At 45.7% G+C, this 144,179-nt stretch overlaps 2 protein-coding genes, 1 long non-coding RNA gene and 1 pseudogene across 13 annotated transcripts; 3 read left to right on the top strand and 1 right to left on the bottom strand.

Moving 5' to 3' along the window:
- Positions 1-12,738: 12,738 nt before the first annotated feature.
- On the top strand, positions 12,739-16,046 carry LOC142793784 (uncharacterized). The gene is made up of 2 exons (XR_012891857.1): positions 12,739-13,300; positions 14,169-16,046. It is a non-coding gene; the product is annotated as an uncharacterized LOC142793784 (long non-coding RNA).
- A 6,714-nt stretch (positions 16,047-22,760) lies between these two features.
- LOC119178475 (uncharacterized) lies at positions 22,761-82,527 on the bottom strand. Of its 11 annotated transcripts, XM_075885723.1 has the most exons (10): positions 82,032-82,371; positions 72,250-72,323; positions 68,407-68,447; positions 56,201-56,269; positions 54,621-54,706; positions 40,918-40,956; positions 38,683-38,727; positions 31,604-31,708; positions 24,176-24,340; positions 22,761-23,195 (listed from the first exon to the last, which is right to left on the bottom strand). In XM_075885723.1, the coding sequence occupies exons 1-7, from the start codon at positions 82,238-82,240 to the stop codon at positions 38,691-38,693; spliced, it is 555 nt and encodes a 184-aa protein (XP_075741838.1). In that variant the 5' UTR covers positions 82,241-82,371; the 3' UTR covers positions 22,761-23,195; positions 24,176-24,340; positions 31,604-31,708; positions 38,683-38,690. The 11 variants fall into 11 exon arrangements, with proteins under 11 accessions (XP_075741838.1, XP_075741889.1, XP_075741779.1 ...); XM_075885774.1 differs by lacking the exons at positions 38,683-38,727; positions 82,032-82,371 and adding an exon at positions 82,393-82,527 and having other exon boundaries at positions 72,250-72,328; XM_075885664.1 differs by lacking the exon at positions 38,683-38,727 and having other exon boundaries at positions 82,032-82,367.
- A 393-nt stretch (positions 82,528-82,920) lies between these two features.
- LOC119178477 (putative ATP-dependent RNA helicase DDX43 pseudogene) lies at positions 82,921-85,042 on the top strand (annotated as a pseudogene).
- A 7,759-nt stretch (positions 85,043-92,801) lies between these two features.
- On the top strand, positions 92,802-133,739 carry mTerf5 (mitochondrial transcription termination factor 5). Its single transcript, XM_075885637.1, has 7 exons — positions 92,802-93,480; positions 99,124-99,358; positions 113,869-113,976; positions 115,423-115,686; positions 126,479-126,724; positions 126,961-127,083; positions 132,556-133,739. The coding sequence occupies exons 1-7, from the start codon at positions 92,948-92,950 to the stop codon at positions 132,892-132,894; spliced, it is 1,848 nt and encodes a 615-aa protein (XP_075741752.1). The 5' UTR covers positions 92,802-92,947; the 3' UTR covers positions 132,895-133,739.
- The last annotated feature ends 10,440 nt before the right edge of the window (positions 133,740-144,179 follow it).

The raw sequence follows: 144,179 nt of genomic DNA, 5'->3' as shown, positions 1-144,179 counted from the left end.
GCAAATACTACACACATTATGAATTAGAATTCGTCGTTCTTGAAATGTGTTTTGCTGAGCAGTGAAGTCACAATTTTCGATGGAATTCGCCAGGAAGTAAAGTTTTTCGACAGAAAACTATCAAAATGAACGTGCCTATACGGTCAAGTCACATGCCTGAAATACGTGAAAGCTCCTGGCGTCACGTAACGAAGTGGGTTACTCATAAAAATTCTGTCTGGGTGGGACGTTGATCCCTATGGCCAGAGCTCATTTTACTCATCGGCTGTAACTGACTATTGGCCTGGTGTACAAACGATGGCGGTGCTGCGAACCGCGCTTGCATGACGTCAGTTCGAGAATTCGCGCTTTCGAGGCACGGTGCCGTATAGAAACCACCATCGTGCAAAGACGCGGTTCAATTGGTTATCTTGTGTGTGATGGCTCCCGACGCTGTTTTAACAACCGTAGCTTTCCGCCTTCAATGCGAACCATTTCTTAGTGAACTTCGGGAAATTGGAGCATATCTATCTATCTATCTATCTGTATATATATATATCATCATCATCAGCCTGACTACGTCCACTGCAGGACAAAGGCCTCTCCCATGTTCCGCCAGTTAACCCGGTCCTGTGCTTGCTGCTTCCAATTTATACCCGCAAACTTCTTAATCTCATCTGCCCACCTAACCTTCTGTCTCCCTCTAACCCGCTTCCCTTCTCTGGGAATCCAGTCAGTTACCCTTAATGACCAGCGGTTATCCTGTCTACGCGCTACATGCCCTGCCTATGTCCATTTCTTCTTGATTTCAGCTATGATATCCTTAACCCCCGTTTGTTCCCTAATCCACTCTGCTCTCTTCTTGTCTCTTAAGGTTACACCTACCATTTTTCTTTCCATTGCTCGCTGCGTCGTCCTCAATTTAAGCTGAACCCTCTTTGTAAGTCTCCAGGTTTCTGCTCCGTAGCTAAGTACCGGCAAGATACAGCTGTTATATACCTTCCTCTTGAGGGATAGTGGCAATCTACCTGTCATAATTTGAGAGTGCTTGCCGAATGTGCTCCACCCCATTCTTATTCTTCTAGTTACTTCAATCTCGTGGTTCGGCTCTGCGGTTATTACCTGCCCTAAGTAGACATAGTCTTTTACAACTTCAAGTGCACTATTACCTATCTCGAAGCGCTGCTCTTTGCCGAGGTTGTTGTACATTACTTTCGTTTTCTGCAGATTAATTTTAAGACCCACTTTTCTGCTCTCCTTGTCTAACACCGTAACCATGAGTTGCAATTCGTCCCCCGAGTTACTCAGCAATGCAATGTCATCGGCGAAGCGCAGGTTACTAAGGTATTCTCCATTGACTCTTATCCCTAACTGTTCCCATTCTAGGCTTCTGAAAACCTCCTGTAAGCACGCGGTAAACAGCATTGGGGAAATTGTGTCCCCCTGCCTTACACCCTTCTTGATTGGTATTCTGTTGCTTTCTCTATGAAGCACTATGGTAGCAGTTGATCCCCTGTATATTTCTTCCAGAATGTTTATATATACTCCATCTACGCCCTGATTCCGCAGTGTTTGCATGACGGCTGATATTTCTACTGAATCAAACGCCTTCTCGTAATCTATGAAGGCTATGTATAGTGGTTGGTTATACTCTGAGCATTTCTCTATTACCTGATTGATAGTATGAATGTGGTCAATTGTTGAGTAGCCTGTTCGAAATCCTGCTTGTTCCTTTGGTTGATTGAATTCTAATGTTTTCTTTACTCTGTTAGCAATTACCTTTGTAAATAGCTTGTATACTACAGAGAGCAAGCTGATCGGCCTGTAATTCTTCAAGTCCTTGTCATCTCCTTTCTTATGTATTAAGATGATGTTAGCGTTCTTCCAAGACTCTGGTACTCTTCCCGCCAGGAGACACCTCGTAAACAGGGTGGCTAGTTTTTCTAACACAATCTGTCCTCCATCTTTCAGCAGATCTGATGTTACCTGATCCTCACTAGCAGCTTTGCCCCTTTGCATGCTCTCCAAAGCTTTTCTGACTTCTTCTATCATTACTGGTGGGGTGTAATCTGGGTTACTGCTAGTTCTTATAGTATTAAGGTCGTGGTTGTCTCGGCTACTGTACAGATCCCTGTAAAACTCCTCCGCTATCTTAACTATCCTATTCATATTGGTAGTTATTTTGCCTTCTTTGTCCCTTAGTGCATACATCCGACTTTTGCCTATCCCAAGTTTCCTCTTCACTGCTTTGACGCTTCCTCCGTTTTTCAGAGCGTGTTCAATTCTCTCCATGTTATACCTTCTTACATCGCATACTTTACGTCTATTAATCAACTTCGAAAGCTCTGCCAGTTCTATTTTGTCTGTTGTACTTGACACTTTCATGATTTGACGCTTCTTAATTAGGTTCTTCGTTTCCTGTGAAAGCTTGCCAGTGTCCTGTCTAACTACCCTACCTCCAACTTCCACTGCACACTCCATAATGATACTCGTCAGATTATCATTCATTGTATCTACGCTAAGGTTGGTTTCCTCACTGAGAGCCGAGTACCTGTTCTGCAGTGACACTCTGAATTCCTGTACTTTCCCTCTCAGTGCTAGCTGATTGATTGGCTTCTTGCGTATCAAGTTCTGTCGTTCCTTCTTCAAGTCTAGGCGAATTCGAGACCGTACCATTCTATGGTCACTGCATCGTACCTTGCCAATCACTTCCACATCCTGCACGATTCCAGGGTGTGCACTCATTATAAAGTCTATTTCGTTCTTATTTTCGCCATTAGGGCTCCTCCATGTCCACTTGCGGTTTTCTCGTTTTCGGTAGAAGGTATTCAAAATGCGTAAATTATTGCGTTCTGCGAATTCTACTAGTAGCTCTCCTCTGGCGTTTCTAGTACCGATGCCATAATCTCCTACTGCCTGGTCTCCAGCCTGCTTCTTCCCTACCTTTGCATTAAAGTCGCCCATCACTATAGTATACTGTGTTTTTACCTTACTCATTGCCGATTCCACGTCTTCATAGAAGCTTTCAACTGAAGCGTCATCATGGCTGGATGTAGGCGCGTAAGCCTGTACTACCTTCATCTTGTATCTTTTATTCAGTTTATTTACGATACCTACCACCCTTTCATTAATGCTATAGTATCCCTCTATGTTGCCAGCTATGTTTCTGTGAATGAGGAACCCCACTCCCAGTTCTCTTCTGTCTGCCAAGCCCCTGTAGCAAAGGACGTGCCCATTCTGTAGCACCGTATAGGCCTCATCTGTCCTCCTAACCTCACTGAGCCCTATTATATCCCATTTAACACCCTCTAGCTCCTCGAATAGTACAGCTAGACTTCCCTCACTAGATAAGGTTCTAGCGTTAAACGTTGCCAAGTTCAGGTTCCAATGGCGGCCTGTCCGGATCCAGAGATTCTTAGCACCCTCTGCTGCGTTGCAGATCTGACCGCCGCCGTGGTCAGTTGCTTCGCAGCTGCTGGAGACTGAGGGCCGTGAGTTATTTGAGGTAATCGTGTGGGAGGTAGTGGCCAGATACTGCACCAGGGTGGCCAATCCTTCTCTGGTGAGGGAGTGCGTTCTCGACGGTGTTTGCCGGTGAGGCCGCACCCCAGGCCTCTTAATGCAGTTCCATCAACACGCGGACTTTTTTTTTTAATCCGGTTGGGAACTGCGCGGTACCGGGATGTGAACCACGGACCTCTTGCATGCGAGGCAGATGCTCTAACCACTACGCCATCGCCGCACTACTTATATATATATATATATATATATATATATATATATATATATATATATATATATATATATATATATATATATATATATATATATATATAATCGCTTACGACTTTTATCTCTTCTGGCCGTTTCGATGATGGTATCGATACCCAGCTTCGTATACCACAACATGACTGTATGACGAGCATAAGTGACTAGTCATAACATGAAAATCATGACATGTTTGTCATGATTTACATTTCATGGTCTTGCTGCTCTTGGGGTGGTTCTGTTCACATGACAAGTCGCAAAACTGGAATGGTATGACATGACTGCATGGCAAACACAAGCGACGGCCTTTGACATGATAATCATGAGACGCGTGTCATGTAACAACATGACTACATGCCATGCTCATGATGCGCTCGCGGCCGTTTCGCTCAGCTTCACTCATACCAAATTTGGTATTACGGGACGCTAATTAATGACGAAGGTATATGACTGGTGCAAATATGATAATTATGAGATGCGTATCATGTAACAACATGACTACATGCCACGCTCATGATGCGCTCGCGGCCGTTTCGCTCAGCTTCACTCATACCAAATGTTGTATTACGGGACGCCAATGAATGACGAAGGTAAGTAAGTGACTGGTGCAAATATGACCATCATGAGATGCGTCTAATGTAACAACCTGACTACATGCTACGCTCATGATGCACTCGCGGTAGTTTCGCTAGCTTCACTCATACTAAATTTGTTATTACTGGTCGCCAATGGTTGACGAAGATATGTGACTGGTGCAAACATGATAATCATGAGACGCGTGTAATGTAACAGCTTAACTACATGCTACGCTCGTGATGCGCTCGCGGCCGTTTCGCTAGCCTCACATGTGCCAAATTCGGTATTACGTCACGTGATCGGATGATGACGGTATGTGAATGGTGTAAACATTATAATCGTGAGATTCGCGTGATGTAAGAACACGACTACATGTCACATTTAAGGCGCCAGTACATATCGACGTGACCCAGCGTGCGTGCGCGCCGTCGTTCGTTTCGTCACGACCCGCCCGCGATGCCACGCCTGGCGCCAATCTGCCTGTCATGTACTCGAAGGCACGCGACGCACTAGCGTTGCTTTGACGCATGCACGTATGAGAGCGCTCGGCGTCCCTGCATTGGGAAGCGCCGACAGACGCTGGTCGCGCCGGTCGCCCCTAATAAACGTCAGACTCTGCCCAGGCAGCGCTGCGAAAAACGCCGCCATCAGCGCCCCATTGAGGCCCCGGTCATAAGTGGGTAGTGCAAAGAGAGCCATCCGCAAGCGAACGTGCATAGACCCTCCTCTTTCGTTGGCCTTGAGGCCCGGTTTCCTGAAAATCGAAGACCTGGCAAGCTTCTTCCTTACATCTAAACTCGTTGAGAAAATTAGAAAGCTAATGAAAACAAACTGTGGGTACAACGCGAAAGATATTTCAGTTCATTTGGCGTACTGCAATTGCCACTTCAAATGCAAGCGAGCATCGCATGACATCGAGTTACAGGCAAGCACTGCGATGTTTGTTTGCGATGTGCATTATCTATCGATCTCTCGCTTCTCGTGCGTTGAACTGTTTTATTACGCATGCTAGAATGCTCTGTTGACGGTTGTCATCCATTTGTATATACTGCAAACGGGGATGCATGCGTGTCCACTTTCTCGGTGTACAACGAAATTCAAAACCGAGGCCTCCTAGATAGCTCCGGCAATCGCAAAGACCAACGGCAACAACAACAAAAAAACTTATTGTGGTCGTGATCATTTTGCGATGTACCTGTATGGCGTGGATGTTCGCATTTCGTAGATAAAGCCGGAACTTGGAGCCTTGAAAGCTCTCAGGCGTAATGCTGTGGAGCTTCAGGTTATCGGCAGTCGCGGCGTGTGCGATGTTTATCGTGCGCGTCACCTGTCTATTGCTGCACGGTGCACGCCATGGTCAGATGCTAAGTTAAGCTTCATAATCAAAGCTACTACGGTTCTTCTTGATATCAAAGCTACTCAAAACAATACCAGGAGACCTACATTATCACACTTTCTCACGTGAACGGCTGTAGACAACGCGATTGATTCGCTTACCCAACACGACAGCCCTTTTTTTTTTTCATTTCGAGGGCATTTGCAGCTAGTAGGAAAACACTAAAAATTAACAGATATCAAGCTCGAAACTGTCAACAGACGCTTTGCAAAGCGATGAACAACTTTGTCATTAGAATGTGTAGCCCATTTTCGTTGCTTAAAATTTAGTTAATAAAAGTGAACTATTTAGGCAATTATTCAAAACACAAATAAAAGTCTGACTCACTCTAGGCAACAGTCAGCAACATGCATTTGATCGCGTTGTCAATGCCTGTGTCTGCATATTTTTAAACACTGGCTAAAGATAGCTGGGGCACCCTAGCATGCTACTTTGTATATAGATAACAGATATCAAGAAGGAAGAAAAATGTTAAAAAATGAGTATTGACCAAGTGAACCTGATGAAACTATTTACAATTAGAATAATCAAGGAAATCAAGGCTTTCGTATGCGAGATATATTACGATTAGAGCCTTCCGACAAAGCCGATTTCAAATATAGGTAGTTGATGAATGTCAGTACGACCCGACGCTGTTGTGATGGTCTGCGCACAGGGCCTAATAGGTTGCGCAATGCTAGTTCATTCATTTATCGTTCAAGCAATTGTCTCTCGTCGCGGTACCCGGGCCACTCGAGTGGTATGTGCTTCACTGTCTGCGTGCTGCCACAGTTATCCCAACGAGGTTTTACGCATATGCTTGTTTTCTGTGCAAGTCGTAGTGATACCCATTCTCAAATTAAGCTGCTGCAATCCTTCTCCCTGAGGAAGGATGAGAATAATTGTTTATTGTGCGAAATGGTATAGTGGTGCAAGTTCCACCTTTACCCTAGGTTGGAGCTCTCCTCATTCCAGGAACCCTCTGGCCTCCGCTGCCTTTTTGGCCCTAGCGACGAGACGTCGTCGTTGGTCCAGGTCCTTCGAGGCGAGCTTGGCCGCCCACGTTTCGAGAAGGTGTGCGTTTTCTTGAACAGCATCACAGGTATCCGGCGGCGGCGATAGGTCGGTATGTGTGTTGCATGGGCACTCGAGGATCACGTGGGCCAACTTGTCCGGTACAGTGCAAATCGGGCAAAGATAATCGTGTAATGTTACGTTCAGTGTGTGATTCAGCTAGTATATACCGTGGTAATATTGCTATGAAGTCTCCTTAGTAGAGGCCGGATTTATAGGCACTAAAAAGCCGTGTTTTAGGCTCCAGAAATAGGCGGGCAAGGGCCCCCAAATCTTGAATATAGGCACAATAAACTTTGAAAAAATTCAAATTTTTGATGAAAGACATGTTCGATCAGTGCCTATGACAGGAAAGCAAATAGAAATGCTGTAGTTTTTGATAATACAAAGCCATTAATGATTTAGCACAGTCATGTGTTTTCCTCCGCAGGGCCCGCACAATATGTTCTCTCCATTTCTTGTCCAGCATGGTGAGTTAATTGTCCACCTCCTAATAAACATACCCCTGGATCTCTCTCTTTTCGGCATGACTTGGGCTACACAGGTGCAAATAAGCACAGCACGTAGGCCATAAGGGTTTTTTGCCTCGTATTAACTTGGCCCAAGCACACAGGCTCAATTTTTCTTCTATCTGTGAACACCTTAAAGGGCCCTTGCGCAGGCTTGAGAATTTTCGAGAAGCCAAAAGGAATGCATGCAATCGGCGCTCACGATCTCATCTGCCAATATTTGCAGTTCTACACTTGCCATAAAGAGGTGAAATGTCAGACTGAACACCGCTTGACCTTCATCTCATAGGCGTGCACGCGCCCCAACATGGTGGAGATGATATATACAGAGATCCTACGTACGTCAAAGTAGTATGTAACACTACTAGAACTATTCGAGACGACTTGTGTAATTTGTGGAATTCTTTGCCTGAATAGAAGTATGAAGGTTGGCAAATAATAAAACATACAGACGGAATCTATGCGCGTTACTTTTTTAACTTTGTATCGGGCGAGATGCGAAACTATAAGCTTCCTCCATTTCATTCGCATTGATGTTCTCGCCGTTCTCGCATTGTGCCGGTGGTAGTACTCACAACGCTTGGCGTGTTTTAGGGGCGAAGCTCCCTATAGCGCCACCCGTTCGTCCCTCGTAGTCGTAGTAGTCGTGTGTAACCAGTCTTACATTTTGTCCTTCAAGGTAATGCCGGTGGGACATTTCATCTGTGCGTTGTTGAACAATAAAAAAATCGCACCATGCGCGTTAACTAAAAGCCGAATTCTCCTGTCTCTCATTCCCCCTTAGCAGCCATCGGCATGTATACATTGAGCACTATCTGACAAGAAAGGGTTGCTACGTTATACTCGCTGGGCATAAGCTCCTTGGTTTTAGAAAGGTTTAGCGAGCGTTGGGCCGCAGTGCCATGAATACAGTGAACTAGTATATACCATGAACTCGAAGTTGTTAAGGTTGGGAAGTAGACACGAAGCACAAGTCGTAAGAAAGTGTGCGTGTGCCTCCTCTCGTTCAGCCCTTGGAATGTCCGCTGGATGGCGGTGCTTCTATATGAGGAATATATGATGAAAAGATGCGAGATAGTGGTACTTGGAGTGTTGAATAGGTGGACGAACGGACACACAGACAGAGGCATATGGACGGACGCACGGATGGCTGCACGGACGGATGGACGCATGGACAGACGCAGGAATGGATGCATGGACGAACGCAGGGACGGACGCATAGATGGACGTGCGGACGCACGAACAGACGCACGCACGGACTGGCGGATGGACGCACGGGCGGCAACACAGACACACGCATGGACAGACGAAAGCAAGAAGGAATGGGCGGACGGATGCTTCGCCCTACTCTCCATCATTCACTCCGTGGATATGCTGCCATTTTTTTGGTCCACCATCCCTTAGACGAGTTCCAACGGTGCGATGCTTGGTATCATGGTAAGAATACGTGACTCATGCCAGCCTCTCCAAACGTGCGTGCCTAGAGGGATCCATCGCAGAGAAACAGGCAGCACAATACAGATGACCTTGAAACGACAGAACAACGCTTGCATGCACTGCCGGGCAGGGGCATGTCACGTGAATGTAACCTTGCGAATGACTTGCTGATGGGCCCGCATCGTGTTATACTCCAGCTCCGTGTTGATTTGATACCAAATAGGCAAAGGGAGGAATTTGGCTTGCGAGGTCTACATTGAGTGAGGGGCGAGGCTTTCAAGCTCACCTTCTCACACCATGCTTTCGCAGCTCGTAATGAACCAATTAAAAAATCATGCGACAGAAAGTTTTTTTATTGGGCACGCAGCAGCTATATACCACTGTCCAAGTAAAATTTCTCAAGTGAAGTGAAGCAAATTTTAAAAAGTAAATGACAAATAAAACAAAAAAACACAGGGATATTGTTTTTCATCTACACTTTACTTTTCCCTGATTGCACTTCACGGTTTCGCATTGGTTCTTCATTGTCCTGCCGCTGCACAGTAGCACCTCCTGCTCCCTACGCAAGCGAGCAGACGCCGGAGACATGCCTAGCAGAAGACCCGACGCGGATGAATACATGTGTAGAGACCATAGGTCAGCGAACTCACTCGTGATTAGACTCACTGGGACTCATTAAGACTCAGATCGAGCCGATGGTATAGTCTGAATCAGTCCGGGTGAGTAATCTTTTCCTGAGTCCAAGTGAGTCCAGTTGAAAAAAAAATTGATGAATGTGAGTCCGAGTGAGTTCGGCCCAAGAAAATTTTAGCGAGTGCGAGTCCTAGTAAGACCAAAGCGCAATATGCATTTCTTGAGTGAGTTGCAGTGAGTTCGACTCCCTTTCGCCGACCTAACGTCCTATCAGGTCATCTTCTGTATATCGATCAACCTTATTTCGATTCATGTTTATACTGAAATCCTCTTACCGGTATTACAAAGGCATGTCGTTAATGCACCATTTCAATATTTGTTGATCAGAGGCGTGAATTACGTATGGGGGGACGGGGGTGTCCTGACCTGCCCACTTACTCATCCAAGAAAACTATTGATAAATATATCTTGTGGGGTTATCTCTTTCAAAAAATTACTTTACTGGTTTGCAAGCACTAAGAACTCGTTTTCAAAGATACTTTGCCGAACGGCTCCTAGAAGAGCACTGATAACTTGAGATGTTTATGTTAAAAAGCATTCACACCATGGTCGAAAAAGCCAATTTTAGGCTAACGGACTTGTGAGTCACCTCACTCGTACTCCCTCAGACCACGCTGTGAGTCTGAGTGAGTCTTGGTGAGTAGTGTTTTGGTGAGCTTGAGTCCGAATGAGTCTGGTTGAGGAAAAGTTTCACGAGTGTGAGTCCAAGTGAATTCTGGGAGTGCTGAGACTGAGAATTTTCGCAATGCTGAGACGCAGTGGGTCAGCTCGAAATTCCCGAGTAAGTCTGAGTGAGCTTCACAAGCTTTGCTGACCCATGGTAGAGACTAATCGACCTTCCTATTGGCTGAGAGGCCTTGTAGGCTTGACAGTGCCTAAAGTAACTTATGAGATGGAGTATAGGTTGCACCCCATAGTTCTCTCAAAACTCGATTTCGCCGGGTGTTTATTTATTTAGAAAATACTCCAGGCTAAGAATAGCCCAGGCTAAGAATAGCCAAGGCTAAGAATAGCCCAGGAGTGGGGGTGGTACAGTATGAGGATATGACCAAAAAAAACCAACAATACAGGAGGCACAAACTAACAGGTAAATATACAACACATTATGGTACAAGATCTAAGTTCCTTCAAAAAAATTTTCAATACACCTTAACACGTTTCCAGATTCAAAAATGTGATGTGGTAGTTCGTTCCATTCTGTTAATGTGCGAGGAAGGAAAGAGTATTTGAAATTGTTAGTTCGAGCAAAGATAGGAGTGAAGTTTTGTGAATGATATCGTCTAGTTAGACGCGAAGATAACGGAGAAAGAATATTTGATATCTCAAGTACATTTTTTTGCTGGACAGATAAAAAAGAAGTTTTAGTCTTGCAGTTTTCCTGCGACATTCTAGATTTTGAATTTTGTTATCATGCATTAGTTCAGTTGGGTTTATGTAACATAAATACCAAACTGTAGAAATACTTGAAAGCAAAATTTGAGGTTAAATAGCGTCGATATAAGCACCGATTTCGACAACGGGCATTTATAGGCACCTATAAAAATTTAGGCACCAATGTTCAAAATACGCATTTATACGCACTCAAAAAGCTCTTTTTACTCTCTTATTCGTGCCATGTCAAAATCGCACGATGGGAACGCAAGAAACGAAAATAGACATTTGCCTATAATCTGGTCTCCACTCTTTAGTAGGCTTGTGCGAATATTAGAATGCTTCTAATATTCAAACGAATAGTAGAGTATTCGAATTCGCTTCGATTCAAATGTAAATTATCGAATATTTCGAATGATTCGACATGAACGAATAGGTGTATACTAAACCGCATGTTACCGTCTCTAAAGCTGGTTTCACAGCAGCATAGAGGTGCTAAATTGTGAAAAGCACCTATTCAAAAAATACTTGCTCTGTCGCGAAGCCACACATGAAATTTAAAGGGGCCCTGCAAAGCGTTTAGAGCATGGTCAGCAAATGCTGCCGATTGGAAGTCGAGGCTACCGAGAACAAGCGAGCTAATAGCACGGGACCTGGAACTCACAATTAATTCCCAAAGTCGGATAAAAATTGATATCTTCTCTCAGTAAATGACACCAGCATGTCAAAAATCACTCGTCACGGCCATTGTCTGATTTGAGCATTGGACGCTCGGTTGTTAATCGGGCCGCCATGGGTGACCGTGACATGTCCACGCGTACATGCACGATCGCACTGAAAAGCCGCACATTCAAAGAAAAGAAAGAGATAGAAAGAGTGCTCAAGGTGACATATTTTCTTTCTCTATGCCATCTCTACCGGATTTGCTTCAGGCCCTTTCGTCAGAACGAGAACGGAGCAACAAATGCCGCCTGTGGCAAATCTTTGCAACACCGCTCATACGGGACCGATTCTAAAATTTTGCGGAGGTTAATTCATAAGGCAATAGGCTTCTTTAGTGAACCAATTTCAGGAAAAACTGTTGCAGGCCCCTTTATTTGAACATTATATCCTCAAATTTATTGGTAAGTTTTTAAGCTTAAAAGCTTGTTTTGCCGCCTTACACACTCTGGCTGTAATGAATAATGTTAAAGACAGTAGACTCGTGATAATTCAAACTTTGATAATTCGTACTTTCGGTTAATTCAAACAAAATTCAATTTTTTGGTTGATACTCTATTTTTTCAACGTATTTAAAAGTCTCTTCATTCAAACTCTATCATTTGGTTTATTCATGCTTTTTGCAGGTTCATACCAGCGAACATATACTGCTTTCTCACCACTATTTAAATGTTTGTGTGCGTATGTAATTCTAACTTTATAAAAATGAAAAATAAGCACCTGAGGCTTTCAAAAAAAAGGTTTTGCAAATAAACAGATGTTTGAAACAAAGCACACGCATGGTAAACCGTGATGCTTCTCAACTGCTATGGAGAGCTCAAAGCTCTCACAATAAACACACTGCTATAGGTTCTACCTAAAACAGTAAATCAGTTGGTAATTCACCATTTTTTTAGAAGGTCTGATCAGCAGCAAATAGCCAATACACTCAATTGTGGATTTTACACCTCTGCTTTCTGTTCACTGCATGCAGTTAGGGCTTTAAAAATGCCTAAAATTTTTAAATGTGCTAAAATCAATGCCTAGTCATGATGTGTCCTGTCACCTCACCCAAAGCCACGTATCTGGAAACTTCTGATAATTCAAACTTCTATATCATTCAAACAAAATTCAGAAGTCCCTTCAAGTTTGAATTAACGATAGTCGACTGTAATTTACGGTTTGTCACTTGCATCCTACTGAAAGTCAAAGCCTGCTACTTCTCTAAGTTGTTTCTATTTTCCTTGAATGGAAAAAGAAGAAAGCTCTTGCATAAAGGCCTTGTTTAAAAGAAATATTCTGCAGGTTAGCTAGATCATGATCAATATTTCAATTTTTTATACATCAAATATACTGAATTCGATTCGAAATTATTAGAGCAAACTCACTATTCACTTCTAGTTCGCTTTGAACCTAAAATTCACTATTCGCCCCAGCCTACTCCCTATAGTGTGGTGTCATGCGAAGCCTGTGTGACGTCACGCTGATAGCGCCGGTGCTTCATGGCTATATAAGCGCTGTGAACCGGGCGCCCAGTGCTCTTTTGTACTCCGCATTCATGTAGTATTAAATCTTCTTACTGTTCTCAGTTCACCGCCACTCTGGCTCTCCTCGTCCCTCGAGGCTACAACAGACTGGCGACGAAGATGGGATTCAAATTCCACTCGGCTACAAGACACCATTAGCGGCGGTTCCGAAGCGCTGGAAAGATACAGACAGGATGGCGACGTTGGGAAGGTTCGATCAGTTCATCGAGGACGGTGACGAAGATTTTCAGTCCTACGTGGAGCGGTTTGATCACTTCCTGAAGGCCTCCCAGGTGAGCGACGACCTGAAGGTGTCAGTGTTCATAACGGCAATAGGAAAGAAGGCCTACAAAAGTCTGAAAACGTTGCTGGAGCCAGAAAAGCCAGAAATCAAGACGTACGCACAGTTAGTACAGACACTGAAAGAGCAGTACATTCCCAAAATTTTCGTGATTGCCGAGCGTTTCAAATTCAATCGTTGTTTTCAACAAGTTGGGCAAGCGGTGACAGCCTTCGCTGTAAAGTTAAAGTGGTTGGCGACATCCTGTGACTTCAGAACGTTTCTGGACGACGCGGTGCGCGACTGGTTTATAGCAGGACTTTGTGACAAAGAAACACAAGCAGAGCTGTTAAAGACAAGCAGGTTGACTTTTAAAAAGGCCTGCGATACATGCTAAGATTTTTGAGCCTACCTTGGGTCTAATTAAGAACAGGGCCATTAAGTTAGTGCGTAAAGATGATAATAGCACACCCGTTTTTTGTAAAGCGTGGTCGGTACCATTTTGAGTTAAAGAAGCAGTGTCTTCGGAAGTGTAGAACCTCGTGAAAACCGGAGTGTTTGTACCTGTTCAGCAGAGTAAATGGGCGACGCAACTAGTAGTGGTGCCGAAACCAAACAACCAGGTCAGGGTGTGTGGGGATTTCAAAGAGACACTAAACCCATGCCTAAGAACAGATCATTACCCCCTTCCCGTGATTGAGGATCTGTTTGTAAAGCTGGCCGGTTGCAAATATTTCACGGTGTTGGATTTGTCCACTGCATACCAGCAACTAGAATTGCATCCCCAAGCGCAGTCGCTAGTCGTGATCAACACGCATTTGGGGTTATTCAAGTATACGCGCTTACCCAATGGCATAACGAGGGCACCTTTGATTTTCCAGGCAGTTATGGTGACGAGTTGAAAGGACTTGTTCGGGTAGCGTGCTATCTAGACGACGTGCTGATAGCAGGAGCTACCTTTGAAGAATGTTTCCACAAAGTGGAAATTGTGCTGTCCCGGTTTCTAGAAAGAGGCATTCGCCTGAAAAAAGAGAAATGTAAGTTCTTTCAAACTTCCCTCCTGTATTTGGGGCACGTTCTCGACGAAAAGGGCATACGCCCGTCAGAGGAAAAAGTAAAAGCTATAACGCAGTCCCCTGCACCTGCGAATGAGGCACAGTTAAGAGCTTACTTAGGGTTGATAAATTATTATGCTAAGTTCGTTCCCCACGTGGCCACGAGACTCAGACCACTGTATGACGTGTTGAACCACGAAAAAGGTTTCAGATGGTCCCGTGAGGCAGAGCAAGTGTTCCAGCAAAGTAAAACGTGGTTGACGAAAGGAAACATTTTGACATACTACGACCCAACGAAAGAGATAGGGCTGGTGTGTGACGCATTCATGTATGACGTGGGCGCCATTCTGTTTCATAAGATCGATAAGGTGGAAAAACCTATTGCTTATGCGTCTAGGGCACTAAGCAAAGCAGAGAAAGGTTATGCTCACATTGAAAAAGAGGCTCTCGTCGTGGTCTTTGGGCTGAAGAAGTTCCACAAATACCTATTTGGGCATAGTTTTGTCATTTATTCGGACCACCAGCCATTATCCAGCCTTCTGGGGCACAGCAGACCAGTTCCAGTAATGTCTGCAGCGCGCATGCAACGATGGGCTTTGATACTGGCGGCATACAATTACAGATGGGAGTACCGAAAAGGCAGTAACATGGGAAACGCTGACGCGCTTTCGCGATTGCCGTTGGCGAATGAGCGAGATGTCTCAGATCACGTACAATTTTTCTCTGTTGTCAATGAACTTCCACTGTCTGCTTACATAATCCGCAAGAAAACGAGTACTGATAGAGTGCTATCGAAAGTGTTGTGGTACACGAAAAACGGGTGGCCTGGCATGTCACTAATAGTGAATTCGAACCGTACTTTGTTCGCCGGTATGAACTATCAGTAGATCAGCAGTGCGTTACATGGGGAAATCGGGTAATTGTTCCACGCTGTTTGCGTAAACAAGTATTGGCACTTTGTCATGAAGGTCACCCCGGAGTTACGCGTATGAAAATGCCCGCGCGAAGCTATGTCTGGTGGCCTCAGTTAACCCAAGATATTGAAAATGTTGTTAAAAGTTGCTGTGCTTGTCAGTTGACGCAGAACGCTTCACCTAAGGCCCCACAACAAACTTGGGGTTGGCCGAGCCGCAGACGGCAGCGACTCCACCTGGATTTCGCATTCGCAGACAACAAGAGGCTCCTCGTGCTGGTGGAGGCACACTCGAAGTGGGTGGAGGTGTTTGTGATGAATTCAACAACGACCGAGAAGACCGTCGAGAGGCTGCGTGGAGTATTCGCATCGTATGGCCTTCCAGAAGAGGCTGTTACGGACAACAGGCTTCAGTTCACGGCAAAATTTCACAGAGTTCCTGCTTAAGAACGGAATGCGGCACACCAGAACACCTCCATACCACCCGGCGTCCAATGGAAGCGCCGAGAGATGCGTCTAGACGGTGAAACGGGATCTTGCACGACAGCTTCTCGACGAAAGGTCATCAGGCCAGAGTAAGACCCCACAGCACCGCATAGATCTTTCTCTTCAGGTACCGGAACACACCGACCACAACCACGCGGCAGACACCAACAGAACTGTTCTTGTCGTGGTCGCCCCGCACTCGCCTGACTATGCTACAGCCAGACCTGGAGAGACGGATGGAAGAGCGGTTCTCCAAAGTAAAGGCCCAAGTTGACGAAACAAGAGGGTCGGAAAGAGCTTACAAAGAGGGGGAAAGCGTTCTGGTTCAAGGCCTTCGTCCAGGTGATCCCAAGTGGCTGATAGGTGTCATAGAAAAAAGGTGCAGTGCCATTACGTACCTTGTGCGCGTAGGATCCGAAAACGGGTTCATGCATGTAGACAATTTACGTCCGCGCTACTTTGAGAGTGGCGAAGAAGGCCCCAGTGAGCGTTTTTGTTTCGTGCCCAGCTCAATTCTAGACCCTGGGTCCGAAGCCCCTCCTACGAGCCCCCGTCCCCTTCCGGTTCATGCGTCTCCCAGGTCTGCTATCGCACCGCCGGAGCAACCTGGAGACTCAGCTCCCTCGGAACAACCAAATGCAAGTCCATATCAAGGCTCTACCACGGCAGCGTCCCCTCTGCGAATACCTGTGTCTCCTTAAGGTGCTCAGACTCTTCGATGCAGTGCTCGTGCAAGAAAACCTCCCAATTGCATGCCATAAACATTGTGGGAAGAAGTGTGGTGTCATGCGAAGTCTGTGTGACGTCACGCTGATAGCGCCGGCGCTTCATGGCATGGTCTATGCTTTAGAACATCCTCCAGTGTGTCTCTATGCATGGTCTGCACTCCTGCTTTTATTTCAATTTCATGTGACAACTATGTGGCACTTGTGGCCAGGTATGTTTTTTTTTTACTTGCCATCAAGTTTGCATGACTGCTTGTTGGACAAGGGCGGGTTGTAGAAAAAAAAAGAGAAAAACATCATGTCGAGGTGCTCGGTCGCATATTACAACGTTGCGCGTGCCCTCACAGCTTCACCGCATTACACATGTATGCTGCACTGAAGCGCCAAAAAAAAAAGAAAAGAAAACGCAGGCGCTTTTTTTCTGCAGGACACACCAGAAAAACTTTGCTTTTGTTCGCACCTTACTTGCACCGATAGGCAATATTTAAGCAGCGGTGTTCTTTTGCCTTAACGATGGCGTATTATCTTGTCCGTGTAATATACCAAGGAGGCGTTGAATATATGAACAGGCGAGGCCGGAAGCTTTACTTTTTTTAAGCCGCACAATGGCGTTCGGAAGGTCTTTGTGTTGCATGACATGTTCATATTCATAATGCGTAGCTTAGAAGTCAGTGCTGAGCATCAGCTAAAGCTAGTTAACCCTGAAGTATGGTGGCCCCTCTAGCCACCATACCTGAAGTGACGACCGCGACATAGCGGAGTGTGATTTTTCCGAAACCCCCTTTCTGACCAGCGACAAGGCAAGGCTTGCACAAGTACGTGATCGCGTCGTTGTGTGTTGATTGCATACGACTTAATAAACATCCAAACTTATATCGTTGATAACAGGCCAGCAAAACGTTGGGCAGAGCAAGGATCGCAGCGCAGAGGCGATACAAGGCGCGCGCACTGCTCGAAACCCATTTCTTGATCACATCGTGCCAGTGCCCACTTGCGTCATGAACAAGCCGGCTTTCGGTTGCGAGAGCCGACAGGTGGGCGCACACGATTTCTTTGCGAGTATCCAACTCAACTCGCCGCAGGTCCAAAAGCCTTGGCAGGGCTTTCCTTTGCGAGCAAGGCCCCCGCTGGTGCAGCAGCCCTCTCGGCAACGCTATGCGAAAGTGCAGGGAGAGACAGCGCGATGACACAGTTAGGCCGGCGGAAATGCATAGCCTCCAAGAGCGGCCCAGCGCAGTGCATAGTGGGGGGCTTTATCCGCTCGCCTTTGTAAACTCGCCTGCAGTGCCCTGCTTAAGCTACTTTCGCCGCAGTGCAGTGCTCTCTTGCAAGAAAGCTTATTGTGATTTGGAAAGGAATGTTAGCACTAGTCACTGCCCATTTTCAATTGGTCATGCATGTATACTCCGCATATTTGCGAGTACGGTACTAGTGTGATCGCTGACGGCTGAAAAAAATACTGGTAAACGTATGAAGCAGTTTAGGACATTTCCGTTGCCCTTCTGCACCAGCTTTTTTTTTTTTTTTTTGCCACCCCTCCTCCTCAGTTTTACGAATCTTCTGAATTTCAATGTCGCCAGCTTGGTAGATTCACATTTGAATTCGCAGAGTCTGTCAAATAATTTCACTGATGTGGCAAATTGTAATGCTGACTATCACTTTTTCTCAGTGTGGCGATTCAAACTATTTTTGTTTAAATAACAGTGACCATGCTTATGCTGCATGATTTAGATGATGTTGGAGGCTTTCTACATTTTTTTTTTTTTTCATGTAAGCCTTCTTATACAGCTCCAAATTCGGTATTTCGTGATAAAAATCAATTGTTTTTTTTCCCCGTAACCTCCTCCAACTTTTCATTTTAGATCTCCAAAAGTAAAATTTTGTTGCTCCAAAAATTTCTCCAGATTCTATTCTCGCTGTTGCACCCCTGTGGAACCACATGTGTTGGCACAGTAATTACGCTTCAAAAGGGGAGTTTGAAAACTTGACACGCCGATTCATCGTGTTTAGTAGACTGCAATTTTGATATGAGAGTGCACAGCTCTAGAAATTCAAATGTTCAAGAACGGGAAAAAATTCAGGGACTTGCGAGGGCCTTGAATATACATTTTTCTAATTCAAGGGTTCTCTAGAATTTGAAGCACCTGTACGCATCCTGAATGCATATGAGACAAAGTTGCATTCTGAAACCACGAACACTTGCCCCCCAATTATTGATCACGGTGTGAAAGAATATATTTCAGCTTCCTGTTACCATACGTGAACGACGCTTTGCGAAATCCTGTGCATGCTACGGAAAACTGCATGCACTAGAATAGACGTACGAACTGAACGGCACTTTGAGGTAGTATATGTACCAAGCCTGCCTGACGAATTTGCTGCAGTAGTAGCTGCTAGCGAGTGAGGCCATCGTGGCTGCACAGAACCAAATGTTTATCTGGCGATGGTTTGCAATGGTATTATGCCGCAACAGGATAGAAAATTCGCTGACTGAATATTACGCCATCGTTGTTACTTGCACTGCCAGGAACACGGAGTTGCTTATTCAACGGAACACACACATATAACACCCCTTTAAGTAGCGCAGGTGTCACAGCCATGCTCAGGCTCTAACCGTGGGCAATTCGCTACACTTGGATGCTGCAGGTTCCATCGCGCAATCGAAACATGAATATAAAAAAAGAATACGCGTGTATGCTTCCGGAATGTCTAAATTGCGAAGCTTTGTCGAACAACAGCATTTTGAAGATACTCGTGAAGTACAGGAGAAATTAGCATAGTTGTAACTGCACGTTTCATCGCTTTAATTACCATTTCGCTTCGTTGGTCAAGCTCGAGCGTATTGGCAGTATGCAGCGCTCCATAATATCCAGTGATTGGGCTACATGCAAGGCACAAGAAAAACTATGATTTCTTTTTTTTACTTTGCTGAAGGATATTATAAACAGTAGACTCGCAATGATTCAAACTCTGATAATTCATACTTTCGATTAATTCAAACAAAATTAGATTTTTGGTTGGCCCTCTATTCTTTCAACGTATTTAAAAATCTCTTAATTCAAACTCCATTATTTGGTTAATTCATATTTTTTGCAGTTCCCCACCAAAAAATATCTGATGGTTTTAAAAATTTGTGTGGTTATATAATCCTAACAATCTAAATATAAAAAATAAGCACCTCAGGTTTTCTAAGAAAAAAAACTTTGCTGGTAAACGAACGTTTGAAAGAAAGCACACGCATGGTAAATAGTGATGCTTCTCAACTGGTATAGAGAGCTTTGTGCTGAAGGCACATACCTATAGCAAAGAAGGAGTTGGCAATTCACGATTTCCTTAAACAGTTGAATCAGCAATAAATGGCCAATAAGCTTCCAGACTTCACACCTCTGTTTTCTCTTCATTGCATGCAGCTAGGGCTCAAAAACACTTAAAAATTTTTAAATGTGATAAAATCAATGCCTAATCGTAATGTGTGGTGCCACCTCACCCAGTGTCATATATTTCAGAACTTCTGATTATTCAAACAAAACTCAGAGGTCCCTTCAAGTTTGAATTAACAAGAGTCGACTGTACATTAAATATAATCAAAGTGACTTACGATCGAGTGTGAAAAACATTGATGCACGAGCGGACGCGGGAAATGCAACTCGCTCCTTGTGATTTAGCAGCTGATCATTCATCGTCGCTGTCACTCTTGGTGCATCGGAAGCTTTCTGTGTTCAGTGAAAAATCCTCGTCCTCAAGATGATTTGCTTGAGCATGCTGCTGAAAGCAATCTTAGGAGTTCCCTGCACTTAACGACTTTGAACAAATGGAAAGACGTTTGGGTGCGGACAACCATTTTGCGGATTTCGCTCTCAAGCTGGTCAACAAGCAAATCGCTTGCAGTGGGCTGCGATTTCAAACGTTCAAAAACAAGAGGCATAGCGTTGGCACAATTTTGCAAGAGCAAATCACAAGCCCACACAACTTTCTGCATACAATGTTATTATGGGATTCATACACTACGAAAGCACTGACGAATTTTATATGCACGTAGAACAAGGCAAGTTTCAACTGCACAACTGCACAGGTCAGACTATAGCATTGAATCGAAAGCACAAGTTGCCCAGTACTTTCACAATAACTTTGTATCTTGCAAGAACGAATAAAATTTATTGTGTCACGAATGCTCTAGTTTGTTCACCGATGCTGGAAACGCGAAAAGTGGTTCGTGGTCGTTTCTTGCTGATGCGTAAACACTGAGGCTAGCAGAGACGAATAAAGGCGCGTTTGCTTATGGATCATCCTTGAGGACGCTCTATATTTCCACTTGGCAATCCAACAGTCCCCAGTGTGAGCATTGCGATTCGAACAAGTCGCTTTGTTTGTTTTGACAAGGCGCTTGGTCATCATCTTATCATACAATAACCACTAGGATCAAGCATGCTGTTTATAGTTATGCTGTGATTTGTCCCCGATAACCGCATCTAATTTCACGAAGCTATAGTGTACTAGAATAGCGAAACCATCGAAAATTTTATTGCTGCCTTGGTTCTTTTTTTGCAGCTTGTTTTCAAAGCGGCCGTTGCAGTATATCGGCCACAGATCTTTAGCACCTTTGAAGCACATTTTCCCGCTTTTTGCTATGAGTTACATGCAAGAAAATATATTTCAGTTGTGTGTGGCTTGCTATATCTTGCATAGTGCTTTTTTTGCCACAAAAGCAGTGAAATGTAGAATACACCACAGCCATATGACTGCAAGCCGTAGCGTCTGCCTGTGCAGTGGTCATCGTCTTAGACATCCTGGAACTCTAGGGCTTTTCTTGGCACGTCACCAACCCTCGCAGCGCCAAAATGTACATTTATAAACATGGGTTAAGCACAGACAAGCCAAATTCTGTAAATTATGTGCAATAAATTGATGATTCTACTTGGAGCGCAATCATGCCCAGGCTGCCCAGCATAGCTATACCTTTAAAAGAACAACGTACGGTAATTAAACATAGATATCAAGTCTGGTACAGTATTACTCAAAGCAATCCTTTTTGAGCAGCAGCTAAACATCACTTTTGTCACCCAAATTTTTTTATATTGATTATGGACGCATTCATGAAGAACAAATCCATGAAGAACAAACCATATCAAGCCCTTGAATTCACACTTTCCTTCATCTTACGAAGAAAATACAAGGTTTTTACAGAACAATGTTGTTTGAGGTTCGAGACTGGACTAGCAAGTTGAAGCTGAAGGTTTACTTTCAGCGTGCTGGCTTCATTATTACCCCATACGAGTTTTACACTTGTCTATTCTAGTAAATTACCCTTTCTATAATAGAATGGAATGAAAAAACTTTATTTACCCTTTTATATTATGTGTGTGCCTTTTAAATGCATACCAATTCACTTCATCCTAAGGTAGAACTGCGAAATGAAAGATAAATGAAGTTCTAAGTTAGGTTTTCATTTATTCAGTAAAGAAAAAATAAGGAAATGAAAGTGGGCAATGCGACTACTGGGGGAACGGCAATGCATTTGCATTCCAGGCACAGTGCAACTTCTTTCTACTCGCACACAGGTACGCTGTATATAAAAATATGTGCATACACACAACTGCCTGATAGCTACCCCTTTGCTGGACCTTCATCTGTCAATTAGTCATGGTCAAGCAGGTGCTGTTGTGTTTTTTTCCTTATATTTTGGGTTACTTCTTGAAACAGTGCATTTTAGCAGCACACAAGAATAACGAAAAAGTGGCCACGCCTCATAACGCACTCTGTGGTCCACCACTATGAAATTTTACTACCCACAGCTCTCACACCCTTTTGTTTATTTCAAAGCTAGATTACTCAAGAAGCGAATAAATGCTGCAAGCACAAGCAGCAATAACATTGGACAAATAAAACAATCCGACCTCTGGATTTGAATAATGTTGAACAGTTTCTTGCGATATGCCAGGCACCATGAAGGTGCAATATTTATCACACCAGCATTCCAACATGCCTGGAAGCTAACGGGGCTATTTCTTACCCTTAGCAAAAGGGCGTAGCCAGGGGTGCTACATCAAGCCGATGCCTCCTGCACCCCCCCCCCCCCATTTTTTTTCCTCTATGGCATAGAGAGCGAAAAATGACCATTTCAGGAGGGCGCCCCTTCCGAAAAAAGGTGCCCCCCCCCCCCCCCCCTTCTGCCTACGCACCTGCCTACGTGCGTGACCTGGCAGGTATTGCGTTTCTGCATATAATTTTTGTGAGCGTGGAAGGCATGTGCGGAAGGCATGTGCGTAAGATGAGTGAAAAACACAGGACAAGCGCTACTTAAAATTGAAATTTTAATAGAAGCGAATGCCAAATATATATAGTTGTAGCCACCAGAAATAAAAAGCATGAAATCTGGACAAGATAAAGAGAACAATCAAATAAAAGATTTCTCTATCACTACACATAGTTCATTAGCGCCCACACGAGTCCAGAGCATATGCGCCGGCAAGGGTCTCAATGAAGACCTCGTTAAACGTCACGCTGATAAAGGTCTGCAAAAGTGCCAATGCTCGCATTACGCGACTGCCTTGGTGTCATGCGAGCCTTGGCATGGTGCAATTCGAGCCGTGATATAACTCGAAGATTGGACAATCCACCTGTCAGCAACTTCACACGACCTGGAATAAACTTCTCCCCTTGTGCGTGATTACGAACATACACTTTGCTCTTCGGTGGAAGTGTCCAGTCTGCGTTTTCCAGATTTTTCACCTGCAAGAGTCACAGAGAAGCGGGTGCCAAGCCGCGATGTTATTTGATAGCCAAGTAGCATTACTGAGGGAAATTTCCCACTTTTGGTAGGGGTTCTTCTGTAAGTTAGCACTAGCCAGACCAATTTTTCATCAGGATTGCCACCCTTTATTTACCAAAGACCTTCCTTCACAGTTCTTACCGCCCTTTCAGAAGCTCCATTGGAGTGTGGGTGGAAAGGCATCGAGCACAGATGAGCAATGTTATCTGCTGTAAATGTGGCCAACTCTTTAACGTGAAATTTGCACCGTTGTCGGAGACGATGGTACACTGCACACCAAAAGGGGCAAATACACTTCTCAGAGCCTTTATTGTCTACTCCATGTTTGCATGTTTCATGGAAATCCCTTCGATCCATTTGGAGTACAAATCTACTACCACTAGTACCATCTGCCTGGCAGCCGGGCCTGTGAAACTGATATAAATCCGGGAGCATTTTCCCAAGTCTTTACAGCATCTGGCATAAGTAAACTGGCTATGAAAACGTAACAGCAGCCGCATGCTGCTCTATGCCACGGTCAATTCCTGGCCACCAAAATAAAAAGTGTGCTACTACTTTCATAGTACATAATCCTTGGTGTCTTTCAATAAGGAATAGCAAGAACTGCTTGTTAGCGCCAGTTGGTAATATGACTCGATTAAAAATGACATAGGTCCTATTAGATGCTTCCAATATCTATGACATCATGACAAATCATGCAGGAGATTCAAAATGGCATCGCTCGTATTTTCTTTTATCACCTTGTCTTGCTTACCAAGCGTCTTCTCGTGGTCGGTGTGATTTTGGCGTTGTAAAATACTAATTTACTAATAGAAAATAATCAGTTTTCCCTTTTGTGTCCCTTTATGCTACCATGGGGAGTGCAATGGACATTATTAAATGCAATGTTGTAAAATAAAAACACAAAGCAAAATGCTACAAAATTACCACACATACATACCTTGTCATAAAGGGCAGGATCATGATCTCTATTCAGGCTTTACAAGAAATCAAAGCAGCAAAGAATGACCCGTGGAAGAATGAGGGGCAAGCTGCTCATACTAGGCCCGACCAATATGCGCTGCTTCCTCACAGTTGCCATATAGTTCAGGTATTGGATATGGCTCTGCAAACACACATCACAGACACTAATTAATTAACAGGAAGCTCTTACACACTTCATATTGCAGTAAATCATGCTGTTTTCTCCCGCCTTTTTTTTATTGCCGCTTTTTGTTTCGTATTTTATGAAACCATTCAAAACGGTGCAACGAACATCAAACATGAAGGGATGCAGCATTTCTAAGAGTTGGCACCACAATAAAAACACTTGAATTGCAGACGTCATCAATGCTAGTGCATCATGTGATTGGCTGAAGCCATTCTGGAGCAAGAAAAAAAGGCTTTCCGGGCAGCTAAAAGTGTATTTTAGAGAACGGAAAAGTGCTTTCGGAGCAGCTGAGAGTGTATTTCGGAGCAGGAAAAAAATGAATTTCGAAGCAACCAAAAGTGTTTTGTGAGCAGGAAAAAAGGCATTTAAAGCCACTAAAGACTCATTGCCGTGTATAAATTTGAATTAGTGAGAAATAACACAGCTAAATGAATTGCAACTAAGCAACATTCCATGAAGTTACATGCATGTACAGCTTGCACTACTTATAGCTAAGGTTACCAACCATACCGGATTCTGCGGGACTGTCCCGACTTTTTATTCCACGTCCGAGTTCTGCAACTACCTTCTCTGGACTACTATATGTCCCAGGTTTGTTTTGGACCATTTAGTTTTACCAATTTTTGTGTGATCCAACACATGAACAAGGGCCTCTTTTAGTAGGCTTGGAGGTGTTAGAGAAGGCTTGGAGAAGCCAGAAAGACTGTTTGGAGCTTGTTGGGACCAGCCACAAAGGCATTTTTCAAGAAACTTTAGCGCAGTAAAACATTCCTAGCAGATGTAGCCCCAGTGCACAGCACTTGTAAATCAACACTTTCCCACAGCTGCATTTTTCAAACACTTCACTAAATCATGAAAAAGCCTCATTATTGTGCCTTCAACGGGTCTTTGCTATTGTCATCACGTCCCGTATTAAGTCCGAATATCTAACATTTCCCCAAGCACCTTATCTTCTACACACAGACAAAAACGCACACGCAAAGGCGATGAATTCAGCTGAAGCGGAGATCAAACCAGCCGGCCCTTCGCTGTAGGCCAGAAGGGCGCATGCGATAAGATACTCGTTCAGCAGGCCTGCCATCGAAGCAGAGAGGAGGCGCTCCACCTGTCTTGAAAGACCACGAAAACAAGCGAGGAAGGGGAGGGAGGCGAGGGAGGGGAGGGAGGGAGGCGTCGGGCTATGCGCAGTCCTCGGTCAACGAAACCCCGGCTATTCAAAATACGTTGTAGCCTACACTAGCCGCACTCTGACAGAAGCCGAAACTAATTACAGCGTGACAGAAAAAGAGTGTTTGGCTCTGGTGTGGGCGCTTGGAAAGTTCCGGCCGTACTTATACGGCCGCTCGTTCGATCTAGTAACTTATCACCATGCGCTTTGCTGGCTCTCCACGTTGAAAGACCCTTCTGGCCGCCTTGCGCGATGGGCACTCCGCATCAAGGAGTACGACATTCGCGTCGTATACCGCTGCGGACGCAAACACTCTGACGCTGATGCCCTGTCCTGCTCACCTTTACCACCAGATCAGACGTGCGGGAACATTTTCCTGCAGACCTTGTCATCGCTAAATCTCGACTCGATTGCCACCGAACAACGTCGTGACTCGTGGATCGCCTCTCTTATCGAATATTTATCTGGCACGCCCAAGCTTCCAGTATCTCGATCCCTCCGCCGTCAAGCTTTCCATTTCGCCATCCGCGATCAACTTCCTCATCGACGCAACTACTCTCCCGATGGCCGCCGGTGGCTGCTGGTCATTCCACGCACTTTACGATCGCAAGTATGCGCCTCTCTTCACGACGATCTGCGATGCGGCCACGCCGGAGTGTTCAAACATATGAACGCCTTCGCCATCACTATTACTGGAGCGGCATGATTTTGTACGCAAGTTCGTGCAGTGCTGTCCTGACTGCCAGAGACGCAAATTAACACTGCCACATGCGACTGGTGCATTGCAGCCACTTCCATGCGCTGCCAAGCCATTTGATCGCGTCGGTGTTGACCTCTACGGTCCCCTTCCATTGACACCAGATGGTAATCGGTGGATTATAGTGGCAGTTGACCACCTGACACGCTACGCCGAAACAGCCGTTTTGCCGAGTGCTACAGCTCAGGATGTCGCCTCTTTCATTTTACAACGCTTTATCCTTCGACATGGTGCACCTCGAGAGCTCCTTAGTGACAGAGGCCGCGCTTTCCTCTCCGGGGTCGTCGAAACTCTGCTTTCAGAATGCCTCGTCATTCATCGGAAAACGACAGCATACCACCCGCAGACTAACGGGCTAAGGGAACGGTTCAGCCGCACGCTAGGTGATATGCTCTCAATGTACGTGGCATCTGATCATAGCAACTGGAAACGTATTCTCCCATACGTCACGTTCGCATATAACACCACAGTACAAACCACCACGGGATTCTCACCTTTCTTTCTTCTTTATGGACGTGAGCCTTCCCATACAATTGATACCCTACTTCCCTACCCTCCTGACGCTTCCGAGTGTCCACCTATCTCCGATGCTGCTCGACAAGCCGAAGAGTGCGGCCAGCTTGCCCGTGCGTTCACCTCGGAAGAGCAACAACGCCAGAAAGAAAGCCGTAGCACCTCTCTTCCGGATACCAGCTATGCCCCAGGGTCTCTTGTGTGGCTTGCCATCCCATACCAAACTCCGGGACTCTCCTCGAAACTTGTCCCCCGGTACGAGGGGCCTTGCACCGTTTTGGAGAAAACCTCTCCGGTTAATTTCTTAATTGAACCAGTTTCCCGATCGAACAACATGCGCCGGCGTGCACGTGACATCGTCCATGTCTCCCGGCTGAAACCGTACCATGAGCCTCTGCCTGAAACTTCTTAAGTCGCCAGGATGGCTCCTTTTTCAGCGGGGGCGATCGTGAAGAAGATGTGCCTGCAGCGAGCAGCATAGCCAACGCCTGGCTCTCTCGTCTCGTGCTTCGGCTCGCTGCTGTGCCGGTCTCTGCTGGACGGTTCATCACGCTGTCTTGCCGTTGTCGTTAACTACTAATAAACCACTTCACACTAGCTACAGATGATGATCGATTAATGTAAAAAAACTAGGAATATACAAATATCGTAAAAATTAATAAACAATAATGTTGAGGTATATTTTCAGCGTAGAGACTATGTATTTCATTGAAATTTTGCGTCTTAAAACGGGAAAGCTGTGCACATTAGTGAACGACAGAAATTCTGATAAACTTTGTTTATCAGGACATCTTAAGAGGCTAGTTGGTTCATCACCTACTTCTAAGTTGTTAGTTTAAACACCGCGTCATTTCATAAGCCTTTGAAAACCTGAAATAAAGCAAAAAAATATAAGTATTGTTTGCTTTCAGTAATTAACTCACAAGATTTTTGTTTTAAATAAAACATATGAACTCAGCAATTACTAAATTTTAGCAAAATATTTTCCCATAATTGTGTTAGTTTGTCTTTTTTATTATAAGCAGCTGTGTCGCCTGAGTGGGAAACTATGACCTCAGCTTTATAGCTCAGCTTCTGTACAGCGATACTGTGGACGTTGAGACCTCTGAAAGGTCTCAGAGCGGATACAGAAATAAGTTCATCTTCAAACTTGCGGTACAGTGTTTACGATGTGCCAAAACTGGATACCTGCAGGTGTTTCGTAATCCTGTTTGTTTCGGTGCCATATTGGAGAATGTGTCGCAGCCAGCCTCGCGATATCGTCGCTCTTCGCAGGCTCTTCGGTCAAGTAATAAATGTTTCATGCTGTTGTAGGGAATTCATCTGGATGAATAATCACTGTGCAGCTATCATTTCCACGAAAAAGTGTTTCATGCGCTTCATTGTGGTCGTGGCTGCGTCACGTTTTGGCTGTAGACAGTGGTCTTCAGCCGCACTCACGTGATGAATGCTGTGAATGACGAAAGCTTTTACATTGCTTTTATGCAAAGTAGGCACTCGATTTACGTGTTCATTGAGGAAATAAAATTGCAACCTATAACGCAGTTGTTTGTTGTATTCTTGGTACTTTGGGTTATTCAGCATTCATTTAATTCAGATAATTTTGCTGGTATCGTGACAGTAAAATTAACAGGCTTTTACTTTAATGTTTTTAGTGACTGGCATAGAGAAAGGTGTGGAGAATGGTTTCAAAAAAAAGGTAAGAAAACCTAATATCACTTCTTGCTGGTTAAGAAAAGTAGGGGAAGGGGACTGTTTCTGTCAAGTTGCACAAACTAAGTCTCAAACTGCTGCGACTTTTAGGGCACAATTCTATAATGACAAACAGACATGTGAACCTAAATCATTTGAAATTTTTAGCTCTGAAATCCGTTGGTGTAATTTTTTGGCTGAATCAATTAATGTGCTAGCATATGTCACCTCTCTGTCAAAGTGTTGTGTTTTGTTGCTATTACAGAAAACACGGAAAAAAAATGGTGAGCTTTGCTTGCCAGACACAGTCAAGAGAATGAAAAGAGACGTGCTGTTAGGTAAGCTGGCTACAAATTGCATTTGGCTAGGTGCCGAAGAGAAATTGCACTTCAGAAGACAGCATGCTGCCAAATCCTGCTTGGTATGATTCTTCGAGCACTTTTTTATTTCTTCAAGAAAATCTCTCAATCAAACATTACATTGTTGCTAGCATGTTTGGACAGCATATTTAGCTGATCAACACCTGAATGTGAGCTCCAATCAGGCATAGAAACAAGAGTGTTTTTCAACTCAATAGTGTTGACATTTCACTGGCAGAGAAAGCTCATAACGCTAGTAAGTCAGACAAGTTGGTTGTAGAAAGAAATGCTCGTTGTTCTTCCGCTGTTTTTAAAGTTTCAAGCAAAATAGGCTGCATGAGACATCTCTCTCTCTCTCTCTCTCCATATATATATATATATATATATATATATCCTGTAGCATTCTCTCTGGGAATCTGGGACCAAAAAAAAAGCAAAATACTAAAAGGTTACACTGTTATACGTCGCGACCGCTTGCAAAGCAACCAGCTGTCGGGCGGCATCGTCATTGTTGCCCAAAGTGATATAGCGGTAAGAAGTTATAGTTAACAGTTATAGTTAAAGTTATAGTTCTAGCTTTCCCATAAAACTATCACTATTTGTTCCATATGCATTCCACCTCATACACATTTTACTGCAAAAGATCTAGATTTGATTGCAGAACAGCTACCTAAACCTTTTTTAATGGCAGGAGATTTCTATGCATATAACATACTATGGGGTAGTGTAAAGATAGACAGTAGAGGGCAGGTAATTGAAGATTTTATCCTTACTAACAATGTGTGCCTTTTAAACACTATATCACCAACATACTGCTCTCCAGGCACAGGAACCATGAGTTGCTTGGATTTGGCACTGTGCTCTAGCTCACTGTTTGCAGATTTTACATGGGAAACAATAAACAACCCTCACGGTAGTGACCATATACCATCGATTGTAAAACTAACATCGCCACTTCCAACCATACGCTCTTGACCACAGCGTTGGAAGCTTCACAAAGCTAACCGGCCTTTGTTTACACAGAGAGCTAATCTACAGGATGAGTTCTCTGAACACCTAACAGTAGATGAAATAAATGACAAGTTCACCGATTGCATACTGTCTGTGGCAGAGCAAGCTATTCCCCAGTCTTCAGGACTAGTGGGAAGAAAGCTGAAGCCATGGTGGACGAGTGAGTGTGCAAAAGCCAAAAAACTACAAAATAAAGCATGGTGCAACTTCCATAGGTACCCCACATGTAAAAACCTCCTCGCGTTCAAACAAGCTAAAGCAAAAGAACGATATATTCGTAGAGATGCAGAAAAATCATCCTGGCAAAAGTACATATCTACAATCAATAGCACAACCACATCCAAGAGAATGTGGAACCAGGTTAGAAAATTCAGCGGCGACTACTCCTCATACGCAATACCCATACTTACAGACCCAGGCACACAGACATCTCTAGAGGAGCAGGCGAACATTTTAGGCGAACACTTTTACACTATATCTAGTTCCGCTAGCTACACGCCATCCTTCCTGGCATACAGACAGCCGAAAAACAAAAACTACCAGTAACCGGTGGCCAAGATGAGCCGTACAATGCTCCCTTGACACTCGAAGAGTTAAGCACTGTGCTTTCGGCGGGAAAAAAGACAGCAGTCTGGCCAGACAGAATTCATTACACAATGCTCGCTCACCTGTCTCAAGCTGCCGTGCAAGCATTATTGAAATTCTTTAATGTGATTTGGAAAACTGGCAAAATGCACACAAAATGGAAAATGGCAACCATAGTGCCATTTCTAGACAGGAAAACCACCCACTTCACTGGTTAGCTATAGGCCCATAGCACTTACAAGCTGTATGGCAAAATCATACGAAAGCATAACAAACATAAGACTAACATACACCCTTGAAATAGACAACCGACTAGATGATCATCAGTGTGGGTATAAAAAAGGCCATTCAACGATAGACCATCTTGTGCGTCTAGAACACACGGTACGTGAGGCCTTCTTACATCGGCAACACTGCCTAACAGTGTTTTTTGACTTCGAGAAGGCCTACGACGCTACGTGGAGGTACGGTATACTGAGAGACCTGGCGAATCTCGGAATACGCGGAAGAATGCTTAACTGCCTCTCTGACTTGCTATCAAACCGAAACTTTCAGGTACGGTTGGGCTCCACACTATCACGTGTTTTGTCCAAGAGAATGGTGTGCCGCAGGGTTGCGTGTTAAGCACTACACTCTTCGTAGTCAAAATGAATTCAGTTAATGAAGTAATCTCACCTCTAATCATGCACTCATTATATGTTGACGATGTTCAGATAGCATGTCGAGCCTCAAGCATATCCACGTGTGAAAGGCAGCTGCAGTTAATCATCAACAAACTGACCAAATAGGCAGATCAAAACGGCTTTCGCTTTTCTACCCAGAAAACCGTTAACCTACTTTTCTCACAAAAACGCGGCTTGTATCCGGACCCTGTTCTTAAAATCAACAACAGTGTACTGCCACTCAAGTCAGAACACCAGTTCCTAGGCCTAGTCTTTGACCGGAAACTAAACTTTATTTCCCACATGAATTACACAAAAAAGAAAGCAAACAAGGCACTCAACATTCTGAAAATACTATCGTGGAAACACTGGGGTGCCAATCGAGTCTGCCTTTTACGCATATACCGCTCGATCGTGCGCAGCATACTTGACTACGGCAGCGTTATTTACGGTTCAGCAAGAAAATCTTACCTCAAACGTCTTGACCCAATACATAATCATGGATTACGCTTGGTGACTGGAGCGTATAGAACTTGACCTGTCCAGAGCTTATATGCTGAGAGCAACGAGCCTTGCCTGGAACAAAGAAGAGTGCTACTTACTGTATGCAATGTATTAAGAACCCGATCAAAACCAAGCCACATAGTCACACTATTGTTTCTCACATCGGTACCAAAATGCAATACAACAACAGACCGCACACGATAAGACCACTTCTCCTGCGCTTTAAAAAAATAGGTGTAGACTACGAAGTACCGAATCAGGCACTAAGCGTTGTCCGAATGCCGGAAAGACTGGCTCCATGATTGGATTTTTTTAACTACACTGACCTTGCTTTAACTCATTTAAAGAAGAAAGAAACTCCACAGGAACAATTTATGCAGGATTTCCTGGCCATACAAGAAAAATATAACATGCACTCTCAATATTACACTGATGTATCAAAAACACAAGAATATACAGGAAGTTCTGTCATATCAAAATATCAGAAACATGTATAAGACTGCCGCCATTTGTATCTATCTTCACAGCAGAAGTATATGCTCTTTTGATTGCTCTCGAAGAAATTTTATCAGGAAATCATAAAAAAGCTGTCATATACACTGACTCACTTAGCGCATTAAAAGCCCTATATTTAAGGTCGGAAAACAAACCGCTTCCCGAGGACATTTTACAGAAGCTAGAAAGAGCTGAGAAAAATGGCAAGACAATCCGACTTGTATGGGTGTCGAACCATGTTGGTATCCCAGGAAACGAACAGGCAGACAGGGCAGCAACAAGGGCAGGTCATCAAAGCATAGCAGGAATAAGGGCACCATTCAGAGACTGTTTCAACAGTTGTCGGACAGCCTTTAGGGCAAAATGGCAAGAAGAGTGGCAGCTCAAGTGCATAACAAGCTTCAAATTGTCAAGCCTATTATACAAGAATGTAAGTCGTGCAATCACCAAAAGCACTTTATCGAAGTAACACTATGCCGCCTACTTATAGGTCATACTCGACTCACCCACAACTTCTTATTGCGCAGAGATCAGCCAAGATGCAAACATTGCAAGAAACCTCTGACTATCAATCATATTTTAATAACATGCCCAGTCTTTGAAAAAACAAGACACGCTTATTTTAAACAATTTTACAAAACACAAACACCTCTACACCTAACGTTAATAGTACTATCAGAAATCACACTCATCCCCATACAGGATGTTTTTCGGTTCGTAGAGGCCGCAGGTCTTTTAAACAAACTGTAAACAGAAATCTGTTTTTTCACCTCACATTTTAACCCTATTATCAAAATCACCCAGTGTCTGGCACATCATAGCCATTGTTGCTTTTGCACCATAAAACCCAACGTAACTAACTTATATATATATATATATATATATATATATATATATATATATATATATATATATATATATATATATATATATATATATTATAGTCGTTATGACATTGTTAAATGTTTTTGTGTGTTTCAATTGGCTTCCTGTTTAACAAAGTGCTTGATTGGGCTCGTTGGTGCTGCATGGTAGACGAAGGAAGTGCTTAACAGCACAAACGACAGGAGGGGATAGAAGAGACGAGAACAGAGTGCTGAACTATCAACCTGCTCCTCTTACAGTTGCACAAAACCAGATCTGTTGTTTGACAGATTTATAATATTGGTAATGTGTTCATACGGTTACCACCTTGCAGTGAGCAAAACGTTTTTTATGTGACCAATTACATGTACTACCACTAACAAGAGAGGGTCATCTTTGTATTTATTTTTGTTAATAGTGCAAATATTCTGCTTTTGTGCCATTCTTAGTAGGCTTCTTAAATTTAGTGCAGAAATTGCTTTTGCCAGCCCCAACTGTCTAGAGCCACATAACTAACTTACTGCTCTTCACCTTTTGTCAAAGAACATAATTTTGAACATTATATTCTGGAGTTTCACTTTCAAAAACTATAATGAATTAGGTGCCATAGTGGAGGGCTTTGTATGCTTTGTATTAACGTTTACCCCCTGGGGTAGTATGATATGCTTTAAAACGAAAGCACGTAGGCACAATGATACTACAGTTGATACCCGCAATAACGAAATCGGCGGGAAAAGCACGAAAATTCACTCTTGTGGGAACTTAGTTGGCGCGAGAATGCGGCAGAAAAGACATGAAATTTACAAAAAAAAACATTTTATTTCCAAACGTCAGTGAGTTTACTTTGGCGGGCCTTCATCATCATCATCATCAGCCTGACTACGTCCACTGCAGGACAAAGGCCTCTCCCATGTTCCGCCGGTTAACCCGGTCCTGTGCTTGCTGCTGCCAATTTATACCCGCAAACTTCTTAATCTCATCTGCCCACCTAACCTTCTGTCTCCCCCTAACCCGCTTCCCTTCTCTGGGAATCCAGTTAGTAACCTTTAATGACCAGCGGTTATCCTGTCTACGCGCTACATGCCCGGCCCATGTCCATTTCCTCTTCTTTATTTCAACCATGATATCCTTAACCCCCGTTTGTCCCCTAATCCACTCTGCTCTCTTCTTGTCTTTTAAGGTTACACCTACCATTTTTCTTTCCATTGCTCGCTGCGTCGTCCTCAGTTTAAGCTGAACCCTCTTTGTAAGTCTCCAGGTTTCTGCTCCGTAGCTAAGTAACGGCAAGATACAGCTGTTATATACCTTCCTCTTGAGGGATAGTGGCAATCTACCTGTCATAATTTGAGAGTGCTTGCCGAATGTGCTCCACCCCATTCTTATTCTTCTAGTTACTTCAATCTCGTGGTTAGGCTCTGCGGTTATTACCTGCCCTAAGTAGACATAGTCTTTTACAACTTCAAGTGCACTATTACCTATCTCGAAGCGCTGCTCCTTTCCGAGGTTGTTGTACATTACTTTCGTTTTCTGCAGATTCATTTTAAGACCCACCTTTCTGCTCTCCTTGTCTAACTCCGTAATCATGAGTTGCAATTCGTCCCCTGAGTTACTCAGCAATGCAATGTCATCGGCGAAGCGCAAGTTACTAAGGTATTCTCCATTAACACTTATCCATAACTGTTCCCATTCTAGGCTTCTGAAAACCTCCTGTAAGCACGCGGTAAATAGCATTGGGAAGATTGTGTCCCCCTGCCTTACACCCTTCTTGATTGGTATTCAGTTGCTTTCTTTATGAAGCACTATGGTAGCAGTTGATCCCCTGTAGATTTCTTCCAGAATGTTTATATATACTTTATTTACGCCCTGATTCCGCAGTGTCTGCATCACGGCTGATATTTCTACTGAATCAAACGCCTTCTCGTAATCTATGAAGGCTATGTATAGTGGTTGGTTATACTCTGAGCATTTCTCTATTACCTGATTGATAGTATGAATGTGGTCAATTGTTGAGTAGCCTGTTCTAAATCCTGCTTGTTCCTTTGGTTGATTGAATTCTAATGTTTTCTTTACTCTGTTAGCAATTACCTTTGTAAATAGCTTGTATACTACAGAGAGCAAGCTGATCGGCCTGTAATTCTTCAAGTCCTTGTCATCTCCTTTGGCGGGCCTTACCATGCAGCAATTTCATGCCTCTCGACTCACACTATAAGAAATGGTGCATCGCCACGTCGTCGTCGTGCTCGCTTAAAAACCCGAGAATTGTGTCGAAAACATTCAGCACATCCTGTGGACTTGCTGTTTTCTGTGGCTGCTCCATTCATTGCTCATCGGGATTGGCTGCCTCGCACCAGCTACTGACGATGGCTCCATCAGTACTTTCTGAGGCTGGTTTCCCAAGGTACGTTTTGACCGCCTTTGCTGAGTGTCTACTCCTAGAAATCAGAATGAGCCCAGAGAATAATGCTCAAACCCCAACAAAGGATAAGAGATGAGAGAAACGTAACTTCGTCATTCTTCCCTATATCCACAGCGTCACCCACAACCTCGAAAAAGTGGCCAGCAGGTGCGACGTAGCCCTCGTTTTTTCTGCCCCAGAAAAGCTGGCTAGCTTGTGCAAGGCCGTGAATCCTGGTTCCAGGTGAGAGCGAGGCTGCAAAATCAAGCATCGGAAGAAGTACGTTCCATGCATCCAAGGGGTGGTGTACTCTCTACTACTGTCCTGCGGCAAGTGGTACAACGGCCAAACAGGCAGGTGTTTAAATGAGCAACTGAAAGAACATGCTCACAACGTCTCCTCTACAGTTTCGGGCGACCTCGGCATTCATTGCAGAGACTGCGGTTGTGTCCCCGATTTTCATCATTGTACCGTCATTTGGCGTCATCGGAACCAGATGATACGCGAAATTTATGAGGCTGCAGAAATAGAAAGACTGGGCAGTGCATGTGTCAGCAGGCCTTCATTTGCTCTATCAAAAAAAGAAATGGATTTTATTCAGAACATTGGCACACGTGTTGTTCATAGTGCGTTATCACGATGATTACTTAGTTGTTAAGTGAATTCTGTTTTCTTTGATCTGTATCTTTTCTTTTTTTGTCAGATACTGCTCAAGTATACGTTGTGCGGTTCTTGCAAATAAATCTTGTTGTAAGTCAGTGCCGCTGTCTGTCCTATTTTTTTGTCCCTCGCTATCTGCGCTGTTTTTTATGTGATTCATCAGTCACTTCTTCCTGCACGACGACGCCTTCGCCCATGCAAACGAATTCATGGGCGCTGAGGCCATCGGGAATCTCGTTTGCCAGCGCCTTCTATTGCAGGATCCCGCCAGATAAAGGCACCTTGTTGGCACGCTGTTCACAAAACCACACGAACACCGCCTTGTCCACGTGCGGGAACGCTACAGCCGTCACGGTTTTGTTTCTTGCACTCATGCCGTTTTCAAGTGCACCAAGAATGAAGGCCTTGTTCTTCAGAATCGTGGACAACGAGCTGCAAGCAACGCCGAATTCTTCGGCGATGTCCTTTGTTTGTTTTTTTGCCCTTTTCCACCTCGCTGATGATTGCGGCTTTATCTTCCAGTGTGATGAACTTCCGCTTTTTCATTGGGGGCGGCATCTTCGCCAGCGAAACCGGATGAAGCAATCGCAACACACAGTTCACGTTGCACCAAGCGACCAAGCAAACTATCCACAAATGGCTCCACACACGCAACCATGTGTGCGCAGAGCTGACAAAGCCAAGCACAGGGCCAAGCCAACGAACGACACTCCATGAGGATTGTCGCTTTGGCTACGTATGTAGTGCGCGATAACGAGCAGGTGTTTCGGCAAGCCATCATCATCATCATTGTCGCGAGCTTTAAGTTTTTTTTTTTTGTAAACAATGATTGCGGCTGCTTCTCAATTGTGCTTAGTGATAGTTTTGCACAATTTAAGTGTAGCATGAATACATTTCAGCAGTTTTTGAATGTTAATGTCGCGAGAGTAGATTATTTGCGCACTCGTGTTTCAAAAATTTCATTAATGAGGGACTGCGGTATGAATGTTTTTTGTGGTCACGAGTTACGAAATGCATTCACTCCTATGGGCGTTCGCCGATGCTCTGAAAATATTTCATTGCGGTGAGAATTCCGTTCCTTCGGGATTTCGTTATCGCCGGTTTTGACTGTATGCGTGTTTGCTGCGATGGTGTAGCGGCTACAGCACTTTGCTGCTAACCTCAAGGTCTTGGGTGCGATTCTCACAGAGGCTGTCCCATTCGGGTGGAGGTAAAATGCTAAAGGCACATGTGCAATATCTGTGCACCTTAAACACCACCAAATGGTGAAAATTGCCAGAGCCCTCTACTATGGCAACCTCATTATCATATCATGACATATGATTATTATTATGGTAGTTATTATGCCTCCATCAAAATGTGGCTCCATCAGCTCTGATTTAATTCCACCTTCTCAGGCTCAGGGCCAGAACACCTTCGCTGTCTGAGCCAGTGCACCATGTGGGAATAAGTTGTGTTCTTCACTTTCTCAATGTGTACGATTGACAGCAAGCTTGGATTTCGTTTTTCTCAGTTACTTTTGATTATTTTTGCTTTCTCTGATAGTTTTTCTGAGAATGAGATGCATGTAGTGGGAAAATAGCATTTTATAGAGCCGTTTGCTTTCTTTGCACTTGCTTAAAAAAGATCTAATTTAACAGGTCACCTCCAAGGCAACATGAACACATCAGGGCATTAGTTGATGACATGGATGAGCACGACCCTACTGATTATGATAATCACCTAATACATATCTAATGGGCGTGTCATGTACTGTTTTGTTGTATCACAGCTTCTTTTTCTCTCGTTCGTAATATCTGCCGCATTTATCCATGGTTTTTTCAATATTTAATTCCGGTTTATATCCAAACTTAAATATGCTTATGTATGTGAGCAACATCTACTCACCGCGCATAATGCATGTGTTTTGTGCTTTGTTTTTAAATAAAGAATGTGTATGCAATACACTTGGAGCAGTGTTTCTTAACATTATATGTTGCCATCTGTCAAATATCATTTAAGTAAAAGTTTTGAGATTTCAGAAATTCCAATCATGCATAAGTTTTCTTATACTTACAGACGCTAATATGATTAGTTCTTTTCAAAAATGCACTTTGGTAAAAAAATCGTGTGTGCTTTAGTTTCAGTAATTTTAGTGTGTGTCTAGAAGAACTAAATTAGCACCTGAAAGCACAGGAAAAACTTATGAATTGAGCATCCGAAATTTCAACTTCAGAGAGCAAAAAAAGACCAGGAGACTGCTTTTAGAAAACACCCTGAATAAAATACATCCCTAAATTTACCTGTAATGTACACAGTGTGTCCTTCGGAACATTTTGGGGACATTTAAGGAATAACCTTCTGTTACAAAAAGCGCGGTCAAATCAATCTGCAAGAGATGTCCGCCACTGCTGTTTCGGAAATGCAGTGGATATCCCATATCCAGTCAGGAGTGTCCGATGAATGTCCCTAGCATGTCATTGTTGTCACTGGGTAGAAGCTCTCACATGCAACGAAATTCTGAGTTGCTTTCAATGCTGCTTTGCATGAGCATTTGCGAAAGGGTTTCTTTCAAGCTCATTTCACTTCACCAGTATTGTTTCAAGGCAAAGCTGCTGCAATGTGTAAAAGATTATGAACAGAGATAACTTACAGGTTCGCCTATATCCAGAGACATACGGCACAAGGTTTCCGGTGTCTGGAAAAAGTTTCATTTTGCAGTTGAGAAGTGTGCACAAGTCACTGCACATAATGCTAAATGACTACCTGCTTGCCATGATAATTCACATGATATTTGCACTAGTCCCCATATTTTGCGATACTGTAACCTTTGCTGGTTCTAAATGAGATAAATACTGCCTCAATGCTGTTGCTTACACTATCGCTATTGTAACAGGGAAGAGAGAGAGATGCTCTATTCTTCAAACCAATTTTGTTACACTGTCTGCAGAAAAATACACTTCTGACAATCCTTCCAATTGATTAATGCTTCAATGCACTTGAATGCAATGATCAATTACATGCTGTTCTTTTCTCAATATGACATCCTGTTTCAGTGCGCTGAGAAATATAAACTTTTTTAAGGTGATAATAGCAGAAAAACAAGCAAACATCACATGTAAAGCTTTGACGTGCTCTATTCATTATGCTTCTTCACACAAGTAACTTAGTTGTGTGCAATAAAACATACACATGTACACACCTCAAAATAGAAGCTTGGGCAAGTTGGTGCTGCGTAACGTATCCAAGAGATAGCATAAGCCAGAAGAAAAGACGGAAAGACTGGAGTGGCATTAAACTTCCAACTATTCATTTCGTGGCAGCTGTGAAAGCTAGTACTCTACCAATCGCTGCCAACAACGCAGAACTCGTTCCACACATACTCGCAGATCAATGAATGTCACTTCATTACCTGATAAAGCCACACAGATAGAGGTTAGCTTAGACACACCTTTCCTAGCTTCATTACGCCATCAAAGAAATTTTTATTTCACGTGTAAGCTAAGCTCCATAACAGATGACAATAACTTGTATGAAATAAGGAGTACGCTCACAGTCCTTACAATGACAAGCAAGAAAATGGCCAGCTAAAAGCTTGTTACTTATACTATTGCTGAGCTTTCACATATATTTAAGACAGTGGCCTTATAGCTCAACATATTTGTCACATGTAAAATGAAACATTTAAAAAACCAAACCTGCACAATCAATGAATATGACCCGTTATTTTTCTGCTACTACAATAGGCCACATTTCTAAGGTTTGTAACTTTGCCAACTTTTTAAGCTTTTTGGGAGTAGAAATGACCACATGAAAATCCTTATTGCAAACTGTCTTCTTCAAAGCGTAGAAAACAGCAAATGTAACAAATCACACCGTTTGTTCTACGTGAAAGCGCTGAACATGAGTCCGGCCTTTTGCCTTGGCTAGTATCTTTCAGCATATGTAAGTTACAGACACCAGAACTAATTAATCATAACACACAAACTATGTGTCCAGGCATAAAAACTGTCAAGTACTGTGCGACTGCAGGACTCCTGGAGAGCGTGCTTAAAGCACAGGTTAAAGGAGCGATGAACAGTCCCTTGTTCTCAAAGAAAAAAAAAACAGGTGTTTGAATTAGGCGTGCTTCTTGGCACAGGGTGCTGTCACGTCACTCACCATGCTCCACTGTGCTGAAAAGTATCAACACTACCACACACTGAGAAAGCAAGCGAATGTATCTCATGATCCGAGCTGATGTAGCTTTTTCCCCTCTTTCTCATTACTCCCTGCGTAGCTTACAGTGCACTTGTTGGGACAAAAGAAGAAAACGACAAATCCCTGCAACTCCAGTCGTGCTTGATGGACTTTTCTTTGTGGCAATCAATTCACGAGGCTATTAGCTCAGGTACAGACAGCATTCAATGATTACCTAAAAAAGTTTTTCATGGCCTTTTCAACTAATCCTTTCTGAACAGGCTTTCAATGCATGAACTTTGATAAAGCTAGTTCATTCTTGGCTGAAAGTTGGAACACCTTGAAACATCTTAAAGAGTTGGAGAGAGGTCATGTCAAGATGTTTCAAGCAAAGATAGCTGTGGACTGAAGGGTCTACAAACTATAGAAAATACTAAACGGAATTGCTCAAAGAGTGCAAAGCAAGAATTTTCATCCCCTGCCGTCAAAACTCACTCCAAAAGAATGAAACTTTACAACCTCCCATCCCCCCTTTCTTTTCTAGGTTACGTTCACAAGCTCGTCCTCGACTTTTCTATTTTTAGCATTTTGAAACATGAAACATATTTCATGAACATTTTACATCAACATCGGTTGCATGCTTATGCATTTGTTAGGTGCAGTTAGTTGGAAATATAACAACACCCCCCCTCTTTCTTTTCTAACTTACCTTTGGAGTTTCATTTTCGACTTGGGAATTTTCAGCCTTCTGAAACATAAAACATAATTCATGCACATTTTACATCAACATTGGTTGCACACTTGTGCATTTGTTAGGTGCAGTTTGCTGTAAATGTAGAAAGCTCCTCTCACAATCGGTCGGAAAAGTGGGCTTCCCTGTCACTCACTGTTTGGGGCTCACACAAAAGTGCTGTCCCATTTGAATTATCATTGTAAAAGAGCCAGCAGATTTATTACTTTATCGCTGCTGCACAGCACAAAAGTCACCTAAATGCATTTCACTGAATTTAAATCATGAATTGTACTATAAATATCAAACAATCTCCTGAAAGGTCAATTATTTCCCCAAGGTATGTATGGCCTCTGCGCACACATAGGTTGGGACCTTGGGTAGTGCACTACTTATATAGATACAAAGCAGTATTTGGCAGGGTTAAGAAATTGTCCATCAGTCCGTACAAATACAGGTGAAACAAAAGCAAGAGTCGGCAAGTTCATTTCAAAATGGCATCCTTCGCTGCCTAGAGACATCAGCCTTGCAGCTTTGATGATGCTAGCAGAATAATGCAACGCATTTTGAAGCATTAACAAGATACAAGTAACAACCAGTGCACTCGTTCACCACACATCATGGAAGTCGTTTATCAAAAGCGTAAACAAACTGTACCACGCTTTTCACCCAAAAGCCCAAGCATCTTTTGTTAGTGTTTCAAAACCTTTGTGAGAATTAATTAACGGCAACAGATAAAGAAACACCACATTCACACATAACATGGCAACTAACAATAAAAGATTGTCCCTCCTCTTTGTCTTGGACGCTATGCTATGCATTGAGAATGGCTCAAAAATTTCCTTCCTTCACTGGCTTGATTACATAACGACTGAATATCAAATCTAATGTCATACATAATAAATGTTTAATATTTCTTTACACTGCTATACCAAAATTAAGGCAGAGAAAATCAGTAAAGCTTTCCTTTCTCTTTCATTCCAAAACTAGGGTGGTGACTTGCTTTGTATGAGAGATTCCCACACATTTTCATGTATCTAGGCCAGGGCTAGGCAAAGATACTTTAAAATTGTATTGCGATATGATACAAGATACCCAGACAAAAAGTATTGCAGATACAAACACAAGATGCTACTGGAAAAACTGTATGCGATACAATACTTCGATAAATTCACATATTTGTCCTTGTAGACTCCCACAATGTAGTAGCAATAGTCTATGCAGAAAAAGGTCTGCTTGAACATTTCGTTAAATGTGGCAAGTTCCATTTCAATAGAATGTTTGTTGTTATCTCAAAAGCATTGTCCTTCTTGGTCAAAGTATATTACTTCACTTCCTAAGAACTTTCCAGGACAGCAAAACCCCATTATTTCGAACTTGGTTATTACAAATTGCCACTTAATTCAAAGTATTTTCACAGTCCCATATTTCACTATGCAAGTTTTGGTGGATAATTTGAAGCAGAGGCCGCCGACACCACTTAGGTCAATTCAAAAACTTTAGATGCCATGATATTCGAGATCCAGATTACGCCATTAATCTCCAGAAACGACATCCTGATATAGTGATGCTAACGAGTGGCAGCTGAAGCACCCCAGCCTCGCTACTTCCAGCGCAACAAAAATTTTAAAAAAAGCTGTCTCGTGGTCAACAGAAACGTGCACCTACGGAAAATGAGACGTGCTTCGCTGCAATGCAGCGGTGACACGTGGGCAGCATATCGCAAGTTTCTGGCAACGTCAACGAGTCATGGTTTACTCACTTTTTGTGATATTGTAAAGAAATTAACAAAGAATAGTTTGGCGGAATTCGCGATGTATGCGAACCTCCAATTGTAGGTAGCTGCACTGCTGGTGGAGTTCTTGCCGGCAACACCTACTTCAAAAACTAAGCTCAAAAGTGTAAAAGATAACTTTTTCTAGCCAAGTTTTTCTAACAAGTTTCGTCATACTGACAATTATTAAATTTCTAATTACACCAGAGAGAATGTGCGAATGGTCGCATCATGATGTCGTGAAGCAGCGAGGATGTCTTGTTTTCCGCAGGCGCGATTTCAGTTTATCACGACAGTGTTTTTTGTTCTTGTTTATTTTTATTTTTTTTCAGTGGCAGCAGTGAGGCCCACCGTTCTCCCTTGTTTGCAGCAAAATCAAGACCAGGTATAGCTGGAAAGCATAACACTTAAGCCGCAAGCTAGCCAGCACAGCATATCACAAGCCTTGATTACTTTGAAGTTCGTACCATATTTCGTATGTTCTGCTAAATCGAAAACCCGCTTAATTCGAAGATTTCTCGCGGCCCTGGTGACTTCAAATTACCGAGGGTTTTTTTTTTTTTTTTTAGCAACTTAACCCGACAGCTCAGTAGACACTCGCTAAAAGCAGTTTCTGCTTGTCATGTCGGTGACTGATAGGAGTCACTGGTTGCCGTCTAAGCACACGATCGTGTATGAATTCATACAAGATCAGCAAGTTATGCATTGATCTCAGGAATAGGAAAATTAAGCAATAAGCAAGGCACATCAATCAGATGCATGCTTCAACAATAGAAGCACCACTGTCAAAACTACACCTGGAGTGCAATAATATAAAAATATCCTGCTCTGTTTCTATTCCCTATAAACCAATAAGACTCCATAAGTGCTTGGAATTTTTGGGCCATGCCCATTGGACTTGATCTGTTGTAAGCTGTAAGAGACACCGCGACAATTCACCAGTGCCCCACAACTTCCTTAAAGTAGCTTGTGTATGTACTCAGTTTCAAACAGAACGTATACTGGCAGCCTGCTGACTGTTTCAGTGCTACATGATCATGGCAAAAGTGAATTCATTTACATGTAATTTCATTTTGCATCATCACCCAGTGACAGCTTAGCCGTCTCTTTGAGAACTGAATTCCCATCACATCACTTTATTTCCTTGAAAGCCCCTCAGGGAGTATTACATAAGGGGTGGGTGTACAGTACAGCCAGTCCAAGTAACTCGGTAAGAGAGTTGGTTACATTGGCTGAGAAGATCACACTGCCCGAGAAGGTTACACTGTCCAAGAGTTCACTTCCATTTTGCATAACCTTTCTAAATGGGAGCATATGCCAGCTACTCAGTACATACTAAAGTTTCTTTGGTCCAAGTTAACATATCTGCACACTCGTCATTTACACGTCATGGATATTACGTAGTTTCTGGTACCCACTAAATCAGCAGGTAAAATGGACACGGCCTGAAAATTTGACTAAATCCCCCATTAAGGTAGTGCAAATAACGAACTCTGAATCGAAACAGAACACAATAAAGTTACATTACACCTGCCTTGCTTAGAATGACGTCATGTACAATAGCAACATCTGTTTAGCACCTAAATGGTTACTGTCAAAGGAATGCAGACAAAAAATTTGCATCTCGTGTTACTTAAGTTGTTTTCTCTAGCAATAAGAACCACCCACTTATCTTGACAGGAAACCTCATGTTCAAGTAAATGACAGTTCATTAGATTTGGATATGTTTATAGTGCCCAGTTGCAGTACTGGTTTCATTGGGCTCCAGAAGCAGAAATACCACTTTTTTTTGGGGGGGGGGGGAGGGGGGGGACACAGCTGGCTACAAAGCAACACCAAACTGATGTAAGCCTACGAGGCAAAATGTACATGTAGGCTGACCACACTGACAACTGCAGCAGAGAGCAGGAGGACATATATATATTGTAAGCACATTCCAACCACTTCATCATTCTCACTTGTACATACCCATCATCATCGTTCCCTTTCGGTAGTGTTTAGAGCTGAAGGAGAAATCGCAAAATAAATGCTTCTGCTCGCTCTGCATGGTAAAGTCTGCCTGCGTCTTTCAAAGTGGTGAAGGTGGGTCAAGATCCTGACGTCTTGCTGCGTTTATTTCCCACTTGGAGCTCCGATATTGTCGCCGCTTGCACCCGGCCACCCACGCAGGTATGCAGACAGCAGACCCAATACCTAGCCATAAACCTACAGCCCCTATGCTAGCGGCTGCCCGCTCTTCATCTACTTTCACCTGCGCTCAGCGAGAACCGGCCATGTTTGCGGGTCTCCGTGGTGGCGTCAAGGAATGGCTCGACTTTACAACTGTGTGGGTTCAGCCAATCGATGGACTGAAGTAGAGAAATTGAGCTACGTCTTTCTACTTCACCAGCACAGCCAAAACCTGGAATTTCAACCACGAAGGTGACTTCGTCGATTTGTCGACCTTTGCCGACAAACTGCGACAAATCTTCAGATCCTCATTGGGTCGTTCCGAAACCACGAAATAGAAGCTGGCTGTGAGTCTTCAACTTATGCGTGAGTCATACACTTCGTATATCAAGGCTGTTCTGGCTCTCTGTCGCCATGTGAATAGCGATATGACGGAAGACGAGCGCGTTCCCCACATCCTTAAAAGAATCGGCCCAATTGCATTCAATGCCTTGGCTGTTGGCAATCCCACTACGGTTGAAGAAATCATTTCGACATGCCAACGCCTTACCCAGTTGCAGTCCCTCTGGCTTTAACAAGACAGCGATTCTCGCCTCACGCCTCTTTCTGAATTAAATACCTTTATTCGCACCATTATTGGGGAAAAACTTCGAGACCTCGAAGAGCAGCGGTCTAGATTCGCCTCCCCTTCGTCCCCAGCGTTCGACTTGCGGAATCTTAAGCAGAAGTTAGCGGCAATGATCGGTTGCTCAAACTGTGATGCTCACATACGCAGAGATCGCTGCGATTCCACCTGCTCCCATGACATCTAGCTCTACTGATATTGCTAGGGGCCATTTGGCTGCTGTGCATGGTGGAATTCCTTCTGCACCCTCGTATCCTCAGTGGCGTCAATCCCATCCTGTTTGCTTTCACTGCGGTATACAAGGTCACATTTCTCGTTACTGCCGTCGCCGCCAGCAAGAGGAACCATGAGGCTATGCTGAATTCGAACAAGACTGGTTCCAAAGACCAGATCTTCATGCTCCACTCGCCTACCTGTTCACGCAGAAGGGGTCTCAGTCTCCTCCAGTGTCCCCTCATCAACTTCAAGAATACCGCTCCTCCAGATGACGCTCTCCATTGCCCTACCGCCGCTACGCATCGCCGCTTCGTCCTATCGTCTCCCGTCCTGTTGTACAATCTTCAGAAAACTAAGGATTGCAGTTTTTGGAGGAAAAACTGCGTCTCGTCGACCGACAAAAATACCTCCAGTTCACCCAGCCAGTATGTTTTCAGCGACTCTTGAAGGTATTCCTGTACAAGCTCTTGACACCGGTGCAACCATGTCTGTTTTGCATATTGACTTGTGCTCGCGGCTCCGTAAAGTCAGAACGCCCTATGTGGAATCTGTGTTGTGCGGGGCCCTGGCGGCCCTATATGGGACCTCCACCACTCATATATATATATACTTATATATGCATGCATATTGAAAAACAACGGACAAATGTGCGAAAACCATTATTATTGCAGGCCACCCATGTACTGCGGCAAAAGAGGCTTAAGCAGTGTTTCTGCACGGGTTAGAACAAGACCAAAAAATTTTCAGCAGAGTGACTTGTCGGGCGAGTTGATTCATTCCTATGGTAGCTTTTGGCACGAAATAAACACGAGAGACGGAAAGCGCAAACTATCAACTGAATTAATTCAAAAGACACACACATATATATAAACGACAACAAACTCGCAAGTCATATTAGCAGAAAAAGTCTATTAGTGGCAAGCGCTCAAATAATCCATCTTAGTGGAATGCAACATGATAGAGAGCCTCACTACGCATGTCCTGCCCAATTTGTTAATAAAATAAAAATGCTTCCTCAATTTCTCGTGCAACTTTTCCTTCTAATCTTATTAACAGATTGGGCGAGACATGCGTAGCGAGGCCCTCTATCACGTTGCATGCCACTGAGATACATTATTTGAGCGCTTTCCACTAATAAAACTTATTTTCTGCTAATATCACTTGCGACTTCGTTGTAGTGTATATATATGTGGGCGCCTTTCGAATAAATTCAGTTGATAATTTGCGCTTGTCCGTCTCTCGTGTTTATTTTGTGCTAAAAGCTACCGTAAGAAATTTTCGAACCACTACCCTCTTCCTTTTTACTTATTTTAACGAAGGGGTTAGGTTTAGGGCACAACTTTTGGGCTTGCTTGCAAGGCACGTTTGATCAGATATAGTAACAACCGCATGTGCCCGTTGGCCGGGCGACGGCACTGGATATCTATCGCATGAGGTGTTTGTTGCTCTCGCAACTAACGTGGTCGTGGTATGAACTAATGCTGGAAGCGTACAAATTCAAGGTACAGTAGATATCTGTTACGGTCAGCGAACCGACGACCGTGGCGCTGTTGCTTCATCTGGTCGGTCGCGTTTCGCGAGTGTTTTGGCCTGATGAGCAACTATCTTACAATGTTGTTTAGGGTTAGGGGCTGCCCGCTTGGATTGATTGATGACACTAACTACAGGTGGCCAAAGTGACCTTAATTTCTAGCTCAAATAAGGGCAACTGAGAAAATTTTGAGGCTGGTCAAGCATTTTGGCGCAGCCTGGAGCAATTTTGACAAATTTCATGGTTTTGGCGCAGCTCAGCGCACAATCGAGTAATCCTATCGAATTTGCACAACTCGTGCAGCTGTTGCACTCCTGGTTGTGCTCATTTTGCGCAAGAAGAAAAAATACTCTTGACGTTGGTCCTCGAACATGACTTGAACAATCGTCGAAGGTGGTAGTACTTCCAGCAAAGTGATCTCCAGCAGCAATAAGCAGCACAATGATGTTAAATGACCGTTAGCTGTCCACTCAGGAAGCCTACACGAATGTGCACACTGCGTTTCAAGCCATTTGAAGGAACACAAAGTGAGTGACGCACCTTTTAGAATTGTACACGGCACCTAAAGGGGATATACCACCTTTTCAGTAGGGATAAGCATTATCTTATGCATCATATATAGGGGCACATTGGACTTTTTGTATTACTTGATTCAGCTTGGAATGCTACATGCACATTTTTACATGCTTCCGGGGGGCCAACTAGTGCTTGTAACATTCACACGGTCTGCAGTCGACCTTTTCACTGAAGACACCCTGGGCGCCGCCATAGTCCTTTCTGGGCTGTTGTTAACAGGCGTGACCCTCAAAAATGCAGGGCCGAAGCTATGACGCCAGCTTTTGTATTCCCGTGCAACAGTCCAAAAAGGAGAGTATCCTCCTCTCCGTAAAAAAAAAGGGGGTAAATAGGTAATGCACAAAGTAAACGAACACAGTGGTTCGGAGGAAGATAGCGATTGAGTAGGAGGGCATGGAAGCACGCTCGAGAACTTGTTTTGACAAATGTAGTGACGCCAGGCCACTTTCATTACGTGGCATCGCGTTCCACGTTGAACTAGATTACAATTATGCGTGAAGTCTGGAGAAAATGAGCACACATTTGTGGAACAACCTATATGGTAGCAAAACAAAGCAGCAGCCTCAGCACAATTGGCGAGCATTAAGTGCCTCTTCATTCTGCACTGCACTGACCAGCTTGTGTCTGCGAATGTAGTTTCCCATGAATAAATTTGTGACGATACACACATTCTGTGGCTGTATGCAACTCTCCACCAACTAAACAACCAGCAGCTGCTTTATTTCACGTAGTGCGACACAGCCTGCGCCCTTGGTAGAAAGGCTTCAAGGGAATAGGCTGGCGAACTCACTTATGAGTCGACTCCCTCAAACTCAGATCGAGCTGCGAGTCTGAGTGAGTCCAGGTGAGTAATATGAGTAATACTTCGGCAAGTTTGAGTACGAGTGAGTCCGATTGTAGAAAATTTGTCTGAGTGTAAGCCCGAGTGAGCGCGGCTGAAGAAAACTTTGGTGAGTGTGAGCGAGTCCGAAGCGCAAGATATACTTCTTGAGTGAGTCATAGTGAGTCCCACTTTTTTTTTGCCAACCTAAGGTCATGGGCATTTTACAAAAAGAAAAGGGGCAGAAATGCACGATCTATGCCATAGACGATGTTTTGTCACTTACGAAAATAAATAACTACAAGCTGTAATGTAGTGAAGGAACTCTGTCATCTCTAGGCAATTGGAGGAGTTTATAAACTTGAATAATTTCGACCACGAGAATACAATGCAATGCTAGCATTTACTTCATTTACTTTTGAGTATTAAGGACGTGAAACAAATCGTTCACTGGTGTCAAAAGTTCTGTAAAAAAGCTTTTGCAGTTTTGTTAGGAAAGACGCATGTTGATTGGCTGAAGGGTGGAGCGGGTGGCTGAAATTAAGAAACACTCATGATATACTAACAAGTATAAGCTTAAATTGACAGGAATACTACAACACATATGATTCAACCAAGACATTGTACAGCTGATTGGTGAATGGTTCTCAGGAACATTGCACTGAAACATTAAAACGTATAGCGCATGGGAGTGAGTGAATAAACTTTATTGGAAGATCCAGCATGTTTGTGGTCCAGGCAAGACCGCGCAGGTAGGTAGGTGTCAGGAGACCTTGTCTCCGTATAACCTCCCTAGTCTGCTGGATGGCCCATTTTTAGTCTTGAAAACACGGAGGTTAGCAGCACTAGCCGCCACCGCTACCGGAGGGCTTCCAGAAGAACTTGATAAGTTCGGACAATCCCAGAATATATGTTTACAAGAAGCTCTTTCTGTTGTATATAGTTTGCACTTAGTGTCCGGGTATAGGTGTGGGTAACTTATATGAAGGTTCACAGGATTCGGGTAGGAGTTTGTTAATAGCTAACAGTATTCAGATGCTTGTTGCCAGTCTAGTCTCGGGTGAGGTGCGGGGAAGACGCACCTTGCCTATCTGTAGTGTTGTGTGTCTTCTGTGTAGCATGTAAATTGGTCTCTGTGTGGTACGTCAGTGGCGCCAGGAATGTTGACTGTGGGGTCTGTTTGGATTGCGCGGCAGGTTAATTCTCGCGACAACTCACGGGCCATCTAGTTTGGATTGGACGCACCAGTCTTTGTGTGCACCGGGAACCAGATTAGGTATTTGGGTTCATCTACTTTGTTTAGTTCTTGGCTATTAACGAAGATTCTGAGGGCTTGTGAAATCTGTCCTTGCATTAAATTTTGGATAGATACTTGCAAGTCACTCCGTAAAAATGTGTGCTTGTTGGAGGTGATAGCTATAGCTATTGCTATCTCCTCAGCCTCCTCTATCTTGTTTGTTGTGACAGTGCAAGCGTTAATACATATGCCTGTCGGGCGAATTGCGAAAGCAGTGTGGGCCTTGAATTCAGCGTATGGGCTAGCATCTACGAAAAAAGATTTGTCGTTCGTGTCCTGAGCTTTCCGCATTGCACAGGAGTTTTTCATTTGCACGTGTTAAGTTCAAGCTTTCATTTTTTCCCACTTCTTAGGATGCTTCTTAGAATGTCAATCAACCGTATTGAAGCGGTGCAAGCTTGCCTACAGGTTACCAGACATCCTATCACTAAGCATTTTACATTAGCATATTTCACTGTGTAGAAGGTGACAATACTTTTGCTGAGCATCTGGTTTGCACACCGGAGCACGGCGGGAGAAAAAGGCCGACAAAAGCCTCCGAGCCTGCATGACAGGCAGGTGTTGGCAGGGCTCGCACTAGCCACGCGAGAGCCCTGCATCGTCTGTTGATCCTCCTCGAGCCATTTTTCTCTCAATCCACTGTGCGGCATGACAGTCTACGTACAGTGCGAATTACAGCCAAAGATAATTCTGCTGAAGGCACAAACATGTCTGAGAAGTCATTTTCTAGGAGCCACACAAATTGTTTGCTCGGATTGGAAACAATCAATTGATTGCTAATGTCGCAGCTTTGAGATATTTTTAAACAGTGACAGAACATTGCTGATGTAACATTGAAATTATTATTTTATTGAACTCTAATCATGATTACTTCCATATCTACGCGCAAGTCAATGTACTAGCACCCACTCTAGTACATAAAGAACATTGAGGGCCTTGGAATAACGTTGGGCATTTTTTTTCTCCCTTCGCTTGACTCTGTGGTCGGGTGATCGATGTTCCCTGGCGCTGTCGTCAGAACACTATGCTTCGGCATTTAGTTGCACAACCATTACAGAATTCGCACATTTGTACACACTTCTAGTTGCCAGTTTAGAACGATTCTGGATATTACGCAGGCGGTAACAAATATTTGTATGATGCAAGCTTTCAAATAATGTCTTTCGAGAGAGTCGATTCTTTTTTACTACTTACACCAGCCACCATGCACTGATTTGACCCAACCGTACGACAGTACTGCCATCTGGTGCAGTCGCGACTTGCAAAGTGGGAGCATGAGGCTTCACGAGTTGAAAGATTGCAAATGGGTTCCACTAGCCCTTATTTCTATTACTAAATGCGTTTCTTTCACTTGTGTGCGATCCAAAATAAGAAAATATTTAGTTGCTGAAATAAAAGCAAGTTAAAGACATGCACAACCTTTTGAACTCTTGGAACGTGCTCCCGCATTGCAAGTCATATTGAACACACATGTACACCGAGAAATCACACAGAACTGCATTATTGTAATTCGCTAATCTGAAGAGAATACCGATGCAAGATGGCAGTGCAGGGTAATGAATACACTAACACACAGGGATACGGGAGCACTTGTCTGCAGGTGCTCGATCGGCACGCACTGTTACCAAATATAGAACACGTGCAGAGGGGCTTTTCAAAAACAATGCCATCACCGTGGGATCCCCTACACTGAACTTCAGAAGCAAAACATGGTCACACTCCTTTTGTCACCTTTCTCATGAAACAAAAAATTCAATTCTCAGTGATGCCACTGAGGTCTTCTGATCTGGAGCAATTTTTGGAGCAGCGAAATTTTCACTTTGGTGCACTTTTCAGCAGCAAAATTTTCCAATTTGGAGCACTTCGAAGAAGCAAAAGAGCGATCTGGAGCAGCTAACTTCAAGTTCTAGAGGAAAAGCAAGTTGAATGTACATACAAGGGCACGTATAATTATTTTGGGGCTCTTGTCTCCTGTGAAGAGCTAGATATATTTACATTCCTTTCAAATCTCATGAAGCCAGTCATCTTAGGAGCACTCCCTATTTTAGTTGATAATGGAAAAATATTGGCATCATTATGCTGGCCATTCTAAAAGTGATTGCTGATGATTGCTGAGTGATTATTTCTGCAGCAAATAAACAAAGTACTGTTTGAGTAAGATTGCACTTCATGAACCAGCATTCTATATACCTACAAGGTATCTGTTTATATGGTAGACAAACACTGTGATAAACAACGCTAGAGACACTGTCGCAAATGCATTTTCCCTTAGACGGCTCCAAGGATATAGAAATATTCTTTTTCTGTACAACAGATTATACTGCTGGGCTTAACACGACGTCATTCAGCTATTCTGATAAAGCCAACCTCCTCCAGCACTCATCCCTCTGTGCTGACACCACAAGATTTAACAGACTTCGTTTTCCTTTTGCAGCGATGTTTTATGTGGCTAGGGCACTGTCTGTATTCCAAAGTCCCCCTGTAGTGCTCTAGAATGCAGTGCATAAAGAAGAAAAAACCTCACAGGGTACCTTAAGCCCACGCCTAAGACAACTAGAAGGCGAGAGCCATTTTGTTTCTAATGCGACAACAATTACAAGCACATTCTCGACCAGTCTTTGCCATCGCCAGGGGCGTAGGTAAAATTTGTGGGGGGCAGTGCATTTTGATATGAAGGGGAGGGCATGCAAATGGTGATAATAAGCTATATTTATGCCATGGCAAAAAATATTTCGGGAGGTGTAGGGGCGGGGCACATGTGGAACTGGAAAAGCGAAGCAATGAATGCGATAGCAAGAACTTGGTGTTTCAGAAGGACCAGAGAGACCGCAGAACCGATACGTCTTCGGTTTATTGTTGACAGAACAGGAAAAAAAAATATGCAGAGCGTGACCCTGGCTACTTCTTCTTCCTCGCCTCCGAGCTCCATCTTCAATCTGTTTTCTACATCTTCCCGCCGGCCAGATTCAACCGAAGCAACCTTTGAGCGAATACAACAGTTGAATCAGCCTCTTGACTAATTTTCCTTCAGGTGTACGAAGCAAGCATGTTCTCACTAGTCCATCCTTGCCTGGGAAAATCTTTTCGACCTTGCAGAGTTTCCACTGAGTTCTTTTTCGCGCTTCTCCAAGCAGAAGTACATCTCCTTCTTGTACATTTGTGTGACGCTCTGTTTTTCTGCTGTCACACTTAAACTCCCTCAGGTACTCCTTTTTCCATCTGGTCCGCCATGTTATCATTGCCCGTTTTCTTGCACTCCAGTAATTCAGCAAACTGTATTCTCCGAGTCTGTTTTCTTCCTGCTTGTTCATTGCTTGCTTGCGAATGGGGTTGAAGTCTCTGCGTCTGTCTTCAGATCCTCCTGGTCACGGCACCATGTTTCAGAAGGACCAGAGAGAACGCAGAACCGATACGTCTTTGGTTTATTGTTGACCGAACAGGAAAAAAAATATGCAGAGCGTGACCCTGGCTACTACTTCTTCCTCGTCTCCGAGCTCCATCTTCAATCTGTTTTCTACACTTGGAATGTAACGCTGGGATTGGCAAGCAGATCGAAATGTGCAGCATGCTGCTCAGGCACAGATCACGCACGAAAACAATATACAACGCTTACCGCTCAACACTTAATGCATTGTTTACACAAAAACGATGCACGAAATGTAATCACAAGTACAGATGAGTGCAAACTTACAAGTGTCCCAGATGTTATACTTCGTTGTGTATGAAAAGCCCGCTATTTTCGCAAACCCGGCCTGTGCAGCCAGCGAAGTGATCTTTGTGTTGGGCCCGGCAATCAACGCAATTGTTCCGGTGAAAGGTGAAGACATACGACTTTCCCCACCGAAAGATAAGCACGCGCACACAAGCATCGAACTCCCCCCCCCCCCCCATTCGCGGGGCAAGGTAGGTGTGATGAATAAGTGCTCGACGACGTTGGCGCATCGCGACGAGCTGGGCACCGAGTGCAGGCTTTTTTTCTTTCTTGATTTTTCATACAGATACGTATACATATATGGTGAATGACGGCGGTGGCAGCGAAGGTAAAACAAGAGAAAGAAAACTGCGGAGACTGTCCAGATAATTTCTACCGCAATAAAAGAGCCGACCTACCTCCTTTGTACGGAGGGCAGATGCGACAGCATCACCCTGTGTGCCAGGCCTGCCATTGATTGTTACAAAAACAGAGAAGAACGGGCCACCCATCTTTAAAAAAAAGGAAGGAACTGGAGCGCAGGGGAGAGGGGGCATTGCAATAAACTTTGGTGTGATGACTGGCACTCGCGCTAACTCGCAGGCATTAAAGACGGCTGTTATACCCTTCTGTCTTGTACTCTCAATGCAAACAGACTGTTGGTATCGCATTAACTGTTAACAGCCTAAGTGAAACTAACAAACATGTAGTATCTTTTGGACACAACATCGCATAACTCAGATGAGAGCTGGCTGAAGGGACTATGATCACTCCAATTGCCGAAGCGGTTTTTGTCCAGCCAGTCATCTAAACCCAAAGCAGAGGTTATAGTAGCACAGAAAGTTTAAAAGCATGTCTCATTAGGCCTCGAGATAGCGTTCTCGAGAATACGCCTCCTCCTCCTCCTCCCACTCAAAAAATGAAAAGCATAGCAATGAATGTGATGATGTGATGTTTAATTTTTTTAAGTGTCAGCTATTGACCTTGGAAAGCAAGAGGCGAACTTGTAACAAGGTGTAGCCGCTTCTCCGTGGGCCTTCCGACCGTAGAGCCGCCACCGATAGCCACCCTATTGAAAGCCGCGCATATTAAAACTGAATTCCGACTGCTCTGACAGGGAAGCATGCTTTTAAATATGAGATGACATTAAAAAAAACATGCGAAAATTTTGAATACGGACCCTAGCAATCACGAGTTCGAAATGACAGGTTGTTTTAGGAGCTTTTACCGCAACAGCGATTACAAATGCGGATGTGCTGATGAGAGGAATTACGAAAATGAACTTCTGAATGAAGATCCATGCATAAAGTATATTAAAAGAAAATTGGCAACGCGTTTACACAGTGCACGTGTTGTTCTAAGGGCGTGAAGCGCAGAAAATCAAACTGCAATATCAAGAAATCCACCGATGAATCACTGCTGCAGTTTCCCCACACTGATTGGACTAGACGTCACGAGCCCCTGCGGAGAGCGCGTGTCACCGTTAAGCATACTTGCGCAACAGCAGTTGCGTCGGCATCAAACATAGCATCGTGGACTACTTAGGACGCATGCGCGACCGCTGTTAATTTAGCGGAATAATTCTAGGCACGCGATTGTGACTTTGGTGGCCTAGAGAACAAAATGCACATGCTTTGATGCGCCAGTGTGGTTATGGCCGGTGATAAACGCTCCCAAATTCGACTTTGAGACAGTTTGGCACAATTTTCGTGGATATAATCAGGATGGCGGAGTAAATCTGTTTTGGCGCAGTTGGCGTAGGAATGATATCACTGCAAATGCAAACATTATTTAAATGTTACCGAGTTGCTAAGCCAAAACAACAATTTCAACCTGTGCCATGCCCTATTTAAGAACTATGGGCGATTTTTGATCATGTGGGAAATGTGCCCTTAACGCAGAGTTCTTTTGCATCGCATGCTTCTTGACGAAACGTGGCTGATGTGGACAGTATAGAGGATAGATACCATCACTGGATATAACCTAATCAAAGGAATGTTAGAGTGAAACGATCAATTAGGTCTTATACTCCAAGACTCCATTGTCCCTAATATCACCATCATAGCTTGAAGAATTGAAAATAAAATCAAGTTTAACGTCCGATTCATAAACGTCGCGCACAAAGATTTTTGCATAACACCATCAATTTCAAAGTGCATTTTTGTGTATTCACGGCACTGGCCCAGTGAGGTTTTCTCAAACTTGGTATGTTGTCCCTGGCCTTCTTAGAAGACAATGTACTTAACTTTCACTCAGTTAAAATGACACAAATCTTATCAGATTCTGTAAAAATCTACGACGTCATGACAAACAGTGCACGAGCATCAAGATGGCATCACTCGCATTTTCTTTTGTCACCTTGTCTTGCTTATTAAGAGTCTTCTCGTGGTCGGTGTAGTGACTTTCGCATCGTAAAAGACTAATTTACAAATATGAGAAAAATCAGTTTTCCCTTTTGTGTCTCTTTATGCTACCGTGGCAAGTGCAATGAACAAAGTTAAATGCAATGTTGGAAAATAAAAAACATAAAACTAAATGGCATGAAATTACCACACATACATACCTTGTCATAAAGCGCAGGATCATCATCTTTTTTCAGGCTTTCCCAGCCATAAAAGCAGCAAAACATGACCTGTGGAGGGATGAGGGCAAGCTCCTCAGTAAGGCATACAAAGCCTGACTGATGTGTTGCTCCCTCACAGTTGCCATATAGTCCAGACATACCAAGAACATGCATGTTATGGAGCAAGAAAAATATATATAGTTTTGAAGCAGAAAAAAAAAAGGCCTCTGTGCAGCTAGAAGTGTATTTTAAAGCACAGAAAAGTGCTTTCGGAGCAGCCGAGAGTGCATTTTGGAGCAGGAAAAAAATGCAATTCAAAGTAACCAAAAGCATTTTGCAAGCAGGAGAAAAGGCTTTCGAAGCCATTAAAGGCTCATTGCCGAGTGGGAGATTTGAATTTGTGAGAACTAAGACAGCCAAATAAATCTGAATTAAACAGCATTTCATGAAGTTACATGCTGTACAGCTTGTACTACTTATAGGTAGGGTTACTGACCATACGCGATTTTGCGGCGCTGTCTTCACTTTCCATTCAGTGTCCACGATCCACACCTACACTCTCGGGACTGCTATATGTTTTGGCTTTGTTTTAAAACCGTTCTGTTACAATATTTTTGTATGATCCAACGCCTGAAAAGTGCCTCTTTGAGCAGGATAGAAGAAACCAGAAGGGCCTTATGGAGCATGCTGGGAGCAGCCGTAAAGGCCTTTTCAAGCAAGTTTAGCGCAGCAAGACATTTGGAGCAGACATAGCCTCGTTGCAAAGCATTTGTAAAGCAACACTTGCCCAATGCTGCATTTTTGAAACACATCACTAAATTATGAAGTAGCCTTATTACTGTGCTACACATTATATGGACACTCTCGACGGGTTCTAGCCATTGCCGTCATGTCCCGTATAAAGTCCGAATTGCCAACATTTCCCCGAGCACCTTATAATCTTATACCCCACGGGTAGAAGCGTACGTACGAAGACGACAAATGCGGCTGAAGCAGAGATCAAACCAGCCGGCCCATCGCCGTCCCTCAAAGGGCGCACGCGATAACATACAGAGTCAACAGGCCTGCCATCGAAGCAGAGAGGAAGTGCTCCACCTGTTTTGAAAGACCATGAAAAGAAGCGAGAGCGGGGAGGAAGGCGGTGTCGCACAAGCGGCATTTATAAACATTGCTGCTAAGGGCCAGTCAGGATCGCTAGTGCGCACGCTACCTTGGCAGCAATCACCGAGCGGTTTAATTGAAAGTGAACTTGATGAAGTGTTATCAAAATAAAACATTGGATGACCTTTCAGCTTCTCTTTTTAAAGAGTTGAAAGTGATAGCGATATCCCCACACATTCGCATACAAACAAACACACTATCCCCTTCTAAATTTTTAGACTGCCTTCATTTCTCATTCGAGGCCAAAACTGTGCCGCAAGAGAAGCCTAAGTGTAAGCGCCCTCCGGTAGTTATCGTTAATTTCATCAACTTTGAATTTTTCCTTGCGTTCAAAGACGCTGCTGCCGCCTCTGCAATTTGTGTGAAATGAGCTCTTTAACTATATTACATTAAAATTACTTCATGTGTCATATCTTCATCAGGGGTGTATGCAGAATTGTTTTATTGGGGGGGGGGGGGGGGCACCACCTTGATGTACAGTCGGTCCTGGGCTGGTAGATATGCCACAGCAATGACTAGATACACGGCGTCAGTGAAAACACAGCCAATGGCACGCGTTGTTTACAATGCCGAGGACAACGTAACTGATATCACAGCCAAGGGAGACACCTCTTCGCTCTGAGGAGAGAGGCGCTGTGATCGCCAGAGCTCATGGACACGTTTCGTATGAACGCTGCATTTTCACTTTGCTGCATCGCCACAAGTTCCCTTTTCTACGTCTGAAAAGTGATTCAGCGTTCCAAGACGACACCAGGCACCGTTGGAAATCACCACTTCACATCAGCAAGTCGTTTTGCTGCTGTGAACGCAACGCACCATGCCCGACTACGCTAGGCCGCCGTGCTTACCCTAACCCTGGCGTCGTTGCGACAAGACGCCGCCTTTCTCTGTCAGCGTTCGCTTCCAGAGCACGTCTGAGACAGGGAAATGGAAGTTGTCGTAACAGGAACGCCAATAACTGATGAAGAACCTAATGACGGATCGTGGTCACATACTGCGTTGGCCATGCAACGCCAATGTCGCCGTCCTGATCCCGAGCGCAGCTCAGACGCGGCTGACAATGTGACCACCGACAACCAACCCAGCAAGCAGACTCCTTGCCGTGCACGACCACCGCCCGCTCCAAAGCGACGCCCAATGCCCCGGTTACCACCGGAAGACTACAAAATAGTCCTGCGACCACAGGGTTCATTACACCTAGCCGATCTGGGACCAACCCGCCTCTCTGAAGCTTTATGCGCCACTGCCGGATTCGACTCCCCCGAAGTCCTTCACACCGACCAGATGCGCATTCACCCGACAAACAACACTATCACTGTCAGCACGCCTGATGTGAACCGTGCAATGGCTTACCTGAAGATTACTCAAGTGAAAATTGCCGACCAATCCTGTGCCATGGCTGCGTACGTCCCTGCTCCCGACAACTCGGTTAGAGGCATAATATTCAATGCGCACAGCTTCGAAAGTGATGACCAGATTTTCAACGAGCTTCGCGCCCGCAATCCAACTATCGACATCGTAAGCGCTCGGCGACGGGGAAAGACCATACATTTCGTCTTAACCATCGCTGGTCATACCATACCCAAGCATGTCCACTACCTTGCTTTCACACTCTTGATCTTTCCCTTAAGAGAACGGGTAGAGGCAGGCTACAATTGCTGAAAAATTGGTCATAGAACCGACGTGTCCGAAGACGAAACAAGATAACTGTCGTCGTTGTGGCGAAAACCACCCGCATCCTACCGACAGCAAAGAACTCACTTGCCCGGCGCAATGCGTCGTTTGTAAAGGCAGGCACCTAACCGGCAGTCGCAACTGTAAATACTGGTTCCTCAAAAAGAAGCTTCTAGGAAACGACAAGAGCACCGACAAAGCAACTCAGCACCTTTCCGACTACCAGACCGAGGGTACTACTGCCGACAATAAGAATTGTCAAGAATCTTTCCCGCCGCTTGGGGGAAGGAGCACCAGTGCTACCAGACCTGACAACGGGGCCCGCTCCCGATCCCCGTCAAGGACCCGGGATCACCACAACAGACTTCCGGCCGTCCCACATGCAAAGAGTGTTGCTTGGAAGACGGACAAGCAGCGACAGCCGCAGACACAACCCTTCGAAAACCAACAGGTGAGGGAGTTGGCAGAACAGGTCAAACTATTACAACAACAATTGGCTGCCGCTGAAGATAAAATTAAACAATTGGAACGCAAACAAGTGCCCGCTAGCGCCACTATTAAGAACAGTACCAAACAGATCATGGCCTGTGCCGCGCAAAATGAAAACACTGCCACAATGGACGTAGACGCGGTCAGGGGCACGAAACGTAAGGCTGTCGAACCAACAGCCGTAATTACCACAGCAGACCCGAACGTCTCACAAATCAATGACAGAATCGAAAGGCTAGAAATTTTATTCGACAAAATGTCTAGGGAGCAAACAACTCAAAACCAACAGCTCACAGAGAGTATCAGTGCCCTTGGTATGGCTCTCACTAACCTTACAGCTCGCTTAGATTCGCTTCCCGCTCTGACCGAGAGTGCAGCTGTGGCCGGCGTAATCACATCACAGACACCGTCCTCAACTCCCACGCAGCCCATTGCTCACAAAAGTCCCAAAATGCCCTCAACCCGATTTGTCAGGGCAACGACATATTCATGAAAAGATGGCCAACGCAACTAGCACGCTCTTCTGGCAGTGGAATCGCACGAGCTACCGCAACAAACGGGCAGCTATGCAATTTCATTTCCAATCCACCGACCAGTCCCCTGATATAATTGCGTTACAGGAGACAGGCTATCCTGCGAAACCGTCTGGATATGCCGCATTCAACGAATTTACCACTGCTGGTAAGCAACCGGCTACTGCCATTCTGGTGCAACGCAATCTCACGGCAATCCAACATGACTTGCAATATACAGAAACAGCTCACACTCTCGTAGAACTTCTCCCCCACAAACGCTCAGATAGCAGCGTATACGTTTTAAATTTGTATAGTCCACCCAGAGATACTAGTACCCACGTTGCTTCACTTCTAAGAAAAGTTAGCAGAATAGCGGGTCATTCACAGCTGATAATAATGGGAGACCTTAGTGCCAAACATACCGAATGGGGCTACCCCAATTGTGGGAACTAAACTATGGGAAACGATTAGGGACTTGGGTCTTATCCAACTCACGCTCCCCGACCGACGAACCAGGACTGGAAATAGTGTCAGTCGCAACACAACCCCCGACTTGACACTTGTTAAAAACGCTTACGCAGTTACGTGGGAACAACATTTAGGAAGCGACCATTATCTGCTTTCCATCAACGTACCCACTAAAGGCTGCAAAAAAAAATTCACTACTAAACACACGAAATGGAATGTCTTTCGATTCCTGAGAGACAAGCGCTTAACCACCACTATCGAAGATCTCAATGAGTGGACTACCGATCTCACTAATGATGCTAAACAGGCTACATGCGAAACCCCAATGGAGCGGGACGGCCCCGTCCCGGACTCGAAGCTTGTGCACCTGTGGGAAGCACAAGCCAGCTTACATCGCCGATGGCTCCGCTAAAACCACAATCGAAAGGTGAAACGCCGACTTGCGCGGGACATCGAGGAGTACTCAAAAAAAACTTACTCAAACCCAATGGCATCAGCTATGCGACAGGCTCAACGGTCAGCTAGGAAATAAAAACACCTGGCATCTCCTCAGACACTTATTGGATCCTGAGCAGGCTAAAAGCACGTCGCGCAATAAAATGCATCAGCTCGTTTACAAATACACAGGCACCAACCATGAATTAGTGAAAGAACTGAAAAACGTATTTAAACACACAGGTAGACTCGTCACAAATGCCTGAATACTCCGGAAATACTAACCATTAGCTAGATCGAGATATAACCGAGGCGGAAATACGTGCTGTTTTGAATAGTATTCGTACAACGGCTTCCCCAGGAGATGATCAAATTTCCAACAAAATATTGCGTAACCTAGACGATAAGTCTATGACGGCAATTACTGACTTTATTAACAAACATTGGGCGCCTGGGACACTACTGCCAAGTTGGAAACATGCTCGAGTAATATTTATTCCCAAGCCGGGCAAGACATTGAGTCTGGAAAATCTTCGGCCTGTTTCTTTTACATCATGTTTAGGGAAAGTAATGGAACATGCAATTCTACGACGACTAATAGCTTATGCAGAGTCGAGGGACCTGCTACGACCCCCCACGATGGTGGGATTCCGCCAGCGATTATCCACACAGGATATAATGCTGCAACTTCACAATGATATATTAAATCTTAGACACACAGTGGCTACCAGGACCATCCTGGGCCTGGATATCACTAAAGCATTTGACAATGTGTTCCATGCTGCTGTACTTGACAACTTGGCCCAAATGAACGTCGGCAGTCATACTTACAATTATATCAGAACTTTTCTGCATGAACGCACGGCTGAACTAACCATTGGCGACCTAAAAGCGACAAAATCACCCTTGGAACACGGGGCACTCCACAAGGAGCCGTGTTATCACCATTCCTCTTGCGATGCGTGGCCTGCCGTTCTCTTGAATCAGATCCCACACATTAGGCACTCGCTTTATGCTGATGATATCACCATATGGACCTGCACAGGCTCAGATAGGCAAATCTGTGACGCGTTGCAAACAGCTGCCGACACTGTACAAAAGCACGTAAAGAAAGAGGGCCTTAGTTGTTCTCCCGAGCTCTTAGTAATCAGAACCAAAAACAAGAAGGATGACCCCTACAGTGGAGCACGCTCCGCAATCGATATCACAGTAAATGGGAACGATGTCCCCACTGTTCGCACAATCAGGGTTTTAGGAATGCTCATCCAGCATACCGTATTTACTCGATTCTACCGCGCCCTTGATTGTAATGCGCACCCAATTTCCACCGCGAAAAAAAAAAACGTAAGACATCGATTACAACGCGCACCCATTTTTCTCGCTGGCCCGCACGATCACACCACTCGAAAAAACGACTCCTTTTGGGAGCGTCTTCCATTTAAATATGAGGTCGGGGCAAAGCTTGTGTCCATCTGACGTGTAACAGAGCATTGCCGTCACTGTAGTTTTACCGTGGACCGATGTCAGCACGTGAACTTGCTTCGCCCCCTTCTTCTCGATGGTTGTGGTGCCAGGCATGTCGAAGTAAAGAGGCGTCTGATCGGCATTTCCGATTTGCCCAAGCAGGTAGCCTTTGTTGCGCCGCAAGTTTAGGACGCACCTCTGAAAACTGTGAAGCATTTCATCGTACTCCTCCGCAAAACTTTTCGCATATGCATGTTCCCCTTCGGAGGGTAAAGCCTTTCCTCTTCATAAAGTTAGTTAGCCAGCACCTGCTCGCTTTAAACTGGCTCCGCATTAGACCTTTTTCTAAGACTAATTGCATAGCCCGCACTTGGAGCAGTTCTGTCGTCACGGGCCACTGTGCCGCTCGCTGCTAAAGCACATACTCGCCGAGAAGCTCTTTAATTTGCGGAAACCGACCCTGCTGTGGTCCACTGAAGCCTTTGCGTGAAGCTTTGCTGTCGACAATCTTCTGCTTTTGTTTCCGCCGAACCCGCACGCACGTTTCGGGAACTCCGAACGACCGCGATGCGGCCCGATTTCTGTCCGTTTCTGCACACGCGATGACTTTTCTTTTAAAAGCGGCATCGTGGTGCACTCGAGTTTTTGGAGTCGGCCCTTCCACGCCGTCGATGCTAATGCACTACTAGATGACGAACTCCTCAGCACACGTACGAAGTGCCGCACATAGGAAACACATACGCAGAAATGGCCGACGCGCCATGCCGACGCATGTAGGGTAGAGAGGCTGGAAAAGCGTTCTAGCCTCTGTATGTAGGGGGCGGCCATTTTGGATTTGCCGATGAAAATAGATTGACCGTAATTTTTTTGTTCGTACTCGATTCTAACGCGCATGTGATTTATGAACTCGCTTAACCGGAAAAAAGGTGCGCGTTAGATTCGAGTAATTACGGTAATACTCACAACGCAGAAGCTATCAACAAGTTACAGGCAATCGTTCAGCAAACGACTAGGCTTCTAAGGAGAGTGGCAACGAAAAATCAGGGATTGAAGGAATCCGACCTATGCAAGTTAATCTACACTTTTGTAATCAGTCGAGTCATCTACTCGTTCCTCTACTACCAACTCAGAAAGAATGATCTAGAAAAACTAAACTCCATAATTAGACAAACATATAAACGTACCCTAGGACTTCCCAGATATGCAAGCACAGAAAAGCTACTGCGCCTTGGTATCCACAACACAGTGGAGAAACTAATAGAAGGGCATTTGACGGCCCAAGAAGAAAGGCTTTCACGAACCAAAGCAGGCTTGCACATACTCAACCGTCTCGGACGACGCACTAGTTGCATGCTCAACAACAAGGTTTTCCTGGCAGCGGCGACTCGTGCAGACATTATAATTAAACCCCTGCCCAAAAATATGCTGGCAGGAATACATGATGAGAGACGAAACGCAAGAGCAGAAAACCTCGTGAAATAATTTCAAGATCACCCAAACGTTCTGTATGTTGACGCTGCTAGACAAGCGAGAGACCGTTACACCATATGTGCGGCAACCGGCAGTGGGGAACTTATTACTGCAGCCACCGTAAAAACGGCCTCAACATTAGAAGCAGAAAAAGCCGCCATCGCGCTGGCCACCTCAATTCTGGCTACCAATTCCACCCTGAGTGATTCGAAAAGAGCGCTCATGAATTTTACGATGGGCTGTGTTGGGCTGAAAGTGGCCAACATTATCAAAAGTAAGAAACGGGACAATAAAATACAACTTATATGGGTGCGCGCTCATGCGGAGAATCCAGGGAATGAGGCGTCCCACCACGTAGCCCGAGGTTTAATCAACCGGCACGTGGACCCCTCCGCCCTGGACTTCCCACAGGAAGGGATCACCACGTATAACGAAATTACAGCGTATCACCGAGGGAACCGCAAGACATACGCGGCCCCGCAGGCAGATATGTCAAGGGAACAGGCCACAATCTGGAGGCAAATCCGAACAGATTCTTTGCCCAGCCCTCATCGGCTGTCTAAAATTTATCCAGAAGAGGTTAGACCAAACTGCCGACATTGCAGCCGCGTAAAAGCTACCCAAAATCGCATTCTTTGGGAATGCGAGGGTAACCCCCCACCAAGAACAATACAGCCAGCTTCCTCCTCAAGGCGTGGGAGTCGCTCCTGTCGTCATCTGACTACAGTCTTCAGACAGAAGTGGTTAACCAGGCCGAAACAGTCGTGGCAAGCTTTTGGCTACCACCCTTCGAACCACCGGCAAATTAAGTTTACCGACCTTGCTATGCCATCTCTCTCTCTCTCTCTCTTCGCTCTGACACCGATGCCAAACAGTTTAGTGATATGCAGGCCACGCCAGGTTTTCTCTGGCCGGGCCCTGTGCGAGGCTGCACGTTGCCCAGTGTACATAGTTCGCGATTCGAGACAGTAGTGTCTAGCATGGCGTCGAAGAAATGCTAGCCTATGTTGCTTAAGAAGAAGCGAATCGATATAATGAACAAATTTGGAATGCCCGCGTCCACTGTGGATACCATGGTGTCGAAGCGGAAAGAGATCGAGATGAACACCTTGATATTCGGCGGCACAACAAAGCAAGCCCATTGAACCCGCCTTGGGAAGCTGAAGGAGGCGTTACTGAAGTGGTTCAAGCAAGCATGGGCTTCCGGAGTTAACTTTGATGGCAACGTTCTTAAGGAGCAGCTGTTTCAGGAAATGCGGTTTTTGGCGGCAGCTTGCATTAGAGGACAGAGCGCTGCGATGACGACCACGTGCGCGTCTTACATCGAACGAAGACTGCATTGATGTGGAGTTCCTCACCCCCAATGCTGATGCACCCTTCGCCGAGTTCTTAATAGATGACGTCCTGACTTGCGAGCCGCAAAGTGTCGCCGAGATTGCCTCGAAGGTGGTAGGGGGCAACGCAGCAAAGGAAGTGGGGGACGAGGCACCGGAAGACAGCGGCGAAAACAAAAGCGTGTGCTGACCGGCTAAGTTCATCGAAGCCCTTGCTGGACTGGAAGCCCTACGAAGCTTCTTTTGCAGAAAAAACAATGAAAATACAGACAAGGGTCTACCAAGTGTAACGAAGGAGCTTTTCTTGTCGAAAGGTGAGAGGCAGCAGCAGAAAATTACAATGTTTTTAAAGAAATAAATTATGTTTTTGGCTCTTACACCCCTATATGTACTTGTCAGCTGGACTTTTTGCTGGAGTCGGATGGTATGTATTTTCGGATCGTACGTTTATTTTCAACATATTTTTTTTTCTCAAAATGGTATGAACGAGGTTCTACTGTTAGACCCTAATGTTTGTGAAATGTCAATGGTGGTTCGAGTGTAGGCTACCAAATTTTATAAACATTACATATGTACTCCTATGATACAGCCATCACGTCGCGCAAACACGAGTTATATATGGGTGTCATTCGCTGAAGCTAATTTATGTAGCAGTGTCCAAGGCTACCATCCTCGAGAGCAACAGCGCTCCAGCTTACTGCTTCAGTTGTTACTAATATCCATGTTGCTGTTGTGATTATAACACAACTGTAAACAACTGGTTATATAAAACATATGTGGGTGTTTAACGTATGTTTGTGCATGCACTTGTACATATCTTCAGCGCCACTTCATCGCATTTTGCTCAATAAAAAAATTACAACACAGTCACCTTTCATTCGCATGCTTTGCATAACATTGATTCTGAAGGTACTTGGGATTTGCCGAATGTTCTTAAAATTAAAATCTGTGTTTTCAGTGACGTTGGCTACCTGTATGTGTTCGTACACCTTGCAGCAAGCCTTGCCACATGGATCACATTTTGTTATAGTAGGTGTCTTGTCAGTTTTCAAACGCACAAAATAATTGCTAATGATTTGGGGTGCGCCTATATACAACTTGCAACGAGGAAGGAAAAATTCTTGATAATCGTTCACTCTGTTTTGAGATATTTAGGTGTCGCTAGAATTTTGTTTACGCCAGAGGATACAAATGTCAGCTCCAAGTTTTTCCATCCCTACTATTTGAATTCAGTGATCCCACTCCTGCGCCAACTGCGCGAAATCAGATTTACTGTGCCATCCTGATAATATCAACGAAATTGTGACAAACTGCGCAAAAGTCAGATTTGGGAACGCCTATCACCAGCAACAGTCACACTGGCGTGTCAAAACACGTGCAGCAATCCCACTTGACGTGACTGAGGAGTCGGGCTCAGGCTTTCACCCAGATGCCGGGAAAAAAAGAACTCTTACGAGGCTCCTTACATAGAAGAACACACGGTTTGTATACATATTTACAGGTGGAACCAAACAAGGCACGCAAATGCGCCTTTACATCACAGACGACAGGCCAAAACGAAGGCCAGAGAGAGAGCTATGCGTGCACACGCGACGCGCTTTTTATATCCTCCGATCCGTTCCCGCACTTCTAGTCTGACGCCGATGCGCGTTCCATGTGGCGCACATGGACACCTCTCGTGTTTCTTCAAGACGCGGATCGTGTTAGGAGGGCTCTTCGATGACTCTCTCTGGCAGGATGGATTCTTGCATTGCCAGTTATACCTCTTACGCCAACTGCGCCAGAGTGCATCAAATCATATTTACTGTGCCATCCTGATAATATCAATGGAAATTGTGCCCCCAACTGCGCCAAAGTCAAATTTGAAAGTGTCTATCACTGGCAATAGCTAGGCCGGCGTGTCAAAACACGTGCACCTTTTTCTCGGAGCCACCAAAGCCACAATAACGTACCTAGAATTATTTTGCTGAATAAACAGCGATCACACGTGCATCCTACAATGTTGTTTGGTGCTGACGCAACTTCTGTTGTGCAAGTCCGCCTAACGGCGAAATGCGCTCTCCGCAGGTGCTCGTGACGTCTAGCCCAACTGGTAGTGTTTCATCTGGTCCAACCGTGGCGGTAATTCATCAGCGGCAGAGCCTGGTCCAGGAACATGCTGATAGCTCGTTTGTAGAGCTGCACGGCCCGTAATAAGTTGATAGCAATCTCGTGGCTTACGCAAAGGATTGTGGGCTACAGCGCCCGTCTGCATCGACTACTGGTTTCACATATCATGGTGCCATATGGGCATTCTTGCTAGTGCCGTCGCTTTCTGTGTGTTCCACCCAGCACTTGCGGTGTCGCTAATTTTATCACAAATTGCTACATAATACCTTGGAGCGCAATGAAGCTTAGTTGAATAACAAATGCAGTCACTGAGAGATCGTAATAATCGTGCAAGTAGTCATGTCTTAATTCAAGGGGAATTGACCTCCAGACACATGCTTGTTGTTTTGCAACAAAAGGTGTCATCGGCATGTTTTTGTCATATACGAATATTTTTCTGCATGTCATAGCATGAAGAAATATGCGCCCATTTGTTTTCATGTTGCTCGCCTGTAAAATTATTCACTTTTTTGCTGCAAAGATACCATCCTGAATTCAATATAGTGAATGGCAATAGTAAACTGTTTCTAACTCTAAAAGAAGAAATACCTGTTCGTAGTTTTCTGCCTTCTTTACGCCTTTCCCTTTACGTGAAATATCGTTCCCTCACACACTGGTACATGCCAAATTCTCCACACCCAGCATACAGAACACCGCATATCAGCACTTCAGGCTTGCAAGTCTAACATAATACAGACGCCACACCATGCTACTCGATGCCTCAAAAGCTACTTCAATCACTTTATCTACCAAGATACCATGAATAGAGCGGCCCTTCACGCGCTAAGCCGTTTTTGTAAATTTGACAGACACTTGGCGATGCAAGATATGCAATGCAAATACACGGATCGCCGTACTTGAGCACAGTGCGCGTACTTATGTTATCATCGTACGTATGTTGACATTTGGCAGCTTGTGCCCATATGTGTGAGTGATTTTGAAGTGGTCATCGTTTGTGCTCGAAAATACTGAATCGAGATGGCTTTGCACAAAATTACTGCGAGTTTCAAATCATAACCACATGTCACACTCTAAAAGCACCTCTTACCGTTCTTTTTGTTGGCCCATTTCCCCTTCTCGCTTTGTAATCTGAAATGCGCAAAAACATAGTTTATTCATTCGCAAAAAGAATTGAACACCAACACTGAACAAGCGTAAAGAAACACATCACAAAATTTCACGTGTGTTCTCCCAGGTTACACTGCGTAGCAGGCACATTGAAGCAGCGGAGGGATGATAGGCTTCAAACTGGTAGTACCATAGCAGACGACGCGCGGTTTCGCTATCCATTTGTTGAAGTGACTTCAACTGATAACTTCACGCGTGCCACCAGAATGTCTGTCACGTCTACATCTGGACATCGTGATCTAACTTTCTGCTCTTCCCGTTCACAGACGAACATGCGAACACTGGGAATGCATAGACACTTTGCCTCCAATATACTTTTTCTTGGATATTCATTCATCAGAGCTTTTTCGTAATGCCTTCCACCACACATCCACGTCTGTAATCATTGTTGCGGTATAAGCCTCCAAAAGGCCCTGCCTTTCGAACTAGTGATTGCTAGGGGCCAAATAAAAAATTTTCGCGCGTTTTTTTTAATGTCACCTAATTATTTAAAGCATGCCTCATGATAGAAGCAGCCGCAATTCGGTTTTAACACGTGCAGCTATCCATAGTAGGGCCATCGCTGGCAGCTCTTGTCGGAAGGGCCACTGTGAAGCAGCTACACCTTGTTACACGTACACCCCTCACTTTTCAGGGTCAGTACCCGACTGTTAAAAAAAAAAGTGAGCATCACGGCATCGTATTCATTGCTTTCTTTTTTCTTTCTTTTTTCAGGGGTGGGGGAGGCTGCGTCGCTCAAAGGGCGCAATCGCTGACGCCCAATATATCTCAAGGCATAATGAGACTGCTCGTAAACTTTCTGTGCTACTAACTTTTGCTTCGCATTTATACACCTGACAGCACAAAAATTGCTTTGGCAACTGCAGTGGTAATTGCCCCTTTAGCCAGCGTTGTGTTGAATTATGTGACATTGGGTCCGAAAGATACAATATGTCAGTTTCATTTAAACTCTTAGCAATGAATGCGACGCAACAAATTCTTTTGTTATACCAAATAATAAAGCTAGATGTCATCCGCAAAGAGCACTAGCTACGGGGTTGCCGATTCGGAGGTCCGCGCGCTCGCAGCATGCCCAGAAAACTTGCTACATGCGCGGTGTTGAATATCCCTACAGCGATTTAGATGACTAGACAGAGATTCCCAGAACACCTCTTGCGCGCCGATGCACATACAGGTAGAATCGGACCTGGTTAGAGCGCCCAGCCGGCTGCTCCAGCTGCTGCTTTCTTCTTTTTTTTTCAGCAATATGTGAAGAGAGACGCCATAATGATACCAAACATGGTTCCACTGCGTGTCAAGTCCTTGTGCTATTATGTAAGCATGAACGGAAGCTTGTAACTAACGTGAGATAGAAGCCGCGGCCCACAACAGTGCTGACAGGCGCGCACTCCACTGCTCTAGATAAGTGCGATTGTATGAAGGGTGAACGGAGCGTACGAATAGCCCTCCAAAATGGCGCGACTATGGTGTGGTCACCTTGCGTCAAGACTCAGTGCCGCTCTAGAAAGCGAAGCACTTTTTGCACAATCTGTTCGCGTTGAGAGTACAAGGTAGAAGGGTATACCAACCGTAAATAACACGTGCGCCAGCGATCACCCCCTAATGTCAAAGTTCACGACAACGCCCCCACCCCCTTGCATTCGTAGCTCGATCCTTCTTGTCCCTTTGACACCGGTGGCACAGTTCTTTCTGCTTGAGTAACAATGGATGGCAGACTTGACACGTGGGGTGATGTTATCAAATCCATCCTCCATGCAAAGAGATAGGTCGGCTCTCTTTATCTCTGCTCTAGCAGTGCTCGTCGCCCCCGCTCACGCGCTTTTACTCAAGTGTAAAACACGATGCGCAGGATGGAGATGTTATCAATTTGTACAGTACAAAAAACATGACGGTGATGGCCAGTGATGTAGCCAAGGGGGGAGGGCACATAGGGAAAGTTCCCCCACCCCGTTTTCTTTTGCCATGGCATATATAGCACAAAATGACCATTTGCTACCCCCCCTTCCAATTAGGGTGTCCCTCCCCCCAAAAAAGCAAGAAATATTTATGCCTACATGCCTGGCGACGGCAAAAACCAGTAGAGAATGTCCATATAGTTGCTATCACCATAAAAACAACATGGCTCTAGCCTTCGAGTAGTTTTAAGCGAATGCATAAAATACCCCTTGAGGTTTTTTTTTTCTTTTTGCACTGCTTTCTAGAGGACATTACAGGGGGTTTTTGGTGTATAGAAAGCACACCCTAGCCACATGAAACATTGTTGCAAAAGGAAAACTAAGTTTGTTCAGTCGTGTAGTTTCAGGACAGTGGCGAGTATTGGAGGAGGTTGGCTTTATGAGACCAGCTAAATGACATCATGTTAGGCCCAGCAATATATATAATCGGTTGTAAGGAAAAAGAACATTATTTTATGGTTGAATCCATCTTAGAGATATGCAGTTGAGACTGTGCAAGTCTCTAGCATTGTAGACAACAGTGCTTGTCTACCAAATCTGCTGATAACCACATGGGTGTATTTAGATTATTATTTCAAGAAGTACTATTTCATTCAACCAGTATTCTATTTATTTTCTATAAAAATAATATTTTTGCATCATCAACTGATATACGGAGTGATCCTGCACTCAAGATGTCTGGCTCCACGAGGTTTGCAATGATTCAAAATATTTCTAGCTCTTCACAAGAGCCCCAAAATAATTATGTCCTTGAATGTAAATGCAACTTGCTTCTCTTCCAGGATGCGAAATTAGATGCTCTGGATAGCTCCAAAATGAAAAATTTTACTGCTCAAGTGTGCTCCAAAGTGGAAATTTTAGCTGCTACAAAGTGCTTCAAAATGCTAATTTTGTTGCATCTAAAATTGCTGCATATCAGCAGACTTCGGTAACATCACTGTGAATTCTTTCTGCTGGTGATCTAGGCTTCCCGCTTCATATATGGCATTGTTGACTAGGGAAGGAGGATAGTGTTGCCTTGAAAGTATGTTGCACCAAGTCCCTGCATTCATCTCTAAGCCTTTGGTGCAGGAACGAATTCTCCTGAATAGATGGGCCTGCAAGTATGAGATGCTAGTCTTGCATTGACGAGAGTGAGAACTATTGAAGTGAACGTACTGCTGCCTATAAGTAGGGTTTTTGTACTTACTTAATGACCTGTCTTTTACTTTTACGTAGACTTCTAAGAAATTGTGGCACGAGCTGTACAGTTGGGATAATCAGTAGCACTATCTCCACCACACAAACTACATCGTTCTTCTTGTGAAGTGCAGTCTTTTTAAGCATGGTCTTCCCCACATTTGCAGCAGCATTGGCCTGATTTACACCCACCTACATTGTGACTAAATTGCCAGCAATTATAACCCTGAAGTGGACGCCGTGCTTGCTGATCTACTCTTAACACCAGTGGCCATATCTTAATGTAGAGCATGTAGTACACACAAAAGTGGCGATGACTGACTCAATAGGCACCCTGGTATCGTCAACTATTCTATTACAGTGGTAAACTGCCATAACGCCAGCTGCCAATAGCTTCTCTAGTGTTTTCCGAAGAGTTAGACTTGCATCGACACTTCTTTCAATTATTCCCTTGGTGCAAGCGAGGCGAGCTGGGATAATTCACTCACCACAGTTCTCAGGAGCATGGTCCGTCTGAGCAAGTCAGCATCACAAGCCTGGTCTGGCGGCCTACACACGATACCTCCTCGACCAAACTGTCTAACATTTGCTGTCGTTTGGTATAAAGAAGTGGCAGCATAGAGTGATACCTGGATAGCATGGGGGTTGTTCCGACGTATGGAGCCTCTGCTGAGCGGTACCGAGGCCACCAGCATCCTTGCGACTGTTCTGCGTGAAAAAGAAATCCAGCCGTAGGTCATTGGATGCGAGAGATGTCATCCAAGGGGAACAACACCTGCCAGGGAAATTTTTAGACGTCGGCCTCGACTGAAGACTACAAAACTTGACAACAAATACCCAAGAAATGTAAACTTCGTGTACGCAGCCAATGAAAAGTGAACCTAGTGTTTCTCTTCCCCCTGTCGGCCAAGCTTCAGGGCATTCCAAAGCATCTCTACCCCCCACTGCAGATCATTGAAACCAACTCAGCTGCTCTAACTGTCAACATTTTATGCACAGCCTATAAAGTAGCAATTACTGTCCTCCACGCACTGTAGGCTTTACGGCAGTGCCACTATGCAGACCACTACACTCGGCAACAACTTTTCTTGGCACTGAAGGGAAAGCTACAGAGCCAAATCACGTACATCCTACCGCCAGTGATGGTAGTTCAAAAGTAGCGCCCGTATATTGAAGGTGAAATATAAATGTTCCTTTTTTTATTTTCTACGTGGAGCTATCTAATACAGGCCACAGCTGACACCTGCAAGATATTCATATTTCTTTTAATTTATCTGTTGTGACTTTGCATTTTTGAATGAGTGAGAGAGTAGCGCCTTTTATGTGCACCTCAAAGGTTAAGCGAAGTCTGCGTCTACATGAAATGCTGATGGTGTGTCCACGTCACTTTGAACAGCGTTTCTGCTGTGCAGCTTCTGCAACTTTGGACCACAAGAATGTTCTCTCTCACTCTCTTACTATCTGAGATATGGAATTGCAAAGCCCAGCAATCAAGCATAAACAACACAACTGCTAATCCAAGCACCCATCTCGCAGACATCGAAGTCAATGCCAAAATCCTTTAGTTCTCTGAACAGAAGTAGATGCCCTTAACTTTTTAAGAACAGTCATCTAAGTTATCGTATGTGTGGCATTGATGACAAACCTTGACAACCTCAAAAACCGTACCCTGCGCAACAACTTAATACTCAACAATTTTACCGACAGTAAGCAGAAGTAAACATGCTTAAACAGAAGAAATAACCATTTAACACCGTTTTGTAAGATTTGATTTTACAGTCGAGCCTGTAGATATAGAGTGCGCATCGACTAGGGTGCTACGGCAATAACCATAAGCAACCCATTAGAATCAAGCATTCATCCTTCAAAGCTACAGAATCGATCCTTTAAAATGGCCCAAATTAAAAGGCACAAAAAGTTGCATTGGTGAAGACTTCACACGTCCCGTTTTAGCTGCACGAAAGCACCTAGTTACATATGCTAAAAGCAAATTCATAGGATTGTCTTTACCCTTCAGAACCTTGCATGTCGGAGTCCAGCAACATACCTTTTACAGTGCGCCAGGAAATGTCAAAGCCGTATCATAGCAATCATGTCACCGTCAGCAAACACACCATTAGCCTCGAAAAAGTGGATGAGCGAATCTTTCATTTTCTGCCCTTAAAACTAATATACGTGAATTTCTTCTGCGTGCTCCAGTCTAATCCAATACAATCATCCAGCAGTAGTGTACTAATACTAACAGAAACATGGCTCACTGATGACATTTCAGACACAGACACTGGCTGGCTAGCCAAACTTTAATATTTTTTGTGATGACCACGAAAATTTGCATAAGACACTTATTACATGCAATTAGAAAAGCTAAGCAGGCATTCTATCATACTGACTTATCAAAATCCTGAAAACTAACCCTAAAAAATTCTGGGCAGTCATAAAACCACAGTTTACACAAACATCACATTCAGAAACGACAAAGATAAAGTTGTAAGTGGTGTGTGTTGTGCCAATATTTTCAGAAACACGTTCTCATCTGTGTTCACAAAATAAGCCGCCTTACCTCTTCCTAATTTACCTTCTACGACATCTGAAATGATAGCACCTTTTTTCCTTTTCTATCTCTGGCATTTCATCACTGATTGATCAAATAAAACTCTCATCATCAGCAAAAATAGATGATGCTGATTCTGAACTGTTAAAACATTCTAAATAAACAATCTATGCTCTTCTCGATCTATGCACTCGAAACAAATTTTTCCAGGCTAAAAGGAGGGAAAGGTCATTCCAGTTCCCAAATCAGGTAACAAGTTATCTCCCTTAAATTATTAACCCACTTCTCTAACAAGTGCCTCCATGCAACATCATGAAACATGTGATTTACTCTCATGTGATGCACTTCCTTGGTAATAATTTTTTCTTTCATTACAAATTTCATATATCATTATCTTGTGAAACCATACTTGCAATACTATTTGTTCATGATCCACATTCCAACCTCTACCATTCCTTTCACGCAGATGCAATTTTTCTCAACTTTGCAAAATGATTCGATAGAGTTACCCATAAACGCCTACTACTAAAACTTTCTCAGCTGAACCTCCACCCCAACGTTCTCACCAACCGCTCCAAATTTATCTCAATTAAACGTAACCATTATAGCTCTCCCTCCTTGTTGAGGATTGAGTCAGTTTGTTTGCGCAACACAACAGTGAAAAAGAACAGCCATTGTTTGCTTTTGTTTGCGCAACACAACAGTGAAAAAGAAGAAACAGCCAATCGGACCAAAAGGAAAGAAAGAGCACCAAACTCCCACATGCTTTTAGCATTTGGATTAAATATACACGAAAGCCTCAAGCAATGCCATGCAAAAGTCATGCTATATTTCCCCAGTTTATTTTTTAAGTTTGAATGGCACTGATTCTTTTGGTGTGCGACTATAATTTGCATGCAATCAGCTGAAGAGACAGCTGGAGGTCGGTGCTGGCTTCCTTATTTCAGCTTTTCTTTGTTTCTCCTGTTATACAGTACCAGTTCCAGTATGTTACCGTTTTCCAAAGTTTTCAAGAAACTGGTTGCAGGGGAGCAGAAATCTGCTTCATTGATATGCTTGAAATTGGCTTAAATGCACCTAATAATACAGTACAAGTACATTAAAGTACGTACAAGTATCGTTTACAAAGTTGGCCTGGCTGTACCCACATCACCACCTGTATCACTCGGGCACTATTTTTTCAATCAGTGCAACAGTCCCATAGCCAGGGGGGGAGACACTAGGGCCCCCTTCTCTTTCAAATTTAGATGGAGGGGATTGTTTTACGAAAAATAAGTAATCAATATGTGTTCTTCTAAAATAGTCAAGATTTTCAGCAATTGGGCAAACCGCTCCACACCACAAAAAAAAAAAAAAAAAAAGATCCTGATTGTTATGTGGGGTTTAACATCCCAAAGCCGCCATATGATTCAATTCTGATTACGGACCTGCACAGCAATATTTGGATGGCATTTCGTGCACAAACCTGTTACAAAAAGAATCTGAAATACAAACTATGGAAACACTATGGAAAATAAAGTTGTTTATAAGGTTGTTCTATTCCTGCAAGGTATCTCAACATGACTTTTTCTAAGGAGGCCAGAGAAGTGAATAAACTGCTTTAATAAAGTATTAAGTGGTGCAATATAATAATAATAAATCAAAGTTTACTCCTCTGATACTTGAGTTTAACCAAGCTACACGGGAATTACTGAAAGGGCATCGGACATATTTTGTGAGACACTGGACAATATCGTACAATGAAGTTACATTACAAAACAAAAGTCGCGAGCATGCCAGTCAGATATACACAAGTAGCCTACTGACATAGCTGAGGGTAAAGCAATGATTTGAACACAATGACCTTGCTAACATATGTATTCTACTTCAGCGTATGTACACAAATGCGCAAACACCCGATTAATGTTAACTTAAAAAGCAGCGCCAGCAACACTCCATTAACAGCTGTGACAGTTATCTGACAACAGTGTGAAGTAATCGCTACAGGCGCCTCCACGAGATCGTAGTTTCTGCACGTAAATCCATGGTTAAACCTAACAAATTAAATTTTCGTTTTGACCTACAACACTTTCGTACATACATACGCGCATTGAGCAACAAACCACAGAGCACTTCGTAAAAGCGTAACCGCGCCTTCAATTCTGCCGGGCTTCCAAACACACGATACAACAGCTTCTCGTAAAACAACGGCAAGCATGAACATAAAACACGTACCACATTATGGATGGATGTGGCTGTACCCTGTAGATCGGGCGGCGGCTAACGCCACCTAGCCGTAATACTTAGTGAACTAACCATTAGATTTATCTTTTTTTTTTTCCTTTTAAATAGTGAGGTTGAGGATTCGTACTTTGCAGTGAAGGGTTTAATTTTCACTCGTGCCTTGACTTTAGCCACCAATCAGATAACATCTTTCTAGTTAAGTCTACCCGCTTAAAGTCTATTTTGCCCTCCCTGTACCTAAACCCCAGTGCTTTGAAAAACTCTGCGCCATCATCCTGAAATTTAGGTTGCATCCCTTAACAGAACATTATCAAGTGTTCGGCAGTTTCTTCTTCCTCTCCACAAGCACTGCATACCGTGCCAACCCCTTCGTATTTGGCCCAATATGTCTTGGTTCGCAGTACTCCCGACCTGGCCTTAAATAGTAGAGAACTACCCCGAGTATTATCATAGATCCTTTCCTTGGCAATTTCCTGCTTAAAAGTTCGATAGATCTCTAGTGCAGACTTCTTAATCATGCCAATTCTCCACATGTCAGTCTCCGTTTCCTTCACTTTCTTCTTAACCGATAGTTCTTTTTGGTTTGGCCACCTGCTGTTTTCTAAGTATTTACCAGTCAATTTTCTGGTTCGCTTCCTCCATTTTGTATCGACATTCTTCATGTACAAGTAGCTGAAAACCTTCCTAGCCCAATGCTCCTACCCCATTTCTCTCAATCGCTTCTCAAATTTTATCTTGCTGCTAGCTTCCCTGCCCTCAAATGATGTCCATTCTATATATCACCTTGTACTCCTTTATTTGGCGTATTCCCGTGAGCTCCTAAAGCAAGCCTACCTATTCCACGTTGCTTAACTACTAATCTTGCTTGAACTTCTGATCTCACGCACAAGACCGCATTGCCGAACATCAGCACAGGAACCATGACCCCTTTCCATATTGCTCTCACAACATCATACTTATTTTAATTCCACAGTGCCCTATTTTTCATCACTGCTGCATTCCAATTACCTTTAGTCACGTATATTTCGTGTTCCCTTAGGTACTCGGTCCCATTGCTTATCCATACGCCCAGTTATTTGTATTTATCTGTTATCTCTAGCGTGACCTCCTGTATTCTAAGCTCACTACCTTCATTATCATTAAAAATCATGACTGCCGATTTTTCCTAACTGAATCTAAAATCTAACCTATCTCCCTCATTACCGCAGATGTCCATCAATCTCTGCAAATCTTCCTTGTTGTCGGCCATTAGCACTGTATCATCTGCGTACATTAATGCTGGTAGTGCCTGATCAATGAGTCTTCCTTGTTTGACTAAAGAGAGGTCGTAGCCAAGTCCACTTCCCTCTAATTTGGCCTCTAATCCTTGTAGGTACATCATGAATAACAAGGGTGACAGTGGACACCCCTGCCTAAGTCCCCGTTTCACCTCTGTGGGCTTGGATACCTGTTTTTCCCACTTTATAACTACCTTGTTACTTTTATATATTTCCTTTAAAAGATTAGTGACTTCATCTTCCACACCCAGTGTGTCTAGTATTCCCCACAAGTCTTCTTGAACCACGCTATCGCACGCTCCCTTGATATCCAAAAATGCTAGCCACAGGGGCCCGAGTTCCTTTTCTGCTATTTCGATGCACTGCGTCAGTGAGAACAGATTGTCTTCCAACCTCCTGTGTTTCCGAAACCCATTCTGCAGTTCCCCCAGCACCCCCTCATCCTCTAACCAAGGCTGCAGTCTTTTCTTTATAATCTGCATGACCAGCCTGCAGACCACTGACGTCACTGTTCGAGGACAGTAGTTGTTTATGTAATTTTTGTCCCCTTTCCTTTATAGATCATGCTCATCCTGCTAAGTTTTCATCCATCAGGGACTTCACCATCGATTATTGTTCTGCTCGCTGCCTCTCACAAAGTCTGTTTAGGCTTCAGGACCCAATGTCTTTATCAGCATAATTGGAATGCCATCTGGGCCTGTTGATGTACTACTTGGAACCCTCTTCTCAGCCCTTTCCCACTCTCATGAAAATGGAGCCATTGTGCCACTTGATCCATCCCTGTCTATTGTGGTGCATAAGGCACTTCTTTGTTGAAATTTTTCTGTCACCCTTGTTCTTGTATATTCAATAGCTTCGTCCCCTTCTAGCCTAGCACCTTGAGCTGTAGTTATAAACTTCTGCTCTTGGTTTGTTTCATTTCTTAGGGAGTTTAGATGGTTCCAAAATTTCGCAGCTGCCTGTCTGTCCTTTTTATGTACTTCTGCCAGCCACTGAGCACCCTTCTAATCTTTTCATTGATCAGGAGAGATGCTTCCCTTCTAGAGCTTAGAAAGATTTCCCATTTTCTTTCAACATCATCCGTCGGTTCACCTCGTTGCTTAGCATGTCTGTGTTCCCTAGAGGCTTCCTGACGTTTTGCTATGATTGATTGATTTGTGGGGTTTAACGTCCCAAAACCACCATATGATTATGAGAGACGCCGTAGTGGAGGGCTCCGGAAATTTTGACCACCTGGGGTTCTTTAACGTGCACCCAAATCTGAGCACACGGGCCTCGACATTTCCGCCTCCATCGACGTTTTGCTATGGCTCTCTTAGCTTCCTCATCCCACTAACTCTTACGCTTGTGTCTTCTTTTCCGGGGTGACTTGTCACATGCCCTAGCAAGCTCTAGCCCAAACAGTCTAATTAGATTTGTATATGTCCACACAGTTTTATTATCCTGAGTGATTACTTTCTCAATTTGTTTAGTAGCAATTTCTATTTGCCTTTCTGAATGAAAATTTTCCTGTAGTTGCTCATCTTGTCTCCTTCCCACTTTCGCTGCTCTTCCAAAACTAAGCTTAATACGTTTGTGATCACTACCCAGACTTGAGCCACCTTCATCAATGTGCATTCCCCAGAGCTTATCATGCATCCTATGTGACATCAGCGCGTAATCTATCGTTGACTGCAGCCTTCCTACCTCCCATGTTATTTGCCCTTCACACTTCTCGGTACTGTTGCAAACGATCAAATCATATCTTTGACACATATCCATGATCATTTTGCCTGTTGAGCCAGTATACCCATCTATATCTTCTATGTGCACATTCATATCTCCTAGTATAATTATCTCGCACTCTCCTTCTAATTCCTCAATGTCCTTTGATATACACTTCACCATTGCCTGGTTTTCCTCTCTGGCCTTTGCTCCCGTCCACAAGTACACAAAACCAAGGAGTGTCATCTGCCCAGCTACTTTCCCTCTTAACCATAAATGTTCCAAGGATCCCTGCTTGACTTTTTGCCAACCCATGCTCTTATGTATAAATGCACCAATTCCACCCCCCTTTTTGCTGCCTTCTGTTCTATTGCAATATTTCCATATGTAGTCCGGATTACAGGGTGGTTGCTCCATGCCCCGAAGAAGTGTCTCCACAACTTCATATACCATCAGCTCCTCCTGCCTCAACTGCTCTTCTATCTCTTCCCACTTTAACCTATTCCTGCCACCCTGCATGTTAATATAGCCTACGTCTGGCTTAGCTCAGCCCTTGTGCTTACGTCGATTTCTTCTCCCACGGACTTCGTGTGGCTTGAATATTTGTGCCCCTTTAGCTCCGTCTTTGGCTACACTGTTGGCCTCAGGGCTCTGGGTCCCCCTAAAAAAGCTATGGCTTGGCGACCCATTCTGTTACCGACCCTCCTGCCCGTCGCACCACTGTAGTGAATGCCACCCTGAGTAAAGGGGTGAGCGCCGGGCTCGTACATGTCTTGGTTAACTTCCATTACGCTGTATTCGAGTTGCCGGCTCAAACCCTTCATCCCACAATTGGCCTCCACTACCCTCCTTTCAATCCCACGAGGCTGTCCCCAGACCTCTGGGACTGTCCATATGGTCACATGCACACTCCCAGAGGCTTCTCGGAGCTTACGCATCCCATCCTCTAACTTTCTCTGAAGGTTCTGATCCTTGCCCTTCAACGAATCATTGAGCCCAGCATGAACGACTAGATTTTCGCCCTCTATGCAGTTTTCTACAACCTCCTGAGCTTTGGCCAGTGCATCCACCATGCTCTTCCCTAACTGTGCCTCCACCCTGACTCTCCCAACTTCCTTTACTGTCTTGAAGACGCCATCCCTAACCCTGGCCACGTTAGAGTACCCCACCACTAGGACCCTTTTAGGCTCCAATCGCTGGCTTCCTGTTTGTGATGGCGCCCCTGTTTGCTTCCCCTATTTCTCTCTCTGCCGTCTGTCCTGTGTTTCTGCCCTGCTTGAAGACTGCTGCGCCACCAAGCTGTATGTTCTCGGAGCCTCCATGCTGTGGCCAGATACTGCGGCCCCCTGACCTCCCTTCTCGCCTGTTCCTTCCCGCCAGTCACCTTCTACGCTACCTACGCCTTCCGTCTCACACCGCTCAGGGCCGGGGCAAAGTGCCATTAGCTCCTTTACCCGCTGCTCTAGCTCGGTCCGTCCTTCCCGTTCTTTTCGAAGGTCGCCCTTTATTTGCTCTAATAGGCTGGCGGTAGTCTCCTCCCGCTCACGCGACGCTCGGAGCTGTTTTTGGAGTTCTATCCTCTGCTCCCGTTCCGCCCTAAGCGTCCCCTGAAGCCCCATGCGCTGCACGGCCGCCTTCAGTGCCTCGCACAGCCTCTACACGACACTCGCCTTCTGCGCATCGGCCAAACTCGTGAATGCTGTCTCATCTAAGTAGCCCCAGCGCTTGCATTTTTCGCACTGCACCAGCTCACTCTCGCTCGCGGTTTTACTAGCGTCCGTAGCCATCGCCCGCCCGACCATCGGACCGAGTGCCCGACAGGCCTACCTTCAACCCTAATACCGCTATCCAGCCGCCTCCGTTAACTCTCCTACCACAACAACTGTTTGAAGCTGCCGCCAACACCGCACACATACGTGTTCAATTTCGCTAGGTCCCCTTCGTGCTCGGCTCTAGCTCTTTAACAACTAACCGGGCGCCCCGACCTCCTTCAAAACAGCTGCCTAGCCCGTTCACGTGGTCAACGTCACTACAACGTTGCCCGTGTCCCACACCTACAGTACTCACAACGCTAATTATTGATTAGGAGAGAAAAAAATAGTAATGGTGTTGACAAACACATAGAAATGAAGAGAAACTTATCTCTCGTTGCGCGCTGCTTCTACACCAACCGACCTTGCACGACCATGCACCAACCACTTTGCACGAACAGCCGCTGGGTTAAAACGCGCAGCAGCGGTAATTCCTCCGTCGTTAGCCACGGGCTATTTGATTAGCGAATACACACACGCATTCACTGGCTCGTAAATTCAGGCGCAGCGTCCAAGCGACACTATTAAAAGCAAACACGACAAATGCACTTGCGCGCCAATTGCAAACACCGCGTCTCAGCTGCCTGAGCAACTACCTGAATGTAACACTCGTGAGAAAATGTCACGCTGCTAATGTTGTCGGCTCGCACATTTCCAGGCGCAAAATCGCGCATTCTCACAACGTGCAATGAAGAGCGCACACGGTCCAGCGAAACTTTTCCGACTCGAGGGCAGCTCGTCCGCACCATATCCAGCCCCATTTCTTCCCGCCCACACACACAAAGCTGCAGCGAAGAAAGAAACGCGAGAAGACTGGCGAAAGTTCGTGAAAAGCCGTTACTCACCCAAGACATAAATTACATCCACGAAAAAACCTCAGTCTTTGGGAAAAGCTTTCGAGAACGGGCTCACGGAAACGCAGAAAAGAAAAAAAAAGTTTGTCTCCCCCACCCTCTCCTCTACATCGAGACGCACTCGGCGTTTCACGGCAGCGCGCGAACGAGACGAAACCATAGTGGTAAAACCAAGGTAGGTATGCATTGGTCGTATGCATTGATAACTTAAGTGTCACAAAAGCAGAACGCGCGGCGAACGAAAGAGATTAACAATATGCTTTGCTCGACTATACGTACGACCGATTTACGGGCTTTTAAAGGTAGATTAGGGTCCCAGCCAAACTATTGAAAAATAATCAATGCAACGCACATGTCGAATACTTCGGCACCAAGGCATCGTCTTACAATTCAAAATTACAATTGTTGTAGCGCCATCTGCACAGCAATATAAACATGAATTTAAAGGCTTTGACTGTTTGACATTGATTTGTGTATAAGTTGTTTGTAACCAGCTACAAGAGGCGCGCAAATCGACAAGTGTCCGAATATTTTAAGGCTGTATGAAAAACTTAACTATTTTGTTTCGAAGCGCACACTCAGCTCGTCCTCTGAGGGGTCACGTGTGAGTTCTAACGAATTTGATTGGATGGGTGAGTATATCACCGGCGCTCGCTGGTACATATTTTCGTAGCGCAGCACCCTTGGCAGGTATTCTGTGCCTTGCCGTTCAAACTGTCGTGGTCTCTTCACGTTAGTAGTTCGAGCGAGTTCAGCGGCGTTGGAAACTTTTCCTGGAAGTATTGCTGTCGCGCTTAGCTTGAACGGGCTCACTGGTGACCCCTGGGCCTCCCTTATTTGACGGGCACCATCGCAGTCATCTTGATTAACGTACGAGTCGCAGAACGCTGTCCTTGATTATGAACGCCGCTTCGTCAAATGACGATTACGAATGGATCGAGGATGCGTATGTTCCTCCTCCGCAGATGCCTACGGAATACAGGCATTACGGCGAACGAACCGGCGGTGGTGAAGCATCTGCAGGTCGGGGCCGTGGCCGAGGCAGCTGTGACAGACCGAACGCGCCGCGCCGCGATTTCGAAGAGTTCATGGTGCCATCCAAGGACGTCGCTAGAATCATTGGCAGAGGCGGCTCCAGGATTCGTGAACTCCAGGATTCCAGCGGTGCGCGAATCTGGATAAAGAAGGACGATGGAGATAACAATTTTTACGAAACCAAGGTCCAGGTCTCTGGCCCGGAAGAGGCGCGTCGCAAAGCTCGCGAGCTCATCGACGCTATCGTCAAACCGCCTGAAGAACCACCTTGCCCGAGCAAAAGCGAAGACCCGCCGCCTCTGATCGACTGGGCTAAGCTGCTTGCCAGGAGCGACGAAGAAACCAAGAAACGTTGGGCCTCACTTGCGCCGATAGTGAAAAGCTTTTACGTCGAAGATCCTCGCGTTGCCTGCATGTCCGCGGCTGAGGTAGCAGTCTTCAGGGCAGAAAGCAATAATATAGTCATCAAGTATCTGGGACCGGAAGGTGAGCCGCCATTGGATGTGAGAACCAATCCCGTGAGAACGTTCGAGGAGGCGTTTTCCAACTTCCCGGAAATCTTGGACGAGATCTACAAGAACCAGTTCGAGAAGCCAACCCCGATTCAGAGTCAGGCCTGGCCGATACTTCTCCAGGGTCAAGACCTGATCGGCATCGCACAGACGGGTACGGGAAAGACGCTGGCCTTCCTACTGCCAGCCATGATTCACATCGACAGCCAGCCAGTTCCAAGGGAAGAGAGGAAAGGGCCGTCCTGTTTGATTCTCGCTCCGACACGCGAGCTCGCTCAACAGATCGAGCGCGAAGCCAAGAAGTACAACTACCGAGGCATCAGATGCGCGTGCATCTACGGTGGGGGCAGTCGCAGGGAGCAGGTACAGTCCGTGAACCTCGGCGTGGAGATTGTCATCGCTACTCCCGGCCGCCTCAATGACCTGGTCTTGAACAATATTATTAACCTAAACTTTGTTACATTCCTGGTCCTGGATGAAGCAGATCGCATGCTCGACATGGGCTTTGAGATCCAGATCAAGAAGGTGATGCTGGACATAAGGCCCGACCGGCAGACTGTCATGACCAGTGCCACCTGGCCAGAAGGTGTGCGTCGCCTCACTGACCAGTACATGACGAACCCGTTCCAGGTGTTCATTGGTACTTTGGATCTGGCCGCAGTGCACACAGTGACTCAGAATGTCGTCGTCTGCGCAGAAGAGGATAAGAGGGACCACCTGTTAGCCTTCTTTGACTCGATGCTACCTGATGACAAGGTCATAGTCTTCGTCGACCGGAAGGCGATGGTGGACCACTTGACGAGCGACTTAGTGCTGTCCGGCATCAACTGCGATTCCATCCACGGCTCCAGGGAACAATGTGATCGCGAGCAAGCGCTGGAAGACCTACGGAGTGGAAGAGTGCGTATCTTGATTGCCACGGACGTCGCTGCCCGAGGTTTGGACATCAAAGACGTGACGCACATCTTCAACTATGACTTCCCTCGCAACGTGGAAGAGTACATTCACCGTGTGGGTCGTACAGGTCGAGCTGGACGCACAGGGGTGGCCATCACGCTTATCACTCGCAACAACTGGAGGCAGGCTCGTGAGCTCGCCAATATCCTGGAAGAAGCCAGCCAAGAGGTCCCCGCTGAGCTCTATGCGATGGCTGACCGTTTCGCAGCCTGGAAAGAGCGACAAGCCGAGGAAGAGCGCAGCTTTGGCATGGATCGTGGCAGCCGCGGCGGTGGATTCCGACAAGGAGGAAGAGGTGGTGGAGGTTGGGGGGGCGGTGGGGGTGGTCGCAACCGTTGGTGAGAGAACAATAGGTGCGATATGGTCGTCGTAACAGGTTTATTGTTAGTATCATGTTGCATGTCATCAGATCACCGTGAATTGTTCATTTCTATGTAGTTTTCTTTTTTATATTAGATTTTTATTATGGACAAGTGACAATAAACTGTTTATCATCGCCTTGTATGCATCTTTATTTGGTCAGGGTGCTGCATGGACTCCGAAGAAAGTCAATTAAGCAAGCATGTCATGCTCACAGTTGCGTTGCTTGTAGTTGTTCGTGCCGTTTCGTTTGGCCACAGTGATGAGCTTGCGTCACGTGATTTCTGAAAAGTAGTGGCATTTGTGGTGACTTGTCCATGCGTGCGGGTGTGCGTGAGTCAAGACATTGTGTTCTTTCAGGCACATGCATGGTTCATGGGCTCCTGTGGAACCCTTGCCACCTACTTCCATTCCACTCTGTCTTTCAGCAAAAGTGCTGATGCTTTAGTGGTCTTACACGAGCCGGGAGCATCGCTTGCTGCTGTAGCCTTTCTGAAAACCATAGTGAGAGCTAGGCGGGTTGAAAGATCTTGACCTTGGCTGTCATTTTCTGAATGTCTGTTTACAGCAAGTGCAATGTTGTCTCTTCTAGTTTACGGCAAGGCTGGAAAATGGGGCTAGTGGAAAACTCGTTAAATTCATTATTTTAATGCAAAAGGGTTAAAGAGCTTACTTCACAGAAATGTTGGAGACTGCATTCTTGGTTGCGAGCAAAAAACCATCTTGTTTGTAACTACAACATTGCAAAATATTCTAACAAAGTGCTTGATTGGGCTGGTTGGTGCTGCATGGTAGATGAAAAAGTGCTTAACAGTGCAAACGACGGGAGTTTATAAAAAAAACGAGAACAGAGCGCTGCACAGCGCTCTGTTCTTGTCTTTTATATCCCCTCTTGTCATGTGCGCTGTTAAGCACTTCTGTCTGTGAAAGATTCAAATAAAAAAATCTGGTACAAATGAAGATCAAACGCAAGCAGTTTGCGTGGCAAGCAGATGTTGGGCCACTTCACCATGTGCCTGCTTGGAAATACCCTGAAAATAAGTTCTCCTGCTTGGAAACGCATTGAAAATAACTTTCCTGCTTTAGAGACACGCATGTCCTGCATACAGGCTTCACAATGCAAGTAATATGGCAGTAACATTGCATGGTACAAGCGTACATTGCCATCGGGCATGACCGCAGTTGTCGAGCACATCGTTCCCTCCCAATGTTCATGGCTTTGGCTTGCCTCGTTGTTCCAGAGCACTGCTACATAAACTCTGTCTTGTTGCACGAATGATTTAACCATCAAGGGCGTGTTGACAGTCTGTTGTGCGCATGGCTCCTGCAAAAAACTTGAGCATCGAATAGTACACTGCCCATATTCACTACGCAGCAGGCTTTGCTGATTAAGGAATATAAATTCCTGAGACTAAAGTGTGTGACCGTAGACGATTAGCTCTTTCCGAGATGAGGTGTTTTTGGACGTGACCAGGCCTGTCGTGCTCTGCTGACATTTATCGACCAAACAGACCTGGCCACCCATCTACAGGCGTTTTTTTTTTTTTTCTAGTTTATGCTTGCCTAGGTCTTAGTCATTTTTTGTTTTGTTCCCTCTTTTATTTCCTTTCTCCCCTCCTGTCTCCTTTTCTCCCATTTCCTTCCTTCTCCCAAAAGAGTAAGCAAGCGTTGTGCCCCTCTAGGTTTCAGTTGCCAGCTTGCTCTCTCTCTTTTTTTTGTGTCCTTCGTGCATCTGTATATGCAAATCAAGTAACAATAGTGACAAATGGCACACACAATACTGCGTGTATTCTTAAAACCACGTAGTGGGTGCGTAGCAATTTCCAAAACATTTCATGCACATAATTGCTCATGGTTTAAAGCATGCTACCCATTACACAGAACGAGATCATATGCGGGAGCTGCACTGACACAAGCCACATTTAACTTTGTCGTTTACATTCCAGTAATCCACAATTTAATGACTTCTCGCATAGCATCATACGATAAGTAGTAAGTGCTAAGTGGTGGAAGTATGCACTTGCCACAGCATATCGCTATTGTGTTCATCTATAAAAGTGAAGGTTATGGGTCTCCTATATTTTTTCTCTAGTTTCTACTCGAACTGAAGGTTGTGTCTATCGATTTCAACACCGAATCTTTTAGTTTGACCTAAAATCCTGGTGGCAAAAATTTTGCTCGATATATATGTATATCCCTTTGAAGTTCAAAACCTTTCAATTTGACTTGAAATCCTGGTAGCAAAAATTTTGTTCAGTATATATCTCCTTGACGTTCAAATTTAGGTCATTCATGAGGGGGAAACAGTAAGGGTTGCAGGAAAATTCAAAAATAATTCTACCTTGATTTAAAGTGAAGTTTACAGTTAAGTGCTTTTAAGGATCACTAAACCTATGTCCTAACGAACATAGGCTAAGTTGTTTCTGTGCTTAATAATCTGTCACTTTGTGTGTTCTACTGATTATTGAACCTACCGGTGTGACTGCTTACAACACTCAGCCCAAACCTAAAAGTTGCTAGTTGAACAATTCTGAAAATGTAAATTGTTGAAAAAATATTAGGGCAGCTTCGCACTCACATTGCCAAAAGATATGTGGAGCTGCGCAGCCTTTTTCATTCCCTTTTAATGTTTGCTTTCTTTCTCTCTTACTTTTGGTTTTTCTGTCTCTTTATTTCTACTGATTTCTCCTTCTTCTTCTTCCCTTTCTGTCTCTGCATTTCTCACGCACTTCCTCTACTTTTCTCCTTCTCCATTTCTCATTCCCTTTTCCTTTCTGTCTCCCTCTCTCATGGCTTACAAGCTCCTCTCCCTTTTCATTAATGCTCCTCACATCGACCCTCAGTTTCCTTTCCCACCCCTTTGCTACACTATACCACACGAGGCTGTGCTAGGCTGTGCTATAGTGTCCCTACATATCCAATTTGTTAGAACGGTTGACTACAGATCATGGGCACACAGGTGAAAAAATTTTTAACTAGAATTTGCATTTTTTGACACTCTACATTTTTCTCTCTCCGTAGTTGTTCTTTCACCCGTCAGAGTTTTTGCACATCACCCTGGACTAATCGGCACATGCTTTGTGCGAGTAAAGTGGTAGAGAAAGAGCACGAAGAGAGTGTGTGTGTGCTGGTTTCTAATGATCATGACTATTTCTGCTTACCTGTCATGGACCATCGGTAAGCTTTTACAGCTCCGTAGAGCTTCATCCTACAACATCTATAATTGTGGCACTGTAATATACGAAACTGTACAAGTTTTACCTACCTTGTGTATATACACAGAATATGGGCCATTTTTCCATACACTCATGGCATTTAGTGTAAAGATGAGATGTGTATGTACTTAATGCAAGAGCTTCTCCGTATTAACACTAAAGGTATGCTATTTTCGATGGTCATGTTGCACGTGATGCATTACATTTGTAGTTCGTAGGATTAATGTGATTATACATATCAGAATTCTACAGTATGCTTATGCCTTGTGAAAACTTGTGCTTTCTTCAGCTGCAAAGCTACGTTTGTCATTCTTCATAGGATCGACAGTACCGTGAATCAGTGAACGGGTGGTTGATAGAGACTAGTAACCATGAGCAGCTCAATACCAAATCGAGTGATGTCAGAGCTACATTGATTGCACCAAACTCTGACAAGTTTTGAAAGCTGCTACATCATGCTGCATTTTGGTAAAAATATTGCAACTTTTTCAAAGTGTGCGTCAAGATATAACTTTTGCTGTCTTTCGGAGGGGGAAAAAAATGGCCAGCAGTAGAGATGCATATTTACATTTTCACTGTAAAAGTATGCAGTGGTTATGCGGATTGAAAGGTGAGTGCTGTGTATATAATTCGAAGACGCTGAATAATTGCAATGCATCAACACTGCATAATCGAAATATTCTAATAAACTATTTTGTGAGATTACAATGATAGATTCCACAAAATAGTTCCTAACTGTTGTGGATCGAGTTAGAAAAAGTAATAATGAAAGCAACTACAAGTTTTTTTTTTTAGATAACAGTCCTTCTAGTCTTATTGTACTAATTACAGTCAGTAGTTTGTACATGTAGGAAGGCTTCACTTTTGTAAGTAAATTGTTTTAACGCAAATGTACTAATCTTGCAATAGACCTAATAATGATTGACATTGCAAATTGCAACATATTTGATAATACTTTTTCAAAAGTTTTGTAGTCCACATTTGACAGCGATATTGGTTTGTAGCCCTCAACCAAGTGAACTTTTTCCTTTTCAGTTCTTTTCAGTATTAATACAGTGTGGCTTTTGCAAAGAGATCATGGGAGTGTCTCCATGTTGTAACTTACTTGAAAAACATCCAGCAATATGGGAGAAAGCCGAAGTCAATTCCCAAAAGGAAGTTTCGGGGATCCCGATCTAGAAGGCCTAATGGGACTCACGGGAAGCCTCACTATCGAACCTCGGGACTGATCAAGCGGGACAATAAGCACAATAGAAGGTAGTCTTTATTGCATAGTCTGAGCCACTTATCTTTGCTACGTTGAACGTACGCGGCATTAAGTCTTCGCAGAAAAAGACGCAGCTCCGTAGACTTTTCAATCGAAAGCAGGTCGACTTTGTCGCCCTCCAGGAGACAAAGATCGAGACTGGAAAGGCGCTTTGACCTTTTCTGTCTGAGTATAATGTGTGTGTTTCACATGCAAAAGGTTTATCTGCAAGCTGTTTGCTGTTTCTGAGAAAGACCGAGCTTACCCTGTTCAGCAATCCACACTAGTGTGAATGACGAGGGTAGATATATATGCTGTAATTTTTTGTTGCGAGGAGCACCATGGCGAATTATCAATATATATTTGTTTAATGTGGTTACGAAATGACTTTAAATATTTAAAGAAGTGTAAAATTTAATTGACGCAGACAAATGCACTGTACTTATGGGAGATTTCAACTGCGTATGTGATGCTAATTATCGCAACAATCCTATTGGCAAGAGAGACAGAAGGGGCAAACTTTTATTCAGTACTGTAGATAATGCAGGACTTATTAACATTGGTGTCTCGAATCAGGCTATGGCATATACAAGAGTTTGGGGCAGCTTTTATGCTTTCCTTGGCTGTTTTACGTGTCCTCATCACTCCTCTCTCATAAAATGCCCTGCAGCACTGAAGCAGTGGCATTCTCAGACCATTGTATTGTTATAGCACAAATTGGTGAAAATCATCACAAACAATTCCACCCACAGTAGACCCTTTGGAAAATGAGCTCAAAGCTCCTCTGTGATCAGGAATTCATGCATCATGTTCAGATGGCAATGAGGCAATCTTTTTCAATCGGTTTGCATATATTCGCTGCTTGGGAGTTTTTTAAATAAAAAGTTCTTGCTACAGTTAAACCCCTTTATAGGAGGCACGCCCTTGGCAGCAATTCTAGTCTCTTATATGAGATGTCTTTTATAAGCAGGGCACAATGTAGGCATTTTCTTATCAACCCGTATTTTACTGTAGGCACGCTGGTGTCTCTTATATCCATTTGTCTCCTATATCAGTATCTCTTATAGAGGGGTTAGACTGTGTAGCTACTAAATTGGAGCTGTTGGGTCTTACTATAGAAGGAATGAAGAAAAGACACTGCTTAAAAAAAGTCTTTGCAATCTTTATGAAATAGAATACGAAATGCCAGGAATGTACATGAATCAAATAAAAAATATGAAATTCAAGGATACAATGCTGCTCGCTACAAAGGGGCACGTATTAGATCTCGGCACCGGCGCACCTTAAATTCTGAGCAATCGATGCACCAAGCTTTGCTTGATGAGCAATGCCATTGAATTTATAAAGTGATTCCAAACTTATTTACTCTTAACGGTGTGCTCATAACAGATACAAGAGACATTACTTTGATGTTCGAAAAGTACTACTATGACAGTTTATTTAGCTCTCTCTTTCTGATGATCCTGACGTTCACCTAAAGGTTAGTTTTGTTTCTCTTGTTAACCCCTTGAAGGACGATGATTGTGCAGTCATTAGTCGACCCATTACTATACAGGAAATCGAGTAGGCAACTGACACCTGTATTGAAAACACCTGGCCCTGATGGCATCGCAGGCGAATTTTAGAAAGCTTTCTAAAAACAAAAAAGGTCACGCCACTCATACTACGTGTCCATCTCACTAACGGTAAGCTATGTACGTATATACACCATTTACCACTGGGTTACTGTCAATGGACCTGAAAGAAACATTTTTGAACAAAGTATGTAGTACTTTGTAAGACAAGCCATCTAATTGCTTTCCCTAAACATTGACGTGTCCGATGGTTTGATCAATGGGGTGGGTTCACTGAAGCACATATAGTTGGATCAAAGGGGCATTACAAAATGTATCTGGCTCCACTTTCACTCTGAAACAACAGAAAAAATTGTTCGCATCAATGAAGTCCAGGACTATTCGAGAAGTTGCTGATCCTAGAAATTCATAGGCATGGCAGGCCATGCCTGTAAATTTTTTTCTCATCGAAATGTGCACCACCACTTCACTTTAGATGGACATACTCTACTCGCTTCCCCCGATGAGTTGTGGTGACGCTTGCGCCATTGAAACATCGCACAGCTTCATCGTCGCAACAGTGCACATGTATATCTCACCAGGAACCTTGCGGACTGATGTCATGAACTTCTTGCTGCACAACTTCCGTGCAGTGTGCCAACTGGATGTGCTGGTGTTAGCCACTGGGTACTTGAATGTTAATACAACGTAAAAACCAGTGGCTTCTCTTGTTTCTCGATGTGCATCTTGGACCTCGCCTCCTGTCAGACACCACGCATACCGTCAACTATTCACAACACCTGTTTAGGTTTTGTGGTTACTCCATTACTGTCGATTCAACCACCATCGACCATGCTGACTACATTTCTGGTTCCTAAATCTCCTAACTTTTTGATTACTTTGTATAACAGCCCAATGTGTTGCTATGCATTCATTGCTTCGACCTTGTGCAAAACTGTGATTTTTTTAATTGAGAAATGGGGAACAGCTATGCAAGCGAATTTTGTGCAGATTTTGTACACGTGAGAAGAACTTAACTTGTGTTTTCTTTTTTTTTTCTCTTTTCCCTTGATCCTGTTTTGATTTATTTGAAACGTGTGAAAAAGTGCATATATATGCAGTGGCCAAATAGTCACTTGATAGTTTGCGCTCTTTTACTTTGTCTTTTCCCTCCTGTGTTTATCCGATTGATTGTGCAACAATACCCGCCTAACAAGGCCATTCTTATTAGTGTATAAAACTCTATGGCCACGATTTACTATCATCCTTTGCTTCCTCCTTATCCTCACTTTCCTTTTTCACCCCTTACTTATATCTGGTTGGCTATTCGAAGAGCTGCTTGGCACACCCACTTTTCCGTAATGCACACATGCCGAGTTTACTGAAACGACGGCCGGCACAACTTTAAGCTTAAACAGCTTCGCATGAAAAAGTGTTATTTTAAAAAAAAACCCTAGCAGTGTATTGGCACTTGCTGTTGTTAGGGACGTTCAAGCCCAAAATACTTTGGAATGAATGGAATGAAAAAAAAAAAAAAACTTTATTTTGGTCCTGCAAGACGCGCTTACTGCATAGCGTGCGTCTGCCACGTAGAACCGGCAGAAAAAGACGCTTCGTGGGCCTGCTGGACGGTCCATTGCTGGTCGGCCAGAAGTGAGCTCCTGAGCTAAGGACTTTGGGGACAAATGCAATTAAAAGCCTCTATTACCGGTAAATTCAAGTTCCGCGCCAAAAGTTGTGCTATACTTTGGGATGGCGAGATGGCGCAAGTGATTATTTAACTTCACGATGCGGAAAAATTTAGGGAGAGCGTGGTGGCGTAATGGTGCGTGCAATCCAGGGCCGCGCCGAAGCGCACATGGCTCACATGGCGACCGGTAGTTATTGCAGCTTTCGCAGTTCGCTGTGGTGATACATAGTTTTGCTATGGTGGTTTTTGTTGTCCCGCGGTGAGCGCTGTTCATTCATTCACTATGTAGCGGCTGAGTCCGCGTCCCAACACTTTACGCTACCGAGCAAAGGTGCAGCAATGTTGCTCAATAGTTTCAGGGTCGGTGGCAGGTCGTGCTGGAAACTGGCCCGCGGTGCTTCTGCGGCCGCTGCGTCAAGGGTAACAGGGGCATCACTTCCAACTGATCGCTCTTCTTCCTCGACTAGGAGACGATCTGCTGCCACCAAGAAACGCAAAGAGGAGCTGCAGCACGAGCAGCCGTATACTGTACTGTCGAGAGTTGAAGATCGCGACGACGACGACTTCAGCCTGATCGAGGAACCTGAGGGCAGCCTGAGCGTGCAGTCGCGCGCCCGCGTCCAGCTCCTGACGGAGTCGCTCGGTTGCTCGCTGGCGAGCGCAACGAGCATTGTGATGAGCAACCGGAAGATCCTGAGCATCCGACGCGAGACCCTGTTGAAGAATGTCGGCATGCTGAAGTCGCTGTTTCCCGTGCGCGAAATTATGCGACACCCAGAGATCCTCAGTTTTCAGTTTGGCACGGCCGAGCAGCGCTACAGGAACCTCGAGGAGTGCGGCATCAAGAAGGTTACGCCCGCTAGAATCGTTAGGTAAGGGTCTTGACCGCTACGGTTACAGCAGGTGCCTGTGTGGTTGGGATTCGTGTCCCTATGGGGTGCGCAGTTCGCCCGCTGTCAACACTTGGCACCTGCAACCAACCTAGCACCAGTATCGCTAGCGCTTTGCGTTCGTGTCTGCCCGGCTAACTTGTTTCTAAACGGAACACACGCGTATTTAATTATGCAGCTCTCTGCCCATATATCTCGTCGGCGTGCTGCCGTACATGAACATCCTCTCGATGAGCAAAGCTTCAATATTGGCTAGTGATTGTAATGTGGTTGCGCTGAGCAAAGTGCACAAACCACTTGCGGTACAAGTGGTTGCGCACCTCATGTCCTGTCCTCCGTCAGTCGTTTGTGCATTTCACTCAGCGCAACGTACCGCACTGCAATCCTCTTGATCTTGACGCAGACTTACTCAGGCAATGGAGGTCGTTATCTTGTCACCTGCCAACCACAGAACACCTATGCCAACTCGGGCAAGGTTTGCGATTTTTAGATTCCAACGTTGTGTTAGATATGCTTGCTGTCATTGCTTTTATGTTAATTCATCGCGCTGCCTCCCCTGTTAGTTCGTGCAGCAAGACCTCACGAGAAAGAAAACAGTTTTGGGCCGCTTCTTTTGTGTCTCAGGGTGTTACATTGGCATGCTTTCAGCGTGTCTTCTTGATGGCGTACACCACATTCAATAGACACAGTGAAGTATGAAAGTTTACTGTCAAGATGTTGCTTATAAAGTGATATACATGCTTGTTTACATCTTCGCTTGTCTTGGCACAGTCAAGCTCTTGTGCAGAGCGGCCCCTGTGGATTAAGGGCTAGTAAAAGTGGTAACAGTATGTTGAAACTGCAAGACACTCTCAGTAGCAGTCTCGGCAGTCTTCAGGGTACAGGTGTCGAATTTAAGTAAATGTATTAAGTAAATGAATCAACACCTTTTCTTGAACAGTTAGCCCTCAGTTTACTTAAAACTATTACTTGTGATGTTACAAATGTGCATCTGAATAACATTGTTTTTTGTCTAATAGGTGGCTTGCACTGACGTCGCTGAAAGTGCCTTGTTGGAGCACCTGCATGCAGGGATGCAACGATTCTGATGTTGCAATAATGTTATCAAAACATTACATGCGGGATCGTTCATTATCCACACACAGAAATGCTCATGCTGCGTCATTTCCACATAGACGCAACTTGTTTCTCGTCAAAACCGCCATGGCAGAGCTCCAGTTCCTTTCAGAAGCTGCTTTCATGACGTCACGTGCAAGCCATGTATAGGGAAGCAGCGCTGTTGTTTCCACTACCACCCTGGCGGCGAGAGCGAGCACTTCTCAATTGCTCCCGCAGGCGAGAGTGGCGGCTGGTAGAGGCGGTGCGTACGAGCAGCATCGTAACAAAACCGAAGAACGCTGGCAGTAGTGCTGCGTATTCAAGTGCAACAATATATAAAACTATAACGTATAGAGGAAAGGGAGGACATGGAAAGAGGCGGCGGTGTTGCATCCAAGCGGTCAGGCAAGCAAAATTCTGCTCTCGCACTCTTCTGTCTAGTGCTGTCGGGCTCGTTTCTAAACCGAATGGCGCGTGTCTGCTATATTTGTTCGATAGTGAAGACAGCCACCAGTGGAAACCAGGGCCATACAGTCGAGTGTTAACGGCCTTTTGCCGGAAATAAAACCAGCGTATCATGCAACATACGGCATATGTCATCTTTTTTTCTTTTATCTGGCCCGCTGAGCATTCAGTCGTGCACTTCAAAACTAACAGTTTCCAAGCGTCCATCCGTCTGACTACCACCACCAAACTCCATCTGATGCCACCGCATGAAGTGAATGATTCGATGGGAAGGTAGTCTTTTTTTTTTTTTTGTAAATATTTGCGTGTAAAGTAAAGCTGCCTTGTCCACAAGCCTTGTGCGGAGCCACTTTTACCTACGCCTGTGAGCTGTTATAAAAGATACTCTAGCGGTGAACACTCGATGCCGAGATCCTTCTCTTGAACTTAATTTGTGCAAAAGACAGGGTTCTTGTTACGAACAAAGCAGCGGACTACTCGAAGCTTAGCTTTCTTAAGTCAGCCGATGCGGTAAGCATTTTTATCACAGGCTGCCGTAGCTAAGTAACATCAAAACTTATGCCTTGCTAGAGCAGTATCAAATGTCTTTGATTTTCGCTCGTTATTTAGGTCGTCTAACACACAGTTTCAGTTTTTCCGCTTGCCTGTGTCGGCCTAAAATGAAGGTGTCTGTTCAACATCGATAATTGCTAGGCTTTCTTGTGCCAAACAAGATATCATCTTGAGGTACGCTGTAGCTTGCATATCAAGATTGTCTCCGCTTGCGGTTCTCCAGCATGCACATATATCTTGGTTCGCAGGTGTTCTTTTTATATTTCACTCCCATCGAAGTGCGGCTTCCGTGGTCGCTAATCTATCCCACGCCCTCAAGAATAGCAGCGTGACACCACACGTGCAATGCTGCCACGGTGGTTTGCTTGATGAACGTCCCCATGCATACATGCCGCGGACTGGGCGTACAAATGATGCCAGAAAAAAAAAATTGACGCAGCGGCAGCTTACTCTGTTTCATTTTGTTTTACTGCAGATGTTGGCAGCGTGGTATCGTCACAACACAGACTTATCAATGGGGGCATATCAGACAGCACTAGCATTAGCCCAAAATTCAGCACGCAACCAGGAAATGAGGACGAGGGAGTTGCCATCACGGCACAGCGCTGTCCCTTTGATGCATAGACGCAGTACGCTTTGCAGGCTTCTTTCCATTTTTTCAGTGCTTTTTATGTGAGTGTAGCATTCAGACAAAGTTATTTTTCTAAACCACAGTGCATGGCTTTTCAAGCTGTTCGTTTCAAAATAAAGCGTGGTAGCGGCGCATGCACGTGCTCTCAGAGTGGTACACTGGGGCCAGTCGTCTGTGCGTGAGCAGCTGAGTTGCATCGCGACTCTCCGCCAAGTGCTCTTTTTCGGAACGCCATCTATCCATTACTTGTCCCCCATAGGGATATTTTACAGAAGGCTGCTTGGTAGCGCTCTGAGAGCATACAGACAAGGAAAGCCTTTTCAGTGCTCAGAGTGCTTTACAGTGCTTTGCTTCTAAAGAATCATTAATCCTCACATGAGTGTCCGTACGGCAATAATTGTATTTTGCTTGTATTTTCATGCCTTTTATTTATCTTTGCTTTAAATGACTTTCTGTGTAGCTTCAAAGTTAAACTTAATGCAAAAACAATATGACTGAGGTTGTCACTTGCATGTCAATGTTGTTTGTAGATACTCTGTGGTGATGTAGACTCTCATGTCGAATATCACTCGTCCTGTAATGCCGTATGTATGCTACTGTGATATTTATTAACCAACAAAGTGTGATGGCGATTGCTCTCAAGTGCCCCCCATAAGGCGAAGAATGAATTGATTTGCTGTATACTGTGAATAGTGACAGTGACGCAGCATATGACACGACTGCACCATATTTCATGCCTTTTGGTACCGTACGGGGGTTTCTTGGTCAAATGGCAGCCCATAGAGCATTAGTTCTTTTTGTTCACTTTCGTTTCTTATCTTGTAATTACCATACCTTGTCGAAAAGCAGCAAGTAATGTCCCCTCGTGCTCTTCGCAGCTTTGTTATCTTGTACCTTCATATGGTTACTTCTTATAGAAAAAGCCACAGTTTTGGAGCAAGGGAGAAACAGCAAGTGAGATAGCAGCAAATGGAAATGTTACACAAAGTAAGGCTAGTGGCTCACTGCTTTAGCATGCAATTGTGCGTCACTCATCGAAATGCTGGCATAAGAAAACGGGGCCACTGCAGTAAGCAAAGCCACTCTCGTGGTGCCCATGGCTTGAAACACTAACTTTATGATGTGAGTACATCATGTACAAAGGTGTTCGTCACGGTTGATCCAAGGGTTATGTGCTTACCAAGAGGTCGCAAGTTCGATCTTGGCTGTGGCAGTCACATTTTGGTGCAGGTGATGTGGTAGAGACCCATGTAACGTGCAATTAATGAACACCATGCCAGTGCACGTTGCAAACCACAGCATTGCGGAAATTTCCAGAGCCCTCCTTCATGGTGTCCCTCATAATCATACCTGCTTTTGATGGGGTAAAACCTCAGATATTATTATAAAAGTTCCAACCATCTTCTGACCCCTCTAAAGATAAATTCATGTAACATGGCTGGCCCTTCCTGTCCGATCAAGGCGTTTGTTTTCTACCGGAGCAGGGCAGACCCCTTCAAGACCCCTTCATGTGCCTTTCCCCCGACGCAGTTGGCTGGCGCGTTTCTTCTCTGCTAGAGCAGCGATTGCTGGCTGCCCTCTAGGGCTTTCTCTCGCACATACAGCATATGACGTGTCGTGCAGTATCAATTTAGGCTATACGGAACGTGACAGCGGTGGCGAGCATGCAGTTCTGAATGTCTATATACAGTTTTAATAAAAGTAGGACCCTTGATACTCAGTGGTGATGTGCTGAACTTAGAATGTACTGATGTACTGAATGTACTGATGGTGATGTACTGACTTTAGAACTGAACTGAATCCCCGTAAAAGAAATTGAACCTTAAATAACTAGAACAAAGAAGAGTGGGTGATGGAACAAATGCATGTTAAAAATGTTTCAGTCAAAATAACGATGGAGGAATGGGCATCGGAAGGCATGTAATAAGATGGCAGACTAATGCCCTTGTTACACAGGCATGCTAACCTCAGTTACGAGAAACCTCACTTACCATTTGTATTTTTAATCGTGAACTTTAGTGCCACGTGACTTGCCTCATGCAAAAAGTTATCCTTACATGGGTCGGAAGCAAGTCACAGTTGGAAGCGAGCTCGTGTAACAAGGGCATGATTGATATTTGTCAAAGTTGAGAGACGGGATTCTGTGGATCCGGCCAACTATTACATGTGCTGTCTTTCTGGCAGGAGATAATAATAAATAGGTTTAACAGCTTATCAAGTTGGCACATAGAAAGTAAGTGTCACATCTTGCTTCTCGTTCTAACACATGATGCTTCTAAAGTCGAAAGGGCCAGTAAACAATTTCGAGGTCCAAAAATTTTTTGAAAGAGAAATATGATATGTGAAGAGGAGTTGGAACATCAATTTCCGCTGGTTTCAAATTTTTGCACGGCCTCGCTACCCTTTTCTCTCACAGGGAGGAGAGACTTAGCCCATTGTCGTGAACAGTTTACACCAATTGAAGAGTTGCGTGCTACGTCAAGTCGCCTATCGGTGATTTTGTGTCGCTGCTCATGAAAGGAGGATTGGTCAGTCGTAAGAAAGGAGCCCAGGAATTGTTTTTCAAAATTGAGGCTCTGAGTAGCACGCAGCGCTGCAATAGTCGGAAAACGTGATCACCGTGGTCTTTTCAACGAATTGCCGAGCATTTTTGGGGATGAAAAAAAAAAAAAAAAAAGCCGGAGCCTGTTGACTGGCCCTTCAAGTCGAAAAAGTTGCCTTCCTTGCATATGTCTTTACTGGTGTTAGTCTGCCTTCTTATTACATGCCCTTCGATGCCCATTCCTTCTGTTTGGTTTTCACTTGAACGTCCTTGACATGCATTTGTTCCCACGCATTTTAAAAGCTTTGCTTTCAAACATCCTTTTGCTGGCCTGCAGGTATGTGGAGCTAATGACCCAGCCCGCCTACTCTCTGAAACTACGAAGTGTGATAGAGGTCGAGACTGACACTGCCGCCCACCTGCTCTCGTTTCTGGACTGCCCTGCTGGAGTGCGTGTGGACATTTTGTCGGAGCTGCCGCTCCATTACCCATTCACCCTAAGCATAGCAGAAGTGAAGCAGATTGTGCTGCGCAAGTACCTAGCCTGGAGACTCGGATGCACCCAAGAAAAGGTGTGAGCAGTCAGTCTTTTTCTTTCAGGGGCGGACTATGCACCCATTGAGCAGCTTCTAATTTGCAACCCTGGCTTTGTTCGTAATGCTACAGAGCCCTCTTTCACTTTGCTGTAGCTTTGGGCACTCCTTCAAAAAATATATATGTGTGTGTGTGTGTGTGTGTGTGTGTGTGTGTGTGTGTGTGTGTGTGTGTGTGTGTGTGTGTGTGTGTGTGTGTGTGTGTGTGTGTGTGTGTGTGTGTGTGTGTGTGTGTGTGTGTATGTATATTGTCGCAGTGTAATGCGAACAAAAAATGACAGCAGCTTACGGCAGTGAAAAGAGCGTGTTCAAGATCAGCTGTACAGCAAGACGCCTGCTTCGTTGTCGTCCCGAAAACCGCCTAACCCACAAGCTGAAATCTACAAAACATTCCTATCATCGTTCTTTTTCATGTAAACACGAGTCACTTGCCCCTCCTTATAGGAGCATTGCCCCAATGCTGATTCAGACCCACAGTATTTTTTTTTAACGGGCAGTCAGTCGCTCACATATGGCTTCATACGTATTACATGCACAAGTTCAGGCTGGGGCTGGCGACGTCTCGGGCATTGGGGACTGTCGGAGACGACCTCGTAGGTGACGTCACTTAGCTGGCGTGATACTCGGTATGGCCCGAAATATCGCCTTAGCAGCTTCTCGGACAGTCCACGTTTTTTTCGTACGGGTGTCCAAACCCACACTCTGTCACCGATTTTGTACATTACAGTTCCATGGCAAGCATTGTAGCGGCCTGCGCCGTAGTCTTGTCGCTGGCGGAGCCATAAGCGGGCGAGCTGCCTAGCTTCTTCTGCGCGTTCAGTGAACACATCAGCGCCTGTGTCGTTAGCGTTCCATTTATGTGGCAACATCGCATCCAGCATTGTCCGTACCTCCCGTCCGTGAACCAAGCAGAATGGAGTCATGCGAGTCGTTTCATGTTTAGCCGTATTGTATGCAAACGTGATATAGGGTAAAATTTCGTCCCAATTCTTATGTTGGACATCCACGTACATCGACAGCATGTCTTCAATTGTCTTATTGAGGCGCTCCGTTAGTCCATCTGTTTGCGGGTGGTATGCAGTGGTCTTACGGTGAGTCGTTCCACTAAGCATCAGGGCGTGGTCTAAAAGAGCTGCCGTAAATGCTGTTCCGCGGTCTGTTATCACGATAGTCGGGGCACCATGGCGTAGCACAATATATTCTATGAAAAATCTCGCCACTTCTGCTGCGGTGCTCTTTTGGATAGCTTTTGTTTCGGCATACCTGGTTAGGAGTCTGTTGCGACTATAACCCAGCGATTCCCTGCAGTAGAAATAGGAAGGGGTCCCAAAATATTCATTCCTGTCTGGTCAAACAGTGTACGTGTAACCTGAACTGGTTGCAGCTGACCGGCGGGTCTCTTCGGATGTGACCTGCGTCACTGGCAATCGAGGCAAGTGTGAATGTGGTGCTTGACGGCTGTTGTGAGTTGTGGCCAGTAGTATCCCTGCTGTACTCTTGCCAATGTGCGAGTGTAGCCTGAATAGCGAGATGGCGGCTCGTTGTGACATGCTTGAAGCACTTCAGTTCGAAGGGGTACAGGAATAATGAGCAAAGAGGGAGCTCCGATGACTGAAAAGTTTCTTTTGTAGAGGACACCATTGCGTAAGCAAAACGATGATAATGCCCTTGCAAAGACTCTGGGTGCCCTCGAAGAACGTCCGTCCACGTAATTAATTAAATCAAATAATTGAGGGTCGCCTTGTTGTTGGGCGATCGTGGACGCGTCGAGAGCACCAAGGAAGGCCATATCGTCATCAGAAAAAGAAGCTGACTCTACTGGTGATCGAGACAGGCAGTCGGCTTCGGTATGGCGCTTCCCAGACTTGTGTATGACCGTCATATCGAAATCTTGTAACTTCAGACTCCACCGCACTAATCGGCTGGTTCGATATCTTAATTTAGTCAACCAACAGGGTGAATGATGGTCACTTATAACTTTGAAAGGGCGGCCATACAAATACTGGCGAAATTTCGTAACTGCCCAGACCATGGCGAGGCATTCTTTCTCAGTTGAATAATTGGCCTCAGCGCGTGTTAACGTCTTGCTTGCGTAGGCGATCACTCGTTCCGTGTCTTCTTGCCACTGCACAAGCACAGCTTCGAGGCCTACATTGCTTGCGTCAGTGTGAAGCATTGTTGGCGCTTGCTCGTCGAAGTGAGCAAGCACTGAAGGCGTTTGAAGACATCGGCGGAGGTCATTAAACGCTGCTTGCTGTTCGTCGTTCCACTCAAAGGTGGCGTCGTCTCTAGTGAGGCGAATTAACGGCGACGCAATCCGTGTGAAGTCGGCGATGAACCGGCGATAGTAGGCGCATAGGCCCAGAAAGCGCCTGACAGCTTTCTTATCGGACGGTACTGGGAACTGTGCCACGGCCGCAAGTTTTTTGGGATCAGGTTGAACGCCGGTGCAGCTGACGACATGACCAAGAAACAGCACTTTTTCAAAACAAAAGTGGCATTTCTCTGGTTTCAATGTGGGGCCCGCGGAGTGTATGGCTCGCCGAAGGGCAGAACTTTAAATTCATATAAACCATCCGGCGTCACAAAAGCGGTTTTTTCCCGATCTCTTGGATCTACCTCGATCTGCCAATATACGCTTCTGAGGTCCATCGAAGAAAAGTATCAAGCGTTTCGAAGCCTGTTGAGGGAGTCATCAATACGTGGAAGCGGATACACATCTTTCTTAGTCACTTGATTCAGCTCTCTGTAGTCCACGCAAAAACGCAGGGTACCGTCCTTTTTCTTAACTAGTACTACAGGCGATGCCCACGGGCTCTGTGATGGCTGAATAACATCATCTTCAAGCGTTTTAGCGAGTTGTTGCTGTATCACTTCTCGTTCCTTTGGAGCCACACGATAAGGATTCTGGTGTATAGGTCTTGCTGCGTCGTGGGTAATTATTCGATGCTTTGTTAGCGGCGTTCGACTGACCCGTGATGTCGATGAAAAGCAGTCCTGGAATTCAGCTAGTAGCTCAAAAAGTCTCGTTCGTTCGTTCCCTGACAACGTAGTACCAACGTCAAGATTAGGTACTGATTGTTCTTGAGGTGCTTCGTCTAGGGCCGATAAACTGCCTTGGATTTCTGCAGTATTGTCAAAGTAAGCGACGGCTGTATCCTTTGGGTGGGGTCGGCGCTCAGCACTGAAGTTAGTGAGCAGCAAGCTTGTGCGTCCCGCAGTGACAGTGACTAGACCTCGAGCAACTGAAATACCGTGGCTAAATATCAGGGAGCTTATTTGGTCGGCAATACCGTCGCCATCAAACGGCTCATCCCCTGCCACCGAAACAAGCGTACACAATCATGGCGGGACGACCACATAGTCATCCGTCAGACGCAAAGGCCCTGAACGAGACGTTTGTCTGGGCTCTGAACAATCGACTAAAGCAGGGCTGTTGCGAAACGTAATGACACTGTCAGGGACGTTGATGACGGCGCCATGTTCTGTCAAGAAATCTATTCCGTTAATCAGGTCTTTAGCATGAAGCGAGAACGACGAACGTCGCCACGAAAGTAGAGCCACGGATGTCGAGGCTTGCTGTGCACATTCCGACAGGCATCAGTAATTGGCCGCCTGCCGTCCTTAAGTGAGGTCTCGTACACGCTGTCTTTACTTTCTTGAGGCGTACGGCAAGGTCATCACTCATAATAGAGAAGTCAGCCCCGGTGTCGACTAAAGCTTTGACTTGCTGTCCGTCCACAAGAACGGTAAGGCCTGGGGTCACAGTTTCGTCGGTATTACGTCTTGTCGGCTTTACAGCGTCCTGAGGTGGGAGTAATGGGGGCTTTTTTTCTTCGTCTTGACAGCCTGCAACCTTACGCCCTGAGGTCGCCGCCTTCAGTTTCCTCGGTGTGGGCTGGGTGACCTCGCTCCTCTGGTGTCGGCAAAAGTGCGGCGCTGCAACGAAGGTGACTGGGCAGAAGAACGAGAGCGTGGTCAGTGTCGGAAGTCCGGCTCGTAATCAGTTATAATCTCGTCATCATTGTTACGGCGGCCGTCAAATGGGGGCGAGGCACCAGAGGTTCTTCCTTGAGAATTGACATCGCCACGGCGGGATACGTAGTTGTTGGCATGTCGACTGTCAAACCGAGGCCTGAGAGGGCGAAACGGATCAGCACGGTGCCAGCAATAGCGGGCTATGTGGCCCACATCTCCGCAGTTAAAACAGAGTGGACGCCTGTCGACAGTGCACCAGGTGTCTGTTCGGCGAAGCTGTGGATGCCGTGATGACTCCTCACGTGACGAAGGCCATGGCAGGTCAGAAGACGACTGGTCGTAGGGGGGCTGGATGGGTGGGCACCACGATGTCTCCCCATGTGGTGGTGACCAAGGAACAGTTGCAGGTGGCGGGTAGTATTAAGGCGGAGCGGGTGGGGAGCTTCGAAGGGCGGCGGCGTACGTCATGGGACGTTGTTCGGGGGCAGGATCAGCTGTCGAGAATGCTTGGCGGATTTTGTCGCGGACGACTTGAGCGACAGATGCCGTGGGTGTATCCACTACTGGAGTCCACAACCTTTGCAGTTCTTCCCGAATAATCTCTCTAATCATGTCACGCAAGGAGCCTGTCAAACGTCACAGCGGTGGCCTGAATTTGGGGGCTGCTGCACAAGCTGTCATATTGTTGGCAGCGTTGGTGAAGTGCCCGCTTGATAGCCGACGCTTCTTTGATAAAGTTCTCTACAGTGCTTGGTGGGTTGCGCAGAAGTCTGGTGAACAGCTGCTCTTTCACACCACGCATGAGGTAGCGCAGCTTCCTATCTTCGGTCATCTGCGGGTCAGCCCTCCGAAATAATAGTGTCATGTCTTCGGCGAACATGGCGACCGTTTCATTGGGTTTTTGGACCCTTAGCTCTAGTAGTTGGTGGGTGGGGTCACGTCTGTCGACATTGGCAAAAGTTTCAACCATCTGCTGGTGAAAGTTGGTCCATGTGAACAGGCTGCCTTCTCTGTTCTCGTACCAAGTATGAGCGCTGTCATCAAGATACAAGTAGACCTGGCCGAGCTTTTCCTGAGAAGACCACTGGTTGATCTTCGCAACACGGTCATAGTGATCTAACCAGTCTTCTACATCTTCGTGTGCGCCACCACCAAAGCGTTCAGGCTCCAGCGATGCAAAAAACGTTACCTGGGATGGAGCGGGAGGACTGGTGCCAAGAAGTACAGGCTGGGGGCTGGTGTTAGCCATTTATAGATGTCTTGTAGAGGGCTTCTGCGAGGGGTTGAAGTCTGGAGGAAGACCTCGTAGCCGACGACTGAATCGATGGACAGGGGTTGCAATAGGCACGTCCGGGCTGGATGAACGTCTCCCAGTAGGGGTGTGAAGCATCGGGCAGCGTCGCGGCCCAGCACCTCCACCAGTGTTGCAGTGCAATGCGAACAAAAGATGGCAGCAGCTTACGGCAGCAAAAAGAGCTTGTTCAGGATCAGCTGTACAGCAAGACGCCTGCTTCCTTGTCGTCCCGAAAACCACTTGACCCACTAGCTGGAATCTACAATACATTCCTATCATCGTTCTTTTTTATATAAACACGTGTCAATGTGTGTGTGTGTGTGTTAATTTATCTTTTCACCCACTTTTCTTTCTTCACATTTACAATACAGTTGGGTCTAATAACTTCCCCTATACATTCCTTGGCATTATTGTCTGTTAGACCTCATTAATATTGTTCAAAACATGGAAAAACGAGCCCTTATGTATACACTTCTTTCAATCATTAACGAGGGTCTCGTACTGGCAGACTTGGTGCCGTTAGGTTGTATACGAGAGACTATTGGTCAGCTGCCAGCTTGTAATAAGTTCATGGCTACGTGACGCTAAACAGGCTCATAAAGAGTGTGCCACACTTGTGCCATGGCTACAGTGGGCGCTGACTGACTCTCCCACGTTTAAATTCACATATGAACCCAATAAAGTGGCTGGGGGGATAGCCACCGTGGTATCTCAGTGGTAGAGCATCGAATGCGTTATTCGAAGGTCGCAAGTTCGGTTCCTGCTCACGGCAAGTTATCTTTTCATCCACTTTTCCTTCTTCACATTTACAATACAATTGGGTCTAATGACTTTCCTTATACATTCCTTGGCATTATTGTCTGTCAGATCTCATTAGTATTTTGTCAAAACACGGAAAAATAAGCCCTTAAATATACACTTCTTTTCCTTATATATACCGTATTTTTGCACGTATAACCCGCCCCTGCATATAATCCGCACCCCCACTTTCAGCTCACTGAGAAAGAAAAAAAAATCCTCGTGTATTGCCCGTACATTTGATATACAGGAAAGGCTGTACAAAAGCTACTGCTCAACCAACATAGCACATATGTAGACAGAAAAAGCTTTATTTAGCAAGCAGAATACGCTGTCTGCAAGGCGAGTCACAATTCACTCACTGTCGCTGCTCTCGCTAGAGCTATCGCTTGAGCCGCAGTCCTCACTATTATGCACTAGGTCATCTTCAGTTCCATCCATGTTGTTTGTGGTGCAGCATTTCTTGAAACTTTTTCACACTATCTCACCTGGAATGGCCTTCCATGCCTCGACAATCCACTTGCAGAATAGGGCAATACCAGGCCTTCGGACTCGTCCTGTCGGCGTCAAGTCGTAGCAGCCTTCGGCTATCCACTCGGCGTAATAGCGCTTGACATGCGCTTTGAAGGGCTTGTTAAGCGACACATCTAGAGGCTGCAACATTGACGTCATTCCACCGGGTATAACAACTAAGTCGGTGCCGTTGCGTGAAAGGCAGTCCTTCACTTCCTCAGTTGTGTGGCCGCGGAACGAGTCAAGAACGAGCATGGACCTCTTTGCGAGCATCGCACTGGGCCTCTTCTCCCATACCGTATTGATCCAGTCTACGAACAAGTCACTGTTCATCCACGCATTCTCGTGTGCGCGCAGCATCACACCGGCAGGCAAATGAACTTTTGGTAAAGTTTTCCTTTTCAAGATGACGTACGGTCGCAGTTGCGTGCCATCGGCGAGGGCACAAAGCAAGACTGTGATGCGCAGTTTCGTGTTGCCGCCGGTCAACACGCTCACCGGATTGCTGCCCGTCTTCTCAATCGTTGTGTCCACCGGCATTTCAAAATAAACAGGAGTTTCATCTGCATTGCCGATTTGCGGGAAAATGTAATTGTGCTGCTTTTGCAGGCCAATTACATATCTCTGGTACTTGAGCAGCTTCTCCTCATAAGAAGCCGGCAAGCGTTGACCTATTGTAGTCTGCCATCTGATTGAGAGCCCTTGCCGCTTCACAAAGCGGTGCAGCCATCCGCTGCTCGCACGGAACTCGTGAGGTAGGCCTAGCTCCCTCGAAAGTCGGCGCGCTTCCACTTGGGCCATCTAGGTCGATACGGCGTGACCCCTGCTTCTCACATCTTCAATGAACTTTACTAGCTCCGCCTCTAGCACAGGGTAGGCACCGGTCTTGGGGCCACGAAATGACCTACGGTTGTGGTGCGCGGCTTGTAGGCTCTCTTTCTTCTTTCTCCACAGTCACACGCAGGACTCGTCCACATCGTGCCGTCTTCCCGCTTCGTGATTTCCGAATTCCTCGGCGACAGCGATGATCTTAAGCTTTTGCTGTGCCGTGAAGGCCTGCCGCCGTACGCTACTCATAGTGACAGAACAGATCGGCTTAGGCTTGGCGAACGGGTCGAGATGTGGAGAACTAGCGGTAAACTAGGTAAAGAGCACTCGGTAAGAACTAGGTAAAGAGCGCTCACACTCGGCGACAACTTGACAGCACTACCCCTTCTAGTACACTGTAACAGCACCCTGGAAACAACAGAACCGAAATGCATGCCTGCTGCCGCGTCAAAAAGTAGTACATTAATTTACTGATAATATCTCTATAGGCACTACGACATCTTATTTGTCTTGCTGAAATAAATACTGCTTTATTTATTATGGAACTTACTTTATTGGTTATGGAACTTTCTTAGACAGCACCACCTTTTCGGCAAGTCCTTTCCAAAAGTAAACATGGTGTCCGTGACGTAGAGACATGTGGAGGGTCACAGAGCGGCCGCGAACGTCCAAAAAATATACTTGTGGTGTGACAGTGAGATTTTACACTGAACAATCGAATTGTCTCTTCCCAAATGTTTTTCTAAACGCTTCAACGATCCAAGCAAGCGAAACCAAAATCGACTGCAAGCTGCCGTGCTGCTTGCGGAGCAACACAAATTTGCGGAAACCGCCTCCGTAGCCTTAGCTTGTAGTTAAGGGGCTTCACAGCTCGACATGCACTGCTGTGAAGCAGCACTATAGAAAAAACCCCCCGTATTATCTGCACCTCCACTTTGCCACTGGAATATTTGGGTTTTTGGTGCGGGTTATACGCAAAACTACGATGTGTGCATATATATATACATATATATATATATTGTGGTAAAGCCTTTGAACAGTGGGTCGTCCTCTGCAGCGCCTTCTAGTGGGTCGCCCTTTCCATAAGAAGAAGAGCAGCTCGCGCAGAGAGTCGATCCCCGCTTTGACTGTCGCTGTCGTGAATCATCGCTGAGTGTCGGCCAATAAACCACTTAACAATTTGGTGGAGAGTGCTGAGAGTGCTGTGCCCTTCAAACACCTTCGGTCCACATTCGATGCCCTTGGAGCTTCGATCCCGTACCGTGCCTCCAATCATGCACCAAGACGCCGCTCAGCAAATGCTCCCTCCTACTCCGACGCCATGTCCCGGTGTCCCCCGCATCCGCGACCCTCCTGTCTTCACCGGAGCGGATGGCACCGACGTCGAGGACTGGCTGGCCATGTACGAACGCGTGAGCGTCCCCAACCATTGGGACGAGGCAGGTAAACTGGGCAACCTGTTTTTCTATCTCGCGGGTGTGGCCGGCATGTGGTACAACAACCACGCATCTGATTTCCCGACATGGTCCGCTTTTAAAACCGCTGTCGTCGACGTGTTCGGCCACCCGGCCATTCGTAAGCTGCAAGCTGAACAGCGTTTACGTGAACGAGCCCAGCAGACCGGAGAGTCCTTCACAAGTTATATCGAGGACATCCTTGACTTGTGCAAGAAAGTCGACCTGAACATGTCAGAGGCTGACAAAATCACGCATGTTCTAAAAGGCATCGCCGACGATGCCTTCACCATGCTCCTGGCAAAGAACCCCCGCACTGTGGCAGAAGTCATCATGTTATGCCAAAGTTACGACGAGCTTCGGCGGCAGCGCTTGATGACCCGTCGACCGCCACCACGTGATGCTGATCTCTCGGCCTTGTCAGCAGTTCCTGACCACGCTACCTTGCTCGCCGAAATCAAGTCGTTCGTGCGTGAGGAAGTCGCCAGGTCTCTCTACTGGCTTTTGCTTCCCCACAACATGCTCAACAGCCATCAAGTACACTTCTACCTCCGCTCCGCCGAGCCATTCAGCAGGAAATCGCGGAGGTCGTCCCTGAATACCACCAGCCGCCTCCTGCATCTGTGCCACTCAGCTACGCCCAAGTTGTTGCCAGGCCGCCCCCACCGATTTCTGCGACTGTTCCCCTAAATTACACCGAACCCGTCGCGAGGCCCCAGGCCTTTGGAGAAACTGTCTCGCCTACATACACCGGCGTCACCCACGTGCCCCGAGTGCCGCCTACCATGCACTCATATCAGCAGCCGGCTCGTCAATCGCGTTCTGCAACATGGATGCGACCCGCAAACCAATGGCGCACTGCTGACAATCGCCCCATCTGCTTTGCTTGTGGTTGCGTCGGTCATGTAGCACGCTATTGCAATCGTGTGCAGCAGCCGCAGGTCGCCTCCAACTTTCCCAGCCAGTCAAGCCGCTCTTATGACCAACCGCCGCCTATGTCACCGTCGTCCCGCCCCGTCCCGTCTACCCGCCGTTCACCATCTCCACGACGTCGCTCACTGTCGCCAATGCGGCCACGTCCACTCGAGGGCGACCAGGAAAACTAGTCGTCGCAGTCCACGAGGCAAGGGCTGCGACGCTGTCGAACTGCGGAAGCCCTCAGGAAAGCCCGTCGAACGTGATAGACGTGCTTGTGGATGGCGTTCGTGCATCTGCCCTTGTAGATACTGGAGCCGCCGTATCCGTGATGGACGAAAAACTTAGCCGATTACTGCGCGATGTGACCACGCCGCTTTGTGGGCTCTCCCTCCGTACAGCCAGCGCCCAAAGTATTCACCCTACGGCGATGTGCACAGCCCGCCTTATGATTCAGGACGTGATTTATGCGGTCGAATTCATCATAATTTCTTCATGCTCTCTTGACGTCATCCTAGGATGGGATTTTCTCTCCCGTCACGACGCCGTCATTCATTGCGCACCAGCAGAAATAGAACACACGCCATTCTCTTCTTTGACGCCGGCCGACAGTCCATCCGCTGCAAGCAAGGTACTCGTCAGAGACGACACTCAAGTGCCTGCAAACTCGTCCGTTGCGGTGTCGCTCTACTGCGCAAGCCTTTCTGACACCGCTGCACTCCTCTCGCCATCTCATCGTGTTTTCATAAGAAAAAGCTTGCTGGTTCCTTTCGCGACCGTGCAACTCACTCACGGCAGCACCACTATTTTCGTCGTGAACTCATCTCCGTACAGCGTTACGTTGGTGCGAGGGGAATGTCTCTGCAGCGTGGAACCCATCGAAGACACGCAAGTTATGGATCAACCCGATGACATGCACTGCTCAAGTTCCTGTACGCTTGGTGCTGTTTCCACATCCGCTTCATCATCCGATGATATATTCGGTCTCTGCTTACCCGACGACCTTACGCAGGGCCAGCGTTCCCAGCTTTTGAGCCTGTTGGAAGAATTCCGCTCTTCTTTCGATGTCGCTCAACCTTCTCTCGGCCGCACATCCACCGTTACGCATCGCATCGACACAGGCGCACAGCCACCGCTGCGGCAACGTCCATATCGCGTATCTCCCACAGAACGCCGTGTAATCAATGAGCAAGTCGACGACATGCTTCGCCGCGATGTTATTCGCCCCTCTAGCAGCCCCTGGGCGTCTCCTGTCGTTCTCGTCACGAAGAAGGACGGTTCTGTGCGGTTCTGTGTGGACTACCGACGCCTCAACAAGATCACTCGTAAGGACGTGTATCCACTACCGCGGGTAGATGACGCGATTGACAGCCTGCACGGAGCAGAATTCTTTTCATCCCTCGATTTGCGCTCAGGGTACTGGCAAGTACCTATGGCCGAGGACGCTCGACCGAAGACCGCTTTTGTCACCCCCGACGGCTTGTACGAGTTCAACGTTATGGCGTTTGGGCTGTGCAATGCGCCCGCCACCTTTGAGCGCATGATGGATACAGTTCTGCGTGACCTGAAATGGCACACGTGCCTGTGCTACCTCGATAACGTTGTTTTCGCTCCTGACTTCTCGACGCATCTTCAACGCCTTCGGCATGTTTTAACGCGTCTGAGCAACGCCAGTCTGCAACTGAACCTAAAGAAGTGCCAATTTGCAGCTCGGCAGCTGACAATACTCGGCTACGTCGTGTCCAAGGACGGAATTCTTCCTGATCCAACCAAGCTTCGAGCCGTGACCGAGTTCCCCAAGCCGACATCCGTCAAGGAACTGCACAGTTTCGTAGGACTGTGTTCCTACTTTCGGCGCTTCATTCGAAACTTTGCGACTAGCCTATCGCCGCTGACGAAGCTTCTCGGAAGTAACGTGCCTCTCCATTCGTGGTCATCACAGTGCGACGACGCTTTCAGAACACTTCATCGTTTGTTGACGTCGCCTCCCATACTCCGCCACTACGACCCTACGGCCCCTACAGAGGTACACACGGATGCCAGTGGTGTCGGCCTCGGCGCTGTCCTTGCGCAGCACAAACCAGGGTTCCCGGAATATGTCGTGGCGTATGCGAGCCGTACGCTTACGAAAGCCGAGACTAATTACACAGTCACCGAGAAAATGTTTGGCAATCGTCTGGGCCCTTGCAAAGTTCCGACCTTATTTGTATGGTCGCCCATTTGATGTTGTCACCGACCACCACGCACTATGCTGGTTGTCGTCATTGAAAGATCCCTCAGGCCGTCTCGCCCGGTGGGCACTTCGCCTGCAAGACTATGACATCCGCGTGCTGTACCGCAATGGAAGGCAACATGCTGACGCCGACGCCCTGTGGCGCTCTCCCTTGCCTGACGACAATGCCAACAACTCAGTGTCTCACCGTGCCATTTCTTCGATTAGCATTCATGCCATTGCTACTGAACAGCGCAAGGATCAATGGATTGCCTCACTGATAGACTTGCTGACTGATCCATCCACTCCATCCACTTGCGCATTGCGTCGTCAAGCCCACCATTTCGCCGTTCGCGACGACCTCCTCCACCGACGCAATTACAACGGTGACGGCCGCCAGTGGCTACTAGTCATACCTCGCAGTCTGCGCTCTGACATATGCGAATTCTTTCATTCTGATCCGCAATGTGCGCACTCCGGGGTATCGAAGACTTACCACCGCATTCGCCAACGGTACTTTTGGCGCGGCATGTACCGCTACGTGCAGAAATTCGTTCGCTCCTGCATAGAATGTCAGCGCCGCAAAACTTCAACGCAACTGTCGCCGGTAGGTCTGCAACCTCTACCTTGCCCTGCCAGGCCGTTTGGGCACATTGGCATCGATTTGTATGGGCCACTTCCACTAACGTCAGCTGGTAACCGCTGGGCCATTGTTGCGGTGGACCACCTCACGCGATACGCCGAAACTGCCGCTCTCCCCACGGCTACAGCGAGCGATGTGGCCTCCTTCCTGCTCCAACGATTCATGCTGCGACACGGTCCACCTCAGGAACTTCTCAGTGATCGAGGCTGCGTCTTCCTGTCTGAAGTCGTCGAAGCCATTCTCAAAGAGTGCAACGTTATTCACCGCAAAACTGCTGCTTACCACCCGCAGACGAATGGCCTCACGGAACGCTTCAACCGTACGCTCGGCGACATGCTTTCCAAGTACGTCGCCGCCGATCACACAAATTGGGATGACATTCTACCCTTCGTCACCTACGCATATAACACCACCCCTCAAAGCACTACTGGCTTTTCACCTTTCTTTTTATTATATGGAAGGCACCCGTCGCACACCATCGACACTATACTTCCGTACAAGCCAGATCCATCCGAGTGGGCGCCTATTTCTGCTACAGCCAAGCTTGCTGAAGAGTGTCGAGAGCTTGCAAGGACATTTACAGCGCATGATCAAGAGCGGCAAAAAGCCATTCGCGCTGACGCCAGCACTACTGCGCCCACGTTCCTCCCTGGAGCGCTCGTCTGGCTCTCCATCCCTACTACTGCAACTGGCCTATCTTCAAAACCATTGCCCAAATACCAAGGCCCCTACCGTGTCGTCAAATGCACTTCCCCAGTCAACTACTTGATTGAACCCATCGAACCATCTTCGGACATGCGTCGTCGAGGACGCGACATTGTTAACGTGGAGCGCCTCAAGGCCTACCATGACCCGCTCATTGTAACCAGCTGTTAGGTCACCAGGCGGCTCCCTTTTCGTACCCGGGGTAGTTGTGGTAAAGCCTTTGAACAGTAGGTCGTCCTCTGCAGCGCCTTCTAGTGGGTCGCCCTTTCCATAAGAAGAAGAGCAGCTCGCGCAGAGAGTCGATCCCCGCTTTGACTGTCGCTGTCGTGAATCATCGCTGAGTGTCGGCCAATAAACCACTTAACAATATATATATATATATATAATTTTTTGTGTGGGCACTTAGCAGTATACCTATCCTCTTCATCTGTACATTATCATCGTCGGCAGGTATTGGCTGTGTGTCCTCATCATTGTCGTGTATGGGTGCATCGTAGATGTCGCCTGCTGGCTATCATGAAGCATTCAACCAAGTCTTTTACGTTATTTTGCCAACCTTGATTTGTGTTTCTGTCGTGCCAAGGATTACTTTGGTCGTGAAAGAAATTGTCGTAAAACTGTGTGGACTTTCTTTACATCCTTGAAAAGGCTGCATCACTCTGATAGGAATCCAGCCTCAAGAAACCTTGCTTGTAGTGTTATAACACATTTGTACAGCAGCACCGATGATGTTGGCATGACACCCAGTATGCTAGATTAGAAATGCTGATTGTAACACTGGTAGTGTTAACCCGTGTCATCTGTGGCCATTTTTTAACAATTACTTGTGACCCCTTCTTTCATAATTGCTACACTTCCATAACAAAACTGTACATAATGCCCCCTATCTTTTTCTTGGCTTTAGTATTTCTTCAGTATCCTGAGTTGTGTCTATCAAAACAAATGCAACAGATTGAAACCAAGATGAGCGTCTAATAAGAGAACGGGCTCCTGAACTGATTTACCTTATTCTGTTCGCTTGTAGTATTATGAATCTTTAAGCAACATGTGGCAAACAGTATCAGTGCATCTTCAAGGTAGCATATACATACTACATACGTAGTCGTTTCATGGGCAGCATGCTAATGTCCATTCATGGCCTGTTGCCAGATTGCGATGCTGGTGCAAAAGTATCCGTCTGTGGAGAACCGGAGCCTGCAGTTCCTGCGGCATACCATCGAGCTGCTCACCAATCATTTCCATATGCCCACTGACAAGGCAAGTGTCATTACACTCGTTCACTTTGTCAATAAGCTGCACATTCTAACCTATATTGCTGCATGTGTTTATTTTGTTATATTTGGGTTTCACCCGAATACTTCTCATCATGACCCCGTCAACCTTCTTTGTATTCTAGTACTCCAGTAATGTTCTGCCAACTTCATTGCTAACACACATTCTTGTTTCCTCATTTTTCCTTGCCCTAGCTGTCACCTTATTTGATTACATGGAGCAATGGCTTATGCTTGTATAATGCCCTTGTTGAGACCAAAAATTGTGCTTATTAGGACTTATTAGGATGGACATATTGTAAGAGAAAAAACGAAAAAACAACAGTCTGCGGTATAGTATAATTGTAGAACATTCAGCTCATCCGACGTACCATGGGAATTGAAGTTGCTAATAATCCATCAGGAACTTATGTCCTGGTGTTCTTTAGCTGATGGTGCATTGACATATTTTAAACATTTATCTAGAAATACTAGGGCAAGCACCAACATTGCCTGGCAACTGTTTCTGGTGCCCTTTCACAGTGCTTGCGTAATCATGAAATTCTGTGATTGCTGCCACAATGTACAATCTCTGAAATGAACTACTGGCACCTAGTCTTTAGTTTGACAGAGACTCAGAAAAAGTATACTTGAAGTTGAATGTAGCTACATGTCAATCTTCAGGGGACGTCTCAAGAGCTGCGCAGGTCTCACTAAAATTACTGAAAAGTTATGGTGTATGTGTAAACATGTAGTACATACAGGAAATGTGTGTCGAGGGTCGCATGAAATCTTCTTTGTCCAAGATGAAACATTAGCAGAACAAAAAACACTGAAAGCACCTCCACGTGGCAGCTTCTCTGCACAGTCCCCCGTACGAAGGCTACTGTGAGGTTCCCAAAACATTAGTAAATATATTTACACCTTGGTCGGCAAGGTTTTCTTCAATGCATGTAAATAACTACCGTATGCTGATGCCTGGTTTGTTGCTTGTGCTGCCTAAGCTTTGTTAATAGGCTTCAACCACAAATGCACTGATAGGTATCTTTTATGAAAGGGCGCATTACATTTATTGCCTATGGCGAAAACTAGGATCTGTGTTGGCTACCACTGAGGACTGTTTATAGATACTACATGTATCAGTAAGTCAATTAGTGATTGATCAGCCAAGAGCAGTTAGGGAGAGAGGGAGGCTTCAGGCCGGACGTGTCTGAGGTTTGCCTTGCTGGATGGCTTGTGCAGTGTCTCTTGCTGAACATGTCGGAGGCCTTGCCCTCTGTCAAACTTGTTCAGCTTGTCAGACATATCCAGCACGTCTGGACGTGCCAGACACGACAAGAGACGTTTGGCTTGCCAGACGTGTCTGAGGCCTTGCCCACTGTTTTTAATGTATGAGAGAAAGTGAAACATAATTAAAGATATGTAATAGTTCAACACGATTACTGTGGTGCAGATCTTGCGCAACGGCTTTGTGCTCCTGGCCCATCCGGGCAACCTGGAGAGCCAGCTGTCGCAGGTGCGTCAACTGGCAGGAATGGACATGCGGGAGTTAGCAGTGCTCTGCCCCCGCCTGCTGACCGTGCCTGCCGAGAACTTGATTCGTGTCGAGCGGCTGCTGCAAGCACACGGCATTACGCCGGCCCAGGTGCAGCGCTGCATCCGCATCTACAGCCTCAGCCCAGAGACTATTGAGAAGCGGCTGAAGGAGATCACCAAGGTTCGCAGGCTTTCGTGTGGAGTTTTGTATATGTTGGCAGGACATCTCAATTGGTACTTGGTAACTCAGCAACTACACCTGATTGCAGTTTGTTGCTGTGTCTAGTTTGCGTACATAATCTAGCTGCACTATATGTATTTTTACTCATTCCTTAAAAGAAGTTCTCTGTACAGTCGGTTGACATTGGGACCTTCCTCTGTATCGGTATAACCGCAATTGTAACTAATATTACTATGCACAATGAAATAATGTCATGTCATAAGTTGGCATAAAAAAAGACATACTTTATTCATCAATGCTAAAAAAAGCTTTCTGCAGTCACTAAAATTCAATTATTTATTCTTAGTTAATTGGCCAGTCAACTGGGTTAATGTTTTTGTGTGCCCTTGGACACATAACTGCAAAAATGGTTTTCACTAAAATGGCGAAAAAAAAAAAAAAAGATTTGTTGTTTAATACACACTCTTTTGCCACACTAGTGCACCTTTCTCGATTTCATGTTTGCTGTTCAGCAGTGGTACCCGTTATGGTTTTTGTTAAAGGGGCCCTGTAACACTTTTTGATCACGGTCAGAAAACGCAGCTGATCGGTAGTAGAGGCTTCCTACAACACGTGAGCGAAATAATATAGTGCAGCACGTGGCCTGGAACTCGCAATAAGTTATCAAAGTCAGCTAAATATTCCTTTCTCTTCTCTCGACAAATCAGGCAATATGCCCAAAAATCACACGTAGTAAGCCCATCTATCAGCCATTGTCTGATTTCTACATGGGGCGCCCACTCGTTACAGAGATAGCTGCGGGATGCCGCTACTTGTCCACGCGTGTGCGTTATCACACTGAAAAAGTCGCGCATTCGAAAAAAAAAGAAAGAAGTGCTCAAGGTCACGAAGCGCGCATGACGTTTTTCTGTGGCCCTGCCATCCTTCCCTGCTTAGCTTCCAGGGCTTTCGTCAGGACGAGAAAAAGAGAAAATGCAATTGCAGCATGCGACAAACCTTTGTAACTCCATTCACGCTGGACAGATTCCTAAAATTCTTGTGGCGTTAAATTTGTGAAGCAATAAGCTCTTTCGGTGAATTCATTGAATGGTTACCTTAAAAAGTGTTTCAGGGCCCCTTTAACATTGGATTGCAGGAAGAGAGTTAATGTGTGATAAATAGAAAACAGGGTACTCGGAAAGAAAAAAAAAAATGTGAAAATTTTCCGTACTTGGCTATTGGATGCAGTCGCTTATCAGCCATGCCAGCCGATGGAGACAATCTGCGCAGCAGCCGTGCCGAGTCTGCCCTCCACGTGAGCAACAAAACTGGGGAGGGAGCGAAGCATGTAGCAAAGGGCATTTCAGGCTCACTAACGTGAAATCTGGTGAGCAGCGGAAAATGCAGTCTGCTTCTAGTTAACGCGCATACTGTGAATCTTTATTGTTCAACTATGCAAAGAAAATCTCCTACTGGCACAACGTTGCAGGTTAAGATCCAGTGCCTACATACACGGGGTGGCCGGTGAACTGTTGTGCGGCACGTTGTCTCTCGCTAGTGAGAGAACGTTTCAATAGCCAATGCATGTCATTCGCTCTCTCTCGCCATGTGGCAAACTCTAAGGTGGTGGCAAAAGAGAGCAAACTCACTTAGCGAGAGAAGGCGGTCTCTCTCATGCGCTTAAGCAAATTGACCATCACGATAGCAGCAGCCACAGATGACGGTACATGCTGACTCTTTAGAGACCCTAAATTGCTTTACCCTTAAACACACAGTTTTGTCTTAAGACACGGGAGTTTTGTGCTGGGGTCACATATAAAGGAATTTGCAGGATGATGACAATTTCAGCTGTTGTATTGCTCATATGAAAAGTAAGAACAGATTTAGTGTATCATGCAGGACATAAAAGTTGGTCGATGTAGCAGACATTTGTTTTATATTTTTCTTGGATAGTATAGATAATTCATCACTTGGTTACTGTATTCACTCTATTATATTGTGATTACAAAGGTAACATGAGGGGTGACTTCTCACGGCATCCAGGAAAAAAAAATTTTAGTGTTTCAGCATTCGATTGTCATGCAAGAGACAATTGTAGGTAGCGAAAATGTGCCAAAAACTCACATTCGAGTAAACGCAGTACATTAGACATACTTTCCAGTCCTGTTTGCTGTGAAGGTATTGCTGTAAATAGAGAATCACACATATCTCTTTGAAAGTAGAGCATCTTATTTGATGAAAAGTTTTTCCTGATTCAGGCATCGAACTCGAGACCAACCTATCTGAAATGTTTGCTTTACTGCTTGAGTTAACCAGCAGACTAACAGTGTTCGCACTTGCTATAGATTGTACGGGAGGTGTGGGACCAGTGAAGCCATTCTTTATGTGCCCATCTAATGGGCCGTTCATTTCAGCCATTTCAGCCGCCACTGAATGGCTGAAGCTTAGTGAACAGCATGCCTCCCACTTGGGGTTCTTCATCTGCAACGTCATTTTGACGTTGCAGAGACGTTACAGAGCATTCGCAACCCTTTACACAAATGTGACACAAGTGGATGGAATGTGCTTTAACGCGGCGGAAGCAGACTCCTTAGATCCGTGGCTGCACCAAGCTCAGAGTCCGTCTGTAAACTCTGACCATGTGGTTGTGTCAGCCCTCTAATAAGGTTCAATGTGGCTGGCCATCTAACACACCTGTTAAGGCGGGTACACATTACCTGCATTGCTCGCAAGCATCTGGGAGGCTTTCACATGCAAGGACGGGCTTTTCAAATTTCGGAAAGTTTCGACCATAGCATTTGCCTGATTGTGCTGTCTCGACGGGGCCGCAGTGATGGTGGTTGCTTTGCGATGAACACGTTTTGCTATCCGCCCCAAAGTGATAACAAAAGTGATCATTGCTTACCATTGTCATAAACTGGTCCGGAGGAAGCATATCATTCGTATGCGGAACTTTAGAGAGCACCAGAATTCTGACACGCGTAGGCACGCAAGCGGCGTGAAAAGAGGATGAGAGAAGGTGAGCGTGAAACCCTTGCCAGTTCCCCGCCTAGCCTTCGCAAGCCAAATCTCTTCCCTACCTTCTCCGGTATTTGAGCAAGAGGTCAGTGTACATGAGGTGCCCGAACAAGCCCCACACCCAAGCACGCAAGCGGCGTTGTTTTGTTGAGCAGTGTTACTTTATGGTCTACTGCCTGTTTCTACGGGATGGCTTGAAAATGCTGGCTTAGACGCGGTAGAGTAGATGAGCACAATGAGTGCGTGAACGAGTAGGAGCGTTAGATTGGCTTCTATGGCTGTCCGCTCGATTCACTGTGCTCGTGGACACCGAATGCATGCGAAACAACACCACATTCGCCCAGCATCTCGTTGCAATTCATGGGGAAAACATAAAAAAAAAGACACACACATTTCCTTATTGCATGTCAATTTTTATCTGAAGTTTTATTAATCTCTTCAAGCAACAAATTATATGAACTATGCATGTCGTGTTAAATAATTTCCTCATGTCACGTGCCACTGTTAACGTCAAAGCACAGTTGTCTATGTAGAGGACCAACGTCAATGTGCTGTCATGTATGTAGGGCAATTCATAGGTGCCCTCATTCTCTGGGCGCGCGTCCGCGGAAAGAAGAGGGAGCGGCGTTCATCTAGAAATGTGACCCATTTCCGCGGCGCGTAGCGTTGCATGTTTTGGTAGATTTCATCGTAAGCGCCCCATCTACGCATTGCGCTTGTCAGCTCAAAATTGTAAAACCTGTCGAGTGGACCTTTAAAAGAGCGCAGAATTAAAGTTCCTGGGATACCCGCCATGGTGGTCTAGTGGCTAAGGCACTTGACTGCTGACCCGCGGGTCGCAGTATCGAATCGTGGCCGCGGCAGCCGCATTTTTGATGGAGACGAAAACGCTTGAGGCTCATGTGCTTACACATTAAAGAACATCAGGTGGTCCAAATTTCCAGAACCCTCTACTACAGCGTCTCTCATAAATCAAATGGTGGTTTTGGGACGTTAAACCCTAACAATTATTAGAGTTCCTGGCCAGCGATGCACATTTTTTTGTCCACTCCCAAGTCTCATCTGACTTGAACGTTGAACGAGAATGCCATGGCTAGGACAACTTTCTTTTTATATGCGGCACTACAATGACACAGACTACTTGAAGCGCAACTGGAAATGACAAATGGCTTGCCTCGCCACACTCACAAAGATCAAAATGGCAGCCTCATGTGTGTACTTAAGCTAGGTGTTGGCTACTAACGGCTACAATACCGCCTCAATGCCACAAGTTGTGCAGCACTTTTCTCCATGAAAAATGGCGCGTTTTTCAACATTTTCGAATCGAAGCCGACCCTAGATCTTGATACAAAGAAATTTAAAAAAGCTATCTGCCTAAATTCGAATTAGTACGGTACGTTCGCAATGCCGTAAAACGAGCCGAAACAGCACAACAGATCGCCCTAGAACAGCTCATACTTTCTCAAGCCTCTCAAAAAGACCAGTATGATCCCCACCGCTGGGATGTTTTATATACATACGCTCGGTTTACTGTTACTCTGTCATCGCATCCCCCCGCAGGGGCGCCTGCACAAGTAGGCATTTGGTGTGTAGCGACACCACGGACCCGAGCTAAGGGGGGAGTTGTGACTCCCTCCCACGCCTAGCCGTGCGTGGCTTTGCCGTGTCCGGGGAAAAGGGGATCCTGGGGGTTGAGCCGACGCTGGGTGATTGGACCGTTAAGGCCCCCCGGCAGAGGCAACACAACCCTTTGGACCCGGCTTCACGTAGACGGCACCCTTGGGCTGACCCACCCATGGGAAATCGGCAGTCGCCTTTTCCTTTCTCTCTCTCCTTACATCTTCGTCTTTATCTCTTACTATTTATCTGTCCTGTCTTCTACTCTCTTCGTTTACTTCTGTTTTTCCTGGCGGCAAGGGTTAACCTTGTGTGGCTATCCAAACTAGGGTAAACCATATTGGGTTATAGTAACTGCGTACTGCTGGCGTTGCGCAGACATGCCCACATGCTCTGCCACGTCCCCTTGTTGGACTCCGTGGTGGGTGGTAGGCGCCGTTACTGAAAAATACACATTTTTCCATGGGATCCTCGACCCCCTCTCTAACCGATAATGCCTCGAAAAGGGTACGCACCGACGCAACTTCACTGCTTTGGCCCAAAAACAGAGAAACTTTCCCAAAATACCATGTCCTCCACTGCGAACAATCATCTACAAAAGCTAGAGCAATCTCACCCTTCCTTGTGGCCAAGTGCTTAAGAGAGACCATTGGAACCGGTTATAAAGCCACGAAGATGGCATGTGGAGATCTGCTTCTCGAATTGAAAGACAAGGAACAGTACAATAAACTCTCGCATCTTGTAGCCTTTGGTAACATCCCCGTCTCTGTGAGCGCACATCGTACCATGAATACAGTTAAGGGCATGGTATCGGACGAAGATTTCATGACACTGAGTGAAGAAGAGCTTCTTGATGGATGGAAGGACCAAGGTGTAATACATGTCCAGCGAATCAAAATCAGACGCAACAACAACGAAATAGCAACAAAGCACTTAATACTCACCTTCAACTCAACCACTTTACCTGAGACTCTCGAAACTGGCTATATAAAGCTCCATGTCCGACCCTTCATTCCAAACCCGAGGCGTTGTTTCAAATGCCAGCGATTTGGTCATGCATCCCAGAGCTGCCGAGGGCAGCTGATCTGTGCTAAGTGTGGCACAACCGGCCACAGTGCTGATGAATGTAGTCATGATGAGGTCCTCTGTGCTAATTGCGAAGGTAGTCACCCCGCATACTCCAGAGCGTGCCCAGCCTGGAAAAAAGAAAAGGAAATAATAACTATAAAAGTAAAGGAAAATATCACATTCAGGGAAGCAAGACAACGGATTTCGTTAACATTGGCACTAAAAACACCTTTCGCCGAAGTGGTGCAACGAGGGGCGGCACCACAAAGGCCCTTGGCATTTGCCCGGACCTCACCTAGCGAGCCGAGGCCAATGCCACAAGCCCCTACGGCGGGAGCAGCCAGCGCTGCCCTGCCCAAATTCAGCCTGTTCACACCAGTGACCTCTACAAGCTCTGGCAGCAGCCAGGGCAATCAAGAGGCCAAGGGGGCTTTATCGACCCCCAGCTCGGTAGGGACAAAGACTTCGTCGATCGAGGCGAAGTCTAAGCGACGCACAGATCGCTCTGTAGAGCGGGCGTCCAGTGCTTCGCAAGAGGCTATGGACACCAGTCCAAGCCAAACAGCGCAGGAAGCGCCGAAGGAGCGACGAGCTTCTCTCGACCGCCCCCAAAAGGACAGAACGCCGATTACAGGGCCTGACAAAGGCCCTGTAAAATGAGCTAATCTCCGTCTTTTCTGCACACAGCACTTTTCCCTTTTTTTTTTCCCCACTATGGACAACATCATACAGTGGAACGTAAGGGGAATACTTAGAAATTTAGATGACGTCCAAGAACTTCTGAGTATGTTCAACGCGAAAGTACTGTGTGTGCAAGAAACGCACTTAACTCCTAAGCACAAGGACTTCCTACGACAATATATTACTTTCCGAAAAGACCGGGAGGAGGCTGTCGTACCATCTGGCGGTGTAGCCATTATAGCTGATCGTAGTATAGCATGCCAACATTTGAAGCTCCAAACGGCCCTTGAGGCAGTGGCCATTCAAGCTGTACTTTTTAACAAACTCATTACCATATGTTCTGTGTACATACCACCGCATCAACAGCTACACAGACATGATCTAGAATCATTAATAGATGAACTTCCAGAGCCGTTTCTGGTTCTAGGTGATTTTAATGCACACAATGTCCTGTGGGGCGATGCTCACTGTGATGCGCGAGGACGTCTCATTGAGCAGCTCTTTTTCTCTTCTAGTTTATGTGATTTAAATATAAAGGAGCCTACGTATTTTAGCCTTGCAAACAACACGTACTCCTCCATAGATCTTAGCATTTCATCACCATCCCTTTTACCTGTTTTTAAGTGGAACGTTCTTAAAAACCCTTATGGGAGTGACCACTTCCCGCTCATACTGAGTGCGCCGAACAAAGATCAACTACCTCCCGCAGGTTCCTTGATGGAAGATTGACTCAGCTGATTGGGAAGGGTATAGAACTCTTACACACATGACATGGACTGAGCTGTCTGCCCTGACCATAGATGACGCTGTCACGTATTTTACAGCTTTTATACTTGATGCCGCATCTAAATGTATTGCCAAAACGAGCGGCATGTCTTCTAAACGGCGAGTCCCAAGGTGGAACGACGCATGCAGGAAAGCACGGACCACTCAGAACAAAGCATGGGCGTTGCTTCGCGATTTCCCTACAGTTGAAAATCTGGAAAATTTCAAGCGGGTCAAATCGCAGGCAAGGAGAACGCGTCGACAAGCTAGACGAGAGAGCTGGACAAAGTTTATATCGAGCATCAACTCGTACACAGATGAGGGAAAAGTGTGGAATAAGGTAAAGAAAATTAAGGGCCAACAAACGTATTCTCTTCCACTAGTAAATAGCCTCGGGGAAAGCTTGGAAGATCAAGCCAACTCTCTTGGCACACATTTCGAACATATATCGAGCTCCTCACACTACTCCGAATCCTTCCAGAATTACAAAGCACGAATAGAAAAACAAAAGTTAGAAAGAAAATCCGCAAGAAATGAGACATATAATGCACCATTCTGCTTAGCAGAACTGCGAACAGCACTTAGCTGCTGTAATACATCTACCCTAGGTTCTGACAACGTAATAAATGTGTTGGCCGACCAGCTCGCCAGGTCAATTAACAGAAGCTCTGCCAACTCCTCAGTTGCTGTCCCTATAATGGACCTAAAACGAAACATACGAAAAAAGCTCAGGGCTTACTGGCAGAAGTTATGGGATCAACAAACTCATAACAAGTTACACTTGATTAAACCATACCTCGGTAACTGGCCACCCACGTCGAAAACACGCCGTACAGAGGTGAGTCTCTGTCAGCTTAGAATAGGGGACACACACAGCACGCACACACACCTTTTGTCCAGTGGTGACCCACCCAGCTGTCACAGATGTGGCCGTCCACTTACCGTACTTCACATACTCCTTGAATGCTCTGAGCTAGAGGCTTACAGGAAAAAACATTTTCCACTAGCGTACAAGGAACACATACCCCTTCACCCTGCTATGTTTATTGGTCGCGAACCTCTTTTTAAATATAATGCATTGAATGCATATTTAAAGGAAGTAAATACTTTCCATGTTATCTACTCAAGTGATCGGTAGCACGGCCTCTGAAAAGAGGCTGCTGCTGCGGATGCTACATCCAAAAGAGCACCTGTCTCCCGGCCCTTGGGACCAAGGGCGCTGGCGAGAAATCGGTGCTAATATAACGCTCCTATTTTATGATGTCATGATAACTAAAGACTCATTTTCATCAGGCATGCTTAACTTCACTTTCAAGATTTTAATAAATATATGTCTTACGCATCTTTAGAGCGCAGAATTTTAGGCCCTTTTACAGCCATTTACCATAACCATTGCTCTCATCCGATATCATTTCCTGGCGCTCTTTGGCCATCAATGGCCCTTGCGTCATTAAACATCATATATCATCATCATCATCATCATCTGTCATCGCATCTGCCTCTCTGAAAAGGTCTCATTTCGCTATGACGAAAAATACAAAGTTCTGTGCAAAGTCACTGACCTCACCTACGAGATAAAGGTAGTTGTCGATTCAGCGCACTCAATGCCACCGCAATAAATTGTTGTGCACATCGTAAGACTGAAGCCGTATGTGCCACCCAACACTCCACTTTTGTGACAAGTGTGGCGTCGGCACTTTTACATTGTGGGGTAGTGTCACAAGGTAGTAGTGAGTTTGGGGCATAAGGCGGCAAAGTGTCCCAGTCTAGGGAGGACAACTACAATGTGTTAAGGCTGATTCCAGCCCGCCAGTGTGCCAGCCATTACCTCCACCTATATATATCTGTAAATATACGTTTTCTTGTAATAATATTAGTGGTGCACAAATTATGCAAGGGCGTAAGTTATATAAGTGAATACGGTACTAACGGATCATTGCTGCCCATGTAATGTTGCCTTCTTCTGCATTTTCTAGTGGCGGGCCATCTGTTGTCAACAGCATTTCTCTGATAAATTCCATCTGAGTAATGTTCTTGAAAACAGATAGCTGGGGACTAGACAGTGCAGATATTGATTTCAGCATGCACTCCTGTAGTGTGTATACTTTTGCTCATACGTGTACATTTTATCCACTTTCTTCTAACGCTGGGAGTGTGTGTGGGTGTGGTGCATTGGCATGGTCAGTAGCATGATGACGTCAGGGTTGGCAGCTTTCTCAAATACCACATTTACTCGTGTAATGAACGCACCCCCAACTTCAGTCGCCAAAATCTGAATATTTTTCCCCCCCTTGCGTAAGAAACTTACCCCCTATAATCATCTGCTGCAGTCCTGCTAAACGACCCATGGATGCTCTTTGCCCGTCCTTTTTTATTATTTGCCGACCCCCTTCGCCCGCTGCCACGCGCCGCCTTGTTTTTCTTTCTATTTGTGCGCGGCCCGTCCCGCCTGTTTTAGTTATCTAGTATGCACGACAGTGTGGTTCACGAACGGTGCGAGTGTAGAGACATCGCAGCTGACAATCACTCAGCAAATGAAGGCCTCGAAATTGCCCGTGCCAACTGACGGTCGCTTCCCGCAATTCGATACTTTAAAGTCCAATCACATTTTTGAACGACAACAGAATTTGCTGTCGCCACGGCTGTCGCGAAGGGCCATTCGTCGCTGTCGCGTCGCAGATTTCTGGAAAACCAGAAAAAAAATCTTTTGTCACCCAGAAAAAATCGTGTCTATTGCTGCAACATGGTAGCACCCCCGATTCTCGCTTCAGTTACAATTAGCTCTTCGTGCTTGTTATCCGCACGTATTTCAAGGAACGCAAGATATAGGTTACCTTTTCAACTGTAACTTCTCATGTGGACAAAGCGGCAGTCGTATTTTGCCCTTAATATTGCTATCGATGGTTTGTTTTAATGCTTCGGTGGTAGCTTGCTTCAATGTTGGTTTCTTGCTACAGGGTCAATGGTAGCGGCGGCACGGTCATTGTCCGAGGTTGCCGTGAAGCTCCAAAGTGCATCGTAGCGCACGCTTGGGGGTGCCCCTTAAGATCACAGCAGATATTACTGTTGCGGTCAAACTATTGCGAGAAAAGATAGCCGCAAAATGCTTTTATGGCGCGCGCGTTCGCGGGCGGCACGGGGACAGCTTGCAGAAGATAGCGCCATCAATCACCGAAAATAAGTGAAGTGCAACAAAGAAGCTGTTTCCAAAGAGTGTACGCTTATGTCAATTGCGAAAGACTAAGCGACCAACTTTTTTTTTTCATTACCTCATTTTTTGCTCATCTCGAAAAAGTTTTCATAAAATTTGCCCCGCATAGTAAACACACCCCCAACTTTGCTCCGATATTTTTAGAAAAAAGTGTGTTTATTACGTGAGTAAAAATGGTAACTAAATGGGACTCGCTGAAATGGACATGTCAATTAGATGAGCAGTTCGAAAATTATTCCCCCGGCGTAGTTCGTGCTGAATGTTGCATTTTAACGACTGACTGATATGTAGTGTGCTGATTAAGCAGAACTGCAGTTTCGCAAACCTTTTTTTCGTTTTTAAAGCCATTCATTGGATGGCCAAATGGTCAATAGGTCAGAAACACCTGCAACTACAACTGGCATTTGTCCCCGTGTTGTGTCGTCACCGCCCTTTTGTTTTGATCACCAACAGGTGGCAGAGTTCGAGGTGCGTCGCGAGTGTCCCCGCCTGCTGAACCTGGTGTACTATGCGTCCAAGGCACGGCACCGTCTTGAGCTGCTCTCGCAGTTGGGGCACCCTGCCAGCGGGGTGTCAATCAACGTGCTCAGCATGGCCGCTTCAGACTTTGCACGCGTCTTCTACAGCGGCAGCGACCGCGGCCGACCCCGCGAGACTTCAGAGTATCTCGCGCACCTCCTTGGGAAGCCAGAAGCGGAGGTGAGTAGAATTGAGGCGTAATCTTGGAGCAAAATATCTGCCTATGTTGGATGGGTTTTTTTTAGCTCTGTTGTGTATTTTGCTGGTGTCAGATGTTGCCAAGGTTGGGTGTTTCAATTTCTAGCAGCAGAAAGAGAGTTGCGAAAGGCAAGCATTCACATGCCACTGGCATTTCACTGAAACTGGGGTTCACGGTAAGGCTGCTCTATTCAATGATCTTCTCTTCGTGTCTTCAGGTGCGTCAGCGGCTGGCCAGTCATCCATCAGCCAAGCGAATATCTCTGCTGAACACTCGCCGTGTTGTCGACTGGCTCTTGCCACGAGGAGTTACCTACGAGCAACTTTGGTATGGACTTCAGGTGAGCAAAAGGTTGCACTGACCACCTCACAGCGGTTTGTGATGTCTCCGAATCAAAATGAAGCTCTTTGCTTGTCAGCCTGCCTGACTGTCACGTATCACTCCAAAGGACAAGTATTAAACTCAATAAAGTGGAATGATGGGCCAGTTGGTACAACATAATGTAGAAATATATGCACACACACGCGCACACACACGCATGTGCGCACACACACACACACACACACAGAGACAAACAGAAAGAAAGAAAGAAGAGCACTTGACAGGAAAGACGCTCGAAATCCTTCTACCTTGTGCGCTCATATATTTCCACAAGTTTTCAACTTGCACCTTGACTGAAGTAACAATGTAGTGGCAGGTGTTTGAAGAATGTTGCAATATGAATATAAAATTATAAGATAAATTCAAACCTGTGTGGAAGCAGCATGCATTGATCACTGCCGTTTTATTTGCATTCCATCTTGGCCACTTTATTTTTCTTTGTTACGTAGACTCTGCTGAGTAACAATACAGATTTGCATAGTTCATGGTGTCAGGCGAACATTGTGTTTCAGTGTCATGCTAATAATTTTTCTCTCAGCTGACTCGTTAAAGACTTAAACTAACAGAAAGCTGTTAAAGCTTTATGTCATGTGTGTGTATACTGTACGCAAAGTTAGCAGGTATGTTTTTGGTGCACATATTTCATACACTGCTGTCTCAGAGTCACAGGCACGTCTGGAAGCTGTTATTTGTTCTCTGGAAATTCATTAATTTTTTGCACTCTCAAGACTCTTGTACATCACAGACAGGAGTGACATTAAGAGAAGTGCTAACAAGCTACAAAAGCTAACATAATTTCTGTAGATTTTCTGAATTTGGGCTAAGTGTGAAACGCTAGTCTTGACAAGTTCTTGGGCATTTTAAAGCCTTTATGGCGGAATCAGTACACTAAGAAGAGTTAAGTTATCAGAACAGCATAATGTGATTGCATGATTATTCTCTTTTTAAGAAGAACTTTTTGCTGGGCGAGTTGGTCCATGTCTGCGGTATGTAATGTTGCGGTTGATAGTTTGCATTCTTTCTCTTTAAGCCTTTTTACTCCCTATGTTCGTTTGATTGTATGTGCAACGTTACATGCCACAGATTATTCTCTTGTCGGCTACTAATACAGTCGAGCCCGCTTATAACGAACCTGAGCGTGACGCGGCATCCTTTCGCTGTATCCCGAAGTTTGTAGTAAATGAAACACAGCTTTTAAAAAAAGTTGCGAGTGAAAACACAAACTTTTTTTGCCCTAAAAAGTCCGCGATGCACATGTTTTGAAGAGCAGAAGCGATAAGGGCGGTCTCGAGTTCATTTAAAGCGGCTGGGTGCTCGTTCGCCGAGGCCCACGGCATAAGCTGCATGAGGCACTGGCTCCAAAGTTTAGTCGTTCTCGCAATCCGATTCCTCCAAATCGCTCTCGTTACGTACTTAATTCACAATGCCCCAATCCGTGCACGGTTCCGCAGTGTCGGCATCATCATCGGCTGTAATTAAACCATCGCAACGGATGTCTCACCCGCTCTCCCAGGTCGGAGTCGACGCGTGGCCACAAATCACCGCCGCAGTGGTCCTGTTCGGAAGCTTCAGGCTCGGCATCGGGCCCGACGTCGACGAAGTCGGCCTCGCAAAAACAGTTTCGCGTGCATGTAGTCGTCACCGCCGCCCACGAAGTATTCATCATCTCCACAGCTGAATAGAGGGATTCCTGAAGCGGCAAGTTGGCTGCCAGGTAGTCAACAGCTATAAGCAAGCGCTCCGCAACGCGGCACCTAACGCGCTGATTACGCTCAAGCCAAGCGGTCACAGTTTCGACGTTTTGTTGAGTGGTACGAAGAAGCGTGCTAGTCCTCCCGTCGGCCATCATGACCGCACATGCACACCAAGAGCGAGCAAGACGCGCACACGCGACACACATGCCAGAGCGCGTGGAACAGCTCTAGGCCCATTTCCAGTCAGAAAACGAAACTAATTCGAGCCAGTGTGGCGGGCGTCGCGGAGTGGCGGAGACGGGCGAAGGAGTTATGAACAAGAGAAGTGAGCAGACTTGCGAGAGAAGGGCAAGGAGTTGCGATAAAGAGAGGAGAGGATGCGACGGGAGGGCGACCTTGAAAACCAAAACACACGGGAAGGAGGCAGGTTGAGTAGCTTGCTTGCAAGGTCTGCGAAACTCGCACGTAGAAAAACTTGGGAAGAGTGTATGGCCACCTGAATCAGTGTGCGCGGCGGTGTTCGAAGAATTGGCGGCCGTTGTCGAAAAATCGTTTTGTTGCGCCGGCGGGTTTGCGTGGCTTCACGAACTTCGATATTTTGCGATTCGTTCCGCGCAAATTAACAGTCGTTTTCGCGCTTCCACATGCGCGCGAAGGCATGCTCAGCCGAGTGCGAAGTGAGCGAAAACAAGTCCTAAAACGAAACTAATCGCAAATTAATACAGTCGGTGGGGTAACCTACGCGCGTGCACTAGACGCAGACTATCGGATACAGTCGGGGGCCGACGATGTTGGCAAATGGTCTGGTCACTCCAGGCCGGCGACGCCGACAGTACCAGCGATCAAAAACAGGCTTGATGGCCGACTGATCTTCGAAGGATTGGTGGCAGTTCGAAAACACGGGCCTCGTCTGGCGATACGTGGTACTCAGGGTAGCGGGGGGGGGCAAAGGACGGAGGGGTGCATAACAAAAAGCGGTCGGGGAGAGCGGCAACTAGAGCGGTGCGGAGGCAGGATCGGCGTTTAACAATAAGAATGTACGGGCACCTCGCCGATGCCTGATCGGTGGTCGAAATTGGTTTCCCGGGAAATCGGCAGACCGCTGACTCCTTTCGCTGTAACCGATCGGCAGCGCTCGAAGACGTTCGTTGTAAGTGCGATTTTGTGCCATTGAACCAATGTATATTTTGACGGTCATGCGGATATTGTTCGTTTTAAGTGGAAGTTCGTTTTAAGTGGGGCTGTTATATGTGGGCTCGACTGTATTCAGCGGAAAACCACCGATTAGACTTTTTCAGGACACAAGGGGGGAGGCTACACTTGATGGACAACTTTTTTATTTATGTATAGATCTAAGTGAAATTTTTATAGTTTATGATTTGGATGTGCAGATTCTAAAAATTTAATTACTTTTTTTGATAGGTGAAGTAGTTTCCAAGATATTGTACAATCAATGTATCGCCTGGGTCCTTTGTTAGCAGTCTATTTAGCATCTAAGCAGGGAGCACCAAAACATAGGCGACAGTTTAGAAACAATGTAGTAGGACGTTAAAAGAGTGCAATATGCTATAAATCGATTTGCTGGGCCAGTTTCAACAATGTTCACAGAAAAAAAAAAAGCCACCTTCACCTGTCACACGTGTGACCCAATTTAAAAAAAAAATTGATCTGTATATTGCCATCAAAATTGGTGTATTGCATACTGCATGCACTTATCTTTCTGTAAAAAAAAGAATTATGCTGATAGCTCAAATGGAACAGAAGTTATTCTCCCTCCAACTTGGCAATTGTGCCAAAGTCGCTGTTTTGAGAAAACAAGGGAAAATGTTTCAAAACACTTTTATTGAAAAAATATTTGCAATAAAATCTTATGAAAATGCACCAGGGAAAAAATCTGGATGCATCCCATTCTTATGCTTCTTCTTGACCAGCTTTGTCAGACTTTGGAACGCTTCTCTCAATTTATTTGAGGTTGCACTCTGACAACAGTCATTCTCCCAAGCCCTCAGGGATGTGCTGCTGAATACCGTGATGTCCAGCTGCTCTAGAATCACAGCAAATGCAGACGTTGTCCGTGTTGAAGTACAGCACTGCTTTTTGCTCGCACAGCAAAAAGAAAGAGAAGCGTGCTGCTCCTTTGATACCAAACTCCATATTATGAATTGGAGGCTTTCGTGTGAATTCTGAGTCGTGCCTTGCTGGCATCTTGCCTCGCTGCCGCACCACTTGACTCCGAAAAGCACTCAATTTTTCGCATGGTTGTCTCGCGGGCGCGCATTGTGAACCTCACTGGCACCAATCACATCAGCATCTACACGCACACGGCCGGAGTCGACATCGCGCGCGCTGTCTGGGAGGCCTGTGCCTATGAGCACTTCACCGTTGCGGATAGCATCGGTGCAGTCATAATCCACAGAGCATGCGCTATCCGGGGAAGCCATCTCGCACACTCCTCCATTGATAACATCTTCAGTACACGGGCGGCGAGCGTCCATGCCGCGCACGCACGAGAAACCGTCTTTGATGACCTTGTCGTTATCAAGACAGTGTTATCAAACAATGTCGGCGCTAGCTACCGCGACACAGCAGCACCATTAGGCTTTCTGCCTCCTTTTTCTTTCGTGAACGGCCAAAATAATGCTACGATCAAAACTTTTTTGCACTGCCGGGCATAGCGAGGCGCACAAGCATGTTAGAGATACGAGTCACGACACCTTCGCGAGGGCGATACCTTTTCAAAATGGAGGCAGACACTGCCAGCGGGTTTTCCTGGCCAATCGGGAAGGGCCATTTTGGTCATGTGCATCAAGCAACCAATAGAATCACGGGCTACGCCTGATTTTAACTTCACTTTTTTTGCTTTTGCGAGAGACACATAGTTGTCTACTGGAAAGGCAAAAAAAAGCTAGAAATGCTACCTTTCCAACTAGACAAAAATGGCGCTAGTGGAGCGTGTAGTTGGCGTGCCGTCGGCGGTTGAAGTACGGTTAGTTTACACGTCAATTTAAATGTCCACTTGCGCAAAGTTGCTCTCTTTATGGATCATAACTTGAGAAACAAGTCGAATTTCGAAGCCAAACTTTGCTGATAAGTTCGGAAGTGTATCGGAAACGCGAAAAGGACTAGAGAGAAAATGCCACATTTAGGCCGATTTTCGACTTCTATGTGCCATGTCCCCCCTTAATCAACAGGAGAGGGAGACATTCCAGCTGCCGCACAATCCTGCTGCAAGGGTGAAACGGACAGGGACAGGAACAGCAGCAAACACAATGGTGCGAAGGTGATAGAATGTGCCATGATATTTACAAACTCACAACTTTCCAGCTTTCAGTAAGCTTTCAATAAGTGAATGCTTGCAGTGCATTTCATGAGTTAATATGAATCTTCTGCATTACACAGCGAGATGGCAAAGCCATAGCTGTTTGATCCTCGTAGTGATGATTGGCTCAATATACACTCAAAGCTCGATATAACGAACCCAGATCTAACGAATAACCAACCCAGATATAACGAAATAATTGTTACAGCAAAGGAAGTAGTCTTGCAGAAAATATAGTGTTGGGACCTTTGAAACAAATTCCTGGATATAACAAACTCTTTGTGTAACATCTAATTTTGGTACAAAGAGGTTTGGGTGTAACATACTGCTATCTCAAGCACCCGTGTTCATTTTAGTAATTATTAGAACAGGATCTTTTTTGCAAAACGGGCACAAACTCAACCGCAACGTCATGCAGGTGGTGCTGTATGACTCTGAGCTGGTGGCAGCCCACTTCTTGCGGCTTCCGGAGCGAGAAGAGCTGCAGCCGTACTCAGAGTGGCGCGACTGCCCCCAGCTCCTCGAGGTGCTGCTCTACTACATCGAGCGAGAGGCACACTTCTCGGGCCACACCCAGCTGGGCCTGTTCGGCGAGGTGGAGGGCGTTGACAGCACCAGCCAGGAGAAGGCCACTCAGGCGGCTTCCCTGCAGAACCTTTACTTCCACCCAGCCACTCTCCCAGTGGTGCAAAAAGATGGTGATGAGGAGGAGCGGGAAGAGGGGCAGACCGGGGAAGGCAGCTCGTCATCGTCGTGACACGCATGAGGTGATAGTGTTACGCTTGTGCTGTGACGTGCACCGAGTTACCTTGTAAATGAAAAATAAATGCCCTGCTCGTAGCAGAGCGTGTGCGAGAATCACCCTTGGGAAGCCCATTCATGCGCAAGGCAAGAAGAAAAGGAGCGAAACGGAGGAGGCTCGTTCAAGCTTGCTTCTAAAGTGATCGTACGTGAAGATACCAGCGTTTGAGGCCCTGTGGGCATCGCGTGTTGGGGCGTGTCAAGAAAACAATTCTGACAACGCTGTAGCGTCGTCACAGAGAAACCAAGGTGGATGGACTTGTTGCGATGCTTTCAGTATGGCAGACTGCGGCAAGGTGATGCAACCTCTCGAGGTGCCCCAGAAATCGGCACAATGACCTAGTCATGAAGACACTGTGCACCAGAATGACGTGGGCTTTCTCGTCCCTACACATCTGTGACAATGGCATGCTGCAAGTGCTCTGAGCAGTGCGGGAATGCCAGTGTTGTTATGGCACTGAAGGACACTTTCAACTGGACCTTGCATTTGTGTGCAACGAGTCCAAATGTGGAGTGATCAATCGAATGAGGCACCTGCAAGAAAGCTCTAGCGGAGCTCTGGCACATACATGGGCCACAGTGCGCTACTTTAATAAAGCAAAGTAACAAAAACGTGCTATTTATCAGCTGCAGGCAAAATGGTGAAAGCGTGCTTGTAATAAACACACTTCTTTTAGATATCCAAAAATGCTTGCTTGTTATGGCAATAGAACACTGTCAGAAGTAATGAGTGATAAGCTAGTAATGGTTATGACATGCATTGACAATAAATCTCGGTGAACTTTGTTAATGTTAAAAGAAGTTCTCATTTCTTGCATAAACGTTTGTCGTTCAAGTAAATACTGTATATTCTAGCATATAACCCGCAACAAAATGTAACATGCTTCAAAGTTGAAGGGCACGTTATATGCAAGGTTTACTTGCATGCCTTAGTTTTTCTTTTTTTGTAGCGTCATAGGGGTGCAAGGTATGGGCAAGAAAATATGCTACCTGTGTCAGTAATATACACAACTCTTATAAATAATTACTGTTTTATTACAGTGAAGTGGCTTGTAGATAATTGTTATTCCAACACTGATGCCCATTTTATGTGAAGAACTATTGCAGTACCATTTTGGAGCTACAGTATCTGCACTTACATTCAGTGTGTGTGTTGATTTCACTTTCATCAATTTCTGTTTTCAAGTGGATGGTTGATATATCATCCGCATGCACGTAAGCATCAGGATTTTTTGGTAAAAATAGTGATACCCAACAGTTTTAATGTCAGATCTGTTCTAAACCTGGGCATAATTACAGATAAATGTGCGTCACATGTCATGCTCTGTGTTATCCCAGATTCGCCTACAGGTTTCCTTGGTCACAGAAAGTGTAGCCACACAGTCATTTGAGGACTGGAGTGTGAATAGGGCTTAAAGTTACTGTCAAAAAAGCTGCCACCTATGCTTTCCTCCGCCTTTCTACTCTACAAGTAACGTAATCACAGACATGGCTTAAAAAATTTCAGAATATTGTGAGAGAAACGGGACTGCAGCTCCGTTTCTGCAGATTTCACACAGGGTGGAATGGGTGTAAATATTCATTAAAACTTTTTTTTTTCGTGAACTGTGCACTACGGTTGCTAACTGTGGGGTAATGACCCTACTTGTAGTTCATTTTCAGAATTTTTTGGCCAACTTTGGGTAGTAAGGTAGTGGCGGAGGGTAATTCCCACATTTTCTTCCTCACTGATCTGTGAAAAATGTTGATCTGCTGTCACACAGGTCCCGTTAATTAGGGAGGCGATCGCCGGGCTAATTCCAAGGGCCGAAGTATCGGCCCCCAGAACCGCACCAAGAAAGCGTGGACAATTTAGAAGTGGTCCTTTTTGGCGCGCCAGCGGACGCCGGCTGTGGCCCAAAGAACAAGTCAGAGCCGAGAGTTGATGAACAAACAAAATTATGTTCTCAATAATGGCAGATCAAACCAACACACAAGTATGCACACTCCACAATAGTTGCATACAATATGTCACCAATCAAACAACGTACTACACAGTACAATCAGCCACACTCGAAACAACGGACACAGACAACAATACGCACTACAATGCAGTCGCATGCATTGAACAACCAAGACACTTGAAGACTAAAGAGATAGAAAACCTATTCAGTCCAAAGTTCTTGGAACAAAAGTCTGGATGATACTCTTCCGAGAATTACTCACTCAAAGTCCCGCGTTGTTGTCGTTCCGCAGCCCCCGAAGTTTCTCTTCCAGGAAACCTCGCGTCTTCAATTGGCCACTCTCCAAGCTTCAAACTTCTTCGCCGGAACACGTCGGCTTCACACACGCAGCTGTTGCCACGCGTCTTCGCTCGATAGCGGTAAACACACACTCTTGCCTGTAGCCCGAGTCGTCACCCCTCAGGTGGAAATCATCTTCTTCTCCTGCTTTGTCTCCACGGACAAAACCTTCGCCGACTACACGGCGGTACACCCTACGCGCTCTGGCGCTAACTTCCGTCTTCTCCTAATCTCTCACCTCGGCTGCTCGATTAAATACCCTCCGCGCGAGATTCCAGAAAGTTCTCGTCATTTCGTCGGCGCAATACGCAGCGAAGGCTGGGGAGAGGGCGAACGGTTCCAATGCCATCCGCGACGTATGACTCAACCCGGCATAAACCACGCCCCTTTCCATCTAGAAAATTCGAGTGCTTGCTCGGCCGCCGTGGTGGGGTGAGGAGGTTCGTCGGCGAGCCTACGCTTCCGAGAGGGGAGGGTCGCGCGCCCGGGGAGTCTTTAGATGTTTGTTTTCTCCTTTTTTTTTTTATCGTTGACCTCGCAGCGTCACTCCGGCGTCTCGTCGCGAGGAGTTGGCGGCGCGCTCTTTTTGAGCGCTCGTTCTGTGACACTGCCCCCCACTTTAAGAATATTATCTCATAATATTCAAAACCACACAAACGAGCGCGAACAGTCACCACACACTCTGAAAGACTGTAACGCAAACCGTCACTCATGACACTTCGCATTCACAATAAATCACTCAATACGATTGTACATGGTAATTCAATCTCACAACACATGAAATATAACCACAGGTGCATGAGTACAACACTCCATCACATATTCCAGACAATACACATGTACAAAGTTCTCTCATTACAACAATTGCACAACCCTATACATCACGTCACAGCGCAAACACTTCGACACTTGTGACACAGGATAACACAATAACAACACAGCTGAACGCATTCCAATTTGACCTCAGCACCTATACCATGTACTTCGAGCTGCGCTTGCGTCCTTTCTTGCGGTGCTCTCGATCTCTTCTTATTGTTTTTGCTCGTTTTGTTCCGGCGAGCCCCTTCCAACGACGGTATCTCAGGCGGCGTCTCAGCCATCGTTGTCTCTTCCGACACTGCTAACGGGTCATAACATTTGACGGGTCCTGTCTGTTTATTTACCAGCTTGTTCATGTCTCTAGATTTGGCCCAGCTGGCCAACTTCGTCACCTTTACACTGCCGGTCGGTTGAAGTCGTGCCGACGTACGTCCAGCTGCCCAGCACGTGAACTCATTCAACACGATCATCTTCTCATTCACTGTCTCTTGCACCGCGGCTTCACCTTGGGCTCTAGTGAGATCCGTCACGGGCTGCTCCTCCACTGTATCTCGCGGTCGCTGCGTTGGCGAGGGCTCTATCTTAGGGTCTTCTCCCAAACATTCCGGATCATTGGGTCCTCGCGCCCCGTCGATGTTTCCGATGACAAGGTCGTACAGGGGGGTCGTCATGCATAAAGCAGTAACCTTCCCGCTGAAGTACGGGGTTTCAACCTCAATTTCTGCTTCAGCATCCAAACCGTACGGTCAATTAGGCAAACCGGTTTCGTTTTGCCTGTTAACTCACTTTCCCGTACCAAATTTCTCCGCACGATAACAGTGGAGCTGCCGGTATCTCTCAACACCGTAACCTTTTTTTCCGCAACTTTTCCAGGCAGCGTTGGCATTCCCTTCGAAACACCGGTTGGCTGTTTTGCCATTACCGCACCCACAATAGGAATGTTCTCCCCACTTTTCAACTCTACGAATCCATCTGTGACGGCATTTTTACCGGATTTCGGTGCCGCTTGCACACAGGATACCTGGTGAGTTTGACTCGCTCCGTTTCGACATGCGTCTGCTTTGTGCCCAGTCTGACCACACTTGAAACATTTCACAACCGTAGGGCTTCTAAAGATCGTTCGACAGTTTTTCGCGCGATGACCCACTCGGTTACACAGAAAACATCGCGGAATGCTCTCCGGTGCACGCTTCTTTTCTTCGGGAGCCGATTTCTTCGAATCTTCAGGACACTCCTTCTTGACCCTGGCCAAATTAGTTCCACCTTGCGCTTCCAAGAATTGATCAGCCAATTCGAGCATGCCTTCAAGTGACTCAGCCTTCCTCTCTTTCAAGTACAGCGACAGGCTTCGGTGGCAACTAGTAAGAAATTGTTCTCTAATTAGGAGCTCTCTAAGCTCATCGTACTCCTGCGCTGTCCCTGAAAGTTCAATCCATCTGTCGAAATAATGGCAAAGTCGGGCGGCATACTGCGTAGCCGTCTCACCATCAGCTGGCTTTCCTGTCCGAAATCTTCCCGGAATCCTTCCACAGTAAATCTAAATCGCTTCGGCAAAGCAGCTTTCACCTTTGCATAGTTGGCTGCATCAGTCGGCGTCAGCCTACCGTACACACTGAGCGCTTCACCACTCAAGCAAGTACTCAAAGCAGTTCTATCTCGCTCGAGTTCTATCTCGTGCTGCCGCTGCCGTTCCCTTTCAGCCATCTCCGCTTCTCTTTCTTCTCTCGCCCTTTCGGCTGCCAACTTTTTCTCTCTCCAGCTCCAACTTCAATTGCTGCTCTCTTTCTTCCTTCAGCTGTCGCTCTTTTGCCTCCCTTTCTTCTTTCAGCTGTCGCTCCTTTGCTTCTCTTTCTTCTCTCGCCCTTTCAGCGGCCAGCCTTTCTCTCTCCAACTCAGCTGCTTTTTCTTGCTTGGCCCTCTCAGCTGCCAACCTCTCTCGTTCCAACTCAGCTGCTTTTTCTTCCTTGGCCCTTTCAGTTGCCAACCTCTCTCGTTCTAACTCAGCTGCCTTTTCTTCTTTGGCTCTCTCCGCTGCCTCTTTCTCCTTCTGGCTTACCCACTTCCGTAGATCGGCGCCAGAAAGACCCATCTTCTCACCAAGAGCAACTAACTTTTCGAGATCCATGGTGTCTCGCAAATAAAGTCTTGCCGCGTGTAAAAAGTATCTGCCTAAATTAGTCTATCGGAACACTCCTCTGCACTCGTTAACGAGAACACTGAGCAACACACAAAATCGTTCCGATAGCACTATCAACAACTCGAGGCTCTTTCTCACTACTTTGGACACACTGTGCACCAAAAGGTCCTCGTCGCGGACGCCAGATTAATTGTCACACAGGTCCCGTTAATTATGGAGGCGATCGCCGGGCTAATTCCAAGGGCCGAAGTATCGGCCCTCAGAACCGCACCAAGAAAGCGTGGACAATTTAGAAGTGGTCCTTTTTGGTGCGCCAGCGGACGCCGGCTGTGGCCCAAAGAACAAGTCAGAGCCGAGAGTTGATAAACAAACAAAATTATATTCTCAATAATGGCAGATCAAACCAACACACAAGTATGCACACTCCACAATAGTTGCATACAATATGTCACCAATCAAACAACGTACTACACAGTACAATCAGCCACGCTCGAAACAACGGACACAGACAACAATACGCACTACAATGCAGTCGCATGCATTGAACAACCAAGACACTTAAAGACTAAAGAGATAGAAAACCTATTCAGTCCAAAGTTCTTGGAACAAAAGTCTGGATGATACTCTTCCGAGAATCACTCACTCAAAGTCCCGCGTTGTTGTCGTTCCGCAGCCCCCGAAGTTTCTCTTCCAGGAAACCTCGCGTCTTCAATTGGCCACTCTCCAAGCTTCAAGCTTCTTCGCCGGAACACGTCGGCTTCATACACGCAGCTGTTGCCACGCGTCTTCGCTCGATAGCGGTAAACACACACTCTTGCCTGTAGCTCGAGTCGTCACCCCTCAGGTGTAAATCCTCTTCATCTCCTGCTTTGTCTCTACGGACAAAACCTTCGCCGACTACACGGCGGTATACCCTACGCGCTCTGGCGCTAACTTCCGTCTTTCCCTGATCTCTCACCTCGGCTGCTCGATTAAATACCCTCCGCGCGAGATTCCAGAAAGTTCTCGTCATTTCGTCGGCGCAATACGCAGCGAAGGCTGGGGAGAGGGCGAACGGTTCCAATGCCATCCGCGACGTATGACTCAACCCGGCATAAACCACGCCCCTTTCCATCTAGAAAATTCGAGTGCTTGCTCGGCCGCCGTGGTGGGGTGAGGAGGTTCGTCGGCGAGCCTACGCTTCCGAGAGGGGAGGGTCGCGCGCCCGGGGAGTCTTTAGATGTTTGTTTTCTCCTTTTTTTTTTTATCGTTGACCTCGCAGCGTCACTCCGGCGTCTCGTCGCGAGGAGTTGGCGGCGCGCTCTTTTTGAGCGCTCGTTCTGTGACACTGCCCCCCACTTTAAGAATATTATCTCATAATATTCAAAACCACACAAACGAGCGCGAACAGTCACCACACACTCTGAAAGACTGTAACGCAAACCGTCACTCATGACACTTCGCATTCACAATAAATCACTCAATACGATTGTACATGGTAATTCAATCTCACAACACATGAAATATAACCACAGGTGCATGAGTACAACACTCCATCACATATTCCAGACAATACACATGTACAAAGTTCTCTCATTACAACAATTGCACAACCCTATACATCACGTCACAGCGCAAACACTTCGACACTTGTGACACAGGATAACACAATAACAACACAGCTGAACGCATTCCAATTTGACCTCAGCACCTATACCATGTACTTCGAGCTGCGCTTGCGTCCTTTCTTGCGGTGCTCTCGATCTCTTCTTATTGTTTTTGCTCGTTTTGTTCCGGCGAGCCCCTTCCAACGACGGTATCTCAGGCGGCGTCTCAGCCATCGTTGTCTCTTCCGACACTGCTAACGGGTCATAACATTTGACGGGTCCTGTCTGTTTATTTACCAGCTTGTTCATGTCTCTAGATTTGGCCCAGCTGGCCAACTTCGTCACCTTTACACTGCCGGTCGGTTGAAGTCGTGCCGACGTACGTCCAGCTGCCCAGCACGTGAACTCATTCAACACGATCATCTTCTCATTCACTGTCTCTTGCACCGCGGCTTCACCTTGGGCTCTAGTGAGATCCGTCACGGGCTGCTCCTCCACTGTATCTCGCGGTCGCTGCGTTGGCGAGGGCTCTATCTTAGGGTCTTCTCCCAAACATTCCGGATCATTGGGTCCTCGCGCCCCGTCGATGTTTCCGATGACAAGGTCGTACAGGGGGGTCGTCATGCATAAAGCAGTAACCTTCCCGCTGAAGTACGGGGTTTCAACCTCAATTTCTGCTTCGGGAAGCATCCAAACCGTACGGTCAATTAGGCAAACCGGTTTCGTTTTGCCTGTTAACTCACTTTCCCGTACCAAATTTCTCCGCACGATAACAGTGGAGCTGCCGGTATCTCTCAACACCGTAACCTTTTTTTCCGCAACTTTTCCAGGCAGCGTTGGCATTCCCTTCGAAACACCGGTTGGCTGTTTTGCCATTACCGCACCCACAATAGGAATGTTCTCCCCACTTTTCAACTCTACGAATCCATCTGTGACGGCATTTTTACCGGATTTCGGTGCCGCTTGCACACAGGATACCTGGTGAGTTTGACTCGCTCCGTTTCGACATGCGTCTGCTTTGTGCCCAGTCTGACCACACTTGAAACATTTCACAACCGTAGGGCTTCTAAAGATCGTTCGACAGTTTTTCGCGCGATGACCCACTCGGTTACACAGAAAACATCGCGGAATGCTCTCCGGTGCACGCTTCTTTTCTTCGGGAGCCGATTTCTTCGAATCTTCAGGACACTCCTTCTTGACCCTGGCCAAATTAGTTCCACCTTGCGCTTCCAAGAATTGATCAGCCAATTCGAGCATGCCTTCAAGTGACTCAGCCTTCCTCTCTTTCAAGTACAGCGACAGGCTTCGGTGGCAACTAGTAAGAAATTGTTCTCTAATTAGGAGCTCTCTAAGCTCATCGTACTCCTGCGCTGTCCCTGAAAGTTCAATCCATCTGTCGAAATAATGGCAAAGTCGGGCGGCATACTGCGTAGCCGTCTCACCATCAGCTGGCTTTCCTGTCCGAAATCTTCCCGGAATCCTTCCACAGTAAATCTAAATCGCTTCGGCAAAGCAGCTTTCACCTTTGCATAGTTGGCTGCATCAGTCGGCGTCAGCCTACCGTACACACTGAGCGCTTCACCACTCAAGCAAGTACTCAAAGCAGTTCTATCTCGCTCGAGTTCTATCTCGTGCTGCCGCTGCCGTTCCCTTTCAGCCATCTCCGCTTCTCTTTCTTCTCTCGCCCTTTCGGCTGCCAACTTTTTCTCTCTCCAGCTCCAACTTCAATTGCTGCTCTCTTTCTTCCTTCAGCTGTCGCTCTTTTGCCTCCCTTTCTTCTTTCAGCTGTCGCTCCTTTGCTTCTCTTTCTTCTCTCGCCCTTTCAGCGGCCAGCCTTTCTCTCTCCAACTCAGCTGCTTTTTCTTGCTTGGCCCTCTCAGCTGCCAACCTCTCTCGTTCCAACTCAGCTGCTTTTTCTTCCTTGGCCCTTTCAGTTGCCAACCTCTCTCGTTCTAACTCAGCTGCCTTTTCTTCTTTGGCTCTCTCCGCTGCCTCTTTCTCCTTCTGGCTTACCCACTTCCGTAGATCGGCGCCAGAAAGACCCATCTTCTCACCAAGAGCAACTAACTTTTCGAGATCCATGGTGTCTCGCAAATAAAGTCTTGCCGCGTGTAAAAAGTATCTGCCTAAATTAGTCTATCGGAACACTCCTCTGCACTCGTTAACGAGAACACTGAGCAACACACAAAATCGTTCCGATAGCACTATCAACAACTCGAGGCTCTTTCTCACTACTTTGGACACACTGTGCACCAAAAGGTCCTCGTCGCGGACGCCAGATTAATTGTCACACAGGTCCCGTTAATTATGGAGGCGATCGCCGGGCTAATTCCAAGGGCCGAAGTATCGGCCCTCAGAACCGCACCAAGAAAGCGTGGACAATTTAGAAGTGGTCCTTTTTGGTGCGCCAGCGGACGCCGGCTGTGGCCCAAAGAACAAGTCAGAGCCGAGAGTTGATAAACAAACAAAATTATATTCTCAATAATGGCAGATCAAACCAACACACAAGTATGCACACTCCACAATAGTTGCATACAATATGTCACCAATCAAACAACGTACTACACAGTACAATCAGCCACACTCGAAACAACGGACACAGACAACAATACGCACTACAATGCAGTCGCATGCATTGAACAACCAAGACACTTAAAGACTAAAGAGATAGAAAACCTATTCAGTCCAAAGTTCTTGGAACAAAAGTCTGGATGATACTCTTCCGAGAATCACTCACTCAAAGTCCCGCGTTGTTGTCGTTCCGCAGCCCCCGAAGTTTCTCTTCCAGGAAACCTCGCGTCTTCAATTGGCCACTCTCCAAGCTTCAAGCTTCTTCGCCGGAACACGTCGGCTTCATACACGCAGCTGTTGCCACGCGTCTTCGCTCGATAGCGGTAAACACACACTCTTGCCTGTAGCTCGAGTCGTCACCCCTCAGGTGTAAATCCTCTTCATCTCCTGCTTTGTCTCTACGGACAAAACCTTCGCCGACTACACGGCGGTATACCCTACGCGCTCTGGCGCTAACTTCCGTCTTTCCCTGATCTCTCACCTCGGCTGCTCGATTAAATACCCTCCGCGCGAGATTCCAGAAAGTTCTCGTCATTTCGTCGGCGCGATACGCAGCGAAGGCTGGGGAGAGGGCGAACGGTTCCAATGCCATCCGCGACGTATGACTCAACCCGGCATAAACCACGCCCCTTTCCATCTAGAAAATTCGAGTGCTTGCTCGGCCGCCGTGGTGGGGTGAGGAGGTTCGTCGGCGAGCCTACGCTTCCGAGAGGGGAGGGTCGCGCGCCCGGGGAGTCTTTAGATGTTTGTTTTCTCCTTTTTTTTTATCGTTGACCTCGCAGCGTCACTCCGGCGTCTCGTCGCGAGGAGTTGGCGGCGCGCTCTTTTTGAGCGCTCGTTCTGTGACATCTGCCTGATATAAATGAGGGTTGCATGCCTGGAGGATACAAATTTGAATAGTCTCAATTCAAATGCCACCAGCCCAAGGCAAATACGGAAATCAATATGACACACATCCTTGTGCTAAGTTCGTTGTTTTTTCCGCGTGGATGTGTCTTTTTCTTCTTTTGTCTTTATATATTAGTTGTCTGGAGGCACTTTTAAGTTTTGAGAATGTGGTCAGCTTCAGTTATTGAGGCGAAAGCCTTCTGTGTCTCATCATACACGAAAAATGATCATCAGCATCATTGCAAGTGGTGAGAAAAATCATCAGGATGTATGGACGCTGCCTCGTGATGTGGTCGTGGCATGTCTTATCACAACATTTTGACGTCATCATGCAGTCATTATGACATCACTGTGGCATCACAATGCGACATCACAATGATGGCGTCAGAAGTCATCATCACACGGTGATAGGTGGGCCGATTCGGGAGGCACAGGCGGTGTTGAAAGCTTGCGATGGCTTTGACCTTGTATGCAACGGAAAGCCACACTAGGAGCAGAAATCTTTTGATTCGTTCAATACACTCGACTTTGAAAAAGACAGAAAAGCGGCTTAAACCTTCCAGTCATCGTGATTGAATTAAGGGACCACGCAAGTTTCTTCGCTTAATGCTTCTCGTTACCATGTCGCTTACGCTGCGAGCTCTGTACTTACTGATGAGTTTCCTGTATTCTTTTCAAAGCTCTCCCCATACAAATGCCATTACAAGAACGCTTTTTTTCTCCTATCTTTCATGCTGCTTCACCTCTCTTCGAAATTAATTTTCTAACCACTGAAGTCACCACGAACTCCGGCATCCCGATACGTATGTACATCATAGAGTGTATGTTACCTGTACGTTATCATTGTTACACGACGATATTTTTATGTGGAGGGTAAAACGTAGAGTAATAAAAAAAAAGTTGCATAGGGTAAAGAAGTAGGGTAATTTGGCCTTGGTGTATGGTATTTCCCAAAAAT

The sequence above is a fragment of the Rhipicephalus microplus genome, chromosome 1, assembly GCF_043290135.1.
Source record: "Rhipicephalus microplus isolate Deutch F79 chromosome 1, USDA_Rmic, whole genome shotgun sequence".
NCBI lineage: Eukaryota > Metazoa > Arthropoda > Arachnida > Ixodida > Ixodidae > Rhipicephalus > Rhipicephalus microplus.
Note: the sequence above shows the minus strand (reverse complement) of the source record. Positions and strands in the feature narration are given on the sequence as shown.

Bases quoted from the DNA above. Each gene is read 5' to 3' on its own strand.
- LOC119178475 (XM_075885664.1), bottom strand. From the start codon at position 82,240: ATGCATACGACCAATGCATACCTACCTTGGTTTTACCACTATGGTTTC. The intron at 54,707-56,200 runs GTATGTATGTGT...GGCTTTCAATAG, and splicing joins ATCCTGCGCTTTATGACAAG to GGTGGCTATCGGTGGCGGCT. The intron at 40,957-54,620 runs GTCAATAGCTGA...TTTATGTTTCAG, and splicing joins TTCGCCTCTTGCTTTCCAAG to AAGGCTGAAAATTCCCAAGT.
- mTerf5 (XM_075885637.1), top strand. From the start codon at position 92,948: ATGTTGCTCAATAGTTTCAGGGTCGGTGGCAGGTCGTGCTGGAAACTG. The intron at 113,977-115,422 runs GCAAGTGTCATT...ACTGTGGTGCAG, and splicing joins TCCATATGCCCACTGACAAG to ATCTTGCGCAACGGCTTTGT. The intron at 127,084-132,555 runs GTGAGCAAAAGG...AACGTCATGCAG, and splicing joins AACTTTGGTATGGACTTCAG to GTGGTGCTGTATGACTCTGA.